General features: G+C 35.8%; 1 long non-coding RNA gene across 2 annotated transcripts; it reads left to right on the forward strand.

Annotated features, from left to right (window-relative positions):
- The first annotated feature begins 43903 nt into the window (after positions 1 to 43903).
- Positions 43904 to 96990, forward strand: LOC113255796 (uncharacterized). 2 transcript variants are annotated; one of them, XR_003316445.3, is made up of 4 exons: positions 43904 to 43993; positions 50425 to 50488; positions 80623 to 80664; positions 96823 to 96990. It is a non-coding gene; the product is annotated as an uncharacterized LOC113255796 (long non-coding RNA). The 2 variants fall into 2 exon arrangements; XR_007187962.1 differs by lacking the exon at positions 80623 to 80664.
- Positions 96991 to 144179: the final 47189 nt, after the last annotated feature.

The raw sequence follows: 144179 nt of genomic DNA on the forward strand, positions 1-144179 counted from the left end.
AGACCAGCATTACCCTGAAACCAAAACCAGACAATGATACTACAAAAAGGAGAACTACAGGCCAATATTTCTGATGAACATAGATGCAAACATTCTTAACAAAATATTAGAAATTGAATCCAACAATACCTTAAAAAAATCATTCACCATGATCAAGATGGATTTATTCTTAGGATGCAATGGGGGGGTTTCAATATTCATAAATCAATCAACATGATACATCACATCAATAGAAGAAAGTATAAAAACCATATGATCATTTCAACAGACACAGAAAAAAGCATTTGACAAAGTACAACATCCGTTCATGATAAAAACCCTCAACAAAGTAAGCTTAGAGGTAACATACCTCAACATTATAAACGTCATGTATAAAAAACCCACAGCTAACATCACACTCAATGGTGAAAATCTGAGAGCTTTCCCTCTAAGCTCTGGAACAAGACAAGGATGTCCATTCTCACCACCTTTTTTCAACATAGTACTGGAAATTCTAGTCACAGCGATCAGAGAAGAAAAGGCAATACCATCCAAATTGGTAAGGAAGAAGTAAAATTTTCACTACTTGCAGATGATTTGATACTATATATGGAAAACCCAAAAGACTTCACCAGAAAACTACTAGAACTGATAAATTAATTCAATAAGGTCACGGGATACAAAATCAATATACAGAAATCCATTGCATTTCTCTACACTAATAATGAAGTAGCAGAAAGAGAAAGTAAGAAAAAGCAATCCCATTTACAATTGCACCGAAAACAATAAAATACCTGAAAATAAACTTAACCAAAGAGGTGAAAGAGTTGTACTCTGAACTCTATAAAACATTGGTGAAAGGAATTGAAGATGACACCAAAAAATGGAAAGACATTCCCTGCTCATGGATTGAAAGAACAGATATTGTTATAATGTCTATATTACCCAAAGCAATCTATAGATTTAATACAATTTTTATCAAGATACCAACAGCATTTTTCACAGAACTAGAACAAATAATCTTAAAATTTGTATGGAACCATAAAAGACTCCGAGTAACCTAAGCCATCTTCAAAAAGTAGAATAAAACGGGAGACCACAAGCGCAGGTTTCAAGATATACTACAAAGCTGGCATGACAATATACACACAGATCAATGGAACAGAACAGAGAGCCCAGAAATAAACCTACAGTTATATGGGGAATTAATCTTCAACAAAGGAGGCAAGAATATGTGATGGGAAAGACAGTCTCTTCAACAAATGGTGTTGGGAAAATTGGAAGCCTCATGAGGGGAGGTGGATGGGGGTATGAGTGAAATAGGGGAAGGGGATTAAGAGGACACATATCATGATGAGCATTGAGAAATGTATAGAACTGTTGAATCACTATATTGTACACCTGAAATTAATTAACACTGTATGTTAACTATACTGGGATTAATTTTTTTAAAATGAATATGAAACTTTAAATGAGATGTCTACCATCCCCCCTGAGATCTGTTTACACATTCCCTGCACATCACTAGCAAAAACATTTCTGTAGATTTTTGTAAGCTTACTTACTCATTGTATTCGTTTTCTGTTTCTGTGATAATTTAGCACAGATTTAGTGGCTTCAGTCCACACAAAATGTCTTATCTTACAGTTCCACCAGTCTAAAGCCTACCACAATTCTCATTGGGCTAAAATTAAGGTGTCAGCAAAGCTGTGTTATTTTCTGGAGTCTGTAACGGAGACTCCATCTGCTTGCCTTTTCCAGCTTCTAGGAGCTACCCACATTCCTTAAATTCTCTCCCCTTCCTCCACCTGCAAAACCAGTAAAGGTGCACTGAGTCTCTAATCCCATTACTCTGACCCTCCTGCCTCCTTCCACTTTAAAGATCCTTGTGATTACATTGGACCCACCAATTAATCCAGAATAATCTCTGTATTTTAAAATAAACTAATTAGCAACCATAACTCCATGTGCAACCTTAATCCCCTTTTGCCATATAATGAAACACATCTCGGGTCCTGAGAATTAGGATTTAGACATGTTTGGGAGACCATTATTCTGCCTACTTTACTCTTGTACCTCTCTCCATCTTCTAGGGAGTTGCACCAAGTCCCTTAATTTTAATCCATTCAATAGAATATCTAATATTAATTGAATGCAACCTATATACCAATCAATGTGCCAAACATGCTATGTAATTATATAAACAAATGTATCAGGGGACTCCCTAGGGGAGTAGGAAAGGGGACAGTCACTTTAACTTTGTATACTTGAAACCTCCCACTCCTGCCTCATCTCAGGCATGCAGTTCATTTAGTCTCCTTCCCTGCCCTATGGACTTTTAGCCAAAAGAAAATAGTATTTTTTCTGGAAAAAAGAACGCATGGAAACACAGTTTTCTTTCCCCAGAACACTTATACCCCAATTATGTGTATATGCCTCATTGTCACCGTTGCTGTGTTTGCTATAATCCAGTTTTTATTTTAAATTTTATTTCTGTAAAGATTTTATTTATTTACTTGAGAGAGAGCTGGGAAGAGAGAGAGAGAGCACAGAGGGAGAGGGAGAAGCAAACTCCCCACTGAGCACAGAGCCTGACACAGGGCTCAATCCCAGGACCCTGAGATCATGACCTGAACCAAAAAGGCAGACGCTTAACTGACTGAGCCACCCAGATGCCCCCCTATAATCCAATTTTTGAAGAATAATTATTTTGTTCTATAATTAGAAAAAATTTTAACATGCTGCAACTTCATATGAATACTTTCTTAGGAATGAACTGCATTAAAGCAGGACCATGCATTTTTAAGGGTGTTTCCTATTTTTGTTTTTAGGTAAAACTTTATTATTATTGCTTTTTTTTTGAAGAAGAAGTGGGAAGAAGTGGCAAGATGTAGATATTAAATATGCTTTTCACTGCTCCCCCACCCCCAAACCCCTATTTCTTTGGTTTCCTTTCTGCCTTATCCTATTTTTCTCCCTCCCCTTCTTTCCTTTTTCCCATTATCAACCCCCCTCTTGTATTCAGAGCTGTTTTTTTTTACACTAGTTTTCTTTGCTAGGAATACTGTGAAAATAATAAGTACATTTTGTTATAAAAGCTCTCAAGAAAATAGTCACTAGGCAAAATAAAGTGGCCTAAAATATTTTTCTATACTTTCAGATTGTGGTCAAAATGGTGTTTTAAATATAAATGCACATGAACAAACAGTGTTCCAGTTCAAAAGACATAGGAAATAAATATTTTGCGCAGGAAAAGATTAAATTTTAAAAATGCATATTTATGGCCTATTACTTGAAATTTGCATTTAATGAAAGAATTGAAAACAAGGACTAAATCAAGATAAAAACTGTTGCCATTCTTCCTGGCGATGGAATGTCCTTGTCATAAAGTAACCAGAGTTTGAATTCTTCTCTCTTTTCTGAGATCAAGCATTCTATTTAAAGTAGACTTCTATCTCCTAAGACTGTTACTTATTACTAAGGATGTAGAAGATATCTACAAATCGTAGATGCACACTGGCCCAGAGGATAAAATTTCAGTCAATTACTCAGGGACCAAGCAAGTACCAACTATTTAATATTTATTTATTTTTCACTACAGAAATGGAATTGGTATTGTAAGACAAAAATTCAGTCTTTTATAACAGCCAATACAGGACAAGACATTTAAAAGACTCATTTTATTTGATACCCTGGTGTTCTTTCATTCTGTGGTACAATCAGTTACTATGATGTATCTATTTCTGGAGTTCTCTGTACTTCTCTTCCCAGCATAATGCAGGGACTCTCAGTGTTTGGCTAACCACTCAAGACTGCTGAAGTTGACTTTCACTGATGATTTTGTGCCGCCTTCTTCAAATACCCCATTTTCTCTGGCTTTTCTCCATCCCATCATCTTTCCAAAAGCATTTATTGCCTACTTGTTCCACATCAGAAGCTATGTTCTGAGGATTCAAATGTAAAACATTTTATAAAATGATCTGGTTTCTTTCTCACAGAGTTCAGTCAAATGAGGCAAAGATACATAAGCAAGGTGATGAGTGGTCTAGTATAATGTCTTTCAATTTTTTTAAAACATTGTCCATAATAAAAGAAATAAACATTATGTTTTAATCTAGTTGATACATATACTGGGGTGGGAGGGATGATTCACAAAGCAATACTTATTATGGTTGTACATGATACATTCTGATAGTTTCTATTTTATTTTTTCTATTTCTTATTTTTCATGCTGATCAAGACCTATTTTTTAATCATTTACTATGTTACAACACAAAATTTTAAAAATGTGATTCTGGACAAATTATGTAGATTTAAAAAGTCCAAAAGATGGGGACTTAGTACCTTGTATTTCCTGTGGCATTCCCAAATGACTAGCAAACTCTCCAGAGTAGGTTAGCTAACATAACCCAGAATAAGCCTGTTAGGTGGATGGATAGATGGATGAATACAAGCATGGGTGGGTGGGTGTATGGATAGATGGATGGATGGATAAAATAAATGTTTTCATCAGTCCCTAATTCTTCATAAGTAATCAGGAAAAGTTTTACTGACGAGGGAAGTCTTGAGATAAGATACATAAGATGTATTTTTCAGAGAAAATTATTACCTACCTGCCTGCAAAGATACAAAGGCATGAGAGCTCATGGAATGTTTGGGATATAGCAAATAAATCAGAATGATGACTGTGTTTTCTTTCAAGGCAATAAACTCATTTGGCCTCTTAGCTTAACATGTTATCCATATACTAATGATACCCAAATTTATATCTTCGGTTCCAACCTTCATTTGAGCACCAAATACTTATTTACAACTCTGTACTTCAAGTCTCCACTTGGATATCCAACAGGAATGCCATGCTTAGCATTTCCTAACAAAAATCCTCTATTTCCTATTCTTTTCAACTTACTTCCCTCTCCTCTGATGTTAATGGACAACACATTCAATGAGCCAAAATTAAGAGTCTTCCTTGATAGTCTTATTTCATAGTCTCTGCTTCTCATCAGTCAGCAAATCTTTTACCTCTACCTCCAACATACACTGGAATTTGATGAATTCTCCTGAGCTCTCTTGCTACCAATTAGTCCACACCATGGCCATCTGTTGGCTGAATGACCGACTGCATCTGTTCTTTAAGTGATCCTTTTGCTTCCATTTTGCAAGTACCCTCTCTTAAATAAACACACACGTGGCCAGAGGAAACTTTTTAAAGGTAACTCTTACCTTCCTTGCTTAATACTTATTAGCTTCTCATGGCACTTAGAAGCAATTAAAATACTTATTTGGTCTGACAAATGTCTACATATGCTATACAACAGTGATTAGATTTTAAAGCTTGACTGCTTATGTTAGTAACAGATCCCACCACTTACCAGCTATGACTTTTTCTATGTTATCTGGGGCAAGCCATTTGTTTACTTTGTGCTCAGTTTCTTCATTTGCAGAACAGTGATTAACAACAGTACCTTTCTAATGAGATATTGTTAGGATTCAATGAGTTAATGTTTCTTTGAAATAATATTTGGAGTATTACCTATGTTATATGGTATTATTATTGTTACTGTTCTTCTTGTTAACCGAATAATTATTAGACACCATTTGGACCTGCTGACTTCTTCAATTTAACTTAAAACCAATCTTCTCCATCCTTTTTCAACTATATTCCATCTACTCTGGCCTTTGCAGTTTGGGGGGTTTTACACTTGTTCTTCTCTGACTTTTCTTCCTCCAGTTATTTGTATAAATGGATTACTTCAAGTCTTAGCTCAGGCATCACTTCCTCTGGTGGCTCTCCCCTCACCATCCTGAAGTAGACCTCATTCCCTGTCCCCACTTTAATCACTCTATTTCATGCCCTTTTTAATTTTTCTCAGCACATATTGTTATCTTTACTTATTTTCCAATTTTTTTAGGGGAGGGTTTGTTTATTAGTCGTCTCTGCCTATGGAAATGTAAGCTCTAATAAAAATGCAAACAGTGGGTGCTCGGAAGGTATTTGAAAAATGACGACTGTATGAATATTTGCAAGTGTGTATATACTCTATATTCACCCACGTATATATATTATACATACATGCTCAATTTGTGAGAAAGAATAGCAGAAGTCTTGGCTGGACACATTTTTATGGCTTTTGGAAAGGGATTTCCTTTTATTTTATAAGTCTAGGGCCACCACCGAAGTAATTAAAGCACTAAAGCAACCTGGTAAGATTTTTAAGTTATAAAGATTACTCTAGCAGCAGATTAGAGAATGGCTTGGAATGGAGAAGACTGAAGAACATTCTATCAGTTATAAGTCTTGAGAAGAATCCATTTGAGATAAGAGTCCAAACTACAGCAATGCCAGTAGAGTTAAAAAATGTGAGCAAGTATTCAAGAGATACAGAAATGCAATTGTTGTATCCGAGTTCTCCCTAGCCAGTAAGTTCCAATGTGTGGGATTCTTTTGGCTCACCTGAAGTAGTATTCCCAATAGACTGTGCTCAAATCCAAAGGTTTAAGAGGAGTGCACATGGTGATTAAACATGTAAATTAAATGTAACTTAATTTTAGAGTCTTAGGTAGAAGCTACATTTCCTATTGAAACTTAAAGATAACAGCATCTCAACTAAACCAAAGCTTCTGTCTTTTGTTGTCACTTCCTTCAGCATTATTAAATATGTTATTCAACCCAGTTTACATTCTGGCTCCTGTAAGGAATGAGAAGACTGAGTGAGCAAGAAATATATTAAGTGTATTTCACGTTATACCTGAGGCTACCTTGCCTTGCAATATTCTGGTTGTGCCTCTTACTGTAACAGACATTACCAAGGTTTTAGCTTATTCATGTTTTTGTTTTTTTTAAAGAGATCTTGTTTCTCCTTTCAATTCAGCTTCCATTAGAATCCTATCTATCAAACAGGTCTGAAATCCAATGCATACCATGTTCAAATTATTTTTCATTAGGCTCTGAGTCCCAAATACATTAATGAATGGACTCAGTTTATATTTTACTTTTCATGTCATGTAAGTTAATAAGCTACAAAATTTGAAAGACTAATTGGTCCAGAATAGCTTGAGAACCTCTAAAAAAAAGTCAGCGTTGCCTAACTTCACATGCTGGCCTACCAGACTACGTTGGCCCTGTTAAAGTACTATTACCATGGATTTTAAAAGCGCGTATGGAATTGAGTAGGATTCCCATATTTTAGCTTGGGTGACTAGGTGAGTGGTCATTCACTAAAAGAGGCATAGATTTGACAAGGGTTTAAAAAATATTTACTTTTAGGGGCGCCTGGGTGGCACAGCAGTTAAGCGTCTGCCTTCGGCTAAGGGCGTGATCCTGGCATTATGGGATTGAGCCCCATATCAGGCTCCTCCGCTATGAGCCTGCTTCTTCCTCTCCCACTCCCCCTGCTTGTGTTCCCTCTCTCGCTGGCTGTCTCTATCTCTGTCAAATAAATAAATAAAATCTTAAAAAAAATAAAAAAATTTAAAAAATAAAAAAATATTTACTTTTAGAAACCCTTGAGATATCTCTTATATTAATTATATGTACCTCCTATCTCTTCGAGACAGATTTAAAGACAGGGGTTTTGTCATTTACAAACCCTTATGATACAGGCCTCAAGGTTCTATTATCCTCATCTTTTAGGGATGGAAGTCAACCCAAACCAAATGTCAACCAGCTAGTTAGCATACACTTAACATTAGCAACCAGGTGTTTTCCCTTCTACCATGGGTTGTTTTTGTTTTTGTTTTTTGTTTTTTGGTTTTTTTTGCTTCTATTTACTTTCAAAGTAATTTATTTCACACATTTTTCTTATTTGCTTCCTCTGTAATAGAACTTCTAATTGTCCTCTCTCATGTCCTCTTCTTTTTAAGAAGACAGAGTGTGTGCAAGATGAAGAGAAGAAATGGATAAAGTGCAGGAAGAACCCAGATTAAAGATATTCAACCCCACAGACTGCATGAACTCCTTAAGTTCTGTCTGTTGATCACAGGAAATGCTGTGAAATATCCATCATTTTGAATCCTATACTTTAAATTGTACTTTTCTTGTCTCTATACTCACAATTTCTATGCTATAATAATTTTCTCGTGGTATTGAATAATACAATTTATTAGGAGTTCCATATTTATTTTTAGATTTGTTGATACTCTGACAAAATCCTAGTTATGGGTCATCTGAGAGAATAAAAGAGGTTCACGAACTTCATTTTACTAGACATATATTTAGAAACGCAGAATTTTTCTGTGTAATTTCCTAATATAGAATTGGAAAGAATAACTGTCAGGCCACCATCTGTCTCTCACCTTCCTCTGGCAGTTGCTGTTCCAGGCATGATCTCACTCTTGGAAAGTAGTTCCTGGAAACCATCACATGCAAAAACTGGCAAAGAAGAGACAGTGCACTCACACCTGATAGAACAGAGGGACCAGTTTAGAAGAGTCTATGAATACTATTTTATCTCAATGTCTAGACTAATAAAATTAGGTTAGGGTTAGCAAAAATTGTGGTTATTTGAAAGCTATTGCCAAGACATCTGGAAACTTAATAGATGTTCCAGAGGTCTTTGACCAAGTATTACCTTTTTTAACTATAAAAAGGCTATCATGCCCCTTTCTAAATGATATATTAGGCTGACCTTTGGCAATAAAATATTAGGGTTGTTGTGAGGGAACCTCACTCATTTCTATAGAGACACAGAATATCTGGCTGCTGCTTTCTCCCTAAAGCTTCAGATAATGAAAAGCACATTGCACACCACTTGAACAAATTTGAAACAAAACAAAGCAGTAGAACTAGTCTCACATTTGCCTCTGGTTGCATTTTATACTTTTGTCAGCTATGGCCTCATGTTCTTTTTTTTTTTTTTTTTTTTTTTTTTTTTTTTTTACTCTAGCACCTCTGAACATGATGTTTATCTCTCTTTCTTTTTTTTAAGGATTAGCAATTCTTAACTTGCATTATATAATAAAAGAGAAAAGAAATACTCAGGGATAAGGTTAAACATTCTCTTTCTGCCAAATCCATTGTAAATCACTGCAGCATATAAATGTTAGAGTTCAAAAGTTGAATAAATCGACTGACCTTAAAGTCCATGTTTCTGATTCTCAAAACACATATTTGATTTTTATAAATCTCAAATTTCACAAGTTTGTCTGTATAGTAAAATTGTTTTTGGAGGATGCCAATAAATATAGAGAAACCAAGTTTGTTTTTACTCTAATAGAATGCATTCTTGACTCAGTTGTAAGAATGGTTTAGGGGCCAGGAAAATGGAAGAAAAAAAATTTAAAAACTATATTTTCACAATATTTACAATTTAAATTACTCAGATAATGCATAATAACTAATCCTATGGGCTGGGTAAAAAAGTTCTTATTACTTTCATTCTATTGACAAGGAACCTGAGGTTTAGTCAAGAAATTTCCCGAGGTTATTCTTAGTATGAGGGGCGACATAAAAACTATCCTAGAAGCCTTCTGACTCATCACCTAGTTTTTCTTTCTTTTTAATATAAAATTTATTTATGTATACAGTAGTTCTCCCTTATCTACAGGGAATATGATTGAGGACTCTGAGGGGATGCCTGAAACTGCAGATAGTGCCAAACCCTATGTATACTGTGTTTTTTTCCTGTACATACATACATATGATGAAGTTTGATTTATATATTAGGCACAGTAAAAGATGAACAATAATAAATAATAAAATGGAATAATTATACTGTAATAAAAGTTATATAAATGTGGCCTCTATCTCTTTCAAAATTTATTATACTGTACTCATCCTTCTTGTTGTGATAATGTGAGATGACAAAATACTCATATGATGAGATGAAGTGAAAAGAATGACAGACATTGTGACATAGAGTTAGGCTACTATTGACTTTTTGACTCTACATCACGAAGAGGGCTATCTCCTTTCAGATGGGCCCGCGGTTGACCTTGGGTAACTTGAAACCACATGAAACGAGACCATAGAGAAGAGGCAACTACTGTTACTTACACATATGAAATAAACCTATTTTTAGGGTGTGGTACGATAAATTGTGATGACTGGATACATGGTTTAACCACCATAGCCATCAAGATTATAGGATATTATGTTACCTCAGATTTTTGTTGTTGTCCTTCCTGGACTACACTCTCCATCCACTCCAGGCTGTAGGCACTGAACTATTTTCTTGTGTAAAAGATTAAATTTTTTTCGAGAGCTTTATATAAGTGGAATCATTAACTATGTGCTTTTTTGTGACTGGTTTCTTTCACTCAGGATAATGCTTCTATAGCACCTATCAGTAATTTATTCCATTTTATTGTTGAGCAGTAGTCCATGGGATATGCCATATTTTGTTTAGCCATCATTCAACTGTGAATGGACATTTGGTTGTGTACAAGACTTTGTGTGGGTATTCCTCTTTCATTTCTCTTGAGAAAAGACTAAGAGTAGAATGTTTCCCAAGTTGTATCCTTTTATATCCTCACAAATAATGTATGGGAGCTCCAGCTGGGTGTGAACATGATCTGTCACCTGCTTCTTGGTCCAGGTTTGTATTAATTACCAATCCTGTGTAACAATATGACTACAAATGTAAAATATCTTAAAACAGCACAGCTTTATTTTCTTTCTTTCTGTGAGTCAGGAGTCCAGGCATGGTTTAACTGGTCTTTGGGCTCTACAATCGTGTATAAGATAATCATGTAATCCTGTAAGGTAATCCCATACATTCTGTCATTTTTGATGTATTCTCAAGTCAGTATTTTTATTTACTTTTTTATAAAAATGTTTTATTATGTTATATTAGTCACCATACAGTACATACCAAGTTTTTGATGTAAAATTCCATGATTCATTAGTTGTGTATAACACCCAGTGCACCATGCAATACGTACCCTCCTTAATACCCATCACCAGCCTATCCCGATCCCCCACCCCCCTCCCCTCTGAAGCCCTCAGTTTGTTTCCCAGAGTCAAGTCAGTATTTTTAAATTTAGCCATTCCAGTGAGTGTGAAGTAGTATAAAATGTGGTTTTGACTTACATTCTGTTATTTTAGTTATAAATTTTACTTTTATGTACATTAGAACTTCAAAATTCATGGTTACTATTTTTGCTTTTGACATTCAACTATATAAGCATATAAAAATAATAAAAATGCATTTGATAGTCATCTGTATTTTAACTATTTTTGGAGCTCTGTGTTTCTCTGTGTGGCTCCAAATCCCTAGCTGGTATCATATTCTTTATGACAGAAGAACTTGCCTTAGCATTTCTTGTAGTGAGGATGTGCTAATAAAAAATACTTTTTAGCTTTTATTTCTCTGAAAAAATCTTTACTCCTTTTTAATTTTCCGGATGATGTTTTTGCTGTATATGTCTAAATTGATGAAGGGGTTGAGTACTTCAAAACCCCGCCTCCCTTGTTTTCTGGGTTACATGGTTCCTGATGGGAATTCTGTTGTGCTTATATCTACTCTTCTATAGTAATATAACATTTTTTTCTCTGGATACTTTTAAGATTTTTCCTTATCATTTGTATTTAGCAAGTTGATTTTGATGTTCTTTGGTATTGTTTTATTTTTATTTATACTGCTCATAATTCACTGAGCTTTTGTATCAGTAAGTTTATAATGTTCACAACATTTCTGAATCGTTTGTTTACTATTTCTTCAAGTAATGTTTCCTACCCTTTTCCTTCTGGGATTCACATTATATTTATATTACATTTTTTATATTTTCCCAGAAAATGCAGTGATTCTATCAATTTACTATCAGTCTTTATTTTTCTCTGATCTCTTCATTTTGGATGGTTTCTACTGCTATGCCTTCAAGTTCAAGAATCATCTCTTCTGAAGTATTCAATTAGCTGTTAATTTTATCCAGTCAAATTTTTATTTCAGATCTGAAACATTAGCTTTAATGTTCTTATTTACAAATACATCATCTCTGTCATTTCTGTGTCTGTTTCTACAGACCGAATATTTTCTCACAATTATGGGTCACATGTCTTACTTCTTTAAATGTCCAGTAATTTTTAGATTGCATACTTGACCTCATAAATTTTATGCTACTGAGTGCTAGATCTTGTTTATTCTTTTAAAAAGTTTGGGATTTGCTCTGGCAGGCAATAAAGTGGCTTGCAGATCTGTTTTTATCTTTTAGAGGTTTGCTTTTTTGTCGCTTTTCTTTTCCCATTTATTGGAGTATTTATTCAGATTTAATGTAAGATCTGCTATCATTGGGCTTAAATTCAATATGTTACTCTTCATTTTCTCTTTGAACCAATTTTTTAAGGTTTTTAAAGGGCATATCTTCAGTTTTTTGTTGTTTTTTTTTTTTTTTTTTGGTTTCTTAAGCCCCACTAAGGCAGGTCCTCTTGGAGGTCTGTGCTGACAGCCCTTTGTCGCCTACGGTGTCCCTCACTCTGGCTGGTGAAAACAGGAATGAGTCTTGTTCCTGTGTGAGTTCTGGATAATTTTCTCCTCAGTGGTCCCTAGTAATTGTTCTCTCCCTGGAACTACTTTCTGAAGTTGCACTCTACACACAGTAGAATGGTATTCAAAGACTCAGCAGAAAATTCTATGGAGATTTTTGAAACTTTTTCTGTTGAAAGATTTCTCTTCTTGGTACTCTGTCCCCACAAATTCTAGCTGTTTCAGCCTCCTTGAACTCTGATGTATGTCTCATACAATTCATTAGAAAAGTGGGCTCTATCTGGGTTCCTTTCTTTGTGTCATAGTACAAAAGTTCCTCCAGCCAGTAAGCTAATAAGACTTAATAATTCAACTGTTGCTCTGTGTTGGGCTCCCTGCTCAGCAGGGAGTTTGTTCCTCTCTCTCCTTCTGCACCCCTCCCCCATGCTCATTTTCTTTCTCTCTATCTCAAATAAATAAATAAATAAAACATTTTTTAAAACCTCAATTGTTCTCTTTCTCTTAGGAATCACAAGTATGCACTGAAAGTATGTCCGAAAACCATTATTCCATATTTCTCCAGTGTTCTATTTGTTGTCAACCTGAGGATCATTCCGGTCTTTACTACTTCTTTGTGACTGGAGTTCATCCTGAATGGTTTCAGTCAGAGGCAGTGGGGTAGACTGGCAAAGCACACAGACTCTGGAAGAAAGCGGCACACGGTTCAATAGGGTATCTACAAGGTATTAATTATGTGAGTTTGAACAATTTATTGTTTTCTGTCCCTCAATTTGTTCATCTGTAAAATGAGGATGGCAATAATAGTGACTTCCTCATGGTTCGTTGCTATGATTAAGTGAGTCCATACGTGCCAAGCTCTTAGAAGAGCGGGTGCATGTAGTAGGCACTTAGGTAATCACTTTTATTACACAAGCTACTCCATACATCCTTTGACCTAGATTCCCAAAGCGATTGTGTCTCTCATATTAAAGAGAATTGAATCTGCAAGAATTGACAATAAACTTCACACTGCAGTTATGCCTGGGGGAGGACTAGAAGAAATTGTGGTAATGATCAAAAAGAACTCCAACATTTATCTCTAATGCTTTGATTGTTCATAAAAGACTACATTTTTGTTAAATGTATCACTAAAAATTTTTTAGTTCATTTTTAAAAAGCAACAATATTTCATTATGGTCGATACTGTTGACTACAAAACTCTATATTCTTATCTTCTTTTCTGTTCAAACATTTAAATTCTATTTCCCAGCTTCTTCTGTTATTAGAATAGCCATATGACTAAGTTCTAACCAGTGAACGTTTACGGAAGGTTTCATGCCTTAATTCTGGGCATGGCCAGTAAAAATATCCCACACATGCTCTTTTATGACCACGATTTTCTCAACTTCTGGCTGACAGGAAGAATGATGACCCTCCGAGTGACGTTAGATATGACATGTGGGGAAGATGATTAATTCTCTTCAGATTCCTTGAAGGAGGACCATTTGGACAATTTGTTTTCACAAATATTAATTTTAATTTTCTGTAAGTAGTTTGTAAGTTAGGAGGGGAGTTCATGGCCATCTGACCCAAAGTTTTGTTCTTTAAATTATTCATTTAATTGATTTACCTAAACAAACAAACAAACAAACACAAACAAAAAACAGGGAAAACGTATAAGAAAGCAGAATTAGCTCCAGGTATAGAAATTATTTTCTAAAATGAGACCAGAAAAGACTACTGAATCTAGTCAACATTTCTGGATGTTTCTAAAAAAAAAAAAAAATACCAGACTAATCAAGGAAGTTATAGAGGGTACTGTTCTACTAAATAAAGGTACCAGATGAGGATTAATCTTAAAGATTCTATCACCATATATTCAAGTCACTCACACTTGAAGCCCCAATATCCAGTTAAAGCACCAATCTAACTTGAGAGCAGGTGATCTGCATTTTTACAAGGAGTCAATTAAAAGAAATTTTTATTTGGCACCATAGGTAGAAAAGAGAGTGTTGATTACTATGCTCCCTGAATTGGTTTTCCAGGTAATAAAACATGTGGCTTCACCTCAAAGAGGCAGATTAGGACCTGGGTTTTAGGTAGACTCATCTAAAGATCTATCACCTCAGCGTCTTTTCACAATTTACCAAACCTCCTTAATTCTCTCATTTGAAAAACAGATGCTAATGAAGGCTTTCTCATTTAAAGGATAAATGTAAAAACAAACAAACAAAAAAGTGTACCTATACCTTCCACACCCTTTTTAAGCTGGTATCACACAGGATTCTAGAAGGCCAAGTATCCTCACATGAAGACAAATCTGGGTTGATATTGTATGCATATTTCAAATGATCTGCAATTTTGCAAAAGCCTGATGTCCCTTCACAGAGCACAGGGGAAGTGATGTTTCATACGGTTTGTCAATCTATTTCCTTTACTGTATTTTACCCCCAAAATGATACTTTAATTCAAGGGCATATAATTCTTTGTAGGTCTTAAGAGACCTAAGGTAGTGTTTGGTGACTTCAGATTGAAGGGTACTTCTCACAAAAGTCATGCCCCTATCTGGTAGATCCTGTTAATGAAGAGTTTATTTGGGGGGGAAAAAGTGTCTGTAGTCTCAACTTCAGAGTCACTCTGTTGCTTCAATTATATTGTTAAACTCCAAAAACAAGAACCACATTTGTTCTAACGTTCTTGATCCTCTTGGTATTTGGCAAAATGTCAAGGGCATCAAAAGCATTCATATAACCTTCGTGTTGTTGTTTTTTATTCCCTCATATATAGCTTTCACTGACAACAAAATATTTTGAGGATTATTCTGTTGTCAACCCTCTTTATGTATAAATTTAACGTCCTTAAATTCAGCAGTGCTCAAAGGACAGCCTGCTACAAATCCCCAACTGCTTTTAAATCTCAGTTGCATATATTTTTCAGTTTACTGTTTGACACAAGTTCAATAATCACAATATAAGCATGCCTTTTACCAGAACAACAAAATATCTCTGCTGGACAAAACTTCTTCTATTATTAGAGATGGACAGGAAGATTAGCATATTAATAAGGGCGATTTAAAACTTTGTTAAAAAATCAACATTGCTTTTCATTTCTTATATACAAATAATGCATTTCCCTATTGGACCCTTGTAATCAATGGATCTACACAGAAGATAAGACGTTGAATATCTAAAGACAGAATATTATCATAGAATTTATAAGAACACAAAGTAGAATTCAATAATGGATTTAAAGCCTTTAAAACAGCAGGATCATAGGGAGAAAAAAGAAGTGTGCTCTTATCTGTGTTTTAGAGTTTTAAAGTGGATGTGCTTGTTCCAAATACAACTTTTCAATTTCCACACCATTTTAAAATATCGTCAAGGCCAGAAGAATTGACATGTTAAGAAGACATACTCTTTGTGGGCCTGAAAAGTACTCTTCCTTGAAGAAGAAATATGTGGACTAACAAAATCAAAACTTTATTCACACAAAAATTGCCAAAAATTAACCCATGGTGTTTTTTACGTAGTATTGTAAAATTTGTTGAAGTTATGATAATCACAGTACTTTATTTGCCCATGAAAATTAGCATCAAAAGAAACTGACAAACATTGAATATTTCCACCTTTAGGGACTCCTTGACGTCTATTTAAAAAGCTTATTTTTATAAAATGAATCTGAAGTTTGATTCTGTTTTTAGATCCATATACTCAGCCACCCACAGAATAAAACCAAAGTTTCGTATATATGAAATTAATTGGGAAATGTCTCCATTTTCTTTCTGTCATTTATTTATCAGTTTGACTGTGAACTTTTGTGTTTTTGCTGCATTAAAGTTATGAGGAAACATCATGCATTAACAAATGGAAACAATTATTCTGTAGATCAGTAATTTATTATGAACTTACAATAGAAAGTTATGTCATGTTCATGGAACTCATTCTCACTGTTGACGTTTATTTTTACCTGAGAATTGGATTACCATAATTTAAAGGACCACTATGAAGGAAATTTTGGTCTAATATTGCTGACCGCAGTTACCTGGTAGCTGTCTACTGCCACTTATGCTTCCCTTCTGTTGTATAGAAGTTTAAGCGTCTGACTCTTGATTTCGGCTCAGATCATGATGTCAGAGTTGTAAGAGTGAGCCCCGCATCCAGCTCCTTGCTCAGCAGACAGTCTGCTTGAGATTCTCCCTCTCCCTGCCCCCTGCCCATCCCCCTGCTTGCACTCACTCTCATGTGCTCTCTCTCTCACTCGCTCTCAAATAAATAAATAAATAAATAAATAAAATCTTTTAAATAACAAAAAGAAGTTTTGCTTGGAAATTAGCTGTCAAGCTGGGAACAACACTTCCAGCACCCTTGCTTCTGTGAGCTCTCACATGTGACGTATTGTTGCCAATGGAATTTCAGTGGAAGTGATGCATATCACTTCATTTCCCAAACTTGAAAGAAACAGGTGTTCTTTCTCCATGCTCTTTTTCTTTTTTCTTTTTCTTTTTTTTTCTCTAGAGGCAAATGATGTCAAGGGTGTGTGGAAAAGTGAAGACATCAGATGAAAGAAGCATTTCTATAAATCACGGAATGGAGGAAAGTCACCTGCTAACCAGGAATCTCTGTTGGAGACAGCTGAATTAGCAATAAATAAATTCCCTTTTTTGGGTTCAGGCCAGGAAGCACTATTCTTATTATAGACTCAAGCTATTTGTTACAGCAGCTAGAGTTACCCTAAACAATAGTCCTATCGCCTCCTTTCCAAAGCTCTTAAAAAGAGAGAATTTAATGTGCAAACTCTATTGGATATATGCATATCTCCGTATATTCTTTATGCTAAAGTATACATTTTTTAAAATGTATATACCAAAAATATGTATATGGTAATGTGCAAATGTGGAGATAATTTTGAGTTAGAATCCAAACACAACTTGGGAACTATGGAAATCATGTGTAGACATTTTAATAAGCACACTCAAAATTAACAAATGGAATCCATAATTTAAAAGATGTATTTCACATATTGTTGATCCTGAAGATCCCATGTCAATGCATTTTCAAAAGCTGTCTCTTAGTAGCGCTTTTAAATAGGATATGATATTCCAAACATTTTACATCCTAACATAATAGTTTGTTATGTGCACACACACACACACACACACACACACACACTCATATATATATATATATATATATGCATATGTAGACATTTTACTGTGTCTTGATTATAGTTAAGATACTGGTTGGGTTTTAAAATGTACTACATTTTATGCAGAACATTTTGTTTTAGCAACAGATCACTGATATTTAGTGGAAGTAGGCTTTCTTACCTTTTTAAACTCCATCTATCCCTACGCTGAGTAAAATCTGGTTTCTATTAAAAAGTAGGGGCAAAGGGATATTGAGTATGTAACTACTAGTGTAGACTTTACAAACCTAATGAAGTCTTAATGTTTTCAAAAGAAATTTCGTAGGCAACATTTAAAATTGTGTAAGAAAGGTTATTCCAATCAATAACCAGAAATTGATTTTCTCAGTTTTGTAATGACATTGAGATACAATGTTGTGGATTATTTAATCATAAATATCCTTTAAAACTGTAGAGCCCAATCAGTGTAGGGGCATAAAAGTCTAAACTCCTCCTAAGCAACAGTGCCTCTTTTATATTGACCCAGATGGTTTGTCATAAGTACTGTGTACTTGAAACGATTTCAAGTTGATGTGCCTCCGAGTTACTCTAATGAGAATTGAAGACAAGGAACAATACAGCTTCAAATATTCACAGCATTTTAGATGCCAGCCCAGTATTAATTCATTCGATCTTTGACAGCACTTGCCGTGTGAGTCGTAGAAGTAACAGTAGCCAACATGAATGCCAAACACTATACATTTTCTTTGATCTTCACAGCAGTTGCACAATCCACTTATTCTTATCCATGTCATATACTTCAAAAGGTTATGTTCCTTGTCCCAGTTCACAGGGCAGAGGGCACAGCTCTTACGTCAGAAAGACAGGTATCAAATCCTGTCCTTCTGTCTGACTCTCAAAACTTATTTAAAAAATGATAGAATCTGCCTCCACTAAATTTGCAGCCCGGGAGAGGTGATAAGTTGGAGTGAGGGCAAAGAAAGCGATACATGGCAGAAAACTGACTTCTGTATAAAGTTCACTTTGAAAGCACTTAGAAATTTAGTTTCGGAAATCTTGAGTCCTTGGTTGCTTTTTTATTTCAAAATTATGAAAGGAATCTGGTATAGAGTTTGATTGGCTAGAAATATTAAATAGTTTTTTTAATTTTTTTTCAAAATATACATGAATAAAAAAATAAATAAACATTAGTTGATATAGGGCCTTTTTTAGATAACTCACATGAATATAATAAATATTATTTCTGAAAATAAGTGATTTCTTGGAGTGATTTTTCCTCAGTGATCAAATCTGAATGTCCAATCTTTTAAGAAGTATAAGGAAAAATATAGATCCATAAAAAGAGAAAATTAAGAAGAAAAGCCCCGCCAATGAAAGTTAAAAACTGAAACTAAACAAGACATGTTTAAATGATGACTTCTTGATTTTTACTCAAGACACGAAAATACATCTGGGCATGGAATCTGACCCTATAATCCCTGAAGATGTCTTCAAGCTCCATGCTCTATGTGCAAGTTTCCCGGTCTCACAATTGATTCCATTTTCGATTACAATAAGGATTGGTCAACAATTATTAAAGCTATTAATCATATATATTTTCCTTGTGGTGTTATTAATCATCTGCCTTTGAAACACAAACAATTGAGGACCCAGGAGCATCCATTAAAAACTAGTAAAACAGGCAAGGGTTCTGGGATACAAGCAACCTGAAGATAGTTCCCTTCTCCTGACCCCCAACTCCAAGCTCTCTGTCTGATTAAAGCTGCAGCTGGGGTGTATGAGCAGCTCAGTGTAGGAAAAAGATGGCCTCTGGTGGATTCCAGTAGAGAGGCCTGGAGTAGTTTTTTTCCTGGTGGATGGGTTAAATTTCTATAGAACCAGTTTGAAACCTCAGAAAAATAGAAAAAAATAATTCTCAAAAAAAGGCAAAATCATGACTCTCATATCGATTTAAAATAAGCATGTGTTGGGGCACCTGGGAGGCTTAGTCGGTAAAGAGTCTGACTCGATTTCAGCTCAGGTCATGATCTCAGAGTTCTGAGATAGAGCCCTATTTCAGCTAAGATTCTCTCTCTCCCTCTCCCCTGCCCCTCACTCCCTCCCCCCTCATATAAATAAATAAGCACTTGTTAAAAGTTTTATTTAATTAATCATATTACTTTTTAGCTAATAACAAAAACAGAAAAATGTCATGTGGTTAAAAATAGAATTCAAAGTAGCACCAATTTATAGTCAAATAAGGAACGCTGAAATGAATTTAACAAAGAAATGAAACACTGGCAAAGCTAGTCAATATTCTCAGGGCGATAATTAATTGCATTCCATCAGATGTAATTTGCATTTCTATGAATAGAATTTTTTTTTTTGCATTACTTCCAGTTTTCTATAAATTAACATCTATCTCTGTAGAGTTATAGAACAGCCCACTCAAAGACAAAGCCAGAGATGACCCAGATGGAAAATGCTTGTCAGGGTACCTTCTACATTTCCAAGTCTTTCACAATTTTTACTTATAAGGAGTAAATACAAACAATTAAATCTGAAAGGGACAAAAATAGACTATTTTGGAATGGACGACACAAATTTAAATAAAATCCTTAAAAGAGATTAAATATAATAGAGTGGAAATTCTAATAATATTCTAAAACTGACAGTATGGAACCACTTATGGAGATAAAAAGGACTGGGGTTTATGGGGGCAGATTTGGTAACTCTCCAAAGTTCTCCTTGGGAGAAAGAGCAGGGAGGGTAGGAGATGTAAGAAGTGAACATATTCTAAAAATCTCATCCTATAGGATTGGGAGCAAGTAAAGAGAAATGGGACATCTTGAGAAAATACAAATATCTCAGTGGAGTAGTTGCTCTTTTTCTGTCCAAGTCATAGTAGAAACGTATATTTTGGATACTGAGAATAGGGACAAGGAAGGAAATTCAAAGCAGCATATATGGATGGCCATTCTAATCTTTCCCCATAACTTCCCTCGGACCCCCATACAGCCGTATACTGTCATCGGTAGCCTGAGCTCCAACTTACCGGTAAAGAATCTTCAGACTAAAGGAGGAATGTAGAGCTTGATTTCTTTTATGAGAAACATGTGTCCTGAAGTGCCTTATCATGAGGCTGGGGTTTTTGGTTTTGGAGTTTTTGTTTGGTTTGCTTGGGTTTTGGCCGAGATTTTACAAATTGTTCTGACTTGAAGAAAATGAATAAAGTATGGTTGTCATATCATGTCTTGATGTTGTGTAGCTTCTGCTTACAACTCACACCAATTGGTCTCCAGGTAACTTTAGGAGTTAGGTCTCAGGAAGTGAAACTAATCAGGGAATCAAAGAGAGAGTCTCACAAAAGAGACAAAGTGAGTTTGCTGGATATACATGTGAGATATGGGAAACAAGCTAAGAAAAACTCAAGGAATATAAATGATGGCTTTAAGTTTGCAGCTAATGCAAACTGCTATAATTTGAATATAGCTTCTGCTGGTTAAAAGATGCCAATATTGAGTGCTATGGCATTTAACATCAGGGAAATGAGACTCGGGCACAGATGGGTTTTCAGGCTTCAAGGGAACAAATCCTTAAATTTAAATAACTGTGAGAATAATTACATAGTTTTGTTGCAAGTTACAAGGAACACATCACATTCTTTCAAATAGATCTCTTTGTCTGCTATAATTACACCTTCTAGAAGAGTGTTGCAAAAAATACTGAAGCATATCTTCCTCAATCAGCATTATCATCATCAACATTGAAGTTTATTTATTAATGTTCTCGTGCATGCTTCTGTGAGAGAAACTATTCCAAGCAACCCAAATAAGAGCTCTTAGTGTTTAAAAATTATCATGTAATTATAAAACTTAATATATAAATTTCTAAACAATGAGAATGGCCACAATTGATATAAACTATTTAACATACTCAATGCATGTTATATATTATTTATATGACAATAATATCAATCGACACATATAGGCCCTGATATTTTTCTATCTCTATTTCATGGGGACTGGGTCAGGCTAGGTGTTTACTTTCTCTGGGAAAACGAGCATGCAGCGGCATCTGGAACCCAGATGTGTGGTCAAGCACTGAGTGTCATTCAGTTCCTAAGTAAGGGGAGGGGAAATATCCTCTGAAACCGAACAATTAGAATAGACTTCACCACTACAGTTTCGTGTGAAGAGATTTTCTCTCCTCTCAACTGGAAGTCAAGTAAAATACCTCCTTAAGTATTTTATTTTGTTTTGTTTTGTTTTGAACAATTCTATTTTAAAGAAAATACCTGATCTTTAATCCTCTCAAAGGACAAAGAAGAAAAACAAGGACTAGGCAGACAGATCCAGCAAAGGGACCCCCAAAGTGTGGAAATGTGCTCAGGGCTGTTTGGGTAAGGAATTACAAGATCCCAGAACCTGGAGTGGATATCCAGGAAACAGGGAAAGGTGATATCCATGGGGGTGTTCCCCCTGGCCATGTAGACTCCTCAGCCTCTAAAGTAGTTTATAGCCAGTGAACCTCCAAAATGTGGGGTTCAGAGAAGGGACCCTCTTACAGAGTCTATGGTTGGTAGTGTTTAACTACAGTTCCTATTGGATTCAATAGGCTTTTTGCAAAAGATAGATAGATAGATAGATAGATAGATAGAGATAGATATCTGTATAAATGAAATTCAACTACACTACAGAAAATTTTAAAATTAAAACAATGTCATTTTAATAATTTCTTACCTACTTTACAAATTAAGAAGTATATATTATTTGAGTGAAAAAATAGAAACACATTCTGCCATGTATCTGGGCATTTTTCAGAATATTAGATGGGTCAATAACACCATGCTCATCAGATTGTATGAGCCAGAAGCAGCTAAACATTAATAATGTGCCTTGATAAGACACAAATGGACTCTAGAAGCTGTGAGATAAAATAGTTGATGAGGCAAGGACCCACCACATCAGTGGAGTTTAGGGGTCCAATGATCTGGGACACAGGCAGACATTCACTGTAAAATAAAAAACAAATTATCGCATATCCCCTTTCTACCATGAGAAAGAAAGCACAGTGCCTGATGGTTTTCTGTAGGTTCTGGCCCATTTACTGTTATATGGAAGGCAGTTATGTTTTAGTGAACTCAGAACAGGAAAGGACCCCTCGGCAGGACCGGACTGTGGTCCAAGCTGCACCGCAGCTTGAGCTGGCAGAAAATTCGGTTTCAGGTATCTGTGATGGAAAAGATGTCACATGGAAGTTATGGCAAACCTCAGGAGGAGAATCACAGTGTAGATGCCTAGGATTTTCTAGCTTGGCCAGGTAGTCTTCAGCAGAATTACAGCTTTCTAAATATCAACTCTTGACCTGCCTCTGGGTCTTGGTAGAAATGCAACTCCTGGTCATAATACATGAAGAGACAGTGTAGCCAGAACAGCTCCTAGACACGGGATTCTGCCAAACCTATAAAGTTGTAAGGTCTTGCAGACCCAGCAGCAGTTCATGCCAACATAGGGTCTGTACACGTGGGGTCATGCACAAAACATAAAGCACGAGAAAGCTACATAAGCAACACAACCCAAACCCTTTCTAGCTACCACTCACCGCACCAGTGAAAAGGCAGTGTCAGCTCACATGTATAGCCCTATGGGATGTCCTTAATAAGTGAATATGAGGGCCTAACAGTCCAACCTGGATTAAGGAATGAGTTGGCTTGGTATGTGATTGTAAATCTAGAAAGGACTGTGGCTGCACTATGGCCTCCTTCCCCCAGCGTGATGCTTAAAGGCAACAGTGTAGAGAAATCCTCCCAATGGGAAGGGTTTTTATCATTTCACCTGGTCATCCACTTTGGAGAAAGAAAAGTAGCCTCGAGGAAAAATATATTTTGATTCAAAGGTAGTGCTTAGTGGCCTGACTAGCTGTATAGGGGCCTGGTAGACTATTAGAACATTGAGGCAAGGAAATTGTGGAAGATGCATGAGGATGGACCTAGGTCTGTGGACGTGGAATGCAAAGATCCTGGATCACTGACCAGAGGGCAGCCACAACTGAAGAGGTGTTAGGCACCAAGTGAATAGAATGACTGGGCCAGTTAACATCGCCCTGCTTATATCATGGCAGCTCTGGTGTTGGCACAAGGGGCGTATCATGGAGTAGCCATGATGGCAGGAATGGAGGCTATGCACTGAGTTCACCTTGTACCTATTCCCAGTCTTGCTCCTCTCACCCCCTCACCACTGTTGCTGGCAGCGTTCCTCAGTGAACTCCCTACGACCAAATCTCCACCACAGAAGCTGTCTCTTGGGTAACCTGGGGCAACACAATGCTCTTCTGTTGTCTTTTCCTCTGTCTCTCCATTTCCCCCTCCCTCACTTCTCTCCTTTCTTTCTTCCTTTTGTGTGTGGGACGGCATCTCCAGACTCCGAGGAGCGGAAGCCTACTGGGAAATGTTTAGTCTGTGTCTAGTGATGCAATGACCTCAATTTCATTCTCTTAGGACAGGACTGGGCAAACTTTTTTCTGTAAAGGCCCAGGTTGTAATATTTTAGGCTTTGCGGACCACATAGTCTCTATTACAACTACTCAATTCTGCCATTTCAGTGCAAAAGCAGCCATGGATAATATGCAAACAGATCAGGCTGGCTCTGTTACAATAAGTATTCTTCTATAAAAAGAGGTAGCAGGCCGGACGAAGCTCATTAACCACAGACTCGCTTTAAAGCACTAGAGATAGAGTGGGAGCGTAAGTGCCTAGTGGAGGTGGTGGCAGGACTGGATCCAGCATTTAAGATCCAGGTTCTAGAAGCTTCTGTACATATCATTAGGCAAAACTTTCTTGGTTCCCTTCTCTCTCTCTAGAACTCAAAATCATCAGAGACTGTTTCGCCGCTCTCTTGAACTTTTATTTTGATTGCCCTGACTCGAGGTTGTTGTGTCTCAACAACCAACATCTCTTCCTGTTGTAGGGAATATCAACACTTTTCTAATACGGTGAAGGCTGACTTAGAACGGCCCAATTCCACCATTGAACAACACGCAGAAACCAAGAACCCAGTGTCAATACAATAATGAACTTGCCAATAGAATGAACAGCAGTGTGAGGAAAGAAAATGTCAAACAGTCTGGTTTTGCTTTATTTCTTTTAAATTTTTTGAACAGCTAGTACATATATATGGTTCCAAATCCAGAAAACCTAATCAGGTACATTGTAGAAAAATCTCTCTACCACCTTTTTCCCTTTCTGTCTGATTATCTTCCCCACACACCACTAGGCAACCACTATAGGTGTCCTTTGAGTGTTTCTTTATTTTACTTGGGTTTTAATTAGCTTGGCTATTGTATTTATATTCACTATTTCTAAGGTAATGAGATTTTCATTGTTCTCATTGCTGAGGCTTCATTTTAAATTTACAATTTGGAAGTTTCTCTTTCATTTACTCTAGCTAGGGATTCTAATGTGAATGAGAACTAAATGAATACCTGTACAGCCAAAACGCACATGTTAGAAGTAAAATTTTAAGTTTTTATATTCATAAATCATATCTCCATGAAGATAGAAAGATCATTTGATTGCCTAGGATTTGGGGAAGAATGATTCAGCTCTGAGATGCAGGGATCCTAGCTGAGAAAACCTGTATAACTGAATAATTACAGCACAGATAGTGAAAAACAATCCAAGTTAAATAAATGATAGTTGATAAATATTATTTATTTCTCTCTTGGATTTTAAAGTTATCTGATCCAAATTTCTATTTTAAATGCCCCCAAATTATACTCTAGTTCTGAGAAAATAAAATAAGAATAAATCCAATGAACTAAAAAAAAATGACAGTTTTCAAGAAAGCCTGTGAGAGAACAGGTCTTACCTTTTCCAGGACCCAACTCTTAGATCTTAACATCAATCAGGATTTGCCCTGGTGAGGTGGTGATAGAGGTGATTAGCTTGATCTGGAAATTCAGGCAGGCACTGGCCAAGACTAGAAGAGAAAAATGTGTGCACCATATTATATTCAAGAAAATATGATGCAATCTGATGATGTAATGAACTAAATTAAGGTGGTCAGGGTTTTTTTATTTTGTTTTTTCAAACACAAATGAGTTAGTTGCAGAGATATCTAAAATGTGTCCTCTCTCCATGCAGGTTTAGCTGGGAGTAGGTTAGGGGACTGACTTAGTAGTCAATAAGAAAAGAACATATCAATGATGAATTTCTATATGTGAAAATTACATTATATATTATTATTAATACATATAGGTTTGAATATGAGATTTTAAAAAATATATCTAATTTCTCTTTCATGCTCTATACATTTCCTGTATTAAAAATAGAAAAGAATGATAAATTATTTCAAGAATATCAAAGCATACCAAATGAATTTGCTTTCATTCATGTTCCCTGATTCAAGTTGATTCATTGCCCTACCCTCAGCAATACCAATTGATGGGCATTTGCAGACGGTAAAGAATTTTGAAAATAATCTGAGTTTTCACTTTGCTAATATTTGACAATTCAGGGGAAAAAATTACACAGAGTCTCTACGCCATTCATGAAATTGCATAGACCTGATAACACAAAAATTTCACACTCAGTCCTATTATCAAAAAAGATGAGCTGGCCTTCTGAAACTGATTAATAGATCTTTCTTTTCATCTGGAAGGTACTGTGTATTTGGAGATTAGATAATAAATCAAACCTTCTTTAATTTCTGGTGTTGATGACACACAATTGGATTTGGAGGGAATTTCCACAGATTTTAAATATGTTGGGGGAAAAAGAAATCCTGACTCAACTTTTTCTTTATCGCATCATCTCATGTTCTTCTACGCTTTTCCTGAAGATAAACTGTTTGGGGCCAGATTGAATTACTCTAAATGCCTCCCCAACACGCAATTTTAGTGAAACATATTCCCTTCCCAGCTAGAACAGAGGCACTCCCGGCCCGCCTGTTTCCCTACCAGCTGTTTTCTCATCTTCTCTTACTTCTTAAGCAGCTTTCTCTTTCCTTCCCTCCCTCTAACCAGGTTGCTGTGGGTGCCATAAAGCCTTAGCTTTGCCAGTAGAGCTGTCACCGTGTCAAGTTGCGCAATAAACTAGTCAATTAATTCCTTTAAATATAATTGATATAAATGGCAATTCAAACAACAAACACGAAGATACATGGTCCATCTAATATATAATATTTTGCTCAAATATTTCTATAGATTTGCACTAACACTAATAAAAGTATATAGCCAAAGTCATATATGCCACATTAATAACACGTCCTATGAGCTGAATTCAAAATATAAGAAAACGAGATAATTTAATGTTTTACAACCACTTCAGTTTTTTTAATGAGGTCAGTAGGCTAAAAACAAAATAAATAACTATATTAAAATATTTCAAGTCAAACTCTTTAATGCTAGGATATTCACTTAGGTCTAGGAAATGTTCTCTAATCACACAAATTTGAAAATGTTATTAACTCTCTTTTCAGCTCGCTGTACTGAAGTAACATCAGTTTGATGTTTTTGAAGTGCTCCTGGCAAAATTCATGATGTGGCTGAAGACAGTGCAGGCGATGTCTCAAGGCAAGCGGAGAATAGTACTTTGTATCTGTATCTCTGTAACATTGTTGACATTTTCTACACATTAGTTAATATTTCGAGAACTCTAAATAACAAGAAGCAGTCTATTATCTCAAATAAAAATTCTTTTTGAATATGTTTATAGGTGAAAAGTAAAATAAAATTCATCTTCTATAGTGTATATTGAGCCGGTCATCCTTTCTAATTACACAAACACCCATTCTAATGGGACTCTATTCTCCAACTTAATCTTTTTTTTTTTTTTTTGATTTTATTTATTTGAGAGAGAGAGTGTTCACACATGTGCAAGCGGGGAGGGGGCAGAGGGAGAGGGAGAAAATCTCAAGCAGACTCCCTGATGAGTGTGAAGCCCTTCTCTGGGCTTGACTCAGGGCTCAGTCTTACCACCCTGGTATCATGAACTGAGCCACAATCAAGTGTCGGACACTTAACTGACTGAGCCACCCAGAGACCCCTCCAACTTAATCTTAAATTCAGGTCTTCAACTGTGCATAATGATTTTTGTGAGGATTAAATGAGTTAACAACTATAGCATGTATAATGGTATTTGATATCTAGTATGAAATAAATGGTTTAAAATCAATCTTAATTTTCTTTTTCCAACATATTTGAGCTACTGCTCCCTTCATTTGCTTTTTCAAAGACATCTTCTTTTTTTTTAATATTTTATTTATTTATTTGACAGAGAGAGAGACAGCCAGCGAGAGAGGAAACACAAGCAGAAGGAGTGGGAGAGGAAGAAGCAGGCTCCCAGCAGGGCAGGGAGCCCGATGCGGAGCTCGATCCCAGGGACCTGGGATCATGCCCTGAGCCGAAGTCAGACGCTTAACGACTGAGCCACCCAGGCACCCCCAAAGACATCTTTTATCTTCCAAACCACCTCAGCTTGAAACATTCAAGTTATCCCTAAATTGAAAAGACATCTCTCAACTCCTACCTTTTTGTAACCATAATAAGCTGTTATATCTTGCAGTTTTCCCATAGGATATACTCTCTACCATATGTATGTAGCTGGCAAACGCAGGTATGGTCTTACTAAAGAATTGGACTTTCCACACTTGGGAATTTATCAAGTGAGTATGTCAGTGTTGGAGGAAGTCTTAGTTGCTCTCTGTGGTTAACATGCTACTAAAAATATTTAGCAGACTGCTATATATCTAGGTGTTTTCCAAATACACTAAAATTTAGGTATAATTTTATGGAAAACAGTAATACACAAAATCGTAGTAAAAAGATATAATATCAAGTTCTGTATAACTTCATATTCAAATAGTCTAAGACTATACATACTACTATTTCTTACTAACACAGAAACAATTTCTTTAAAAATTCTTGTAATGATGTCATTCATAGAACTCAAGATGCCCTCATGTTGGTAACTTGCCAGTTTATGTACAATTAGTTAAAAATGCTCTCTTACATTCTAGTGACTTCCACAGGGAAACTCCCATTCTCTTTCATGTTCTGTATTTTTTTTAAAGATTTCATTCATTTATTGGAGAGAAAGAGAGAGAGGTAGGGAGAGGGAGAGAGAATCTAAAGCACAGCTGCACTGAACACAGAGCCCAGTGTGGGGCTTGATCCCACGACTGTGAGACCATGACCTGAGCCAAAACCAACAGTCAGATGCTTAACCAACTGAGCCACCCAGGTGTCCCTCATGTTCTGTATTTCAGGACTTTTCACTTCTTGACACCTGCTAACTACTAAGACCTACTACTATTAAGACCATCTTGAAACAGTATGTTTTTCTATTTCTTTCATTGTATGTCACATTTACCTCAGAGTAGTTTGAATTGTCCTACTTTCCTAACTGATAGTCTGGAGAGTGAGCCCTACTGACAAAAGGGAAAGAAGGGTGAGCATAAGTCTGCATTCCTCCCTAGCCCCCAACCCTGCCCACTCATCGGTCTCCCATCTTCTTCATCTCTTTCCAGAAGATAATCCATGGCCCCATTTTAAAGACAAAATGCCCATCTGATTATTTAAATTATAATTTGCTATTGAAATGCAAATGAGTCTTATAATAGGTACTTATGTCTGTAAAGAATATTATTATCAACTTAGTGCATCTTTGTCTTTTCGCTAATACTTACGAGGAAAGGAAATGGTATGTATTAGGAAGAAAAAGGATAAACATCAAAAAGCAAGAATAGAGGATGGAAACATTTAATTATTTTTCATTAATTGTAAAAGAGTAAATATTCCAAACCTATATATTCTTATACACTTGCTTTAGAAACTAGAGTTTAGATATATGGAGATTTCATTTCATCCCACCTTGGGCCAAGAAGTCAATGAAATTTATGAATGTCAACCATAAATAACTAGGATAACCACATAATTTTTAATCCAAATACAAGACTTTTTTGATGGGAGAAGAGGGCTGTGGTATAAGTCTTAAAATTAAGGCTCCAAATTACACGCTGCCTTGACATTCTACATGCATGCCTCTTCCCACTCTGCTCCTGTGGATTAGGTCCCCTGGCTATATCACCTCCTTCTTAGGGGAACAGGCACGGTTTCTGCTTATGCCTAAGGAGCAGGTGCAGTTCTCTGCCAGCCCACAGAATTATTCTGTCAATCACATCCTTCCCCTGGGACCAGGGAACACCCACACTCTAGATCCTATGAACGCTGCTTCCCACAGTCCCTGATTGTTTACTCAGTTCCCAAGTTCAGAACAGAGTGGTCTTGTAATGCATGTAATATTCTCTTGCCCTGGGATGTGAGTGTATGTGACCAACAAATTGCTGTCAATCTTGTCTGTCCAGTGTCAGGTGTCATGTGTTTGGCCATCCCCAGAAGCACAGGGCAGGAATTCTTCTTTCACCAGTGGTTGAATAGGAGCTACTTATACTGACAATAGAAAACCAAGTATACAGAAACCTTTGAAGCAAACTGGGACATATGACCAACCTAGTCAGAACATTTGTCCCTGGGAACTTACACTGACAGGTGGAATAGGAGGGGCTGAAGGAGAACAAGTTTCCATCTGTAGCACCAGACAGAGAGATTGAGTCCTTTGGACTGTAACTACAAAAATCACACGTTTGCCTGGCTGTTCATTCATGTATTTATTCACTCATTTAATAATTTCTCTATTCCCTAAAATATTTTTGTTTATATATCATATATTAGGAAACGGAAAGTGCAGAAATGAACACATAGATCTTGCCCTTAAAGAGTGTTCGATTGAACAAAGAAAGAAAAAGAAAAGTTCTTGCCATGGGAATTTGAAATCCTAAATACATTTTCCCATAGCACTTTTTATTCATGATAGTTAGGAGTCTAGAATAGTTCTTCTGTCCAATAGAAAACTCTATAAGGCAGAGAAGTAATCTTACATCTTTTTTTAAAGATTTTATTTATTTATTTGACAGAGACAGCCAGCGAGAGAGGGAACACAAGCAGGGGGAGTGGGAGAGGAAGAAGCAGGCTCATAGCGGAGGAGCCTGATGTGGGGCTCGATCCCAGAATACCGGGATCACGCCCTGAGCTGAAGGCAGACGCTTAACCGCTGTGCCACCCAGGCGTCCCATAATTTTACATTTTTTGATAGCCACATTTTAAAAAGGGGGGAAAACAAGAAATTACTTTTAATATACATTTTATTTAATCCAATATATCTGGAATATAATCTTTTCAATATTTAATCAATATAAAATTATTAATGAGATATTTTACATCCCACAATTCATATGAAATCTTCAAAGTTTGATATTCATTTTACATTTACAGCCTATCTCAAATTCAAGTGCTAAATTTTTACTGAAACTACTTAATCTGCATTTAGATTTTCTATTTATTTAATTAATTTATTTATTTTTGAAAGAGACAGAGAGAGGTGGGAGAGGGACAGAGGGAGAAGGAGAGAAAGAATCATAAGCAGGTTCCACACCCAGTGCAGAGCCCAACATGGGGCTCGATCTCACAACCTTGGGGTCATGACCTGAGCAGAAATAAAGAGTCAGACGGTTAACCTACTGAGCCACCGAGGCGCCCCTGCATTCAGGTTTTCTAACATTCACTGTTGAAAAAAATTAAGTTAAAATTAAATTATATTAAATTTAATTCAGATATCCAACACATTCCAAACCTATGTAAAAGTAACATGATATTTTAACAGTTTTTCTAAGAGTTTTGATATTTCTAATAGTTTTAATATTTTTTCTCATACTGAATTGGGTACAACTCATTTTCATTTAATATTGTCCTTCATATTAACAAAACTCGTTTGTCTTTTTTAGAGTCGATTTAACCAAAGCAAAGACACTTCAGCTTCAAAATAAGTCTGTCCAAGTGTATTAAATAATTCTGTGTCAACTCAGTATTATTAACATAGAACCCAAATGGGAATTGCAAAAACCAAAAAGCAACTCTGAATTTATTAATTTCAATTAAAGTTTCTTCAAATGTTTCTTCTAGTGTTTAGAAATTTATATAACACTATTAATTACAATAAAAATTTTTTTTTTGCATTCATGTTAGAAAAATGTGTAATATAAGTATTACTGATTAGTATTATGGAAAGTTTTAATTTCAACTGAAGTTTCATGCCTGTCCAGCAAAGTCACAAATAAGCTTTTCTTTTCCTTTGGGGTTTCATACTGATCTCATTCGAATGCAGTATATATTGGTGAAAAAATGAAAATTGCACTCTCAGTTTGTCTTTGATTACTAAACATTTGGCAAACATTCTTTTTGTTTAGGAAAATCTTGTACTGGAGTGACGATACAGTGTATCTTTGTAAAACTCTTTCATAATCAAACCACCAAACATTAGCAACAATACAAGATCATTATACCCATTGTCTTCTATTTCTTTCAACATTTTGCATGTAATGAATGATTCTAACAACTCTATCCATGACACTGTTTACAGAATCTGCTTCAGGAAACTGGGAACAATTTTTTTACAAATATTTTCAATTTATATCATACCATTGAACCAAACAATAGAGGGAAAATCCATTATTTACTTTAAAATTTGATCTTTCACATCACATAGCTAGACCCTCGTCTACCATGATTGAAAGCAATTTTTTCGTGCTAGCAGAAAATTTTCCTTTGATGAATATATAGGATTTTTAAATATCTATGACACAGTTGAATGTTTTAGGCCACAAACTGATAGCAATTCTTCATAAATTTGAAAGTCTTTTGAAACAAAATGTGTCCAAAGTATTAATCACGCAATGTCTAATGTCACACAGATCATCTAAAAGTAAAGAAAAATACTTAAAAATTGTCTAAGTATTTAAAGAATTGATATTTGATATTAATAGAAAATTTCATCTTCTAAAGGCAAATGCTTGGTGGCATCTTTAATTCTTTGTAAAGTTCTATGTAGTCATTGCCTCATAATTTTCTACCAGAATTTCTGTAATTGAAAAAATAATTTTCATCTTTATATTTTTAATGCAAGTAGTCAATCACATTTCAAGTGACTAATTTTGTTGATTCTTTCTGACTGTTACCAACTCCATTATGTATATGTTGAAATCTATTGCATACTTTATCCTATTAATTTTTTTACACCACAAACACCTTTCTAATCTTGCTCTGCCATGACAAATTGCAATGTTACTCCCTGTAAACTTTGCAACATAACTTTTTCTGGTTTCTTTTTCTCTGTACTGTCTCGCAGTAGTACTAGTTTCTGTATTTCTGCTCAGTTCTGCACCAATAGGGTACCTGCATTTTAAAAAAATATTTTATTTACTTATTTGAGAGAGAGCGAGTGAGAGAGAAAGCACAAACAGGGGAGGGGTCGAGGGAGAGAAAGAAAGCAGACTTCCTGCTGAGCAGAGAGCCAGCCGCTTATGTTGGGGCTCAATCCCAGGACCCTGGGATCATGATCTGAGCTGAAGGCAGACACTTCACTGACTGAGCCACCGATGTGCCCGGGTACCTGCATTTTTAATTTAAAACTTTGCCCATGCTTATGCTTTTTAACTAGCAGCATAATTTAATTACATTATAATCAAAATCATAATTGACTATATTAATAACAGAAAAAAATCATTCAAACTAATTTAGTCCATTGACTACAACAGACTGGAGATGTGTTCATGTGTAATAAGAGAAATAATGCACACACCTAACACATGCAAACCAGAATAAAATAATATCTCAGACAATGCAAAGGTAAAGGTGAAATGTAGTCCCACCAAAACTAAGTTTTGTTTAGTGGAAAAATATTTTATAGTACTAAAATTTTAATATTTAAATTTGTGATTTCAATTAATTAAAATTAAAAATTTAATTCCTCAGTTGCAATAGCCACATTTCATTGGGAAACAGAGATATAAGGACATTTGCATCATTGCAGAAAGTTATTTTGGACGGTGCTGGTCTAGAGTATGAATAATATATAAATCATAGGTTATGTAGGCTTTTATGGAAGTCCTGGAAGTAAAACACCATGAATAATATTATTTCAATGGGATAATGTACTCCAGCTCCCACACATTTTGTCCATGACTTGAGGATTGCCTGGATTATCCGTATTTAATAATTTGTATTGGTAAGATTGCTGAATAGAACAGTAATATATATTCAGTCTAGAAAACCCGATTATAAAAATAACTGCATGTCCTTTGGCACCATGTTTCATTTAACAATACTTTATCATTCTTTCCCGCTATCAAACATTAGCAATTATTTTTGAAACACTATCTCATCAGTTAACTTGGGTTTGGATTATCTAAAATGAGCCATTAAAATAATTTAACTTTATAATATTTTCACTCTGAGAAAACCAGGACAGATTTTGATCATTTCTTTCCTTCCAAACCAACTTTTTCTTTCTTATCCTTTTTTTTTGGATTTATTTATTTATTTATTTATTTATTTATTTATTTCGAAGAGAGAAAGAGACTAAGAGAGCATGAGTGGGAGGGGCAGAGAGAGGGGGAGAGAATCTCAGACGGACTCCGAGCTGGGCACAGAGCCCAATGCGGGCTGGGATCTCAGGACCCTGAGATCATGACCTGAGCCCAAATCAAGAGTCGGATGCTCAACCAGCTGTGCCACCTAGGTGCCCCCATAACTGTTTTCTAAAAAACAAACAAAAATTAGTTTTTTAATTTGTTTGTTTTACTCAGATTCACATTGATTCTTGGGAAGATCTGGCTTCAATTTGGTTGTGTGATGACATTTTATAAAACAGATCATCACATTAGGAAGGATCAGACTTAGCAGTTTAGATTTCTCTCACAAGACAGCCTCATTTCTTTCCCCTAAATTAGCATATGAATTTCAGATCACCAAGCTCCTTGCAATTTCTTAGCAAGACGCTAGACAAACCAGGCATTATGTTTCACCACGACAGTCTCTGCAGGCAAGAGGCAGCCTTTACCTACATGGTTATCCTTTGTCATATTTGAGCAGTTTCACAAAATAAAGAGTTTTGGGGAAGGGATTCATTACTACCTATTGATCCTGGAGAAGGCAGGATGGAAGGGGACTAAAGAGAGAGCTGGGTGGGGATGCAAACAATGGTAACTTCAGCTGCCAAGTGAAATGTGGTGATCTGAAGCCTCTGTTCTCAAGGTTCACCAAATGGTTGGTGTTTTTGCTAGGCAGAGGAGAACCCCAACTTAGGAGCCTCTTTTCAGGGCTACTTCACCTGCTTACAATATAAGCCATCATGTACCTTAATATTCTTATGTTCCCACCCTGGTTTTCACTCTTTCAAACATTTCTTCAATTACATCTTGAAATCAACATTGACATGCCCAGGTAAACGAACTACCTTCATCTGAATTTTACCTTCTAGAGTGGCAGATCCAGTCTTTTCACTTTTACAGATATTTGTTGTTAGAAGGATAAACCTTCTGTGCTTTATTATCAATTAGAAAAAAAATTATCTTTTCTGTTGTTGACAAAACAGTCTAATTCCTTAACAGGCACGTAGTTATGTCCCTTAGCTTTGTCTAAGTGGAATGAGAAAAACTTGTTTTGCAGGTCACCATACTTGCATTTTGACACTGAGCTGTAGGTATCTGTCAAAATTAATGATGACCTGAACCTAGAACTATAAGCGAAAAAAGGTGGGAGACCTAACGTCATTTTTTAAAATGTAAGTTGCTCAAAAGGTCTGAAAAGCATTGTGGGATCGTACATTCTCTTGCAATAAAAAAAAAATTCATATCTACTTTTGTACTCTTGTTTTTCAACATTGGCATAGTTATAAATAAATGCCGGGCTATTTTTTTTATTGAAAAGAAAGTATATATAAAGTTTTGACAGCTGATAAAACCACGACACAGTGAAATAAGTTTTGAATGTATAATTGTTCAGTTGCCTCGTGTATACCCTGTATCTAGGTGAGTAAATGGTACTGGATAGAGCGACTTATTAGCCTTAACTACAGACAGACACGAAATGGGAATAAATAAGAACTCTCAGAGTCCTGCAATTCCTTCTCCCAATCATGTTGAAATTTGTAATTAAAGCTGTTTCTTACCTGTACAATCTGAAAGATGTATTAGTCCGCTCAGGCTGCCATAACATGACCCCTGAGGCCAGGTGGCTTAAGCACAGAAATTTATTTGCTTCAGAGTTCTAGAGGTTGGGAAGTCCAAGACCAGAGGACCAGAACAGTCCATCTCTGGTGAGAACCCCCTTCCTGGCTTGCAGATGACCACCTACTTGCAGTGACCTCACATGGCGGAGAGAGAGAGACAGCAATCTCTCTGGTGTCTCTCTTTATAAAGACACCAATCTCACCATGAGGGGCTTGCCCTCATGACATCATCTAAAATCTATTTAGCTCCCAAAGGCCACATCTCCAAATACCATAACACCGGGAATTAGAGCTTTTACACATAAATGTGAAAGAGAAACAATTCAGTCCATTACAGATGACCGAGCTGAACCTGGTATGGCTTCATCCATTTGTTCTATGAACATAAGCTCTCATGCGTGTGAGTGTGTGTCTAAGTCTAGGTAGGTTTTAATGATAGAGGATAATCTGGATCAGCAATCTGTTCATTAAATGAAATTAATGTATTATTGCTTCCCACTTTCAGCCATCCACGGAAATATTTCATCTGTTTGTCATTTTGCACTCAGAATGATGAGATTCTAATTTCTAGAATTATACTAAAATAATCTAAAGTAATGTGCAGCGTAAATTGTGTACAATTTACAATTTTGTGCAGGAACAAATGCCTATAGATTTTTCACCTGGTGAAAAATCTATAGAAACTGCTGGAGGCCCCAGGTTTGTAACCTTTTCAAGATTACATTCCATCTGAATTATATTTGTCTTGCTTGGAGGGCTCTCCTCCCACGTTGAGTTATGTGGCTGAAAAAAGAACAAATACAGCAGCCCCCCTCATACACGGTTTCCCTCACTGCAGTTTCACTTACCTGCCATCCCAGGGTCTGGAAGCACATGCTTGTCCTCCTCACGTGTCATTGCAAGACCAATAGTACCTAAAGTATTTTGAAGGGAGAGAGAGTGAGGGACAACATGCACATAACTTTTATTACAATATATTGTTATCATTGTTCTCTTTTATTATCAGTTATTGTTATTAATCTCTTACTGTGCCTCATTTATAAATTAAGCTTTATCATAGGTATGTATAGGAAAAAAACACAGTGTATAGTGTAAAGTTTAGCATTATTTATGGTGTCAGGAATCCACCAGGGGTCTTGGAATATATCTCCCATGAATAAGGAAGAACTACCGTAAGCTAAGTAAATACTAGTACTTTACCCACAGAAACTTCTATCTGGGATATGAAATTTCCCAATAATATTGGTGAATTATTTTCTGCAATAGCACTTGGAAGTCTTAGTTTTTATTTCCAATAGATGGGTATACTTTCTCTTTTATTTTAACCATGTGTTCTGATACAAATTTCATCATTAGAAACTCTTGGTCTCACTTCTCATTTAAAAACTTGTAAAATGTAGAAAATTAATTTTCAAAAATTTAATTATGATTTGTGTTGGTTTCTTTACCAGGGTAAATCAGCTTTCTTTTTTTCTTAAATTACTATGTAATGTTGACCTTTTAATGTCTATTCCCTGATTTGCAAGTCTCATTACTCTCTTCAAAAATAAAACTTCCACACATCACAGTGGTGAGAAATCAGCCAGTGCCTCACCTAATTAAAAAAAAAAAAAATAGTGCTATGAAAAAAGAACACCATTGGAAATATGAATAATCCTTTCATATTGGGAAATCTGGTTAAGACACTTTGTGAAACTTTCATATTACGTGGCTTACATGACTTAGGCCTGTTTTTTAGTATGATATGAAATCAATCATGTGGCTTTGAAAAAAATTAAAAGAAGAATAACAAATTTCTACAGAGTTTATTACTGAAAGAAAAAAATGATAAAAGTTAGTATATCATTTAAATCAGGACTCAACAAACTATGGCTCATGGGTCAAATCCGCCTACTGTCTGTTTTTGTATGGCTCATGAGCTAAAAATGGATTTTGCATTTTTAAATAGTTGGAAAAAATCAAAGTAATGTTATTTTGTGATATGTGAAAATTATACAAAACTCAAATTTCAGTATCCAAAAGCAAAGTTTTATTGGAGCATATCAACACTAATTTACTTAAGTATTGTCTATGGCTGCTTTTAAGCTACGAGGACAGGGTTGAATAGTTGTGACAGAGATGGCATGGTCCACAAAGTCAAAAATATTTGCTACCTGGTCCTTACCAAAAAGAGTTTGTTGATCCCCAAGTCTTAAATAAAGACTATGACATATCAGTGTTTTTTTTTTAATAAAAATATGATTCAGTAATATATTTTATGATGTGAAGTTTAATATACCTGTGTTTAGAAACATATTTGCTCCTACATTTAGAAAAATGGTTGTTTCAATATGAAAAAAAGAACCCTACTTTGCAATATTTCACTTGCATTTTTCTTTTTTAGTCTAGTTAACCATGTTTATTTTTCCTGGCTATCTGCCAAATTTTCAATTAACATTATTGTCGGTGGATCCAACCAAATTAACTACGGCAAAATGTATTTAGAAACTTGTGCCATGGATGATGTTATAGTATATTGAACAAACTATCTACTAACTCAAATTGGCCATTTAAATAACCAGCAATCAACCATAACAAAACCAGTTTTTTTAACTAACTTATATGTAGATTTGTGTCTGAGAAATGTAAGTATAATCTTAAATATTGATTGTTAATTTGTTTTATTTTTCCAAAGCATAAAAATAAACACTGGAAAATGCCCCCTTTTACCTTTCTGAATCTAGCTTCTTAAGTTTATAGTAAATTATACTTTAACACATCAGAGCTTTCTAATTCATAATATTTGCTTAGAAAGTGAGAAAATCCTATATTTATGTTAATGGAATTGGACTATTAAAAGGGATTGTTGATAATATTTTTAAGGACTGGAAACATATTTTCAACTATGTCCTACTATAAAGATGTATAATAGGTTGTGAGAACTGTGGTCATATTTGCAAAGAATCAAACTGAATGAGGATGTCACAATGAACATGAGAATGGTGGAGAAGTAGGAAAAGTAATCTAGGCTGTCTCAACCCACCCCCTTTTTTCCCTCCAAACTCCTGTATCTGAAAAGAAAGTTCATGTAGGATATTTTATAAAAAAGGGTTCCTACTTTGCTAACATAGAAATAACCACAAAGGGGCTTTGATGTAATTAGTTAGATAGATTTTTATGCAGATTTTGATGTGTATTGAGTCCGAATTGAACGTCAGTCATTTGTGTAGTTCAATAGAATCATGTAGTACTTAACACATGGGTCTAAAAACTGAAGCGACTCATTCACTGGATGTATAGACCAAAAGGAAAAAAATAAGAATGAAAAAAACCAAACAAACAAAACAACACTGAATAAGCCAGGGTACAAAATCTTCATGTGTCTCAGCATTCTTCCCATTAAGACAGAGCCACTGAAAAGACAGTGTTTAGATTCCTCCTGGACAATCACACTCCTACCCAAGTCATCTGTCCTGTTCTAAAGTGAGCAGAGGAACAGTGTTGGGTCCCCAGGCATCATCCTAACGGGATGTGTATAAGACGTCAAGACCAAACCCGATCTGACTTTAGGGCTCAGATCTTCTAATACCTTACAGCTTCTGTCCAGAATAAAGCCAGCTTCTCCCTTCCTGGTCCCTCTTCCTCTAAGGAAGTACTTTCTAGGCTGCAAGTTTATCTTTACTTTGATTATAGCCTCCTTAGGAACAAATAGAGGAAGTATGTGTGGGATATGTGTATGTGTGTGTGTGTTTGTGTGTGTGGCAGAGAGTTATATCTAATTACTTTTGGTTCAACTTTGCTTCTACTGAGGAAAACAAACCTAGTGACTTGGCTGTGTCATGTTGACCAGTGTGAAGTTATCGTCTGACTCATGATACATAGGGACTAGAAGTAAACACAGACTAATTATTTGAACCTTATGTAAAGTGCATATATATAAAACCAAATATACACTTGGTTTTATTTTCAAGAGCAGAAAATCATCTTCAAAAGAAAAGTCCAGATTTTTCTGTTTCCTTCTATTTATCTTTCATAACAAACTACAGGACTAGCTAATCGCAAACAATGCAAAATGTCTTCCATAATAAGAACTCTGTATATTTGAAAATTATTAGAAAGTACATCCATGTGAAATCAAGTAACCAGAATTTTTAGAAATAATACTAAATAATAAATAATACTAAATTTAGACATAAAACTAAATTCAGACATTCCTTTAAACACAGTTAATTTAACATTAAAATATTTTAATGTAAAAGATGATCAACTTGAATCTGCAAAGAATTTAAAGTTTCTTTTGTAAGATATTCAGAAAATGTTAATCTAGTTCCATTTGTTTTCAAGACTCATAAACACACAAATTAGGCCATTCTCACATTAAGAGGGCCAGGTCCAAAAGCTGCCGAAAATTGTAAAAGTCCTACTTAGGAGCGTATGTGATAGTTTGTCAAGAAACATTTTATCAAAAGGAAAGTAGACAAGGAAACTGACATTTTAACTTGCCTGCTCTAAATATACTCTGCAATTCATGTAAAATGCAACACAATCATTTTTGGTTGGTTTGTTTAGCTGACTTAAGAGTTGTCAAAAATCACAGCAGGGTAACATGACTCCTGTTTTATGCTATCTTTTAAAAATTGAATTCATGCCTAAAGTAATATAGTCAGTGAAGCATGTGCAAGTTTGAGTAGTACATCTCATTAACAACATCTTGATATTGTGGCCAAAAATAAGAATACTCGTGAGACACTCACTGAACTCTCTTTGTCATCATCCACTCATCTAACATGACCCTCTGGTGGTTTGTTACCATTTGGAAAACAAGTCTGCAAAATGTCAATGTCACCAAATTGTAACAATGGTCTATAATTTTGAAAACTAAGACGGGCATAATCAGCTTATTTTTAAATATTAACTACATATTAAGGTATAAATATATTCCAGGTAAAATGATCCAATGAATAAATCATCATAATTAAGCAATATTAGGAACATGATCCCTTATGATACCTTCACCTTTCTTTCCTGGTTGACATTTAATTGGAGTTTTTAGATTACAGCCATAAAAGCTTATTAAAAACGCAAAGCATTCTCATGCATTTTTACCGAGTTTTTAAATGAAGAGTATTTTGAAGGAGGTGGGAGCTACATTTGTTTTTTTAATGATTTCTAGAGGGTACTCCAAAGTTAAGGGAAGAGTTGGAGGGAGGAAGGAGACCACAGCAGACACATCTCGGGAAGGCTGGAGAGGACTGGCTGAAGAATTACAGTCACCTTGGGTGCCTAAAGCAGACATGCCTAAAGTTATGGGGAAAAGAATTTTTAGAGAAATGCAGTACATCGTAATTCAGATATCACAGAAAAGTCAATGTCTGAGAAGGTCATCTAAAACAAAGGTACTTGACAATCATGGTACTGCCTAAAACCCAATTACTGGCGTAAAACCCTTGACTGTGGAGAGAGAAAAATTTAGCAAGTGGCGACAACAATGTGCCAACAAGTCATGGCAGACCAAAGACAAGCCTCCCACTGAAATGACTCATCATTCTCATTATCATGTAATGGCAATGGGGATTGTTACCAAATAACTCACTGTCTCAGTCAGCTCAGGCTGCTGTACAAAATATCATAAACTGGACGCCTTTAGCAACAAGCATCTCAGAGTTTTAGAGGATGGAAGTCTGAAATCAGGGTGCCCCATGGTCAGCTTCTGGTGAGATCTCTCCACTGGTTTGCAGATAATCACCTTCTTGCTATGTCCTCACGTGGCCTTTCCCGTGTGTGTGTGTGTGTGTGTGTGTGTGTGTGTGTGTGTGAAAACAGGAAGATCTCTCTTCCTCTCCTTATAAGGCCACCAATCTCATCATACAGACCCTATACTCACATCTACCCTAACTCTAAATATCCCTCAAAGGACGCATCTCAATACACCATCATACTGGGGAGTAGATCCTCAACAGATGAATTTTAGGGGGACACAAATATTCAGTTCATATATCCATGTTTGCTGAAAGTGATGCTTATTGATTAAAATTAAATTAGTGAAACCAACATACTAATATTTTTTTCAGTTTGTATTTCATGCAAGCTATTTACAACTTTTATTTGACCACTACTCATAATATAAAAGTTGCTATCCATATCAGAGACTTTTAGGATTCCAAATAAAAACCCCTACCTTCAGTAAAAATGCTTAATTGAATTAAATAGTATTATTTAAATTCTTATTGCTAACAATTTTGTGGAGTATTGTGTGATTGTCAGGCACTGTATGATTGCATTAAACTACTACTCAGAAGCTACATTGTGTCATATTTAAACATATCTGCCTTTGAAAATATATGCATTTCAAGAACATTCCTTAAAGTTCCATAATGTCTTTAGAGTAGGATTTCAAACTGTAATTTTAAAAAGTTTATGTGTATCTATGTTAATTTAATCATGCCTGACCAATTGGAGCACACAATAAAAAAAAACTGTCTTAAATTTATAAAGTATTAATTACTTTAAAACTTTTTAAACAAAACAAACCATTTTAAAGTAGTAAGATTAGTTTTAGTTGTGAATAACAGAAAGTTCAAAATACAATCACTTTAACAAGTCAGAAACTTAATTTCCCCTCATGTGTAAGTCTAGATTTTCACAATTTCAGGACAGTCAAAGCCATCTACAAAGTCCTTCATAGTCATGCAAAGCCAACAAAGAAGTTCCATAAAGCCCTCAGACATTCAGTCTCCTTAGAACTTTCTCTTCACTCTTTTTTAGGTGTGGCCTTCATAGTCATAGTCCAAGATAGAACTTCAGCCACCATATCCACGTTCCTGTTGGGCAGAAAAAAATTTCCCTTCTTCCCTTCTAGGTTCTTTGGCTGATCTAATAATTAAATTGGCATAATTCATATTTACAGGAGAAAAGACAAATTTAATTATGTATGTACAGGAGCCCCACAAAGACATGAGACTCCCAGGCACTTAGGCAATTGAGGTTTGTAAGTATTCTGAGCTAAGAAAAATTGGGGCAGGGGTCTGTGGCTTCAAAGAGGAGGAAGGCAATTCATAGGAAGACAAGTAAGAGCAAATCCTGTGATATAATGTTTGCCATGCCATGCAGATAAGTCTTTTTGATATAAAAAGTTATCTTTGGGGCCACCTGGGTGTTTCCATTGGATAAGCATCTGACTCTTGGTTTCGGCTCGGGTCATGATCTCGGAGATCAAGCCCCACCTTGGGCTCCGTGCTTAGTGTGGCATCTGCTTGAGATTCTTTCCCCTTCCCTCTCCTTTTCCTTCTGCCCCTCCCCCTCCTCAAATAAATAAATAAATAAATAAATAAATAAATAAATAAAATCTTTTTAAAAAGTTACTATGGTAATAGATCTCTTCTTGGTATAGACCCCCAATCTAAATTATTTTAGGCAGTTAAGGGGGAGATAAAAACTCTTCCTGAGTCTCCTGGGCCCCAATAGTCTTCAGCTTAAAATAATCCACATGCCAAAATGGCATATTTTGGGGCAGCCTACCCCAAAATTCCACTTTCCAAATCACAGAATAGAACAAGAGGAGACAAGAAGCAAAGAGTACCTTCCAGGTGTTTCTTTTTTTTCTTTTTTTAATTTCATTTATTTTTACTTGAGAGAGAGCAAGTGAGAGGGGGAGAGAGAAGGAAGCAGACACCCTGCTGAGCAGGGAGCCAGACACCGGGCTCAATCTCAGGACCCTGAGATCTTGACCTAAGCCGACGGCAGATGCTTCACCACCTGAGCTACCCAGGCGCCCCCCTCCAGGCAGTTTTTGAGGGGAAGCTCCTAGAAGCTACCTCAGATCACTTTCATTATAACCCCATCATCAATCCTCACCTAAGTAGCAAGACAGGTTGGAAAGTCTTTATTCTTAAAAGCCAAATGTTCTGCTACAATTTCGTTTCTTTGGAAGTCAACAAGAGATATTGGAGGACAGCTAGATTAGAATGACTTTTCCCATATTGCCAAATGAATGTTTTGTTTTGATAAGACCATCATTTCCTCACTCTAAACTGCAGTCTTATGCAGAAATAGGAACATGAGATTGCTGAGCTGGACAAAGAAGTAGCACAACTAAGAAAAAAAAAGGAAGAAGAAGGAAAAGAAGAAAGATAAAATTAGTCTGACACCCGTTTTAAACCAAAACAGCTCAATTGGCAGTTTTCTCCTTAGGGGAAGTAGGATGAGAGCCAATACTGAATTTCCTTTCATCTATGGAAAGCTTGGCCTTCACTCAGGGCACAGACTTGGCAGCTTATAACAAGTTCTGAAACCACACTTCACTATTCTATCTTCCAGATCTCTTCCACTGGCAACACTACCCTTCCAGAGAATAGCATGGAGGCGAGCATGGAAAGGGGAATTTCAGGTATGGAGGGTCTGAGGACTAGAACCTTGGCAGTCACTCATTGATGCATTATCAAAGTTAAGGGCTAATAAGCAGACAACTTCAGCTTAGCAACTAAATTAGTTATTTTTAAATTGAGCTCCATAGGCCAAATTCTATCACCCTTTGGGATAATTATCAAAAATCATTCACCAGCTTCTCTCTCTTCCTGACTTGCACCATAAGTTTATCACTAATTTTTTTTTAAAGATTTCATTTATTTGACAGAGAGAGAGACAGCCAGCGAGAGAGGGAACACAAGCAGGGGGAGTGGGAGAGGAAGAAGCAGGCTCCCAGCAGAGGAGCCTGATGTGGGGCTCGATCCCAGAATGCCAGGATCATGCCCTGAGCCAAGGCAGACGCTTAACAACTGAGCCACCCAGGCGCCCCTACCACTGATTTTTGGTGCAATTTTAAAGTTCTGGGTAAGACATTCTTCCTTTGATTTGGTATGTAATTTCTAACCATTCAGCCCTAAATCTGGATTAATCCTTTTGATCAGTATACAGTGTCATTTAATTATATCTCACTAATAACTTCTATACGGTGTCCATATTCAGCAACAAAGAGCATGAATATTTACTAACATCTAGGCAGAAGTAAGATGGAGCTCTGTACGTACAGGTCCTTTTCTCTCCCCTTTACCTTCTGCTACGGGAGCAAGAGCTAGAATAACTGTTTGCCCTCATTACTTCCCCAACACAATGTGAGCTAAGTATCAGAATCTGCCATTTGAATTTAAAAATATTAAATTCCACTTCCTAAGTATATCCAAAGAAAGCCTGATAGGAAAAAAAAGTGTCATGGATCCAGTAAGAGCAGTAAACAACACAGGATCTCATTTAAAAGCAAAATGGGTTCAACCACGAATAAGCAAATTAAGTATTTTCTTGAATGACTGAAAACTATATCCATGACAATCTCAAAACTTAATTGGCAACATGGAAGAGTTTTGCTTACTCAAAACCAGAACATAAATTCAGATGGAGGGGGACAGTCCTCCCCTAAGACAGAAAAGACACAATTGAAAAATTATTCAGAATTCCAAAACCAAGTATATAGTTTCATCTGTACTAATAAAACAATTGGGATCAAGAAGTGTGAGATTTGTTGGAAAGAGGGTATGACTTACTGCTTATGGATATTTTACTTCACCCCACATGAAATATTTATTCTCCTTAAAGTCACACATGCTACCCATAATTTCGTAAGTCCATTGAATTATTTAGTGGGCATTCAAAATATTCCAGCATGAACCTGACATGCCTCAGTCTTCTGTTTATTTTCTTCCCACTGCCATCACACATACCTTTTAACAATAATTCCAAATAATCATCATTTCTCTCTTTATCTACAAGGTAAAGAGATTCACACTGCCTATGAAGTTGAATAAAATATATTTTGCTTTTAATTGTTGCTTAAACAGGTCTCACATTTTAAATGATTTTGCTATTTTCTCATAGATCATTTTCATCTCTTTATGACATCAATAGCAGTGTCTAATTTATTAAAGAATATTGAGCCAATCTTGAAGTTTTATACTTTGGAACTTTTGGAACTATATTTGGAACTAGGAGAAACTAACATGAGCTCCTGAATCATGTTTTGCAGGGACCTGAGGTTTTAATAGTAGTGACTGCATGAAAATATAATACCAGGTTAATAAGGCTCTGGGCTTTTTCCTGAGGCAATTTAAAATGAGAACATTTATTTTTATTCTTCCTGTTGGGTCCAGAATGGCAGTGGGTAAACAGCTGGAACGTTTTATTCTCTCTCACGCTGACGGGGGGCTGACAGTGGCTACTTACCTCCCAAGCAAACCTTTCACTGGGAAACTAAATGAGGCGATGAAGGCTCGCTCATCAACACCTTTCAGTCAAGTAGAATCAACCTGACATGCCCTGATGAGCCAAAAGTTGGGTGGGAAAGAAAAGTGTACCTTGGGGGGCGCCTGGGTGGCGCAGCGGTTAAACGTCCACCTTCAGCTCAGGGCGTGATCCCGGCGTTATGGGATCGAGCCCCACATCAGGCTCTTCCACTATGAGCCTGCTTCTTCCTCTCCCACTCCCCCTGCTTGTGTTCCCTCTCTCGCTGGCTGTCTCTATCTCTGTCGAATAAATAAATAAAATCTTAAAAAAAAAAAAAAGAATTACTTTAAAGCTGTCATTCTGGAGTCACTCCTGGTCATTTCTGTTTCTGATATCTGCTCCTTTCATAAAAAAAAAAAAAAAGAAAAAAAAAAAAAAGAAAAGTGTACCTTGGGCAAACTAAGCAAACAATAATTTCTAACCAGCACAACCACCCTGAAATAACAAAAGTAAGCAGATTTCCTTCCAGAAAAAAGAAGATAAAGCAAAACCTATCACTCTTCCAAAAGAAAAAAAGCACTTTCAAAGAACTCATTCAACTTTTGCTTTCATTACTTGTTTATTTCATTTTAAACTGATAATAATGATCAAAGAAAGGACACCTACTTTGTAGGATTCTTACGACAATCAAGTAAGATAAAATGTTAAAGTTTTATGGTAAAGTACTATGCAAATATTCAATTCATTTTATTAAGAATATGAGAATAGAATCCTTTTTGCCAACACGATGAACACAATAAGCAGTTGATAGATTTTTAGATGATTTTGTAGCAAAGAGCCCATTTTGGAGGCTTTCCTGAAAGTCTTCCCGTGCCTTGCTTTTGAAAAATCAACCGTGCCCTTGTGGTATTCATTATAATCTACTAGAAATATCCCCATTTGACCATCCCCGAAAGTGTGTTTATATCTCCCTCTGTTTTGTATTTGGGTTCCCAGGCCGTACAAAAGCTTCTCAAAATCGAGAAATATTGACCCCTGTTATCACCTGACTGAAGAGTAGGCACGAAATCAATTCCCATTCTGTCATTAAGAGCTGCTGCTCAGCACATTTCTTTAATCATATATCTTTATTCCAAAATCTAAACAGTGTAGCAAAAATATAACTAAGCTATAAATGATGGTCCCCTTCTTCAGCCCTGCTATACTCTCAGTTTCACTTTGTGCAGTCTTGATTCATAGTGAAAGAGAACACCTGTTGTTTCTACAGCAGTAATGTGTTTCTCCTTACCAAAAGATACTTTAAGTATTAGAAGTGGCTCTTAGTGATGAGAAGACCATTTTTAAAGCACATCATATTTATGCTATTCAGATAACAAAAGCTCTCACTCCAATGATATTCCATAATTTTTGGCTATAGAGAACAGGTAGGGAAACAGGATTTATGGATTCTGTTTTCTTCCTATCTTCCTATTTTCCATGTGATTTTAATGGCCTATTTATGGTATGCATTGTGTCTAGGTAGCTTTTCAGAGAAACAATGAGACCCTGGCCACTTCAGTCCACAGTGACTTTGACTCCCATTCCGTTTTCATCAACACATTTGATAGCACTTATGTCATAACTCATTTAACATTTATTACTTACTAATATATATTATGCTTGTATATTGAATATAATATATAATAAATATATACAATATATTAATAGCCTGATTGTCTAACTAGAATTCTGTTTGTTGAACTAATAATTGATTAGGGGACCTGTTTTAGTTATCTTCACATAGAAAGCACTCAGCAAACATTTGTTGGTATAATTCATGATGCTGATAATATGTTCAAAAACAAAAAGAAATATATGAATTCCACCAATTGGTCAATAAATAAACTAGTATAGTCCATCCATTTTCTACTTAAATTAAAAATAAATATAAAAATACTACATGCACATTTCAGTCTTTTTGAAAATCCAGTTACTAATTTTATTTTCCCCTTAATTAATAATAAAAAAGACACATAATGTCACTCTATCTACAACTCTTTTACAAGACCACATTATTTTGGTCTTTCTGCCTTGAGTAAATATTAACCAGAAGAATCTAAATTAAAGACAAAAATACTTCTCAATTATATTGAAATTTATTTCACTTTTCAAATGCAGACTCAAATATTAACTGCTATATAACCTTTCTCCTATACTGTTACTACCAATATTTTTAGTGTCTAAGAAGCAAATACTGCTTTATTTCTTTTTCTGCTCCCTCTGTTTCCCCTATAGTCACAAATATAATAGATTAGAAAGTAGTTGATTCTGTCAATTGTCTTTAAGCAAAAAAACTTTGTGAGCAGATAAGCCTTCACGAAAAGGCTTTATGGCTTGAAAAGCACCTGATTGGTCATCTCTTCACAAAATAACAGATCCCAGTCATGTGTTATCATACCAAAAAAGTTACCACTATGGATTAATTGATTTAGTGTATCCATTGTTTTTTCCAGGAATCTCCTATTAGGGAAAACAAATTAAGGTATACTTTTATTTTTTTTATTTTCTCAAAGAAGATCAACTTTGCCACCTTCACGTGATCCTTAAAACAAATGAATTCACCCATAACTGTCACCCTGGAGACTGGCACACCAAGCCTATGTTAAAGAGCAAAACACCCAACTGTCCATTGCTGAAATGTTATCCAAACCCAGCTAACAAAAATAACATGTATTGGGAGTTTTTTAGAATTAAAATCTACTTAGACACAATTATTTTCAAGGCTCAAACTGAGCCATGAGAAACTTGCTTAACTGGACCCTATTATATTGGCCTTTCTGGAATTACTTCCCAGTAAGGTGTGGTTTAAAATAGGCCCTGGATTTCATCAGGAAAAAAATGCCAAATATAGTTGATCAGAATTGGTATCTTCATTTGTTGAAAAAATGTAGATGATTTCTCCAGGTTTACTTTACATAATTCCATTAAAAACCAAACTAAACAAAAACACATTATTTTAGAATAAATACTAGGAAAGACTTTGTTTCCCTTGAAAAATGATACACATTTTATTCAAGGACATGGAGAACTATGTAAACAGTCATTTTTTTCTTACTGCTTTAAAACTTCCTAGATAATCAAAGCCAAATTCTCAGGGCAGCAATAACACCTGTATGAAACCTTACGTATCGAATAAAAATGCATTTCATTTTTCTTCTATGTCATCTTGACAATCTACTCCACTTTATATTTCCTGTAGTGTTGTTCACTGAATGTACCATCAGTAGCCTCATATTTTTTCTGTAGAATGAGGCATTATACATTTTTAAAAAGAGACAAAAATAGAATTATTCATTTCTTAATAGAAATTATGTGGCCAGTTTTTTGGATTTTTAGTCTTTTCTCATAAGGATCCAGCATGAAATCAGAAGCAGAGAAGTGGTGAATGCGGGAAAGGCACTTGACGAATATAGCTTCCAGGATGGCCTCCAATGATGCCCCTTACCCCTGGTATTTATGTCCTTGTGTGATATCCTCCACTCAGTGGGACCTGTTACCAACCGAATATGGCAAAGATGGCAGGATATCATGTCTGTGATTAAGTCACATACGATAATGACTTCTGCCTTGCTGGCAGGCTTTCTCTCTCTTTTTGGTTACTTATAAGTTGCTGTGTTGGAGAGGTCCACTTAGTCAAGGAACTGAAGGTGGTCTCCAGCTAACAGCCATCGGGAATTCAAGCCCTCAGGTTCACTATCCTCCAGAAACTGAATCCCATCAATAACCATAAAAGTGAAGTCTGCAGCAGTTCCTTCCTCGGTCAGTTCTTCGGATGAGGCCTCTCTCCTGGACAATGTTTTGTTTTTTTTTCATTTCAATCAGATTGGTATAATAAGCTATTTTTTTTACCCATTTTTACGTAATTAATAGTAAGATTAGTCCTTCATTTTTTAACCATTTGTAAGATGATGTGGTTTAGTGGATTGCCATTTTAAAAATCATGTTTGTAAATAGGTTATTTTCCAGATATCAGTAGGATCTTTGAACACACCAGTAAAAAAGAGATAAAAGCCATTACCTGGGGGTCAGAGAACGGAAGGACAAATGTAAATGAATGTGAAATGGATTGATAGCATGCTTTTTTTCCCTCTACTTTTATAGACTTTCCACAAAACAAATCAGAAAGTTTTTTCTTTTGAATGAAGATACTATCTTGTAGATATAATTATATTTCCCAATGATTAATAAAGTCTTTGAGCCCTAATTCCATCATTGGAAATTACTTCTTTTTTACATTACAACATAATTGAGGTATGCATCTTGTTAAATCCCTAGGAGGTTCGTTATTTTATTATCCAATAACGTTCATCATATATAACATTGCCAAAAAATGTTTCTGCTTTTTTCTCTGAGAAGCAGCCAAGATTTATTAAACTATATTCATCCCAGTTAGCCCACTGTGTATCACAGAAATCCTACTTTCTAACTAGTTCATACTACTTTACTGCTTCTCTCTGACTTCTTCAGTCTTTTTATAACAGACCTCAGATTGCAATGCAGTTAAAATTAATGACTTAGCCAAACATGGTAGAAGTTTGACTCTGTGTTCTTTGCTCTCCTTTTCAGCCTCTGTGGGAGATCTGAGAACTTCTGTGCTCTCGAAACTTCTAATTGAGCATAAAGAAGGCTGGTAAGTCACTGTAGTGTAGCAACAGTGATCCAATGCTCTTTTCTGCCTAATGATCCTAAAGCACATTCAATATATGTTATTCATCTGAAATCTGAGCATTGTTCCAGGCATATGTTTTGGTATTTGGAATGAATTTGCACAAATCCCCTTTCCTCCATTTCATAGTTTACTTCAATTCCTTTCTCTTTATATAGATCAGTGAAACCCTAGAAGATTTACTATGAGTAAATACTCTAGATGTAGGATTTGTTGGGTTTTAATACCAGGCACCTGCTGGTCATATAAATTGGGATTATCTACACTGAAGTAGAGACAAGTTTACAAATTATGTTTCTTTATATAGTCTCAAACCTCATATTCATTTATATCTATATTACTAGTTTGATAGCTAGCAGTTTCTGCTACTTTTATTTATATCCTGCTACTCTCATAACATTGTTTAACTTACTGAATGCTCTTATGCAACCAAATAATAATAAAATAGAAATATATACATTAACCAGATCTTGAGGTTGGGAATACTTACTAAACCCTCATAGAGACTTTCCCAGGTTACTTTTCCAGCCCCAGTCCTCCAGGGCTTCTCTATCACAGCACCTGCAAGTTGCTTTCCCATCACTTTTAAATACTGATAATTAAGTTATGGGGAAATGGGAGAAGACTATTACTTAGGTAAATGTTGGTGCCATGAAGATGGTCCCGTGGCAGCTGATTCCACTGGGGGGATTTCATGGAATCAAGCTTTCTCAAAAGGTTGGTCTCAGCACCTGGAAAAGAAGTCGATTAAACAGGACAGGATGGTGGTGTACGTGGTTCGAGAGATGTCACTGGAGAGCGTGCAAACAACACACATCACACACCACTGAGGCATCAGTGACACACATTGCCTGGAACTCAGATTCACGGAAGCACATGAGTGACAATAAAAAACCTTCCTAAGATCACACCCGGAGGCTCCAAGTTTAGAAGGGGAAGGTGAGTCACAACATGGGAGTTAAGATCTTATTTTTCCAAATAGACACTTGGAGACTCATTTGTTCCTACTCTTTCCATTGCAAATATTAAACTATCTTAGGAAATAATTAGATTTCATAACTGTGAATGGATGATTAAATTATTTGGGAAGTAATCAGATTTTATAACTGTGACTCCATCAGGGCCTAAGAAATCAAGAGACTCTAAGAGATAAAGAAAATATACAAAATATGCTTTTGTATCACCTCAAGGTTTATGTCTTCCCTAATCTTTAAGCCCCAAGGAGAGAGCTTAAATTAGAGCTTTAAGTTAGAGCATTAAAAAAACCAGTGAGTGGGGTAAGTAGTAAGTATTGTACTTATCATTGTTTGTACCCTGACTATATGTCCAAAGCCTGACAAAGATACCTGTCAGGGAAAAAAAAGAAGAAGAAAAAGAAGAAGGAAAAAAGAAAAGATCAACACACATGTTAAGTAAGATCCAGAAGGTCAGGACAGAGAGCAGGGGTGGAAAGCAACTTGCAGAGTTACATCGCTTCTATGATTGTAATGCACATATGTCTCTAAACTTCCTATCAGGAAAAAAAAAAATCTAGGTTTTTGAGAAATAAAAATAACTGGTTAGAAAAAAATGCCTTCCAAATAGTTAATTTTATGTAAAATATTCATAGCACGGAATAAGAAAAAATAAAGCTTATTCACAGCTTTATTTATTGACCCACAATTGCTTCCATTATTCCTATTTTTCATCCAATTAATCAACATAAAACCAAAGTAAATTGACAATTACTGCAGAAATTTGACTTGCATAAAAACAATATAGGCTAACAAATAACTATACCAACTTTCTTTTTATATAACTATTCTAAATAACTATACCAAACGATACCAAATAATACTTTGCATTGTTCAAAGAAGTTTCTCAATGAGTGATTTCATCACGTTGACCTCTGAGATCCACAAAATTCAATTAAGCAATGAAAAAGTCCACTATCATGTTATCATAAGACAGCCAGTGACTTAAATAATCAAAAGAGGTCTAGCTTTACCTTCCTTTTTGATTAATGGTTGCACACAAATAAAGGCATTTTTCTTCAAGATTTTTCAGTCAATAAAAGCTAAAAAGCTCTCCTTCATTTTTAAAACTATAATAAAAAGTATGTTTGTGATCTATCTGGTCAAAATGCCAGACAGTATCGGGTCCTTCTCAAAATGGATCGATGTGAGAAACCTCAGAATTTTTTAATTAGATTCAACGAAAAAGAAATACAAGCACTAAACTATTAATTCAATCTAATACCAGTTAAAATACGGGCAGGAGGTTGGCATGAACTTGCATGTTAATATCACCCCTTCTGGTCTTGAATAAGGTAAGGAGAGTCAGAGTGGTATTGTGATGAGGAGCATAAGCCTGGGGTCACAGGTTCCAGTTTTGACCTCGGGCTCAATCAGCTCTGTTATCTTAGATAATTGAATCGATCTCTTTGTCCCTCAGTTTTCTTATTTGTACAATGAGGGTAATAGCAGTACCTTAGGAAGATGTTAAAGAACTCAACTCTTAAAGAACAACTCCTACTTCAATAGATGTAACGATTATTTCTACTGACTTGCCCTTTCTCTTAGCTTATATGTATTGCATGTTCCCAATGAACATGTACTTCCTCTGCACAAAGAAGAAACATAGGGGCCCCTGGGTGGCTCTGCTGTTAAGCGTCTGCCTTCATCTCAGGTCATGATCCCAGGGTGCTGGGATCGAGCCAGGCATCAGGCTCCCTGCTCAGCGGGAAGCCTGCTTCTCCCTCTCACACTTCCCTTACTTGTGTTCCCTCTCTCGCTGTCTCTCTCTGTCAAATAAATATATAAAATCTTAAAAAAAAAAAAAAAGAAAGAAAAAGAAGAAGCAAAACTACAACTCCTTGAATTGTATAAATACGATGCTGTAGCTCATTGTTGATACGATTTTTTCTTATAGAAATAATATGAGCGTGGCGGTAGAATACCTAACTGATGACTTATCACATGAATAAACACAGTATTACTTACTTTTCTTTGAGTTAATTTTGTAGGGAACCCCACCTCCAACGCACACACACACGCATTCCATCTTTGAGGCCACCTATGTTAAGGGAGCAAGAAAGCTTCTGAATCCTAATCTGTTCAGCTTTCCTACTGCAGTGACTTCATTCAATACTTGACAGCTTTGCTCTGAATATTGTATACATGAGCTACCATGCTAGAATTTTAAATTCATACAATTTTAGTTTCATTTTTCAAAAAAATATTAGAGTGCCATTTGAAAATTGTAGAAGCTGTAAATGAGAGGGAATTTTATCTAAATATATATGGGACTGAACTATTAAATTTCTTTTGTCTATTCCAATTAATTTGTCGTATCAAGTGTTTACATATTCCAAATTCTTTGGAGAGGCAGTCTCAGCAAATAACTGGATGTCAAGTGCTTCTGTTTTGTCCAATAGACTTGAAATTCTTCCTTCTTTTTTTCAGGAAAAGTTGCCATTTTAGAAGTTTAAGACAAATCACTGACAAATAATAGAGATAAGGCATCTCTTAAATTTTTATATGAGTCAATAAAAAATACGATTCCATTTAAAAAAATCAATTGACAGACAACTTTTGAAGAATATAGCTACTGTTTAAAACAAGGAATACATACAGTTAAATTCCCTCCTATTCTTGTTTCTTCCTGAATTTGAAACAGACTGAAAAATCTATTAACACTTTTTTTAAGAGTGCTCAGCAGCCTCTTAATTTTTAAGTAATGGTTGAATAAAAAGTGCAAACATATAAACAATTTAAATCCTAAAGATGGGAACAGCAATTTCTTCCTAACAGTGCAAGTCTTTTCACCAGATTCCTTTCTAAACCCTAACAAAATGCCATCTTTAGAGTTCTCTCAAACATATGCCGTACTAAAAAACAGATGCCTTGATTCTAAAAATACATTTAGAAACTGAGAAATTTCTGAATCTTAAGGATGATACAGTAGAACATATCAGTCACAAAAATGACTTTACCTTGAAAACAAAAAGAAAAAGGGAAATTAACCATTTTTATTAAGATATATAATCCCATCTTATTTTATGTGGTGAATTTAAATCACTGAAAACGAGAGAAACTCAGTTGCTATGGGTGACCTGCTCAATCTAGAGTAAAATAATTAGGTTTTTGAGCTATTCATCAGGGGGGAAAGGCAAAAATTTAAAAAAAAAAGTGTTTCAACTATGTAAGACCCATATCTAGACTTTCATTATTAACAAAAAGCACCGGAGGAAGGAGTTCAAAATATAGGAGCTATGTATGTGGTTGCACACCTGCGATTGCAACCCATTTCATTATATGTTTCCAACATTTTTCTTAGACTTTCAAAAATCCATTTTGTATAATTGGGCTTTGCTCAAACAATGAAAAAAAGACCCTTATAGTTCTCAATTTGAATAAATTCTTACAGTCCCTATGATTCATTCTCTAAAAATGTGAGAATGTCTGTTTCAATCTTTTCAGGATATGTTGAAATAATCCTTCCTTTTTCCCCTCCCTTCAATACTTACATGAAATGTCTTTCCATTATAACATATTTTCTTCTATCAGATTCTCCCTATGCTTTCTATCTTTCCTTCCTTATTTTAATGGTGTATGAGTTATTTGGGTGGGGGGGAGTGGGTGAGAGAATGGTCTTTGTTAAGGACTGTTTTCTACCCAGTACTCCACTGCCCTCTAGTGGTTTAGAACTAAATATTTGGAGGCTCCCACCATCCAAAAAGCAAACGACACCATTTTACGCTTCTCTAAGAGACAAGGAATATTCCTGCTGAGTTATCACAGTGGTTTAGTCTCCCCGTGAGAATACATGGTCTTTATATTTAGCCAAATTTTTTATGCTGTTTATCTGAATCATCTAAAAGTACCTAGATTCTTTTATTGCATGCCTTATTCTTTACTACTTTCCATTTTTCTTCCTTCTTTCCTCCGTCTCCTCATCCCTCTCTGTCAACATAATTTTATTTAGTGAAGAAGGACTTGTGAACTGCGGGTAATTGAAATCATAATTAGTTATAATGTTCCTTGTAGTAATTTCAAATTCTTCGTCACAAAAATTTCAATTGACCTATTAAATCTAGACATTACCTTGAACAAAGTCTGAGAATGCAGTGCCCTGAGTAAAAATTTAAAGACCATGACTCACCTCTCTATAAGAAACTTATATTTGTGTTCTGATTATTTCCATAAAAGTAACCAGAGGACCAAACGGTAAAAATACACCCCATTTTACTGAACAAAAACTCATACTAAGCCTCTTGCATGGTGTGATTTTTAATAACACCACTTTTGGTTCTCAAAGTGAATTGATTTGTGCAAAAAATTATATGATCACCCTAATTAGCAACTCTCAAATCTTACTACTTAAATCCACTAACAGCGAACATAGTGCTTTCCCTTTTCTGCCCTCTGAGCATCCATGACAAGTAGCAAAAATACTAAGACAAAGAGAAAAGCAAATTAGCGAACTGTCACCAACCGCGTCACTTAATTTATGTTTCATTGTTCTATATTTAAGTGTTCGTTTCCAAAACATTTCTCTAGACTAGGAAAAAGGACCCTGGAATTGACACTTTAACAATATGTAACATAAATCATTACCCTATTATAAGCAATATAAACTTTCATCTGTAAAAATCAGTGCTCTATAATAAACAATATAGATTTTCATCTCCATGCCCTTATTTGTAGCAGCATGTTTGGGAAGATGCACGTGAGAAGGCTAGGCAGGGCCTAGCACAATGACTTGATAGGTTATTATGCTTCTGTAATTGTACTGATCTTTCTAAATTCAGGTGACTTGATGTTTACATGATAGAGCAGGACCATTTCTCACTTAGTACCATGTCATTTGCTCCCAGAAATTGAGTGTCCCCAAATAACTAAGAGTTTAGAGCCTCATTTGAAAAATAGAATCTAAGTATTTTGTTTCTTAGGACAAGTATTTTGTTTCTTGCTGTTCTCAATACCACTGCCATTTCTCCACTAATGAAAAGGCCCCATTTCATAAACTCTGATGTGTTTACTGAGAAGCCGCCCTACGGGAACCAGAAACCCACAGTTTTCAAGCCTATCTGGTCTCTGCTGCAGAGTAGCATATATGACCCAAACCTGTGACTTCTGAAGGTTTGGGTCCTTTCCAACTTGAGAATGACCTGGTGGGACCTATTGTTAGAGCCCATGGATCCTGCTACTTCCTTCTATCATAAAGGTCCCAAGCATCACCATGTCCTCGTTCCCAGTCAGGCCTCTGCTTTTGCATGGACTCTCTCGCACATCAAATCCTTCTATTATTTACTGGAAACTTCTGGAGTCCCTGCACCATTCGTTTAAGCCATAAAGAGCTAGGATTGGGCTGCCTCAAGTTCATCTATTTAGACCACCAAATCAAATATCATCCCTTCTCTTCAGAGAATATAAAGTGCGTGTGTGTGTGTGTGTGTATTTAACTACATAGAGAAAGTGAACCACCAATTAGTAAATCTGGCATTTTGCCTTTGCAGATTTTTGTTAGCATGTATATGGAGCAATGACATTTGCTATTATAAGCAGATTTAATAGAAAACAAAAAGAAGAAAATGCAAATCAGAGGTGTAAATACTGTAAATTCACAATCCAAATCCACGTGGAAACCTTGCTGTTTGGAACAATTAATCAGTTAGAATGTAGAGATGTTGCAATATGAGTTCAGAATCACTTGGAAGTACATTAACTCTTCATTATCTTTCAGTTACTGATGTTTGTGTGAGAAGGGAAAACAGAGAATTACGTTCTTACCAAATCAAGCCTGACCAAATTTGATGCCTTTAGATGGACAAACATGAACTGTGACAGCCACAAAGATGAATGAGATTAAATTGAGTTTGTAGAGGAGAAAGTTCTTCATAAATCCAATAAACAAATTAATGGAAAGAATGGTGAGGGTGCCAATATTGAGTATGTGTCAGGACAGATTTTTTTTTTTTAACCAAAAGGGACATAGATTTAAGATGTCTCTCAAGTTTTATATCTTATCTGGTGTCAGTTTGTCATTAGAACAAATTGTTCTTAGGCTAATTATACTCTTACCCTTTGCAATTTTTAAGATCAATTTTCCGCTGGTTTGAAAAATCCAGATTCAGAGACTAAGTGAAAACAACAGCTATCTAACCTGTAACTGAGAGCACATTTTATAGTATTATATTAAAGAAATAACACATCTATATGCAAGCAGCTATCTAATAAAACTTTGATTTAATGTATAATTATCCACTTGTATTTGAACATTTTATGTATAATTAGCTTTGCAAACTATAAAGTAATACAGACAACAGGGGGCAACCAAATAAAGCAATAATTATTTGCAAACACCAAAGTCTTTCTTTCTGCCTTTGATAATTTTAGAGCTGAGGCAGCCATTCCGCAACTCTAATGGAAAGGCCCAAAAATACTGGCTCTGACATGCTGAGTCCTGAAGCAAAATCAGGTCCTGCCAATCTCCAGGATTCTTGTTATTTGGGAAAAAAAATTCTATTTAATCTGCTGTGAGGAGACTTTTCAGTGACTCGCAACCAAGCCCATTCTTAAATGATACCCAGCTTCAGGGTAACTTGCAAGATGAAATAGAATTTCCCAACTAGTTGATATAAACATAAGAATTGGAAACCCACCCAGGTGTAGGCTGTAATCCAAAGCCCAGTGGAGAGAGAGAAGTTTGACACCAGGGAAGTATGTCCAGCAGAGACCAGGGCTTTGGGCTGACTGGCCTTCACATCTTCCACAGGGAAAGGAGAGAATGGAAGCAAAAGAAGCCAGAGCTGGGCAGGGTCTCTTCTGGCTCTAGAAGAAAATGCAGAAGTAATTTAGTTATCAGATCTAAACTAAAGGTCAGAGTCAGAGGAAGGAAGAGGTGTTTCATGTGTTTGGCAGCAGAAGCTTCTCAAAGCCTTCAGGGACCAGGCGAATGAGGGGCGATGAGATATAAACCATGGAAACCAGAAATTTTGGACCAGTTTATATACTATGGAAACAATCAGTAATATAAAGCATAAATCCTACTAATTTGAGGTGTAAATACTAAAAATAGTAGTATTGGCATTAACTTGGTTTAGATTATCTAATAGTTTTTTCAGTGATCAATGACCAATAATCCATTTTGTCTGTTAGATAAGAGTGATCATTTTGAATTTTTTAAAAAGTTTTTTGAGTAATATTCCATTGTATATACGGACCACATCTTCTTAATCCAGTCATCTGTTGAAGGGTATCTCGGCTCCTTCCACAATTTAGCTATTGTGGACAATGCTGCTATGAACATTCGGGTGCATAAAGTAAATTCTGTTTTCAGATATTTAAGTCTTAAACTATGTGTTCTAGCAATAAATACAAACAGATAGTGATTTTTTTTTCCTTTTCATATAGCATTGATTGGTGTAGGAAAAAGTTTATTTAGGATTTTTTTAATCTATTAAAAGACATTAATCTGTATTTGTTCCATTTATTAAAATGTATTTGACAGATTTAGGAATCAAAGTTTTGCTAGCCTCATAAAGTGAGTTAAGAAATATTCCTACTTTCTCTCTTTTACAAATAATTCCTTTAAGAGTCAATTTTCTTGCCTAATTTGTTGGTAAAATTCTCAAAGCAAGTCATCTGATCCCAGAGTTTCTATGTGAGAAGATTAATTATACATATCAAGCAATCATATTTTCTATTTTTCTGTTCTATTGTGATCACATTTTTAAAATAAATGGAATAAATTCACTTAAAAAAGATTTTATTTATTCACTTGAGAGAGAGACAGACAGACAGAGAGATACAGAGAGGATGGGCAGGGGGAGGGGCAGGGGGAGAGGTTGAGGGGAAGCAGACTCCCCGTTAAGAGGGGAGCCTGACACAGGGCTCAATTCCAGGACCCAGAGATCATGACCTGAGCTGAAGTTAGCCGCTTAACCAACTGAGCCACCCAGGTGCCTCATCACCTTGGATTTTTGTTTTGTTTGTTTGTATTATCTGTGGAGTGGATGGAAGACTTGAGACTAGCGTATAATGCTGTAACACATTCCTTCAGTAATTTTAAATCTTCATATCTTTCCTCACACTGTTGCTTTCTTAGGGATTGGTTTCCCGCTCTAACTTCCACAATATATTCCAATGCTATCCATAGATAGATTTCAATCTATTCATTCTCTGAATAATTGTAAATGGACCCCCTAGTTTGTGGTAGAAAATGTGGATGGAATTGTGATGACTTTGTTATTGCCTCAGCCCTCCCAAAGGGCCCTTTTGTTTTCTCATGGGGTTCTAATTGCTCTTACTAAGTCTTCAGAAAAGAACCTACTACTGTTAGCACCTCTAGCCACCTAACAGGAAAGTATTAGAGACACCAAGAGGTTTGGTTTGGTTTGGTATGGTTTGATTTGGACTGGTTTCCCGTGGGGTGTTGTGCCACAAACTGAAATTGCAATGCAAATTATATAAAACAGCTTGCATTCTAGTCCACCTGGCAGAAGACAGAAGAAAACAAGACAGGGAATTTCATGATGGAGAGGCAAGTGCTACAATGTGGGAACACACAGTGGCTATCTGGGAGTTCATAACTACAGGACCTAACCCAGGACTGAGGGTTCAGTAAAGATTTATGGAAAATATAACATCTAGGCTGATAAAGTACACATGCATTGAAGTCAATCACATCAAAGGGGCTTGAGGGCAGTGAGCTGGGTGGAGAAATCTGTTCATGCAAAGGCTCCTTGGTCAGAGAAGGTACAGAGTGTTGGGGAAAGTTAAAGATGCAAGAAACAGGGCATACTCAAACTTACCTCAATCACCAGAAATTTTTCATAGATGGAAATGGAAAGTGAAAACGTCAACAAATGTTCTTAAGTGTCACAAAACTAGATCTCATGAAAAATATATATAACATGGTTTAGAGAGAACCATTTGAACATCACAGATTTATGGAGAGGTTAACTTGTGACCATCTTGATTCTGACTCCCAAAGATACAGTGATGACAAGGGCAAATAAGGCGCCACCTCCATGGAACTCATTTTTTATTAGCTAGCAACCAAAAATAAACAAATCATACACACAGAAATTAAGTGAACAAACAAACCCACACAGAATATCAGTGGCATGCTAGAGATATAAAATGGGTGATGTAACAGTGAACGGCTAGTTACTTAAGATTGGGTGTGACTGAAGGAAAGTTGAAAACTAAATGTCAAGATGGATCCAGCCATGCTAAAACTACAAGGAAGAACAACCCAGATAAAGGGAATGGGCATGCAAAGACGTGGTGGCAGAAGTAGTCTTGGCAAGTTAGAGAGATAACAAGTAGGCCAGTGTGGTGGCCAGAAAGGTCATAGAGTACGAAGGGCCAAGGCTTTGTGGTGTAGGCAAGGAGTGTGGATTTTATTTAAGAATGATTAGAAGCCTTGAAGGGTCTTATAAAATAAACAAAATGATCTAATTTACATTTGCATAAAGATCCCTTGGCTACTGAATGGAGATTGAATTGAGAGATGAGGGATGGGGGTGTAGGAGCAGAAATTCTATTGTAATGCTATAGGTGGAAAATTATTGTGGTTTAATGAGTGGTAGTAGTGGAGAAGAAGAGAAGGGGCTTGATTTGAGACTTGTGCAGAGTGAGCTCTGGTGGGTTGGATGGAATAGGAGGAAAAGGAGCAAAAAAGTCCATAAGTTTAGATTTAGAAAGCTGGTGATTGGTGGTGACTTTACCTGGGATGGGGCAAGTGATGGAGGAGCCTAGTGTGGGATGGAGAATGAGAGACTGTGCACACAACTTTAGCTATGTGGGTATCTTGAGCTGCAGTGTGTTTAACTTGAGCTTCTATTAGCCATCGATAAGGTGTCTGTGCAGCTATTCACCCATAGTCACCTTGGAGATAGAGCTGTAGAGTCTCGTGCGTCCTGATTCTGGTGATCCAGCAACTCTGCGTCTTCTGTTGTCACATTCCTTTCAACAAGCAGATTTCAACATCTCTCTGTTCTGTTTTACGATACCTGGTTGCTCATGGCTTATTTTGTCCCATGGCTTCTCCTCAATCAATACCTTTTGGTCTAATTTCTTCTTCACTCCATACTGTCTGTTGACTCATTCTGAAAGCCCTTTTTTTAATTCTTTGAATGTAGTTTGACTAGTGATAGAATCCCATATAAAAGAACTTGTATTGGATGGAGAATTCACAAACATCAGCCTCATCAGTAGTCACCTTTATTTCAAGACTTGATCTCTGGTTTAGTCACGTGTACCCAAGGTAGTGCCATTAGATGGTGGAGTACATGGTAACCCATGGGAAGCCATTAGCTGTTATTTATTCAGAGCTATACGACGTGCGAGTGCCAATTGCTATGAACATCAGTACGGTTAAATCCTATCACCCATCTCAAAGACTCTTCCTTTTGCCCTCATGTTCCTAAGTAGAAATCACCTTCCTCACTTTCTCCTCCAAACACAATAACATTTGATTTACCATTTATGCAATGTAACACTGTAATGGAACTAATTTAGTCTCAGCTTCAGCTGAAGCCGCAAGACAATTGATTTCCAGTTTCCATATGCGATTCTGGTAGTTAGCCAGAGAGAATGCATCACACACATCAGAGAGCTACAAGTTCCCTAAGAGAAGTAAAGAAAGCTTCAAGCACCTCACAGGCCCACACTGCACAATGCCGGCTCATGATAATGTTAACTAAACAAGAACTGCTCTTTCTTCTTTCTTGCATCCTGTCCCTACCCTGTGTCAAACATTGAAAAGGTTTGAAATGACACTGTGGGGATGGGGGGGGGGCGGTCATGGGGGAAGGATCGGAAATAGAAAAGAAGCCTAATGTGGCATCTTTCTCACTAAAGGAAGCCAACCTATAACAGACCTAAACTGGTAAGGTGGAGTCATTTTATCTTTAAACAAAGATTAAAGTTTTCATTATTAATTAATAATAATGGGCATATTGATTACTCATCAAAGGATTCTTATTAATGAAAATGAGTGGGAAACTATGGTGACTTGACTTAATTTTCACCCAGTGGAAAGACAGGAACCCTGGATGAAATGTAAAGGAAGACAAAAATATAGTTTTATGACAACATCCCATGAGTCCTGTTTGTTCAACACAACAGATACATCTATTTTAGCCCTGATCATACTCAGCCTTGATTTAGTATGCTCTTGTCTCTTTATATGTGTGTGTGTATACACACGCATACATTTCTTTTTCTCCCTGTATTTTATTTATTTATTTATTTATTTATTTATTTATTTATTTATTTTTTTTTTTTTTTTTTGAGAGAGAGGTTGGGACGGGGGTGTGGAGTGCAGAGGGAGAGAAAATCTCAAGCGGATTCCCTGCCGAGCATGGAGTTCAATGCAGGCCTCAATTTCGCAACCCTGAGATCATGACCTGAGTGGAAACCAAGAGTTGGACACTTAACCAGTTGAGCCACCCAGGCACCACTTCCTTCCTATATTTTAAACTCCTTGAGAGCCTAAAGCTGCTACCATGCTTCCTATTTTTACTGAGAAAACAGAAGCAGTTAAAAGAGCTTCCACAAGCTCCCATCTCCCCAGTCTTTTCACTGAACTTCAGGTAGGCATGCCTAACCCTCCATGTCACCTATTTTGACGAAAGAATTGTATATGCTCCTTGTGAATGCTAAATCCTGAGGTTGTGCTGAAGATGCTGTCACCTCTCCCTGACTGAAGGATGCGACTTCAGCAATTCTCCTCCCCCTGCCTCATCATTTTGTCTCCTTCAGCTGGATCATTTTCATCAGGATAAAAACACGCAGTTGCTTTCTCCTTAATTCTTCTCTTATTCTCTCATGAACCCATGCCATTAAGACTCATTCTCTCTGTCAAAATTATTCTTGAAAATGTTACCAAAGAGCTTCCCATTGCTAAATGCAGAGGTCAATATTCAGTCTGCATCTTACATAAGCCGTCTAAAGCATTTGGCAGAGCTGATGACTGCCCCTCATGGAAACTCCTCCAGGATGACACATTGGTTTTCCTCCTCCCACACTCACTTCCCCATCTCAGTCTCTTTTTCCGCTTTCTCCACCACCCCAAAACCTTAAGCTTTTTTCTCTCCTAAGTATACTCCTTCCTGTGGTGATATCATGGAGTCTTAACTATTACATAAATATGTAATTCCCAAATATTGTATTTCCAGAATAATTCTAGCTCAGACTCTTTCCTCAATTCCAGGTTCATATACCCAACTGCCTACTCTACAACCCCCTTGGAAGTCTAATCATCATCTCAACATGTTCAAAATGAACCTCCTAATCTTTCCTAAAGCTTGATACACTCATGCCTTCTTCATTACTGTCAACGGCAACATCACCCTTACAGTTGCTCGGCTCTAAATTCTGGACTTATTTTTAATTTCCCTCTTTAACATGCCACACTCTTTCAGTAGACAATTTTATAGAAGGTACCCTAATCTATTACAAAGTATGACCATATCTTACCACCTTCACCCCTATCAAGCATTAACATCAACTCTCGACTGAATTATGAATAGCTACACAGGCAATCACCTACTGCTTCTACATTTTCTTCTTCTTGGTCTTTTTAAAACTTTTAGGTGAGTCAGTTAGAAGAAAGCATTCACAAACTCCTACTTCATTTTTCTTTTTTTTAAATTAACCATATTATGTCACTCCTCTGCTTAAAACTTCCAATGATTTTCCATATCGTCCAGAATGAAATTTAAAGTTCTTTTAAGTGGTCTACCTGATCTACTTTCCCCTCTTTGATATGATACTGTTCCTCTCCTTCTCTCCAACTCTGCTTTAGTTGCCTTAACCATTTTGCTTGACCCTGAATCTGGGGTACCCTCTGGCCTCAGGGCCTTTGCACTTGCTAACTACTATGCCTAAAATGATCTTCCTTCAGATATCCTCATAGCTGGCTCCTTTACCGCCTAGGTTTTTAATCCTATGCCCACCTTCTTAGAGAAGACTTCCTTGTTTACTCTATTTGGAATTGACAGGACTGCCTATCCCCTTGCCTGACTTATTTTTCTTCATAGCACTCTACCATCTAGCATGCAACACTTACTATCCTTGCTTATTGTTTATCTCTCCACTATAACATGAGCTGCATCAGAGTAGAGATTTTATGAAATGGTCATCTGAGTACCCGGTAGAAGGTTAAGCACGTGAGTGCACTCAAAGAAATATCCTAAAAAGAAATCTATTCATTCCCTTACTCCTACCCCCTTCCCATGCACATACACACAGTTACACAAATGATTCCTAGAAGAGTATTTTGCATTTAACAGGTGCCTAATGAATGATAGTTGACTTGTATATTAAAACTAACAACCTACTGGGGGATATATATTACGTACTTCCTTAATTGAATTCATATTGACATTTTGAGCAAGGTAGCAAGTCAGAATCCAAGAATGACTATGATTTGATTCCTCAGGTTTCTACCTTTCAGAAAGTATTGAAAATTGTGGGAGTTTTATATAACTTTCATAAATAATAAATCACATAGCATAAATAATAAACTATATCAAATAATGCATTCTATTCATGTCTATCTAGATTTTGTCTATTTAGGTAAGCTTTTATGTTTGATTCATTAAGAGGCAGTTTAATCATTATTGCACATCATTATGTGGCAAAACTAGGAAAATATCTACCACAAATGTTTTCTTCTGAGGGCTTGCCAAGGATTTGTAGACAGTAGATAACTATTCTTACCACATTTTCAAAGGAGCCTTAACTCCTTTGTATAGACCTACAGCAGTCAGTTCAACAAAAATATGGACAGAGAGAGAGAGAGAGAAGAATGCCTAGTACTCCTTAAAATTGAAGTTGGGAAGGAAACAAGGCAAATAATGAGTAAGATTAATCCATGTGTTCACAATCCCATTTTCTGCTTATCCCCAGAATCATAGTGCATTTTTACTCCAGAGAAGCATAGGTCTTTTACTTTCATGTCTTTAAGTTCTACTCTCTACTGATTTATTCATCTGTACAAATATGTAAAGGGATGTTCATGCATTATTAAGTCACCTCTCCTATGCTGCTTTTTTTTTTTAATGGTTAACAGGTGCCTCCTAAAGACTCAAATACCTAGTACAAAAAAATTGAAAATAAGAGTGTTTTAGGCATATTGTCAGGGAGATGATTGGAAGTTTTGTGGGAAAGATCATCTTTCAATCCTCCTTTAATCATTACCTCATATGACATTATCATTAATAAAGCAGGAAAGTGTCTTCTGTATAGCCGCAGGAGAAAAAAATAACTCATAGGAGTCAACCAGAGGGCATTCATTCATTTGTTCATTTCAGTTAATACCTGAAAGCTCTGTGGTTAAAGTGCTTTAATAATCACAAAGCATTTTTATATACTTCTTATTTAATCCTCACAGTCATCTAAGTTTTGAGGAAAACTATCTTGCATTAACAAATAAGAAAACTGAGACCCCAAGAGTTTAGGGAAATGACTAAAGTAACACAGTTATGGGTAGAATTGTTGATACACAAATTTATAGATTCTAATGCTGAAAATATTGTCCTTCCTACTATATATACCTCAGCTTAGCATTTCCGATGCACTAATATGGTGGAATAGCAAAGATGAGTAACCATGATCCCTACATTCCAACAATTTATAGATGGGTGGGGTTTTTTAATTCATAAAAAGGTATGATTTTGCAAAATCATAGTCAGAATAAGTGAAGTAAGACTATTGTGATTAGACATAGAAGAATTTCTTTACCATATAAATTTAACTGAAAAACTAACAATAAGCAAAGTAACCTTCTTAAGTACATGGAATCTGTCCCTGAAAATCATGAAGAGAAGAATATAGAATTCTTCCTGGAATGAGAGTGACATTCACATCCTGGAGTCAAAAAGCTTCCTGTGACGTTTAGAGAGACCTAGTCTTCAACAGTTCTAAGTGTATTATTAACTTACAATAGTCCCTTTCTGCAAATGCCAGACCACTTGGTATTCAGGCTCAATAACTCTTTAAGCTGCAGACCAACACTGTCTAAGATAAAGAGATGTGAAGACTCCATTAAGTAACTCAAGTGAATTCTATACCAAGTCGTCTTGCTTTTAGTTCTGAGCTGACCTCTTATCCCTTGACTAACAAGGAGACAACGTCCTTATTCTTCATCCACTTGTGGATACCAACCATAGAAATGGGTCCTTGCCTTATTTTCATTTCCTATAAGGCTGGAGAGGAGGCTTGGTTTTGTCCATCCTCTTAGAAATTGGAGCCTCCTTTCTGAACTCCAGCTGACCACTGGGATCTTATTCTCAGTTTTCACTCTTTATGGAAACTACTGCCTACCTGCCTTTGTCTTTACCTAAGGAAAGTCTGAAGGACTTTTAGCACAGGACTTGGCACACAGTAGATATTATGGATTTTGAAAGGGAATACACAACAATAAATTTTTTTTTTTTTTTTTGCTTTTTTCTGGCAGAATCAGAGAATACTTCTTGGAGAAAATGAGAAGAATAAGTAAGATTAGATGAACAGGATTTTCCTAAAACATGGGGAGACGTGCCCATTTTCTGAAGACAGTGATTAAAGTTATCTATATGAGGAAAGTATTCATACTGAAACATGGTAGAAGAGAAGAAGAAATTTGGGTACATGATGGATGGGTTGGAAATTCACTTTTCTGGACATTTGAAAATATCTGGAGTTTTCTGAGGAGAGTGATAAAAATCAGAGTGATGTCTTAGAGATGTTTCTTTGGTGACAGTTATCAGGATTTATTAGTTTAAAAAAAAACTTGAGGGAGGGAAATCAGTTAGGAACCAATTTAATTATCCTCATATTAAGTATAAGAGGTGATCTAAGGCAATGGAAATGAAATTAAAAAAAGGGGGGGAGTTATTGAAGTCTGGTGCTTCATGTAGAATCATGTTACAATGCTAAAAGAATTCAGTATAGAGATTTTTTTAATGCATAAAATTACAAAAGGCAAATCAGAAATAGGACAACAAAATTGAGATGCAAAGAAAAAATTGAAAGATATAAAGCAGAAAATGAAGACAAGAGGAAGAATAAAGATTGTGTCTGCCACATACAAGAGTGGGGAGTCAAGATACTAGTGAATTCATGCTCTGGAATCCAGGAAAGACCCACAAGTTAGAAACATCAGGTTTCTGTAAAGGATGCCATGTACAACGGGCAGACAACATGAAGAGTTGTTAAAACTTTCCTTAAGAAGCCTTTAAACCTTAGTAGCCCCTCAAATTCTATATGAGAATAAATCAGACCCTAAAATTGTCCACACCCAACAACAAACTGAGGATAATTCTCTAAAAAAACTTCGAACCCAGAGACACCAGACAAAGTCAAGGGTGCGAGGCCATACTGAAATGAAGGGAATTCCATGAAGGTTCACGCACTGAACAATGAAACCCATATAATACTTTTCTCGCTTTTCCACAGCTTTACCTACCAAGTTTCCCTCACAGGTGGAGGGCTAGGGGACTCATCTCTTTGGAATCTCAGTGGCTCAAGGGAAAACACTTGACATTTGGGGAGAGAGAGTGTCCTTGATAAAAACAACTGGATTCCTGTCTATCCTAGAGGAAAGCTCACTGGTCAATAAGCCTTGAAATTGTACACAAAGTTTCTAATCTATTTTTAGGGCTCTACTTTTAACCATCAAATATCAGCCAAGGATTAGGAAAGCCATGCCACGGGGCGCCTGGGTGGCGCAGTCGTTAAAGCGTCTGCCTTCGGCTCAGGGCGTGATCCTGGCGATCCGGGATCGAGTCCCACATCAGGCTCTTCCGCTGTGAGCCTGCTTCTTCCTCTCCCACTCCCCCTGCTGTGTTCCCTCTCTCGCTGGCTGTCTCTCTGTCACATAAATAAATAAAATCTTTAAAAAAAAAAAAAAAAAAAAAAGGAAAGCCATGCCACTTACTAGAAATAAAGAGGACAAAGAGAATAAGCAAGGTAGAAGAGAAAAAGCAACCCCGGAAATAGGAGAAAGCATTCAAGAAACCCTATGATCAATAGCCTTAAACAGATATATACATATATAATATATATAGGTTTATAATACAATCCATAAACTAACAATACTAAGAAGACTATGTTAAAATAAGACGGAAGATTTCAAACAGTAAAAAGTCTTAGATATTAAAAATATAGTAGCAGAGGGGTGCCTTGGTGGCTCAGTCGTTCAACGTCTGCCTTCAGCTCAGGTCATGATCCCAGCATTCTGGGATCGAGCCCCGCATCGGGCTCCCTGCTCAGGGGGGAGCCTGCTTCTCCCTCTCCCACTCCCCCTGCTTGTGTTCCGTCTCTCGCTGCCTCTTTCTCTGTCAAATAAATAAATAAAATCTCTAAAATATATATATAGTGGCAGAAACAAAATTAAATAGAATGGTTGGACTATAAAGATGAAGGAGTCTCCAGAAGGTATAACCAAAAGGCAAAATGGAAGATAAACAAGACAGATAAAATTTTAGAGGTTTAATCTTAAAGTTCAGACACTCAAGTAATAGGATCCCAGAAAAAGACAAAAGAAAATTTGAAAGAAAAGAAATCATACAGAAAGAAATAAGAAAACACCCAGGACTGAAATGTCTGGATTTACAGATCAGTGTTGATTAGTACCCACTTCAATGAATGAAAAGCTTTTCACAGCAAAGCACAGTATTGCAGAATTTCAGGGAAGTGAGATACAGATTAAAAACAGGCAGTCAGAATAGTCTCAGACTTCTCAACAGCAACTTTGAAGCTGAAAAGAAAATGGAATCATGCCTTCAATGTTCTGTGAAAAACAATTTTCCATCTAGATTTTGAACTCACATGGTCGATCATCAAATGAGAAAGTAGACTAAGGGCTTTTTCATATAGCCAAGCTCTAAAACTATCTGCCATACACTTCTCAAGAAACTACAGCAAGACTGACTTCATTAAAATGAAAGAATAATCAAGAAGCGGGAAACTTGGAATTCCAGTAGCAGGTTTACAAGAGGAGAGAAGTACCAGAAACTGCCACAGCCATGGAGAAGGGGAGCCCAGAACTGCTGCACAGCTGTCTAGATCAGTTCTTACGGAAGGGTTCCAGGAAGGAAGGCTCTAAGAATAAAACAAAAATTGATTAATCACCTGATAGGTTTCATATGTCGAGGAAGGAGTTACTTTTCTCTCCGAGTGTTTGTAGGTGAAACATAGTAATAGGTACAGAAAAAAATTTAATAAATGAAAATAAAACAAGTACTAATTCCTGGGAAAACTGAAAGTTACACAGTAAAGAACTCATACTCATAACATACTTATGTGACTCCTGTTTAAGTAACTTTTATTTAAAGGCAGTAAGGAAAATGCTGAATGTTTATTTAACCCAAACTAAAATAATGACATTAAGATGTTCAGAAAGGAATGAGAAGGGAAGGTTGTTAATATCGTAAAGAAATAAATTCTTATTTTTCAAGGAAGGAAGTAAAAAGTTACTATGTAACAAAATAGAATATTGCAAAAAATAGCATATACCCATTTTTTAGGATACATGATGGTGAATCTCGGAAAAAAAGCAGGTAAAAGGTATAAGACCATCTGCCTCTTAGAACAGAAATCAAGGATGGGAAAGAAATGTAGATATGGCCCACTACTTTTTATTGCAGGCTTTGTAGAACTCTTGATTTTAATTGACTTGACTGAAAAATTTTTAAGAAAGGTGTAGATGTTATTGTAAAAAATAATCAATGGATCAATGGAATGGAACAGAATGACCAGATTTTGGAGCAAAGAAGAATAATCTTTTTAAACCATGATTTCATACGTGGATGACTGAAGATAATTTTGGAAAGAATCATGTAGGAGAAGAAATCTGAAATTAGCCAGGGAATAGGAAGTTTAGTGTGGTAGGAAGAATGCTGTACTGACTGGCAGTTACTCCCAATTAATGTGTGAGCTTGGGCAAGTAAGTTTGCTTCTGTAGCCTCAGATTTTTAACCTAAAAGGGGGCTGAACTCAGTGATCACTACCATCCTCCCAATTTGTTTGAGAGGAACTTAATTTTACACTTGTGTTGGAGGTGTCAGTGAAGCAGGCGACCTGTGTGCAGGAGACTACTAGAAATGCAGAAGGGGAATGAGAAAAGCAGTCAGGGAGATAATTCTCAAGGCTTGAGAGAGTAAGAACATAGAGATAGAAATGGAAAGACAGAGAACAAAACCTTAAGAGATGGCCACTTTCAGGCAGGAAAGAAAAGGAGGTAAAAAGTGAATCATAGATGAATATTTCGAAGAGGAAAACTAGAAACATGGAGGTGTAAATTTCAGAAAATAGAACAGAAGGATAATTTCAGCTACTCATCCATTCGGCTTTAAAATAGTATGAAGACTTTGGTGGTATTATGAATTCAACAATGACCTCTGAACTTAAACTAGTAGGAAAATTTTGGTAGACCAAATTAAAATAAAAGTTCTAGAATTCATAAAGATAAGCTTTGTTTCCCTTTTTCATTCAGTAATTTTAGGCATCACATTATAGATGTTACCATTTGGAGCATCTGTGTGAATAAAGGTGGGCTTTTTATTTATCACCTTTAGAGATGTGGCAGTGATTGAAATCTTGCCTGAGACCATGAATTTTTCATAATAGCCAAGCGGCTATTCAGCCTAGCACTCTAAATCTATAAACCTCAGCTGTGATCCAAGCAAGGTTAAATGGAAATAATACTGGACAATATTTCACCAAGCCTTATCATGCGTGCACATGCCACTTTCTTTCATTTCTTTTTCATGCATAATTATTCATCCATACAGCAAAAGCAAATCAGTTACACAAAAATACAAATTCACTTTTCACATACAAGTGGTAAAGCCCTTTCTGAATTTTACTGTCTTCACTTTTACATGCTATTTTATTTTATACTTTAAATTTTATATTTTATATGACTGAGGATATCATGATTATTATCATATGAAATCTGTTTTTAATGTCAACATGACACACAATTTTATATATATATATAGAAATACACACACACCTTTATAAGGACTTCTCAATTTCAGCCGTATTATACATCCTTCATTTATAATTTTGTTTGGTTATTTATATAAATGTTACTAACATCCTTGTAAAAATACTTGGACTTCGTTTATATTTTTTGGTTATTTTCTTAGGTAATTATTGTATCTACCATGGTACTATTTGGTATAAAATGTGAAAATTTTGTATAAGTCCATTAAGTATTTTTATATTGCCTCCATCCCTTGAGATAGTATGTCAAATTATGCTTCTGTTATTTTAATAAACTGGAATATTATTTCTCTTTTCAACAATTTTGTCAGTTATGGGTGAGTAATCCCTCTAATTTATTCTTTGGACCAGTGGAGTTAACCTAAAGGCAAGGTAGATGTTTTGCCTGTAAGTTGGAAATCTTTAAAGGTTGGCTTCCCATAAATACTTAATTCAACACAATAATTACATTAATTGGATATAGATTAAGTAGATTTAAGCAGAAAAAGAAGTGCAGTATGAGTCAGTAGAGGGCAGCAAAGATCAGAGAAAAGACATGAATTCAAGTGCTGATTCTTAATCCAGGAAAAAAAAAGACTGAAAGTTCTAGAGAGAGCAAAGGACCACTGCTTTCCCTAGATGTTTCTGTGGATCTTAAAGTCTTGGTCTTGCATCATCTTGGAATAACAAGCTCCACTAGGCTGCCATGTTTTGGAGAGTTGACTGCCACTTTCATTTGGTTATCAGCGGGCAAGGAACATACTCAGGCATTCTCAGGAAATGAAACTCTATACTTTTATGGGTATTTTCCCAACAAATATGGTTGTTCCAATTTTTTAATGAAATAGTTATGAAATAGGCCAATTGAGAATTTCTGTGGGATTTCTGCTTCTTCAGAGATACTAGATATTTCCTAATGATTTTTGTTTCCCCATCTAGAACAGTAAAAATGAAACAGATTTATATCTCTAAATATAGAGTTATTTTCTGGGTCTTTAAGAAAAACACACGTGTTTATAAAGGTAAAAAATGGGGGCACCTGGGTGGCACAGTCAGCTGAGCATCTGATTCTTGGTTTCAGCTTAGCCAGTGATCCTGAGATCCAGCCTCGCCCGCGCTGTGCGCTCAGCTCGGGGTCTGCTTGAGAGTCTCTCTCCCTCTGCCCCTCCACTGCCCCACCTCTAAAATAGATAAATAAATATTTAAAAAATAATAATAATAAAAGGCAAAAAATAGCATAATTTTAGTATCTATTACTACTAATAGAAAATATTTTAAAGTATTTTTTATCTTTTACATATATTAATAGGAAAATCCAATAATAATCTACCTTTTCCTTTTTTAATTCTCAATTTGCTGTATATACATATTCACAGATTTATTGCATGAATATCCTCTCAACATCAGAAGGGGATTCTGAAGTTATAACAAATTTTGCTTGTGAGTGATAAACCCTACTCTCATTCTACATTTTGAAATCCATATTAAGATACATTGGTAGCCCTAATGTTTTAGTATTATATCAGTATTTATTCTAGTGGGTTTTAAGATCCCAGAAAATGTCAAATTTCATAGGTGTTTCTTTGGAAAATAAAACACAAAGAGTAACCGAACACTAGGGTCATCAATTAACAAAATAAAATCGTGTTTGTTTTATAATGTCACCCTTCTAATATTGACTTTGGCTGTGTAATATTGACTTCGCTTAGTGCCTATTGGACATCCTGGCAATATTGTAGCTTCTTTCCTTGGAATTTAAAAATTAAAGGAGAAACAAAAAGTACTTATCATACAAGTAGATGTGTTTGAGGCCTAGAACTGGCTGGGCCATTTGGAAATTAAGAAACATATAAAAATTTAAAAATAAAAACCTCAGGATATCATTACAGGCTTTCCATTTATTCACGAGGGGATAGAAATAATATTGGCTTGAAGACTTCTTTTTTTTTTTTTTTTTTAAGATTTATTTATTTGAGAGACAGAAAGAAAGCGTGCACATGAGCAGGGGAACAGCAGCGGGAGTGTAGGCAGAGGAAAAGGAAGAGATTCCTCGGAGTGTGGAGCCTGATGCTGGGCTCAATTCCGGGAACCTGAGACCATAACCTGAGCTGTAATCAAGAGTTGGAAGCTTAACTGACTGAGCCACCCAGGCGCCCGATGAAGGCTTCTTAAATAAGACATAGCCTAGAGCACAGAGACTGTTTCTTCCCCTCATGTTCCCAAATGACCAATCACCAAGCCCCGCTACTTTTATTTTATAACCATTTCTTGAGTCTGACCTCACCTTAAAGAGCCCTGATTATGTCACTTATAGTAACTATGGTCACCTGTAGTGACTTCCTAGCAGTCCCCTTGAATATGCTATCTATATTGTTGGCAGAATGCTAACACAGATACCATTTTTAAATACTACTTAAACACCTGTAATAAATCTCCATTCATCTACAGAACACCGTCCTAATGCCTTAATATGGCATATAAGATCGCTGTTATTTTTCCATTTGAAGTGTATTCCCATTTATTGACCAAAAAGAACTCAATGGCCAATATTTCTGTGTTTAGACAGTGTCAGTAACAAAGCCAGAATTATTATGGGGAGTTATATCAAAGAATTTAAAGTCAGAAAATTAAATATATATATATATATATATATATATATATATATACACACACACATATATATATGAGTTTAATATATGCCTTAGCATCAGAGGACAACCTAGTAAAAAAAAAATAAAGCAGAGTAGACAGTGGTCATGACAAAAACTGATGAGGAAAACATTGTCCAAGTTTTTGCCAGAAGCAATATAAAGAAAGGAACTGTACCGGAGATTTGTACGGTTAACTACAACCATACTGCCCCAAAACAGTATTTCTGTCTCTTAGCTACATTCCTTTTTTCTCACATTTCCTTTTCAAAAAACAATCATCAGCTCTGAAAAAACTAATTCCTTGAGACTTTTATAAACAATGAACAGTCATGGTTGGGCATTTCCTCTGAAGAAAAGATGAGAACCAAAACAAAGACGCTTTCATCTTCTGTTTGCGCTTGGTAAACTAGCAGTATTAGTTAGAAAAGATCTATCATTTGTTTATTCATCTCCTCATGTGTCCAAGCACCCACAGAAAGTGTTTACAGAACAAAACAGCTCCTTTCGTTCTCCAGAAAATCAAGCTATTGCAACCGGTAGGATTAATTAAAACAGCATGAGTGTGGAAGAAAAAGCAGCTTGTTAGCCAGGAAAGAGACAGGCCAAATAAGCCAATCTTTCATTAAATCTTAAAAATGATAAAGGTACTTGTCTCTCAATGGATCCTGGACTTCTGAATACATTTTTTTCAACCTTTCTTGATTTTCACTTTGCATGAAAGAATATTCCTAACGATAGAATGGCTTTTAGTTGGTACAACTGCAAAGAACATTTCCTTTCTGTTATTTTATGCATTTTAAATATTTAACTGGGCAAAGTTAGTTCTCTCTTTCAGTTTGATCATTTGGTATCATATGTGTCTATTTGACCCATGACACATGCAAAAAAACACAACAACAACTAATTTTGAATAAATTTCACATAATTCTAAAAGATACTAAAATGAATCAGTAAATAATATCAAAATTAATCAATGTCTGGGGCACCTGGGTGGCTCAGTCAGTTAAGCATCTGTCTTTGGCTCAGGTCACGCTCCCAGGATCCTGGCATTGAGCCCCACATTGGGCTCCCTGCCTGGTGGGGAGCCTGCCTCTTCCTCTCCTGCTCCCCCCACTTGTGCTCTCTCTCTGTCAAATAGATAAATAAAATCTTTTAAAAAAATTAATCAATGTAAAAAAGCCCCTGTACTAAAGTACAAAACATGATAAAGAAAATACTTGATGAGGTACTAGACTTCAATAATTTAAATATAGTTAGTATGAAAAGAAATGAGCATGTGAAAAATCAAGTAACACTACAAAACCCCAATATAAAATGTCATAAAACAGTGGAACTTAGATGATAGAAATCCTGTTCCTATTGAAAATTACTACTGAACTCTTGAGTTGAGACCCATGCCATGAACAGACTTTGTCTCTCCTTGATATTTAATTTATTCATTCAATACAGTAATCTCAGCACTTGATTATACTTATTTCCATTGAAAATGCTATCATTTTCCCTCTCTTCTATTGAACATGAGATGACTGCATTCACTTTCCTTAATAAGTAGGTACATAGTTATAAACTCCTTATGGTTTCCTCATTTTTATTAAGAATCCTTAACTCTTTATGGCTCCCTAGCTTATTAATTTTCAATTTTTATCACTAAAACTCACAATTAATGAATCTGAGTCCATGTTAGATGATTTTCGGGAGGATTTGAGGAAACGGGTGTTTGCTGTGGATTAGATGCTAACAGGAAGCAGGAGTAATTCTTTGATTATTTATTAATTTATTTATTTATTGAGATATGATCGTCTATCCTCATACATTTATCTGGAAGGAAGACTGGACTGAAACTGAATCTGTAAGTGGAGAAGCAGCGGCAGGTACTCCTCTTAGGGACCAGAGAACGGTTTGCTCTTTGGCAGCTTAGGTAGCGTTTATGTTTTTTCAACGCTCAGATATGATTACTAGGGATCTTGCTTTTGTCTTGATTTATCCTGGTCACAGAGGGGTTTTGCCTGATGCACCAGCATAGCTGATAGCACCTGGCCAGTCCCAGAGGTCATGGGCTGCTTTCTTTTTCTCCATTTTCCCTTTAGGCTATGTGAGGTTTGTCTTTCTTTCTTTCTTTTTTTTTTTTTTTTAGATTTTATTTATTTATTTATTTATTTTTTTTTTTTTATTTATTTGACAGAGAGAGACAGCCAGCGAGAGAGGGAACACAAGCAGGGGGAGTGGGAGAGGAGGAAGAAGCAAGCTCCCAGCGGAGGAGCCTGATGTGGGGCTTGATCCCAGAACGCTGGGATCACACCCTGAGCCAAAGGCAGATGCTTAACAACTGTGCCACCCAGGCGCCCCTATGTGAGGTTTTTCTGATCAGGGTTTTTTTTTTTCCCCCTGGAAAATTTAGTAATCATAGTCGGACTAAGATGAGTTACTTGCTCTTTCTGTTGCAGGAGGAGTTGTTCAACACTCTTGTGTGACCGTTGCTGCGTAGTAACATTTGAAATGGGTCAGAATACACCCGCCGACTGTAGTACAGGCGATTATTAGATACAAAATGATCATCAGTCTTGACAGAAATCTTGAGGCCAGGATTCTAGATTTTAAAGCCCAGGGAATAGAGCCACTTGTGTTTGTTTTAGAAAGTGAGGTAACTTCTTTTTCTTAGGTGAGTCATGGGTTCACGTGTTTTTCTTGTAGTATAAAGATGCAGCCAGAGCTTTTCCTGCAGTATAAATCTGCCTTAATTAAGAGAAAAGTGAGGATGATATAAATTGTCCACGACCCTTGCTAACGAATTTAGACTAGTTTGGAAGGCTTGCAGAGTAGATGTTGTATTATTTATGGTTTTTGCTACAAAGTCAAGTTTTGCATCATTTTGCCAGTTGTATTATCTCAAATGTGAACATTGCAGCTCATATATGCCTGAAGGAGTCATTACCCTTCTGAGAGTTTTTTAAAGAAGCATGTATGTACCTTCTTTTGGAGGTTTATGAGCACCCCCCTCCCAGGGAAACATAATCTGATACATGACAGTCTTCAACATCTAAAAGTCTCTAACGATGATTCTGAAATACAATAGAGAAGAGAGCATGTGTAAGGCCCAATGAAGTCACTTAGGGGAGAATGTAGCTAGAGAGGAAAAAAGGACCCAAGGACACTACAACATTTGAAAGTCAGGTAAAAAGGAAGGAACATCAAAGTACATAGAAAGAAAGTTCCTGGTGACTTGAATTTTTAAAAATCTGGAGAATATGATGTCAAAGAGGCCATAAGAGGGAAGATTTTCAAGGAGGATAGATTCGGCATATGGTCAATTGATGTTGGAAATCAAAATAAAGAAAGAGAGGATGACCACTGGGTTGTATAAAAGAGAGGCCAGGGTTATCTTGACAAGAAACATTCAGTGACTGGGAGGGACAAAAACCATTTGAGTAAAACAGTGATTGGAACAATAATCAGCTGGAAAGTATAATTCTTAAAAATTCCAAGTTGCATCAAATTATGAACAAGACTAACAAAAATTCCACAAAATCTATGTTAATAAAATATTAAATAAAACTACCAAAATTATAAGAGAAATTAAACAAGCTGAAATTTCTATTGTGTTTGTTCTTTGATGAAATGATGTATCATAAATAAACCCATTTTCCCTAAGATAATTTATTCATTTAACTTGGTCCTAATAAATTTATTCCAGAATTGTTCATGAAATTTTGCAAGTTGATTCTAATGTCTATATAGAAAAAAATTAGCTCAGTTGGTTAAACATCTGCCTTCAACTCAGGTCATGTCCCAGAGTCCTGGGATTGAGCCCTGGTTCTGGCTCCTGCTCAGTGGGGAGTCTGTTCCTCCCTTTCCCTCCACCTCTCCATCCCCTTGTGCTTTCTTTCTCTCTCAAATAAATAAATAAAATCTTAGAAAAAGAAAAGAAAAAAGTTAACTTGCAACAACATCCAGGAAAATCTGAGGCGGAAGAGTAATGAACATAGATTGGTCATACGAGATAATAAAATATGTTATAAAACAACAGGAAATATTAGCACTGGCCACAGATAGTCGATACATAGTCTTAAATATATATGAATTGTTTTTTACTGGTGAAAGTAGCATTCTAAGTCAGTGAGGTAAGGGAGCAGAGTAGGTGTTGATTAAATGTTGCTAGGGTGGGGGTGCCTAGGTGGCACAATCAGTTAACCAACCGACTCTTGGTTTTGGCTCAGGTCATGATCTCAGGATCATAAGATCAAGCCCCATGTCAGGCTTTCCGCTCAGCTCGGAGTCTGCTTGGGACTCACAGTCTCTCTCTGCTTCTGTCACATGCTCCTCTGTGCCCATGCTCTCTCTCTCTTTCTCTCTCTCTCCAATAAATAAATCTTTCTAAAAATTGGTGTTAGGATAATTGGATAGAATCTGGAGAAAATAAATGAGCTAGATTCCTTCTTTCAATCTTTACACTAAATAAATTTCAGAAAAGCCAATTTTTATAAGTAAAAAATTTAAACCACAAAATATGGAAGAAAAACACTGAAAAATTCTTTTATTCTCTATTTTAAGATAAAGAATTTATTTTAATTAAAAAAAGAATTTATTTTAATTTAAAAAATTAAAAGGTTTTCCATAGCAAGAAAAATTTAAAAACAATAAATTATAACTCAGTAACTTAGATTTTTAAGTAACACATATTCTAATAAGCTAATTCTCTTTATGTATGTACTGTCCATACAAATCAGTTGGAAAATTATCAGCAACCCACATTTTAAAAATGTGTACACATGAATTCACAGAAAAAAAGAAATAAAATTTTGAAGATCTCAACCTCAATCATAACAAAATGAATGTACATTAGAATTTACACTCTGACTGCATAACTGAAGCTTTATATCCACTGAACAACTCTTGTCTGCTTACAAATATGGTACCTACGATTAACGGTACCGTATTACGCGCTTCAAAATTTAAGAGGGTAAGTCTGATGTTATGAGTTATTACCACAGAAAAGAGGGGGATGAATACAAGGAAACTTCGGGAGATGTTGGATAGGTCTATTACCTTGATTGTGGTGATGGACTCCAGGTGTTTGTATATATCCAAACTCACGAAATTATACAGGCTAAATGTGAGCAGTTCTCTGTATATCAGTTATACCTCAATAAAACTGTTGTTAAAAATTACATTTGGCTATCAAGTTTTCAATTAATGCTCTTGGCGAAAAGCAAACTTTCCTAATACATTGAGTTAGGGAAGGCATGGGAAAAAAGTCTCTCTCATACAGCATTGGTACAAACATGCATTACAACCCCGGGGAAGGCAATTTCACAACATCTATCAAAACTGTAAATAAACACACCCTTTATTTGATAATTCCACTTTTAAGACTTTATGCTATAAACATATGCCATAAAATATAATTACAAAGATTTTCAGAGTGGCATTTATGGGAGATAGCAAGCCATGAATTTGTTAAAAGGAATGAGGCATAACCACATACATTTTCCATGAAAGACTTCCTTGATAAATCCTTAAGTGGAAAAGCAAAGTGTGCTATACTTTGTGCAAAATAACAAAAATAAAATCACTTCAAGAAAGAAAAACCTGAGCATTGGAGATCAATGATAGAAAAATTGCTTACTTTGTACTGCCTAACATTTAGTACAATTTGGATCTTTACTATAGTCATGTGTTGCTTTCTCAAAAAATTACATTAAAAACATTTTTGAGGAAGACAAAAAATCCATGGTAGGTAATAATTTGATGGCAAAGGGTAGAAAAAATTAACTGTAGTTTGTTGAGACAGATACAGAGAAACTAGATTAATATGGGTCAAAGTTTTGTTTTTGTTGTGATCATCGTTGCTTTTTAAAAACAAAGAGTTTTTAAAAGGTCTATTATAGACCCATCCATCTAAACCTGAGGGTCTGATTGTATACCCATGAGAATGAACCAGTTGGGTGGGAAGGAAGGGTGTTCACACAGAGACAGAATACAAGTCCTTGAGAAGACGCAAGGGATTTAATTCAAGTGAATAGAAGAGTCCACCCGTGATCACATCGGGGGTGCTTCCATTTTAACAAGTAGAATGAAAAAAGTTGTTAGATTTGTATGTATCAAAGTGACGTACTCTGGTGGAGATATTGGCCTGGTTGGAGCAAAGAGACATCTCCCATTTTAACAGGTAGAAGGCTGAATTAGGGATACAAATCCCAGCTAAGCTTTTATATCTTTAGACGAGCAGAAGGAGAGCCTGCATCTAATCAATCCATGAGTTGGAAACTAAATCATCGTCTGACAGTGAGTCTCACTGGAGATGGTGGGAGAATGTTGTGGAAAGAAGATAGAGGGTCACGTACCAGTCTCCGATCATGGGAGATGGAGTGGGACTATCAGACGGGTTGAGAGCGTTTTGAGGATTGTAGTTAAGTTAGAGAGAAATGATAGTTATTACAAGGAATGAAGAGGATAATAATGGAGATTAATCTGTTTACAGGGGAGTCTGATGATTCACCTTGCAATCTAAACTAGGCTAAAGGTAAGTGAAGATGGGGGTGAGGAGGCCAAAACAATGTAGATGTAGGATAAGTGGATTTAGGATCTGAATTAATTCAAATAGCTGTCCTGGGGATTAGTAGAGAAATGGAACCAGAAGGCTAAAAAGTGGGGCTAGAGTGGGATGTTTGAAATAGAGATCTTAGTGATAGCAGAATACAGAGTAGGACCACAAAAGTGGGTGGCTGCTGTGGATCTGGGGAAAAGACTGGAAACAAAGGATTTTTCTATTCCTCATTTTCTAAGAGATTTGACAAGTAGTAGGTATTCACTCTTATCAAATACATTTTTAGCCTCTTTTGAAATAGCTCTTTTTTTATTGAACGTATATACATATACATATTATTATATATAATAACTTATGTTGCTACTTTTTAATATTATTAATATTGTCTTAAATATAAACATATACACATTGTATATAATATCTTACATGTATTATATATAAATATTATATATGAATATATACATATTATATATAATATCTTATGTTGCTACTTTTTAACTATCTTCTTGTGGAAAAAAAATACTTGAAAATAGTGATGACTTTCTTAACAGTCTGTTTTATATAGTTTGCTAGGATCTTATTTTGAATTTTCACATTTACAATCATAAAAATGATTATACGTTCAGAACAATATCGTCTTCAGAGGCTGAATTGGATAATTTTCTATCCTTTTCTATACTCCTGACCACGTGATTTGGCATGGAAATGTTAAATCTGTTCCTTGTAAATTTGTAATAAATCATCTGTTTTTATTTAAAGTTTTATGTGGAAATAATATTTCAATATGCATTTTTTCATTTTACTTCCTATTTCTTGGCATACTTTAGAAGTTTGTTATTGCCCACAAGATCATTTATTCCATAGAAATTTTTAGATGTATTAGCATTGGGGCGTATACAGCATTATTTTATAATTTTAATATCCTACTTATATGTTTTGTATTCCTTCCCTCTCATGAAAAATTTGTATTTCATGATTACAGTTTCCAGAAATTTAACATTCCATTTTTTCCCAAAGAATTAACTCATGTTTCCTTTGCCGTTCCACTGTTTTTTTCTCTTTCTTAATACACTTATTTTAACTCTTTCCTTTTTTTTCCTTTTCTTCCTTCATTCTTTTTTTTTTTCCCTTTCTTTTCTTTTTAAGTGTGATTTATAATTTTTTCTGGACTATCCTATGTTAAAGACTTAGTTCATTTTGGTGTTATTGTTTAATCATGGACTTACATCTGACTTTGAACCAATTATATCAATTTTGTAATTATTTTATTTTATTACTATTATTAATTTTTATTTTATTTTTATTATTTTTCCAACTGCTTATTGTCTATAATGATTATTTTATTTTATTTTATTTTATTTTATTTTATTTTATTTTATTTTTAAAGATTTATTTGTTACTTGGGGAGGGTGGGAGGGGTAGAGGGTGAGGGAGACAGAAATTTAAGCAGACACCCTGCTGAGCTCAGGGTCTTGATCCTATGATCCTGAGATCATGACCTGAGCTGAAACCAAGAGTCAGATGCTCAACCGACTGCACCATCCCATTGCTCCAATAATGATCATTTTAAAGGTTTCCTTTTTTAAAATCTCAAGTGTCAGAATGATAAGAGTTTGAATTTTTCTTTGCTTCTTTTGCTTTGCAAATGGTTCACTTTTTGAATTTTGTATTACATAGTATCAGATTTTTATTTTTATGTGTGTGTTAAAAGAACTGACCTGCAAATTTTATGTGAAGAGCCTGTGAGTGACTGTAATTCTTTTGATGTGCTTGGCACTGAAATATCTCACTAACATGATCCTAGTTCATGGATAGTCTCTAACTAGCAGTTTACCTTTTCTTTGAATTGAGTTTTATTATGGTGGAGGGTTTTTGTTTTATTTTGTTTTTTGGCATGTTGTTGGCTTTTTTTTAACCAAAACTTACAAGGGAAAAAAAAAACCTGTGGGAGCTAGTAATTTTTAATACCTTGGGCAGAAAGAACAAAGGATAGATAAAATATTATTATCACTGAAGCAGGCATTATCTTACTAAAGGGATTTTAAAAATATGCAGCATGGCAATAATTGTTGTGCATAACTGCTGATGTTCTGAGAACAAAACAATACTGCTAATATCTATATAATGCTGTGAATTTTATAATTGATACCTGACAATTTTATGGTTGACATTTCTGGACTAATCATGACATGATTTGTTTTTAAAGTCTGTAATTATAGAGTCAAGCCATGAGAAAATAGATCACTATATCCATAAGTGATAAATTCCTAAGACAATACAAAGATATTACACATCTTCATGCTATCTTCCTGAGAAGCTGTAATACAAACCACAAACCCTAGATTTCCCTAAGGTTCTCAGTTTAGGTGGTGGCCCTGGCTAAATGAATACTTAGGAACTGATTTAAAAAGATGAACTCTAAAAGTCAGAAGTAACTATGAAAGAATAGCAGATTTATGTATGATATCTGTGTTTCTTGTTAGGAGACATTTTAAAGTGTTACTGATAAATAATAAATGGAGTGTCCCAAAATGTTACTTAGTAAAAATTGGACTCATACGGTCATCCTATGATAAACTTGGATAAACTGTCAAATCTGCCTATATTTTTTTTCCCTAAGAACAGACACGTTTTATTCAGTTCCTGCCATTAAAGTTGTTTTTATTGGTTATTAATTCCAACTTCCTGCCTGTTAAAAAATCCATTTTTCATTTATTTGTTCTGAGCCATGCACTACCATGAATGTGTTCAAAAATTGTTTAAGCATATAAACATTCAGTTTCCCTGAGTGCTAGTCCAGTACTAGTCTAATGAAGTCACAAAAAAAGAAAAACTTGCTCAAGTTTTCTTTATACATTTTTACTGTTTCTCATTCTTCTTTATCTTCACGTTTTCCTTGGCCCTTAAATATTGGTATATTCCAGAATTCCAGCCTAGTGTCCTTCTCTTTCCATCTGGATCTATTATCCAGACAAATCCATAATTCTGGCTCAATTACTTCCCACTTCTCGATACTCCACATAGTATCTGACCATCTTTCACAAACATAGGTCATATTATTCAACAATATGATGATTTTTTGAGCAACCGCTGTGTTGTAGACACAATGTTAGAGTGGAGAAAACAAAATCAAATGAAATATTGATCTCAACACTTGAGGAGTCTATTGGATTACATATGTCCCCTAATTTTAGAAATTCTCGATGACTCTCCATTACTATAAAATATGTCCAGATCTTTAAGGCCACCACAGGTTGTAGTCCACCCTGTAATGAACATTTTGTGTTTTCTCTATATCTCTGGTTGCAACATCTTGAAGTCTTTTGGAAATCAACCCCTCTTCATTCAGTGCACCCACTTTTTTGGAAAAGGAACATGTGACTCATAACTAGCCAATCAATACACTGAATTCCCTAGACCACAGTGAATAATTTAAGGGTGGAAATATGGACAGGCTTAGCCAATAAGCACAGTTTTCTCTTCTTGGTCACAGACATTGATAGAAAATTAATGATGACCCAAGGTGATCCAATAAGAATCCTTGAACTTAAAAAAGACACAAGTCTTTTCCACTGGACTTGAACTTGGGGAGATGTCAGCTGAAGTTACTTTTGTCATACTGTGAATACAAAAAGAGAACCTATCTATATTATTAGGGTTTGATCAGGGAATGGAACAACTAGAAGCGACATGGAATAAGGGATGAAGAAGCTGATGCATTTCTTAATGATGTTGCACATGTGCTCTACCTGGACCCGTAGAAGCTGAAGGATGAGGTGCAGCAGGTGATAAAAGAGTTACAGGCCACATGGCTGTCCCATATCAACAAGGTAAAACAAATCCACATAGGCAGTCAACATAGTTTGGCATCCTACACCGACTTTCAAAGCTTAATGCCTACAGCTTCACTTCCACTTTCTTTTTTTCTTTTTTTTTTTTTAAGATTTTATTTATTTATTTGACAGAGAGAGAGAGAGACAGCCAGTGAGAGAGGGAGCACAAGCAGGGGGAGTGGGAGAGGAAGAAGCAGTCTCCCAGCAGAGGAGCCCGATATGGGGCTTGATCCCAGGACTCTGGGGTCACGCCCTGAGCCGAAGGCAGACGCTTAACGACTGAGCCACCCAGGAGCCCCTCATTTCCACTTTCTAAGTCTTGCTGCATTTCACTTGTGGCAAACCCTAATCCAGAATCATAGAGAAAAAAGAACTGTGGTTCCAGTTTAGCAAAAACGGCACAAAACCAGCATACCCTCTAAAAAAGGAATCAAGGGGTGTGTGGGTGGCTCAGTCATTTGAGCCACCAACTCTTGGTTTCAGCTCAGGTCATGATCCCAGGGTCCTGGGATGGAGCCCTGAGTCAGGGCTCCCTGCTCAGCAGGGAGTCTGCTTCTCTCCCCCTCCCCTTGCCCCTCTCTCTGGGGTCATGCTTTCTCTTTCTCAAATAAATAAATAATCAATACAGAAAACATGAATCTAAAACATGAACAAAAGAAAACTTGATCCTGTTAACATCCCCAAAATCAAGCAAGTCCTGGACTTTTCAGTTATGAATTAATACACTTTCTTTGTGACAAAGCACTCTGGATTGTATTTTCTCTCACTTATCAAAAGATAGAGAGCTGGCCCTAAGAACGGAACATTGCCAATAGCTGACACCAAATTCAAAATTGACAGAATCAAGGAGAGGGGAGAACTCTCACGCTTCTGATCAGGGGCAGATAATAGTATTCGTAATTTGGTGGTAGAGGGTAGAAATAGGTAAATACACATCCCATTTTAGCTTGGTGCTCAGAACTTATCCTTACTGAGGCAACAGCATTCCTGATCTCGATATGAAAAATGTGAGATTTTGAAATGTGGTTCTTGTTCCTATGGTTCTCTAAGTCCTATAAGAAAAAGACAAGCTTATGTTGAAATTGGTTCACTTAAATGCAGCCAGGAAAAAAAAAAATGTGGCTTTACTGAGAAATACCTTTCTCCCCAAGACCTATTCAAGGTCACTGAGAAATTTAAAGATTACAAAGCTGAATTCTCTCTTCCAAACTAAAGTTACTGCCAGCAAAAGCAGAGAAGTAGGAACAATAGGAGGAAATAATATTAAAGCCTGTGAGAAGCCAGGTTCCTCCAAAGAAGTTCCTATTTTAAACCACTTAGAAAAGAGGATGATTACCCCACCTGAAAGATACCACATAACATGTACTTGGGGGCAAGAGTCAGAGCAGTTCTATCTCCTGCCCCACTCAGTGTGGTAAAGAGTCCCAAGTCAGAAGCAAGGTTGAGACAATTAGATGAAGGGGATGGGCAGAGCAATGTACCTGGAAGGTATTGAGACAGAAATATGGGACCTCGTTCTAATACAAAGACTTGCTTGAAGGGGTGCCTGGGTGGCTCAGTGGGTTAAGCGTCTGACTCTTGGTTCCAGCTCAGGTCATGATCTCAGGGTTGTGGGATCGAGCTTCACATCCAGTCAGGCTCCGCACTGGATGCGGAGTCTGATGGAGATTCTCTCTCTCCCTCTCTCTCTGCCCCTCCCCCCCAAATGAATTAATGAATTAATAAAATCTTTAAGAAAAAAAAGACTCACTTGAAGTGATTTCTGGTCTTTCGTAGGAGACCATGGAGTTGTTTAGAACACATAGATCGAAAGCCCACTTAAATTTTTAGAGTGTTGTCCCATCCGCACTGGGAAACAATAGGCTATAATTACAATCTCTAAGACATATCCCAAATTCCTAATTCTATCACTGTGGAAGGGGGTGGGGCATACCCCGCATGTACATCTCCCATTTGACCACTGAGAATTAAAAAACACAAGAAAAACCAAATAAATAAACAAACAAACAAAACCCCAAACAAATAAATAAGGAAAACCACCCAGAAAAGAAGAATCAGGCCAACTGATTCAGAGTTACTGACAAAACAATTCCTTCTAGCACCAGAGCAAACAGGGCAAAGAACCCTTGTAACTTTTTTTTTTTTTTTTTTTTTGAGCCAGGTATTAGTGGACTCTTGGCCACTGTATTTTATTTCTCATTTGACCCACCCAACAGAAGTTTTTTGCAAATATTTCTTTCCTCTGTCATTGTCTTTTGCAAATGATAGGTTATTGTATAGAGGTAACTCTCCTGTTAGTTTGCCGGACCATGAAGAACTACATGAATAAGAATTGAAATTAACCAGAGGCATAGACCTGGACCTGGATACAATAACTGGCAACAAGGATAAGGCTGTTTTATGATAGATGGCCAAAAGGACAATCTATTATGGATCTTTGTTGTTTTTCAGCTGCCATGACCCATAACCTCAGTTTTTCAAGGGGGTCTCTATCCTCAGCTCAGAGTGGAGTATCACCATACACTTGGCCAATAGTACTCTGCAGTACTGGATCAGAAGTGGGAACCTGATGAAATGGATCCAATCAGAATGAATTATAGGACAAGCATGGGAGTGATTTAAAAAAAAAAAAAAAGGGTTTCCTCTCTTTCCCTCCAGCTTTGAACCGGGAAGAAACATAGGGCAGAAAGTGCACACCATGGTAAGGAGTGTGTCTAGCAAAATATGAACTCAACAGACAAGAACCAGAGCTGAGCAATGCAAAGAAACTGAATCCTGCTAGTTGAGAAAGGCTCTGAATTGAGAAGAGATTGAAAGCTTACTTACCCTTATCTAACCCTAGGTTTGTCAAGAACATAAGCTAAATATCTTTTCAGTTAAAGGTACTTGAGATTGAATTTGCTTTCACTTTTAACAGAAAAATAAATCCCAACTAACCTTTTCAATTTACTTCTCCCTCCCCAATCCACAATTTTATGCCACAATCGCCCAAAGTGTAACCAAATCTCACATTTTGAAGACTTGGCTCTTGGAAGGCTTTTTTTTTTTTTTTTTTTTAAGATTTTATTTATTTATTTGACAGAGAGAGAGACAGCCAGCGATAGAGGGAACACAAGCAGGGGGAGTGGGAGAGGAAGAAGCAGGCTCCCAGCGGAAGAGCCTGATGCGGGGCTCGATCCCAGAACGCCGGGATCATGCCCTGAGCCGAAGGCAGAGGCTCAACGACTGAGCCACCCAGTGCCCCTCTTGGAAGGCTTTTCACTGGAATGTCCATTTTCCTCTCCTGCCCAGAAAACTTCAGTTTCCCCTTTAAGGCTAATAAAAGTGTTGTCCCCTTTGTGAAAGCCCTCCCAAACATTCTGAATGGATGAATGTGCTTCCAAAGCTATTACCGTTTCTAAGTTGACACCTAAAATGACTGGTGAATCTGTTGTGTGTGTCACTCAGATACAATAACAAAAATAACAAGCTAAAACGACAACAATACAATATTGTAATACAATAACAATTAGCTGGTGGGTTTCTGTTTCTTACACCCTATTAGTTGCTTTGGCTTTCTACGGAAAATTACTACAGGTACCCTGCCCCCAACACACACACACCCCGTTTTCAAAAGTTAGCATTATGTTGCTTCACTTTTACAAAAGACCTATATTTAGTACCTTTGCTAACTAATTTGGTTCTTTGCTTACTAGAAGAAACCCAAAGAGGATTTTGGCTTTTACGGAAAAAAGTGAAAAGCAAAAGCAGCTTTCAGCATTTGTTTTGCCGCCAGCCTTTGGAGGCAGCCTGCATCCCAAGCAGCGAGCGCGGCCCCTCCAAGCTCCTTCCTTGGAAACGGTGCTCAGCACCTCAGCACCAACTCCGCAGCTTTGAACTGTATCTACGAGCATCTGGGCTTCATCTTGATTTATTTTGTGCATCCATTAGCAAGATGTGTCCCACGCTATCAGAAAAGCCTAAGGGAGGTTATTTTTTAGGTCTGGTAATGCTCAAAAGTTCTTCCGTATAAATTAGTGGTAACTTCTTTGCCTCATGCTTGAAAGTTTTCCTAGGAACGCTCTATTTTGGGATAGCACAGGGGAGACCTGCATGTAGGACTGAAAATAATTTGTAACAAGATACTGGCAGTTGCAGTTACATTGTCATTTCCAAAAAGTGTATTCCTTTTGTAAAATCATTTTTTTCAATGAAGTGTATCACTTCTTTTCCGAGTAGGAAAGTTATAATTCTTAAATAACACTATGCTTAATTGTAATATTTTGCATGAAATAGAAACTCAGTGAGTGTTGACTCCTAATTACATTTAAACGTTGTGTGCTTTTCTGTGCTAAGTTCCTCCAGAATTTCTTTTTCTTTTTATTTACTCCCATTTCAGTAAGTACGTAAGTTGGCTGAAAATAATAATTTCCCGAAGGCCAATAAACAAGAGTATTTTAAAACTGACAACGCTCTATTATTGAGGTTATGTTTTAAATGCCTTGCCTTATGTGGCTACCCTATCTGGTACTCAAGGGGACAAGTGACATAAATACAGACGGTGATTATCAAAACTATTTTAGGTGTTATCCTGGTGACCAAAACAAAGAATGTTTATTTTTAAATGGGGATGTTACAAAAAATATCATATCCTCTGTTTCCTTTCGTTCAGTATGTTCTAGCGTGGTGTTTTATAAGCTATTTTTCATATGTTTACGGCACAATGCTGACTGTTTTTATTAGGAAATGGTCTGCTGGCTGAGTGCCCATTCATTGTATCCCAGCATTTTCCCTCAGCTGTGTCAGAGCAACAAACCAAGAAGTTCACGACTTCCTCATTAATTCTGGAAAACTCATACCATGAATAACATATCATGAACCTAGGAAACTTTTTATGTCTTGACAATTGCTGGAAGTGTTTTATTTTATAACAGATTTCAAGACTAGGCGATTTAAATAGCAAATGGTGGATATTGTGGAAGCCGTCTGTAAGTCTCATAATTTTCCTATAGGATAATAATTGTGACGCAAACCCTGTGAGTTAGGTACTAATAACTTGTAAGCCTATTTCCCTTTTCAATGGTTTCTCATTTGTTGGTTTTATTACCATAATTTTTTATTGTGAAAGATAGCATAAGGGATCATTGTTAAAGGTCGATGTTTCCCATAATTTATGAGGACACTTCAAATCGCTGAAGTCCTAAAAGTAAAACTGGAAATCTTGTGAATATTTAAGTTAGAAATAATGCCAAGAGAAGGAAAAGTGTGGATTAACAGAAAAATGAATTTTTAGCCTATTTATGCGTTAGTTCCCACCCATTCACTCCTCCATTTTCTGCCTTTATATCAATTAGAAACCCACTCTTCTGCTAAACATTTACGATGCAAAGTAAGAGAATGACCTTGGGCTCTGGACACAGACAATCTAAGTCCTGCCTGTGCAACTTAGTTTGTTAATTTAATTTTCTAAACCTTAATTCCATTTGCTAAATGATGAGCAATTGATTCTGCTTATAAGTCTGTTATGACTATATTAGAGAAAATAAATAGAAAGTACATTATAAAAGAATGCCTTGCGATAATAAATAGGACATGTTTATAACAGACCCCCAACTAACAACATCAACAACAGCAATATTTATCAACCATGAGTATCTACTTAGGGTCAGGCATCTTTACAAATTCAGCTATTTCAGCTATCATGTAAAGTCCAGTAGTTACTATTGCCTTGTTGTTATCACTGCTGTTTTGTTATTTTGCTATTATTGTCCCATGTTTAGAAATAATGTACTTCACTAAATTAGATTCTTAGATTGGGAGAAAATCTCACTGTTATTCTGGAAAAGAAAAAAGAAAACAAAACTTAAGAGGGCCACACACGTTCCCTCCCTTCCCCTCAAAAACGAACTCTCCAGTTCATAAGCAGCTGTCCTAGTACAGGCTTCCCCCAGTATCCAGAAGAAATGCATTCCTATGAAACCTTTCATAAACCAAAGTAGCATAAGGCTAAGAGGCAATTACCATTAATTTACATAGGAAAAATTTTGAGCATTCCCAGACCCCTCCAAGATAACCTCTCAGGTTTCTCTGATGCTGTAGGATGATACGTCTTGCTAATGGATACACAGAATAAATCAAGATAAAGCACAGATACTTACACACACAATTCAGAACCATGGAGCTTGATGCTGACTCAGGATGCTGAGTGTAGTTCCCAGAGAAGGAGCTTGGCGGGGCCACAGCCACTGCCTCTGTACAAGCTGGCGCTGAACACAACTTTTGCTTTTCGCCTTTCTTTGATGACTGTGAAAATCCTCTTCAGATTTCTTTCGGTTTAGCCAAAACGGGCACTAAGTAGGTCCTTTATAAAAGTGAAGTGGTACAGTGCGAACTCTCAAGATGTAGGGGAAAACCTGTGTCTGCCTCTGGCTCTGTTACTGCTGGTTCCCTGCAAGTTACACATCGTCTTTCGGCCTTCACTATTCCCTTACGTTGTCCCTTTCACATCTTATGCATCATCTCCTGCCTAATATGTCTCCCAGATGAAAACCAAGATGAGTTTTTCTAGACATATATTTATTTGTTTTGGTAGAAAAAGCTTCAGATTGACCATTAACCAAAGATTATAGAGAGATTCATTGGCTCTCTCAGGGCATGCCGCTGTGAGCTTTGGGGGAGGTCTGTCCAGTCGGTTGGCCATTGTCATCCATCAACCCCTTCTATTGACTGCGGACCTACAAGGGCTATAACCATGTCACAGGTGCCACAAGAAATATTTATCCTGGGAGACCAAAAAAAGAAGAAAAAAAAAAAAAGCAGAGAACCCTTTTCTTCGGAAATGGATGAGCCCCATTCTTGGTTCATCGGTTTTGAACTTGACACAGCAAAGAAACAGAACGGTGGCTCAGTTTGTCAGCTGTAGCCCTGCCACTTGACAACCCAGAGGGCAAGTTCATCCACCTCACTACAGGGGCTTGTGCTCAGATCCCTCCATCCTGACTGAGGATTCAGAAAGCTCTCAGAGAATCCTTGGTACCACAGGCACCAATCCTCATGGGTTTCACAATGTGACCTTAAATATATGCCGATGACTTTTTCTGAGGGAAAACACTCATGTCCGTACATGTAAGTACACATCATACCAAATTAAATAAATAACCATTCTAATGTATGAAGTCGGAAGAGTCACTTTTATCTGAATTTGCCAGGGGGATAGGTTTCTACTGTCGCTAAGAACAGATTGGTAAGGTTTAGCTCAGGCTCTGCAACTTACTCTATTTGAGACCTTGGGCAAGTTACTTAACTCCTTTTTTTTTTCTTTTTTTTTAATGTTATGTTGGTCACCATACAGTAAATCATTAGTTTTTGATGTCGTGTTCCATGATTCATTATTTGCATATAACACCCAGTGCTCATTACAACACGTGCCCTCCTTAATACCCATCACCGGGCTAACCCATCTCCCCACTTCCCTCCCCTCTGAAACCCTCAGATTGTTTCCCAGAGTGCATAGTCTCTCATGGTTGGTCTCCCCCTCTGATATCCCCCCTTCAGTTTTCCCTTCTTTCCCCTAATGTCCTCCATGCTATTGCTTTTGCTCCACATATGAGTGAAACCATATGATAATTGTCTTTCTCTGCTTGACTTATTTCACTTAGCATAATCCCCTCCAGTTCTATCCATATTGATGCAAATGGTGGGTATTCATACTTTCGGATGGCTGAGTAATATTCTATTGTATATATGAACCATGTCTTCTTTATCCATTTATCTGTTGAAGGGCATCTCGGCTCCTGTCACAGTTCGGCTACTGTGGAACTTCTTTGTGCCTCATGATATAAGATATTTATACTCAGAAGTTGGTTTTGAGGGGCGCCTGGGTGGCACAGCGGTTAAGCGTCTGCCTTCGGCTCAGGGCGTGATCCCGGCGTTATGGGATCAAGCCCCACATCAGGCTCCTCGGCTATAAGCCTGTTTCTTCCTCTCCCACTCCCCCTGCTTGTGTTCCCTCTCTCGCTGGCTGTCTCTATCTCTGTCGAATAAATAAAAATAAAATGTTTAAAAAAAAAAAGAAGTTGGTTTTGAGAATTCACTTTATTGGTATGAGTTTAGAACATTCTTGTTAAACCTTCAATAATTGTCAGACAATATTACTTTAAAAATATCCAGGAAATTAGTACTATTCTACACCAATTTACATTGTTCAGATTCAGAAATTTTAAAAATAGTATTTTCTGAATTCTTAATAGACAATAGCATTTGATCATAAAAAATATAAACCAAATGTTGGGATATATCTTTTGGGTTTGCATTTGAATATGTTCAAATAGGATAATGCATTCAGTCTTCCAATAATTCATTCAAATAAACATTTATCTAGCTGCACACATACTGAACTTCTTTCTATTTTTTGTATATGCAAAGTTTGCTTCCAGTTCAAATTTTCTACAGCTGATTCTTTTCATAATTCGGGTATAAACTCAGATTTCACCTCCTCAGAATGGCCTTGCTTGATTACCCAATCTATTTTTGCTTCCCCCAAATTCTCTATAACATTGCCCTGTTTCATTGTCCTTGCAATCTCAATTACAATTAAAATTATCTAAATTGTCTGCTACTTATTTAATCTGTCTCCCTCCACTCCTGCTATTTTTGTTTACTGTTACATTACCAAGGCCCAGAATAGTTCCAGACTAGCAGTAGTAATACCAATAGCTTACATTTATGCATTTTGTGCACAGCTGACTTTATGCACTTCACATTCATTGACAATTTAATCCCAATAACAACCTTGCAAGATAAATGCTATATTACACTCATTTTACAAATGAGGAAAACGGGGCAAAGAGTGGTAAAACAAGCACCCATAATCACACAACTAATGAGTTCTTAACCACCACTCTACTCTACTTCTGAGTAGGCATTTAACACATAGTTGTTAAATAAATGACTAGATGTGCTAGGTTTGGGGCCAGGAGCTGAATATGCAAAAGTCAGGTCATGGGGCACATGAGTCTACATGAGGGAAATAGATATTGTAAGTTAATTAGTAAGATAACACTTTAAACTTATATGGTGATATATGTCAATTATATCTCAATAAAAGTGAAAAGGTAAGCAAGATGAATAAATTGATTCAATGAATCACTATAGATGCTCTGAAAGAAGCCTTTACAGAGCACATGGAGAGTATAAATGAGGGCATGGCATTTCCTTTGGACCTAAGTCCAGTTTTCTTAAGAAGATGATGGCTAATGTCTATTTTGAGGGAGAACAGTGAATAGGGAGGTCTTAAATGGTGCAGCATTGGGACTCTCTAATTCTATAATGTCTAAGAGACATTATATAATACAGTAGAAAATGCCTGAAACATGTAAGCTATCTTGACAACCCCCCAAAAACACTGCATGCGATTTGTTCATATCGCTGCACCTCTGTGGCTCTAGCTGAATACGTTCAGAGGCAAGCCAAGCTGTTGCCATGGATATGTGAACAAATGACAGTGTGGAGACAGTCTGGAACCATCGCTAAACTCGCAGAGAATAAATACCAACAAGCATTCCTCCATTATAAGCGATGCAATCTTTGTAAAAATTAAGCATAGGAAATTGCATCGTTTATTTCAAGAAAAGTAATCAATTTTGAATTCATAACCATTGGTCATAGCTGTCACCAGATAGAATTTAAAATATTCACTCAGTGTTATTAAAGCCTGCACTGTCACTATAACCTATCATTTAAATATTGTTCTTTTAAAATTGAGGGGTTTGTTTTTGATATAGCATTAATTTGGTTTCAAACAGCATTAATACATTGTCAAATTTTACAAGGGACTTTATAATGAAAAATGTGTATATTTAGTTTGAGAACACTAATATGTTAACATATATCAACCATTTAAAGAAAAAATAAGAAGAAATAGCAGCCTGATAATTGCTAATATTTTTTTATTTTTTACTGTATTAGTCACCATACAGTACGTCATTAGTTTTTGATGTAGTGTTGATAATTGCCAAATTTTTATCCTCTATAATCATTGACTTTTAGTGAAGTGGCCTTAGCTGGCATCTCATAACATATTTCTGCATATAAGGTAATTTTGCAGATAATTTAAATTTTATTTTCAAATTTCATTTTTACTTTTCAATTTTTTAATTAATTCTCAAGTTCACTTTGGATCATGTACTTTAAGAATATTATTCTTAATCATAGAGGACAATGTAGTTATTTGGAGAGGACTCTGCTTACAGATTTATGATCTTTCTCATTTTCTTTGAGAGACTAAAAAACTGGAAAGATACCGTACAGACTATAAACTAAATATGTTATGCTATATTATGCTAGAATATGTTTAATTAGTTAGAATATGTTGAAGATGAGAAACTTTTTAATGTATTACAGTTTAAAGATAGAATATCTATAAAATATCTATCTATAAAGATAGAATTTAAACTGTCCAACCATATATATATATGCATATATATATATATATATGAATATGAATGTAATGTTATTTTCTTGTGTTATCCTTGAGAAGCAATCTTGAATTAAATTGAATTGAATCTTGGGACACCTGGATGGCTCAGTTGGTTAAGCATCTGACTCTTGATATTGGCTCAGGTCATCATCTCAGGGTTGTGAGACCGAGCCCCACTCCCACCCCCACCCCGCTCTCCCACATGCACGCGCACTCTCTCTCGAAAAAAAGTGAATTGTATCATGAATCGAAGTAATCTTTAATAGATGATTTTTAAGTACTTCAGGAGGAGAAATATTTTTCCGTATGAATGTCATTTGCCTTCCTGTCATTAGTAATTAGTGTTACAGCTTCATAATTTGTTTCTTTTGTCTACCATAGCCCCAGAAATTTTTCATCCTATAACCAAACAATCAGAAGAAAATTTTTAAAAGTTGAAAGATTTTTTTTTTTTGGACAAATCAGAGTGGCACAGCATGTTAGATTGTCATGCCGAGCTTAGCAAGGTTGAAATAAGATTTCTTGGTCTTAGTAGACAATAAAAAAATATGCCTTTTCTCCTGGAGATTTTCTGGGTTAACATCAGGATGACCTTTCGACTGTACTTCCAATTAATTCAAAAGCTTATATTATATTAAAGTCAAAATTCCCTGAAAAAAAAAGAAACAGTTATTAAGAATATGTATAGTATCCTGAAAAATATCCTGATAAACTTTATTTTCATTTTCTAAATAGCTCATTTTCTGCCACTTAATAGTGTTTGAAGGTACAGGAGTATGAGAACAAAGAACACACGAAATATGAGCGGAGAGAGGAAATTAAAGGACCTATGGTATCTATTCTGAAAATGGGGAAACTGAATTGTAAGGATATTTAATACTAAAATTAAGAAAAGAGATACGAAAAGAAACATAGTGTTCTCAATGGATAGTGATCAAAAAGAAAAAAATGATTTGATTTGGTTTTTGTAAGAAAATGAATTAAATTTCCATTCAAATTCCTCAATCAAACTTGCTCACTCATATATTTTCATTTTATTCTTTAATTGAAGTTACATTTTAAAAAATATTTTAATTGAAGCTATACTTTTTCTGTCAAATATATTTTCTTTATCTTGCCTTTTCATAAGCACAAACAGGATTTTTCTACTCTTGTTCTTCTTTTCTTTTGCAAATTGGGCTTATTTATTTTTTAATTTAATGCATGGAGAAGGTTTTAAAATTCACATACAATCACTGCCCATTCGATTCACTGATATCACATTTCAGAGGTTTTTCTAAGCTGTTATTATTTTTCTTTATTTACACTGGTGGGTGCCATAGATGACGTTTTTGATAGTTATATAAGTCATGAAAAATTGTTGGCCACAACACTTAAGGGAGTTATTAGGGAGACACTCTTCGAATCATATCTAAACTACTGGCCTTAACATTTTTAACACTGTATTTCATTCATTTAACAAGTATGCATTTTATGTGAGTCTGCTAAGTATAGTTCCAGGTACTTTGCTTCCAGAATATTGTCTGAGTAATAAAGAGTGACTACTACTGTATCTTCAGTACCTGGGATTATTATTATTATTCCTGTTTACTACTGTATCCTCAGTAATCAAGAAAACTTTAAAAGTGTAATTAATAAATGCTCTCTGGTCTACCTCATAATACCGCAGGGAATAGTTCTAAACTGTCAATTATTTATTTTGATACATGACATTTTTGTAAGTTAAAACATATAAAATTTATAAAAAGACAATAATATTAAATACGTATTGTTTTCAGTTGTTTATGTAATTTTTTCCCTTCTCACTAGACTAATTTTTTTTTTTTTTTTTTTTTTTTTTTGTAGTCTCCACACCCAGCGTGGAGTCCAATACAGGGCTGGAATTCACCAACCTGTGATCAAGACCTGAGCTAAAATCAAGAGTCAGATGCTTAACTGATGGAGTCACCCAGGTGCCCCCACTAGACTAATTTTTTTTTTAATTCCTGGGAATTACCTTTGCAGAGCATAAAATAAACAACCTAATATATATTCATGTTCAATTATTGAATTTAATTATAATTCCAAAATATTAACATTTGAAAGAATGAAACCATCAAGCCTCAAAGTAATCTCAATGTCCAAGCCTTTATTTTCATTTGATCTTAAGAAGTTGAAACTTTTCCTAAGTCACTCAGCACTTGACAGAAATAAAATAAAAATTCAAGTCTCCTACTTTCAGAACATATCCCCTTTATTGAAAATTTTTTCTCTATCAAGGCTTTTGGTTTAAAAAAATTCCACAGTATCCACAATATAAAATAAAATTGGCACTGTATTTTAGATTTAAAGCAATAAACATGAAATGGGGTTGACTGCTGAGCAAATTCAATAATTCTAGTATCTTTTTAAACTTATTTTCTTGTAATATAACTTTTCTTGTGAAATATTAGTGCTGGCTAGAGATGGTTAGATGTGGACCAAAGATTCTGGGTAAGGTTGGGTTCTTCTGTGTAAGGAGGAATAGAGTTGTTCCAGGAACTGGCTGACCTCACCACCTTATATCCCGGGGGATCATATGGTCAAGAGACAATCTGAGTAGAAATGATATTAACTAGCCCTTCTCAAATTTTAGTTTGCATTACAATCACCTGAAGAGCTGGCTAAAACATGTATTTCTGGGCTCCACTTATAAAGTATCTGATTTAGGAGTTCTAGAATGAGGCCTGTGAATTTACAGTTTTAACCACTTAGTGGGTAATGGTGGTGTTGCCTGCCCATGACCCACACTTTGGTCTACATGGCTACTACTTTGCCCATGCCCAGAAAAAAAGATTTTTTTTTTTAACGAAGTCATTAGTTTTTAGTTATAAACAAACAAAAGTAATCACCATTGATTTATAATTTGATGCATGAATTCATTCTCTACTACCACAATTTTAGTTATAAAAGTTGTGGACATTTACAAATTCAGTTTTTAACATGGATATTTCAAAAGAAGACAATTCTGTTCCACCAGGGGTTGGTTTTATGGAGTACGATGCAGGAAGGAGATGCAGAATAAGAGCTACGAATTTAGGGCATGATTTATCGTCTGCAAATTATCTCTTAGAAAGCATAGCCAGAAGAACAAAATGATGCAAATAAAGTGAAAAAATATTTTATGGCCCTTGGAAGATCTCCACTGACCCACATGATGATGTTAATTACTTTCTGATGTGAACTACAACAGTGAAGCCGTTCCTAGTATGCTTATTATGAACTTCAGAAAATCACAAGCATATGAACCCAACGAAACAACTTTAATGCAGATTCCCATTTTCAATACGGAAACAATAAGATGTTCTACTGGTATTCCAGGAATAATACTTTGGCTTAGGAACCTTTCCTTCCAGAGTCATATTATGCCCTCAGTCTACTTTCTAGTTTATGTGTGACCTGCTCATGGCTCAAGGGCCTCACTCCTCACCTTCATCCTCTCACCTCTGGCACACTGTGTAAACAGCTTATCCAATGCATCGCTCCGTCTCCATGGTTTCGTCTCATACTTCAACATCCTCAGGAAAACAAGTACTCCTAGAGCAAAATTCGCTTTCACAATATGCCTGCTATTCCTAATCTCCTTTATCTGCTTAAACCTATAACCTTTCAAGTTAGGCCCATTCAGGTGGCTCCCCCTTATTAACTTGAGATCATGGATTAGGGTCTCCTATGTAATAATTATTCAAGGTGGACAAAGGCAGTTTGTGTTTCTCTTCCTTGCCCTACCACAGAGCTGAGAATTCTACCAAAAACTTAGGGCATCATTTTCTCCTGAACCTCTGATAGGCATTATCATCACTTGGTAGATGAGATACTTGATGTAAAACAGTAGTTGCAACTTGCCTAATAACACAGTCAACAGTTCTAGCAAAGCTAAGGTTAGAATAAAAGCCTCACAAATCCAACATATATATTTTATTTTTTTTTTAAGATTTTATTTATTTATTTATTTGACAGAGATAAAGACAGCCAGCGAGAGAGGGAACACAAGCAGGGGGAGGGGGAGAGGAAGAAGCAGGCTCATAGCAGAGGATCCTGACGTGGGGCTCGATCCCAGAACGCCGGGATCACGCCCTGAGCGGAAGGCAGACGCTTAACCGCTGTGCCACCCAGGCGCCCCACCAACGTATATATTTTAAGGTATTTCTCTTTATGGAAATGCTCACATTGCAAAATTGAAATGGACCCAGGGCACCCAAACCTGTGTTTACGATGCATATAAAATTAACAAATAATTTGTTTTTAATAATCTCTATGCACATTTCATGTGGCAGGGATGCACGTGAACACGACTTTAATGCAGACTCTCATTTTCTTTTTTTTTTTTTTTTAAGATTTATTTACTTGAAGAGACAGAGAGATCAAGAGGGGAGAGGTACAGGGAGAGAGAGAATCTCAAGCAGACTCCCCACTGAGCACAGAGCCCTATGCGGGGCTCGATCTCATGACCCTGAGATTATGACCTGAGCTGAAGTCAAGAGTTGACGCTTGACTGACTGAGCCATCCAATCGCCCCTTGCCGACTCTCATTTTCAACATAAAATCAATAAGATGTTCTACTGGTATGCAGGAAAAACTGTTTGTCTTAGGAAACTCTCCTTCCAGAGCCATATTATGCACTCACTTTCAGTCCACTTTTGAGTTCATGCGTGACCTGCTCACAGCTCAACAGCTACGTCTGTGTATTAGTCACATGATAACACCAGGACAATACAGTAACTTAGACCTAGAAGGCATTTGATAAATATTATTTGAGTGACTGTTGGAAATACTAATAAAATTATGAAGTATATTTAAAGAAATCCAATTTATTCCTGACTTGTTTTACTTAATACAGATATAAAGAGAATAGCATCTGGAATCAGACCGTGGACCACTCTTAAGCTACCTCTTTTTTGTCCAGTTTTCCCAGCTGAAAAATGGTATAGTAACACCACCTAACTCACAGAATTTTCATGGGAATTAAATGAAAAAATTCACATTAGTCTTTTAGATGAGCATTGGACACACTGTACTCACTCGGTAACTATATATCATTTCAGGACTTTCCATTTGATACTGGTAAATAGCTGGGTTTTTTTAAAACTCATGATAAATGTACTAATCATAAAATGACATAAAGGACATAAATTAGATTGCAGAATATTGCAAAAAGATGTATTCATCATAAAACTAGTAAAGGGCCTCATTATTATTTTAAAATAATCCTCATAACATTGTCTAAGATACACTCCATCCTGATCAAGACCTTAATAGGTAAATGGAGTTTTTTATTATTCTGTTCTTTTGTTCCAAGACAGGAAAATAAAGATATGCCGTATTTCAAAGTTGCACAATCTCTAATGAAACACCTGACACTCAACTTTTAGACTCTGAAACAGATAGCAGACCAGGCTGGATAATTTATTCAATTAATACTACTGAGTAGAATCACTGCATGTTTCCCACCATTTTGCTTCCTTTTCTCATCCTTTGCTCTCTCCCTTCAACTTTGTCTGCTCTTCTATTATAATTGGAATTGGGGGTTTCATTTTTGTCATTGGTGGCGGTGGTGCTGGTAGTGGTGGGCTTTGGAGCAATTGAGTTTTCTTTTCTCACTCTCTTTTGACTTTTCTCTCTCCTTGACCTAAGAAAGAAAAGTGCTCTCTAAGCCACAAGATCCTTGCTTTGCTAGCACAATTTGGGATTCAAACTATACGACCTCTCTATTTGTTCTACAGACGTTTTCTTTAAAGTCTGAGAAACAAACTGTGGGCTTCAGGGGGGGGGTGGGGGAATGGGATAGGCTGGTGATGGGTAGTAAGGAGGGCACGTATTGCATGGTGCACTGGGTGTTATACGCAACTAATGAATCATCAAACTTTACATCAAAAACCAGGGATGTACTGTATGGTGACTAACATAATATAATAAAAAAAATATTAAAAAAAATAAATGGTGAGTTTTATGGTATGTAAATCATACCTCAATAAAGTAGATAAGAAGAAAAAAACCTGTGGGATACAGTCAAAATATTAGTCAGAGGAGTTTATAGTCTTTTTAGATGCATCTATTGGTAAGAAAAAGACTGAAAAGAAATGAACAGAGCATGCAACATACGAAATTGGAAAAGAACAAAAACAACAAAAATAGAAGGAAGTAATAAAGATCAAAACAGAAATTTGATGGAAATAAAACCTTTAACCCCCAAATTGCTTCTTTAAAAAGACCAACTTAATGAACAAACCTCTAGCAACTCTAATAAATAAAAAAGAGAAAAAACACAATAGTAACACAAATAATAAAATAGAAGTATAACCGCAGAAACAGGAGATATTAAAAATATTAGAATAGGGGCGCCTGGGTGGCGCAGTCGTTGAGTGTCTGCCTTTGCCTCAGGTCGTGGTCCCGGCGTTCTGGGATCGAGCCCCACATCAGGCTTCTCTGCTTGGAGCCTGCTTCTTCCTCTCCCACTCCCCCTGCTTGTGTTCCCTCTCTCGCTGGCTGTCTCTCTCTGTCAAAAAAATAAATAAAATCTTTAAAAAAATAAAAAAATTTAAAAAAATAAAGAATCATTTAGAAACAAGCCAATACTTTCAGACATTCTCTGGTGACCGGCAACATTTGCCATCCATCTTTCAATGGGTAATTCCCCTGTCAAAGGCCTAGTCTCCCAGATAACTATATACAGTGCAACATTATTTATTTCCTCCAACAATACACTGGAATCATACCAAGTAAATCATGGCTATGGTAAAATGCTGGTGAGCTACACGAACATGAGGCTTCAGGGTGGCATACTCTGGGAATCAAAAGTACTTGTGATTTGACACATTTATCTCACTTGCTCAGGAGCTCTCACGGGGTTCAGAAAATGGCGAGTAGCATCATAACGTTACAAAGGGTACATATGCACTTCCTTCCATTGAGAAGATTTCCTCTTCAGGAGGGTGGTCTCTTATTTAGAGAGATTTGGATTGCTCTCTTGACACAAGTCATTTATATAGTTGTTAAGCAATAACTTAGGGGTTTTTTTGCAGGTGATCCTTCTGGACATGTTAAAGATAGAAAGGACACATTACTCTCCAGCCACCAGGCTGGCTCAGTTAAATAGCATGTTCTGCATAACATTAGTGTCAAGGGATCATGTGAAAGAGAATTCTCTTCTCCTCAAAAGATGGGATGGGGAGTTGCTTTCAAAAATAAGTTTTAGAAATAGCTTTCTTATGCCATGAGATATATTCGTGTTATAGTAATAGAGGCAATAAGTAGGATATGAGCTTGATTTGTAATTATATACCATTGTCTTAATTATGTATGTAAATCATACATACGCAAAAAAGACTAAAAGGAAATAAAATATCCTTTCTGGATAATGAGATTGATTATTGATGACATTTTTTCTTTTTACTTTTCTATATTTCCAAATTTTCTACAATGAATTTTAATTATTTGTATACTTGAAAAAATAAAACTAATGTTTCTAAAAAATATTTTTAAAGTTAAAGCATAGCATATAAAGTATTTTCTTCCTACTTTGGTAATTTCCAATCAAGGTCTTTACCATTCTTTTCTCTTTAACTTGTACTGCTGCTGCGAATAATGAACACCAAGGTCTTATTGTACGAAAATTACTTGAATTAATATGCTTTCGCTTAAAAATTTAATGAATAATAATTGCAACACTAACATAAAATATAGTTCAAAATATAAAACAAGAGCTAGACCATCTGGAATGAAGAGAAGCTCAACTCCAACACTTGCTGGCTGGGTTGACCCTAGGCAACTTACTTAGCCTCTCTGTGTTATTTTCCTCACACATTAAAGAGAGATATTAACAGAATTCACTTCACAGATTGTTTTAAGTTTAAATGAGCTGTTCTATGTAAACGTTTTGGTCAACGTCTCACACATATTAAGTGTTATATGAGTATTTGTATTCTTCCCAGATTTTGGTGGATCTGTTTGTGTTGGCTTTATAACTACATAAATAAAAAACGTTTCCTCTAGGTGCTTCTCTAATATTCCTAGTAAGTTCCATGATGGCAGAGAACTTCTTAGACTTGTTCACTACGAAGTCCCAACTCCTACCATAATGTTTGACACCTGGTAGATAGTTTATAAATAATTCTCGAATGAATAAGTTCATAGTAAATATTACAGTCATAAAGCTGTGTCTAAAATGAAATCTGATCTTTGAATGTAATCAGTTATCTGAAAATTATCTGATTTCAAGGCTACTCCTTTTTTACTAAGAACAATTAGAAAATGTTTCAGCTGAACTATTTTTGTGGGCTCTTACATTACTGTTTACATATTTCAAGTGAGATTATGTTGTCATTTAATGACCTTGCATTCTTTCTTGATATAAAGCTGATGTTGAATCTAAGGCAAGAGTCATGTTTTCTGAATGAAATCGACATGTGTTTCCCATCTGACTTTTCTCTGTGTTGCTTTCAAAGCGCGTGCACTGAAGGACAGTAGAAGTCTCCCTATGCCACAGGAAACACTCCGTACTGAGAAGTTCCACCAGCCAGGTCCCCTGACCATGAGTCATAGTTACTCAGAATATTGCTTGAGAATAACTTTACAAGGCATTAGAAGCACAAAAGATTTTAATGACTGACCCAAATGGTCTGGAATTGCAAGTGCTTCCAAGAATCCATGCTTATGTTGTTTTATTCCATGTGCTTGATGTTTAGGGGCGTGTGAAGGATACATAACATTTATTTTTACTTGAGATAATTGGTAACTCAGTATGATGATGGGTTTGAATCTCAATTTGCCTGTTAAATCATATTTAATACATCTCAGTAAACTTTATTTTCAGATCATTAACTGTATTGTGAAAAAGAAAAAGTATGGTATTTTAACCCTTGGATCAAGCTTAGGTTGTTGAGATCTTTTCAGTTCTGATTGAGTACAATTACAGGATGTGGGAGGGCATTTCAAAATATTCAAGTGGTTCTAGAAGCCTGAAAGTGGAAACAAATCACAGAACCACTTTTCATCTTGTCAGTCGTCGACATCATGCTTAAAGAATTCTTATAGCAAAACAAATGCCTATTTAGAGTATTAGCCCTTCTGTTCCCTGGTATCAAGTCAAAGCAGTAGTTCCTACAAAGAATGTTGGAAAATATGCAATCATCGCTTTAAAAATATATACATGTGCAAAATTCATTATTACTCAGGCTGTTCATATCTCACAAAGATAGTACTATGACACATTTCACAACCCACACTCCCTGGGCCAAAAAGGCATTAGTCCAGGCCTAAACAATGTTAAAATTATAAAGATGTATCTGGATTTCATCTAGCGTAAGAGCAGTTATAAATCTAAGCAGAATGATTTTGGTATATTATTGCTGATTTTCAGATATGCTGAGAAAAAGCCGTAAGATTTAGTGGCAGACAAGCCTCTATTCACACATCTAGTCCAATATTTCTTCAACTTCAGCTGCACTTTAGGATCACCTGGGGAGCCTGTATAAATCCCTGTACCTAGGTCAGACCCCAAACCAATTAAATCAAACACACTACTAGTGGGAGCCCAGGCATCTGTCTTTTTTCTAGCCTTCCAAGTTTCCCTATATAAAGCCAAGGTTAAGAATGACTGCTCTAGTTAGTTTGCTGGTATGACCAAGAATGCAGGAGCTATCTTTGGGCATGTTCATAAGGGTTGGGTGGCTAAAGGCAGCGTTTACTATTAATATAGGTTGGCACTTTCCTAAGTGCTTTCTTTGTAGTAACATTTAATCCACCCAAATGGGTAGAAACTATTATTATCACCACCATTTTACAGATGAAGAAAATGGAAAAGAGATAGGTCATACAACTAGGAATGGTGAAAGGAGGGTTCCAGACCAGGTATTTGATTATGCAATGATATTTATTTAACAACTATGTTTAAGTTCATATAATACACCAAGGACAGTGTCAAAATACTTGGACTCTCCAAAGCTTAATGAGATAAACAAGGAGAAACATTCCACAGATAAACACCAAATTATGAGCAAGTGCCTTCCCACGTGAGCTGAAATTAAACATGAAATAAATAATGCTGTCCTCAATAGTATCCTGGAAGAACTGTTAATGCTAACTGAATTAATAGATAAAGCTAACCAAAGATGACCAAAATTCTATTTCCGTTGACTTATGCCTGGCTTCCAAGAGGTCAGCAATGTAGAATTATAGCCACTGTGATTCTAGCAACATTGAACCAAATTGTAACCGTATTATTCATGCAGATTTAGCACCCAGATTAAACAATGCTGAAGGAACAGAACTCATAAGAGCTGAGAACGGATTCCATAGTGTAATTCACATTCTCTCTCACCCTCTGGAAATGGAGTACTGTTTAAAACATGCCTTCTGCAAGGGTGATCCCAGGGGCAAGGTGGATACAATTAAAATGACTTCATTTATGTGCAGCATAAGAAACACATTTCTCCTCATCCTACACCCTGGTGCTGACTTCCTGCTTACACACACACACACACACACACACACACACACACACACAAAAGGCATAAGAAGACCATCAAAGACTCAAGCTACATTTTATGCCGCTGTTTACATGAAGAGTATTTTTTGTATTTAAGAGAATCCTACAAGTTGAAAAGCAACAATTGGAAGATTTTACATACATTGACCCTGATGTCTAAAGATGAACAAACCAATTTAGCCCCAAATCTGAAGTAAAATGGTTTTATCTAAGTAAATGTCAGAAAATTAATAGATGTGAGTTTGAAACAAATTCTTGATTACCTATAAGTGTTATTTCAGGGCCATTAAAAAGAGTTAATGCCACCTTCAAAAACTTTCATCATCTTCTGGTAAATCTACAAAGAGGTCTTCATTTCCTTAGCTGTTTTACCATTTAAAAGTATATCCGAAGGGGGTTTATACTATTCATAGTCATTTATAGTTTGGTGTGAATTAATCATTTAAGAGTAAGACTTTCTATGGTTTTAGGGAAGAGACTATGTGGGTCCTGAGACCCGGAAAGGGTGGGGAGAGGAGCTGATATCAAGAATGGAAGAAACAGAATGTGTGCAAACTCTGGGAATGCCAAAGGCAAAGTCAATCATATCAAACGTTTATCTTGGAACCACTTTCAGTAAGAAAGCAGGCGACATCTGAGAAGGGAAACTCAAAAAAAATTTATTTTCTTTTGTTTTTGATAAAACACATTTCCTATGGCTAATTAAGACGATGATTTTTAAGATACACAGAAAGAGTACAGATATTTTAATTATAGGTAACTCCTTTAGCCCTGAACAAAATCTGAAAACAAGTATATTGAAATCCTTAAAAAAGAACAAAGACAAGAAGAAAATAGAAGGAAAAGGAGAATTCATATCATTATCACCATCATCATCATGCCCGTCGTCGTAATTTGGCTCAGTAAATCACCAGAGTGATTCAGTGCTTCATGAAGGTGGGCCAAATGAGGCAAGATTGATTGCAAATAAGAACCAAATTGGCATAAATTTAAAAAGCCACTAAACTGACCATATTGAAGTGCAGAGAAATCACACCATAAAATATATGAAGATTCAAACATGTAATAAAAATCAGATTAAAGGAATGAGGTTTAAGAAGCAAAGAATAAACAGAAAAGCGTGCTGATCTCCAAATGATAGAAATATTGAAGTAATTTGAAAATACATTATGCATAGTATAAAAGTAACTTCAAGTATCCTTATGCTTATGGGAGATACCGTTGATTCTCGTCACTGTACTGATGCAGAAAGCAATGTATCATACTCTTGCTGTCACTCTCATTTATGAAATTTAGATTCATTTCTCCCAAAAGAGATTGAAATAAGGAAAAGAAAAGGAAGTGAGAATTATAACCCTCACAAATTTAAAAAAATGAATTTCTAGTGATAAATATGAGGAGGAAAATAATGTCAACTCTAGAAATTAAATATCCCATTTTTAAATTGTAAGTGCAATGTGGCAATAAATGAAATATTCACATTCATTGAGGAAACATTTTAAGAAATAAATTTCAAATAATCAAATAATTTCAATCAAATAATTTCAAATAAATAAATCTCAAACTTATTTGAGAAAGAGTGGGACAATCATCATTATCAGTTCCCAGTGCTGTAAAATAAGTCTCCCAAAAACATAGTGGCATAAAACTATAGCAAAGCTATTATTTCTCATGATCCCTATTTGTTAGGAATCCATAAGCAGCTTGTCTGGGCAGATGGGGCTCAGAGTCCTTCATGAAGCTCCAGTCAGATTGTAGGTCCAAGTGGAACAGCTAGTTGCTGACCAACCATCTCTCTCTTTGTGTGGTCTCATAGCTTTTCCGTGTGATCTCTGCAAATGGAATAGTTTGGACTTCCTTACAGCATGGTGACCTCAAGGCAGTGGGATTACTCACATTAATCTCAGGACTCCAAAATAAGTTTTCCAGTGAGCAAGGTGGAAAGTCGATTTCCTTTTATGACCTAGCGTTGGAAGTCATCTAACAACACTTCGTCGAACATTTTAGTCAAAACGGCTTCAGCAATTGGGGCACCTGGGGGGCTCAGTCGGTTAAGCATCTGCCTTCAGCTCAGGTCATGATCCCAGGACCCTGCTCTGCAGGGAGCCTGCTTCCCCCACTTCCCCTCGCCTGCTCTTTCCTCCTGCTTCAAGTGCTCCATGCATGCACACGCACTCTCTCCTAAATAAATACAATCTTTAAAAAAAAAAAATTAAAAGAACAGCTTTAGCAATCTTCTCTGTTTCAAGTGCATGGGACATAAATCTAATCTATGGAAGAAGCATGAATGACATATTGCCAGCAGATCATGCAGGTTGGGAGATACCAGGGAGATCATCTTTGGAAAGTATAATCTATCACGGCTGTGTTTCCCATGCCACATGACCTTCTGGCAATGTCTTTTATAGTTCTTCCATTGAAAAGTTAGCTTTATATCCCATGCTAACTTATTTTTTGCTAGACTCTAGCAACAATAAAGACAGCAATAGAATGAAATAGCAAAGTATTTCATTTAATCCTATCATTACTCCCATTTATAGTTTTAAATTTATAGTTTCAAAAATGGAGCTTCAGAAAGTCTATTTAATATGTTCAAGATCACACTGCAAATAGCTAAAATTACCAATCACCCTCCTAAAATGAATTTATTACTGAATTGTCATTTATTATAAAGGCCTACTTTTCAAAAGCACTTTTAAATGGAAGCCCAGCGGTAGACCCACCAAAAAGATGGGAAAATGTTGAGGTTAGCCCCACAAAGGTCTTGCCAGGGCTGCAAAGATAAGATGCTTGGCTTGTCCATCAGTACTGTGCTACAATATATTATTTAACTTCATTCATATCATCTTCCCATTCCATATCAGTTGTTACAATTTTATTTTAACTTTATTTAATCTAATGTCAGTTTTCTCACTCCTAACAGACAACCAAGTCTCCAATTCAAAAAAGAAAATACTGGGCCAGTATGAATTCCCTCTAATTCCCTTCACTCCCTTTCAAGTTTATCTTGAACCATGTATCTCTTTTCATTGGATTCCTACTTCTACTCAAAGCTAATCCCTGCCCCTGTACTTTGGATCCCCTCCCTTCCTGTCTGCTCTGAGAATTTTCTGTCTTAATTCTGTCCATTTATTTTACCTTCTACTTCTTTTCTCTATTGGATCTTTCTCTTCCTTTTAAAAACAAGTTCACATTCTTTATTCTGGAAAAAAATAACCCTGCCCTAGTCTCTCTCCTTCTTATTTATGCTGCTTCCCCTTCCAGGTTTCCTTTCAGATCCAAACTGCTTATCACAATGGTTTATACTGCATGGATTCACTTTATTATATCTTACTCTGACTCATTTTGGTCTGGTTTCAGCCTCTCATTTCCTTCAAGCTATTCTTTCAGACGACACAGCTCTTTAATGCAACTTTATGACTAGAGATATAACCGGTGCATATGCATCCTTTTGTTGGAAATATCTTTCCCATAGCATCTATCCCAGGGTCAGTATTTGCCCAATGCACTTCATCAGCTTCTCACTAAAACTATTTATTCCCTTTCCTTTGTGTATGTACCCAGAGGTGGAGAGGCTGGATCATAGGGTAGTTCTATTTTTAATTTATTAAGCAACCTCCATATGTTGTCTATAGTGGCTGCACCAGTTTACATTCCCACCAACAGTTTACAAGGGTTCCTTTTCCTTCCCATCCTTGCCAGTGTTTGTTATGTCTTGTCATTTTGATAACAGCCACCCTAACAGGCATGAGGTAATATCTCATTGTGGTTTTAATATGCATTTCCCTAGTGATTGATGATATCGAGTATCTTTTCAAGTACCTGTGGGCATTTATATGTCTTCTTTGAAAAAATGCCTATTTAGGTTCTTTGCCTATTTTTTAGTTGGGTCATTCAGGCACTCTGGGGTTTTTTCTGTTGAGTTATATGAGTTCCTTGTATGTTTTGGATATTAACCCTTATGAGATATGTGGTTCGTAAATATTTTCTCCCATTTCATATGTTGCCTTTTCTTTTTATCTATGGTTTCTTAGGCTGTGTAAAAGATTTTTTAGTTTGATGTAGTTCCACTTGTTTGTTTTTATTTTTGTTGCCTTTGCTTTTGTTGTAAAATCCCCTCAAAAAAGCACTGTCAACACCACTGTCAGGGAGTTTACCCTCTCCTCTTTTTTTGGAGGTTTATAGTTTTGAGTCTCATATTCAAGTTTTTAATCCATTTGGAATTAATTTTTGTTTATGGTGTAAGATAATGGTCTGGTTTCATTCTTTTGCATGTGATTGTCCAGTTTTCCCAACACCATTTATTGAAAAGATTATCCTTATCTCATTGTATTTTCTTGGCTCCTTTGTCAAAAATTAATTGAACATATATGCATGGTTTGTATATGGGCTCTCTATTTGTTCCATTGATCCATATTTGTCTGTTTTTATACCAGTGTTTTCACTTCTCTGCTTCTCTCTCAAGCCTACATGGCTTTCAGAGTACACATTTTACCCATAATTAATATCCAGATGCCTCTTATGTTTAAGTGCTTATCCCTTGAAGTCTAGCATGGTAAGCTCAGCCAAAGTGTCAAGAACACTAGGAAATGCTATAACGCCGTATTTTACCATTAATGTCCTTATAGGCAGGGCTGGCCACTGTCTTAGTCCGCTCAGGCTGCCATAACAAAATACAATAGAGTGAGTGGATTAAAGAACAGACATTTATTTCTCACAGTGCTGGAGTTTGGAAAGTCCAAGATCAAGGTGCCAGCAGATTTGGTTCCAGCTGAGAGCTCTCTTCCTGGCTTACAGACAGCCACCTTCTCACTGCGTCTTCACTTTGCTTTTCTTCAGTGTGTGCACACAAAGAGAGGGAATGCTTTTTCTTTTTCCTTCTACTTAAAAGGCAACCAATCTCAGCAAGAAAATTCAAAACTTATGACCTAATCTAACCTGAATTACCTCCCAAAACCCACACCTCTTCTGCATACCATAACGTTGGGAATTAGGGATTTAACATATGAATTTAAAGAAGATACAAATATTCAATAATAGCTATCCTACCATTGGTTATAAAATTCCCAAGACTAACAACTGATTTCAAGATTGCTGTTTAATTCAGACTTATGAACTTCCTCATGAGCTCTGAGTGTGACAAGAACCATAAATGGTAGTTTCTTGTTCCAAGGTTAATGTCAGCCTTGTGGTAACCACCTACATTCTCCATCATACATGAATAAGTCTCTGGAATTTTCACTATCTTGAGTCATGATAGAATCTTTATTAGCTTTGGGTATTCTTGTGGATCCCAAATTAGGATATATTGAAGAATAGCAGCCAAAGTGGTAGATACCTTGGTAAAGACAGGGGATGGAACATACATATTTAATTTGAACTCTTCCTGAGATTACACCAAAACTACAATTAAAAGATTTTTTAAAAAATGCGTAGGGGCACCTGGGTGGCTCAGTCGGTTAAGCTTCTGACTATTGATCTCAGCTCAGGTGTTGATCTCAGGGTCATGAGTTTGAGCCCAACATTGAGCTCCATTCTGCAAATGGAGCCTACTTAAAAAAAATACAAATTAAAAAAGGCATATACCAGTAGACACAGGGATCAGTGGACCAAAACAAAGACCGCAGAAATAAACCCACAACAATAATTAACTTATGACGAAGGTGACAAGAATATACAGTGGGGAAAAGACTTGACAGTGCTGGATATCAAAGTAGAAGTTTCAAGGTCTCATTTCCATCGATGGCAACTGAGCATCTCGTGGCCACAAGGCCTAAGCTTATTTCCAGGAGTCACATAACAAACAATGCTTAATTCCTTTGTGGAAAAGCTAAGAAAAGAGAATGGCATTTTCTCCTTTGTTCCAGCTAGTTTGTTAATCCTCTGTCTTGGACTAGGGATTTGTAGGTCTAGATTTATATCATAAATTGAGATCCAGTCCAGATCCATCTGGAGCTCAGCATGATGCTACAGTTCAGCATATGACCAAATTTACTGCCTCTGTGGGGCGAGCCAAGAAGGCTTTGAACGTGGCATTAAATCACTTCTTCAGAGATGTAGTAGGTGGGAGTGCAAGGAATCGTCTGGGAGATACACCAATCTAATGATCAAGGAATGGTAGACAAAAGATAAGCCACCAATAGTAATGCATTTTCACACAAATCGATCAGTACAGAAGATGAGTGTCCAGCTATGTTAAGGCTAACACCTAGAATGAACTAACATAACACTTGAAGGGGAAAGTTATCAAAAAGATATAGAAGTTTTATCCAAATTATTATCTGAACAAGGAAAATTGGAAGCCTAAGTCAAATGCTCAGAAATAAATTGTATATCAGATCCTGAGAAAAATAAAACAAACTGGACATAAGCAGGTTGAAGAAGAAAGAATCAGAAAAGCAATCATGAATTTCAAATACTTAAATATTTGTTTTGTGAAGAGGAATTAGAATTATTTCTTAGATCTCTTATTTTTATAACTGGGTATAACCCACTGATCTATGCTGTGATCAGTCCACAAGGCAGGATGGATCTCTGCTCAAATCTGGTTCTTATGTAGAGATGGTATGTCACTATACACACACTAAGAGTGCATGGAAAGCTTTATTACTCACATAACTAAGCTTTCCAGGGAAGAAGTGCAGGCTTCCAGGCAGGTCTGAAAATGGCTTGAGGACAGCAGGGAAAGGATATTAGCTTAGCTTTTACTGTAATGAAGCAATAGGGCTGGAGCGAGGAGTCCCTCAAGCAGACCAAGGTTTGTGTGGTTCAAAATTTCTCCTGGTGTCAAAGGAGGAAATAAACTGGATTTTCTTATAAGCTTGACCGGATGTAGGGCTTATAGAAGGCTGACTACTGTCTTCTTGAGATTCTAGGGCTATAATTTGCATGATAAATAAGGAGCCTTAGAAACATCTAATTCTTTCAATTCCTAGACTAAACAAGATGGTCTCAAATGCAGAACTTTAGAGGAATATTATAATTGGTTTTGTACAGCATTTGATACAATATTTGTATTATAAGAGTTAAATAATAACTAAATCAGACGAATATTTTTACCACTGTTTCAGTTGCAAATCAGATAAATCTACAATGAGTTGGAAGAATAAGTGAAGGTGAACAGGGCTTCATTCAAGTAAAACCAATCTGGATAATTCAGGAAGTGCACTTGATTCAAAGATATCTTTTAAGTTTGAGAGTTCTCAGATGTCAGTTTTAAGGGAATATTTCCACTTCAATACCTATTTGATAATAATGTTTTTTAATTACTGCTCATTTTTGCGTAATATTCCATATACATAAGAAAATGTCCTTTTGCCTTATAATTATACTCTCATTGTCTTTAAGTCCTGTGTTGAAGAGTACCAGTCAGCGCCCAGTGTACTACCTTCTGAGAAAAAAAGTAATCACACATATATGTCAGAAATGACACTAGCTAAGGGTTACAATAAAGGCAAGTGAATAAGCATGCATGTTTGCTATTTTTGTCAGAGTATATATTTTTAGCTCTGAAAAATGTTTTAAACTTAAAGAGAGATGTCTGGGGCACACAGAGGGAAAATTATTTGCTATTCTAGGAGAGCTTTCATCAGGATCACTGTTTACAGAGATGCCTCCCCAGGCACAAAGGAGCTGGCTGGTACCATTTCCCTCCCCTGCCACTCAGCATAGACACAGAGCCACCTGAGGGAGTAGCTCAGTGCTGACAACTTCTTTACACCAATCTCCACCCTCATCCCCCCATTCTCTAGAGAAACTGCCCTTCTCAGTCAAGCTTGCCTCAGTCCCAGAGTGGTGGGCCCCTCCCCCAGAAGACCAGCACAAGCCCACCACTTCTTCCAACCAGAGGGTTCTGCAGTGCCTCAGTTATGGTGGAGTTAGTGTCAGGTCTCACTTCACAAGCAGACCAATGTGCATCTAGTTAAAACTTACCACACTCATGCCAGAGACAAAACACTGCCCACAACAGGCAAGGAGAGCCTCTGTAGACAATTGGCCTGAAGGATAAAGCAGCCACAACACAACAGCATAGTACTCACAACACACACTGGAGATACTCCCTGATTCCTCAGGCGCGGGGCACTACTTGACTTCTTCTTCATAAGGCCATTACCTTCAGGAGCAAGAGAAATAACTGACTTTTCTAACACACAGAAGAAGGCAGACTTAGACAAAATACCAAGATGGAGGAATTTATCCCAGATGAAAGAACAAGATAAGGCCAAAGCCAGAGATCTAAGTGAAACAAATGTAACATGTTTGATGGAGAATTTAAAGCAACAATCATAAGGATACTCACTGGGCTTAAGAAAGGAATAGAAGACATCAGGGAGACCCTAACCATAAAGAGTCAAAAAATAATCAATCAGAAATGAAGAATGCAGAAACAGGCTTGATGTAATGAACAGCAGGCTGGAAGAAGCAGAGGAAAGAATTAGTGATATAGAAGACAAAATAATGGAAAATAATGAAGTTGAACTAAAGAGAGAAAGAATTATGGAATGTAAGAATAGACAGGGAATTCAGTGACTCCATCAAATGTAATAACATTCGTATTATAGGAGTCCCAGGAGAAGAAAAGAGAGAAAGGAGGGAAGAAAATTTATTTCAAGAATTAATAGCAGAAAATTTCCATACTTTGGGGAAGGAAACAGACATCCAGATCCAGAAGGCACAGATAACTCCCATCAAAATCAACAAAAGCAGGCCAACACCAAGACATATTGTATCTAAATTTGCAAAATATAGTGATAAAGAAAAAAAATATTGAAAGCAGAAAGACAAAAAAGTCCTTAATTTACAAGGGAAAATCCATAAGGCTAACTGGAGATTTCTCAACAGAAAGTTGACAGGTCAGGAGGGAGTGGCATGTTATTTTCAAAGTGCTGAATGAGAAAAATCTGCAGCCAAGAATACTCTATCCAGAAAGGCTATCGTTCAGAATAGAAGGAAAGATAAAGAGTGTCCCAAACAAACAAAAACTAAAGGAGTTTGTGACCACTAAACCAGCCCTGCAAGAAATTGTTAAAGGGGATTCCTTAAGTGCAAAGGAGAGGCCCAAAGTGACAAAGACAAGAAAGGATCAGAGAAAATCTCCAGAAACAATAACAAAACAAGTAACAAAATGGCACTAAGTACATATCTATTAATAATTACTTTGAATGTAAATGGACTAAACACTCCAATCAAAAGATGTAGGGTGTCAGAATGGATTAAAAAAAAAAAACATCTATATGCTGTCACAGGAGACTGATTTTAGACCTAAAGACACCTGCAGATGCACAAATGGATGTCAAAAGAAAGGCAGAGTAGCAATACTTATATCAGACACACTAAACTTTAAAACAAAGACCGGAAGAAAAGACAAAGAAAGGTATTATATGATCTTAAAGGGGACAATCCAACAAGAAGATATAACAACTGTAAATATTTATGCACCCAACATGGAAGCACCCAATATATAAAATAATTAACAACAAACATAAAGGAACTCATTGATAAAAACATTAAAACAGTAGAGGAGTTTTACACCACACTTACATCAATATACAGACCATCTGAACAGAAAATAAACAAAGAAACAATGGCTTTGAATGACACACTGGACCAGATGGACTTAATAGATATATTCAGAACATTCCATCCAAACCAGCAGAATACACATTCTTTTCAAGTGCACATGGAATATTCTCCAGAACAGATCACATATTAGATCACAAAACAGGCCTCAACAAATACAAAAATGTTGAAATCATACCATGCACCTTTTCTGACGATAATGTTATGAAACTAAAAGTCAACCAAAAGAAAAAAATTTGGAAAGACCACAAATACATGGAGGCTACACATCATGCTCCTAAATGATGAATGGGTCAACCAGGAAATCAAAGAAGAATTACAATAATGCCTGGAAACAAATAAAAATGAAAACACAATGGTCCAAAACCTTTGGGATGCAGCAAAAGTGGTCATGAGATGGAAGTATGTAACAATACAGGCCTAACTCAAAAAGCAAGAAAAATATCAAATAAACAACTTGACATGACACCTAAAGGAGCCAGAAAAAGAACAACAAATGAAGCCTAAAGCCAGCACAAGAAAGGAAATCATAAAGATTAGAGCAGAAATAAATTATATAGAAACTAAACAAAACAAAAAACAATAGAATGGATCAATGAAGCCAGGAGCTGGTTCATGGAAAACATTAATAAAATTGATAAACCTGTAGCCAGACATATCAAAAGAAAAGAGAAAGGACCCAAATAAATAAAAATCACAAATGAGAGAGGAGAAATAACAACCAACACCACAGAAATACAAACAATTATGAAAGAATGTTATGAAAAACTGTATGCCAACAAATTGGACAGCCTGGAAGAATTGGAAAAATTCCTAGAAACATATAAACTACCAAAACTGAAACAGAAATAAATAGAAAATTTGAACAGACTGAATATTTGAACAGCAAAGAAATTGTATCAGTAATAAAAAAAAAAAACTCCCAACAAACAAAAGTCTGGGGCCAGATGAATTCACATAATAATTCTACCAAACATTTAAAGATGAGTTCTCAAACTGTTACAAAAAATAGAAGAGGAAGGAAAAATTCCAAATTCATTCTATGAGGCCAGCATTACCCTGATACCAAAACCAGATAAAGACTCCACTAAAAAAAAGAGAACTACAGGCCAATATCCCTGATGAACATGGATGCAAAAAATTCTTAATAAAATACTAAAAAAACCTCAAACCCAGCAGTACATTAAAAGAATCATTCACCATGATCAAGTGGAATTTATTCCTGGGTTGCAAGGGTGGTTCAGTATTCACAAATCAATCAACGTGATATATCACATTAATAAAAGAAAGGATAACAACCATATGATCATTTCCATAGATGCAGAAAAAGCGTTGACAAAGTACAGCATCCATTCATGATAAAAACCCTTAACAAAATAGGTTTAGAGGGAACATACAGGATACAAAATCAATGTACAGAAATCTCTTGCATTTCTGTACACCACTTATGAAGCAGCATAAAGAGAAATCAAGGAATCAATTCCATTTACAATTGCACAAAAAAAAAAAAGAAACCTAGGAATAAACCAAACCAAAGAGGTGGTCAACTAATCTTCAACAAGTGGGAAAGAATATCCAATGGAAAAAGGACAGTCTCTTCAACAAATGGTGTTAAGAAAACTGGACAGCAATATGCAAAAGTATGAAACCGGACAACTTTCATACACCATACACAAAAATAAATTCAAAATGGATGAAAGACCTAAATGTGAGACTTGAAACGATCAAAATCCTAGAGGACAACACAGGCAGTAACCTCTTTGACACTGGCTGTAACAACTTCCTTTATGATATGTCTTTAGAGGCAAGGGAAACAAAAGCAAAAATAAATTATTGGGACAATATCAAAATAAAAAATTTCTACACAGTGAAAGAAACAATCAACAAAACTAAAAGGCAACCTATGGAATAGGAGAAGATATTTGCAAATGACTTATCTGGTGAAGGGTTAGTATTTAAAATCTATAAAGAACTTCTCAAACTCAACACCCAAAAAACAAATAAGCCAGTTAAAAAAAGGGGGGCAGAAGACATGAATAGACATTTCTCCAAAGAAGACATCCAGATAGCCAATAGACACATGAAAATGTGCTCAACATCACTGCTTATCAGAGAAATATAAATCACATCTACAATGAGATCACCTCACACCTGTCAGAATGGCTAAAATACAAGCAATGACAGGCACTGGTGAGGATGTAGAGAAGGGAAACATTCTTGCACTGTTGGTGGGCATGCATACTAGTTCAGCCAAACTGGAAAAACAGTATGGAGTTTCCTCAAAAAGTTAAAAATAGAACTACCCTATGATCCAGCAGTTGCACTACTAGGTATTTACACTAAGAACACAAAAATGCTAATTCAAAGGGATACATGCACCCCAGTGTTTACAGCATCATTATCAACAATAGCCAAACCATGGAAAGAGCCCAAGTGTCCACTGACAGATGAATGGGTAAAGAAGATGTGGTATATATACAATGGGATCACTCAGCCATTAAATAATGAAATTTTGCCATTTACAATGACTATGGAGCTAGAGAGTATTAAGCTAAGCAAAATAAGTCAGTCAGAAAAAGAAAAATTCCATATGACTTCACTCACATGTGGAATTTAAAAAAACAAAGCAAATGAACAAAGGGAAAGAAAAGAGAAAGAGACAACCAAGAAACAGACTCTTAACTATAGAGAACAAACTGATGGTTACCAGAGGGGAGCTGAGTGAGCAGATGGGTAATATAGATGAAAGGAACTCAGAGCACACTTATGATGAGCACTGAGCAATGTATAAAAGTGTTGAATCACTATATTATACACCTGAAACTAATATTGCACTGTATGTTAACTAACTGGAATTTAAATAAAAACTTTTTTAAAAAGTCATATGTGGATTTTCAGCTGTATGGGGGTGGGGGTCTATGCCCTTAACCCCCATGTTGTTTGAGGGACAACTGTACTTAGCCACCTAGCAGAATGATCTTCTATATTCCTCAATATTTTCAAGAGGAGGATCAAATCAGGCATATGCATGCTATATCCACAAAGCTATTTGGTACACACCCATCTCACCAATCTTTGTGATAGATCAAAAATTACTTAGGCAGAGGGTCTGACTTTGAAGATCCATCATTCCTATGTCATTACACATATGGTTCCCAGGTGAGTTAACAGTTTAAGGCTGTGTGTACTTGGGACTACCAGATCTCCTCTGCTATCTTGAAGTAATCATTGAGTCCAATCACATGCTACTAAAAAAGCAACATTACAATATGCTAGTACACTGTAATTGGACATGGAGCAAGTACCAGCCCTAACAAATCTTCAGCCCAGTATCGTTTTCAATAAATGATAGAAAATTCTCACCATGTTACCACTTCGGTTAAACAATTCCACATTAATGCCGCTCTCCACTTAATTTTCCATCTATGTTTTTTAGTAAAAGATACATTTGAAGATTAAACCCTTCTCTGTTTATATTTCATTCCAATAAAAGTACCTAGTACTTTTTTTGTGATAGCTGCTTAATATTTTTATACTTTTTTCTCCATTTCTAAGCAATATGGTTACTTAAAGTTACAAAGGGACACGGTTTTTTCATTCAGATTCCACACATGATGCAGGTGCTTCAGAATGGAGTTTGGAATTAATCACTGGGAAAGAAGAGGAGAGATGATAAGCTAGAAGTGTGAATCTGCAACTGATCACTGAAACATTGCATTATGAAACTGAATTCAATAAGGTGATCATAGGCTATTCTGATAATCCTGCAAAAATGATTGGTGATAAAGTAAAATTAAAGGTAAATAAGTAGAAATAGCCTCCCCCAGTAAAAATCCATAGTTAATTTTTTCCCTCATGTATAGTTAGTAAAGAAACTGGAAAATACTTAAAATATAAAAAGGAAATTAAAATTATATAATCCTCTCATCCAGTAATATCTACCTACTATTAACATGGTAGAGTTTTACTTCTAATAATTTTAGTTTCTATGTAGGTTTGTAAGAATGTGTCCCTAAAAATATTGCTGTATATTTGTGTCTGCATATAAAGATAAATATGCAAATAGAAGCATGCTGCTAGCTTTCATTTTACTTAGTGTTATACTATAATTTTTGATGATGCAAAATTTCCTTCAAAAATACTAATTTTGGGGTACCTGTGTGGCTCAGTCAGTTAAGCGACCAACTCTTGATTTCTGCTCAGGTCATGATCTCAGGGTCCTGGGATCGAGCCCCGTGTCCATCTCCACACTCAGCCTCTCCCTCTGCCCTTCCCTCCACTCGTGTATGCGCTCACTCTCTCTCTATCTCTCTAAAATAAATAGATAAGGTCTTTAAAAAAATAATAAGTTTATGTAACTATGTAATTTCCCATATTATCAATATGCTACAAATTATTTCCCCCATTATCAAACATTAAGTATGTGTCCAAGGAGACAGTTGGAAATGTCTTTGTCATAAATAATATGTCAACAGACATATACTTGTATATACACATTGTACTCATATCCTGGTATTTCCTTTGAACATAAGAACTGCTTTTCTGGGTCACGGTATTTTGCCATTACATACTTACCCACATTGCTACACAAATGGGTTGGACCCGTTTATAGGCCCATCAGCAGTTCATCATAATGGCACCCTTACCACCACCAAATCACACCCTTACCATCACTGAAATTGCCTTCTTAAAAAAGAACTTCTACAATGTTATACAGAATCATGATAACACTGTTTCAAGGTTATGTTAGAATTTTCTATGATTATTTTTCTATGATTTCTGTGGGGCCAACTATATTTCCTTTCTGTGAATTATAGCTCCATGTTCTTTTCATATTTTTATATTGTTACTAGAGAGCTTTTAGTTCTTATTTAATAAATAAGATTTTTTAAAACTAAGTATTTTTAAGTTCTATGTTCACTGTCTAGAATCAAATGAGTCTGCTTCAAATAAGCATTACTAACCTCCTGTATTTCTAAATAAGCAAAAGATTAGACATAGAAAAGAATACATTGAAAGAACATTTCTTGCTTTCTTCTTTCACAGTGAGCTCTAGGCATATTTTTTGTATTTGCATCTTTAACTTGCGTAGAATACATACATTTTGTATGAGATCAGGAGTCATCATTTTTCTCTGACATCCCCTTCATCTTTTTGAGACCTCACTGTGCATAATGGATGTGTCCACTTACACAAGTACAATGAACTTTGATGAATTGTAGAAAAGCATTCTCTTGTGGGGAAAGAGTGACACACATGTCTTTGGAATGTAAGGAATTTGACCCTAAGTAGACAGAGTCACATTTTATATAAATAGTGCTCTATGGCAGCAACTTTCATCAACTTAAACCATTATGTCCATTTTAGAGAAATAACAAAAGAATTGCTTAATTTTTCATAAGCTTTCATTAGAGAGAAGGACGAGGTTCACCAAGCAAGAGTTGGTGTTGAAACTACAAATGCAACATTGTGTGGGGAATTCCATGTCCAGAATCTGCCCTCTTGACAACAGGACAGTTTTTGACCTTTGACTTTTAACAAATTGTGGTCAAGTTAAAACACTATCTGGAAATCCTCCAGTTAACATCTGCAATATATTGCAACTATGTTAAGAAATGGGAGAGAAAGATACTGAAATGTGAAAATCATTTGATCAAAATATTTCAATTTTGTTAAATGACATGTTACTTATATAATACAGTATTTTTAAAAATCCACCAGCCAATTAAAGACAGATTGCATGGATGAAAACATATATAAGAATAATGAAGACCTAAACAATATATTTTTTAAAAGTAGGTTTGATGCACTTATGCAAATATTTCCCTGATAATAGGCACAAGGGCCCAAGCCACATGCATAAAAAAGATCATGTATTAGGTCATAAAAGACTTCATAAATCTAAAAGTGTAAAAATAATACAAAAAGCATTCTCTGACCACAATACAATGAATTCAATAATTAATACAAAATAAGAAACAAAAGTCTTTCCATTTAGAAACCATTTTATTTGTTTAAATTTTAAAAGTTAAAATCTTGTTTAAAAAACTTTTAGATCAAAGAACTGTAAACCAAAAATTCAAACTATCCAGAAAGTAATGATAATGGAGGTAGTATATATTTTGGATATAAACCATGAAAAAGAAGAAGAAATGAATAAATGTAGAAATAAAGACAAAAATGAATGAATTAGAACACAAAAAAATGGGGAAAAGCGGATTAGAACTAATAACAAAATTTATTAAAATAAAACAATGTAATAAAAATAAAAAGTAGATCAAATCTTAGCTATTATGATCAAGAAAAAGAAAGAAGGAAGAAAACTAGGTGCACAGAAAGAGAGATCACAAGAACAAAAAAAGCATAGAAACAGAATAATTTTTAAATGTTAAAAAACTTTCCTACCTCTAAACATAACAAATTTAAAAGTATTTTCCAGGAATATATAATATACCAAACTTGGCCATAGAATCTATATAAATCCTTTAAAAAAAAATCAAACTAAAAGTTAAATATAAAAGAGATTTTCCCCAAAGTAATAAACAGTAGGCCTTGACAATTTCACAGAGCATTTTTCTAAACTTAAAAAACAAATAAATTATTCTAAACCACACTTAAAAATAAGAATGCAAATCATTCTAATAAAGTGTGAGTTACATTGATATTAAAATACAAAAAAAATTGCAAACTGGCAAATAAAAAAGAAATGCTGACCAATTTTCACTATTTAAGAAAATCTTAAATAAAATGATAGTAAGCCCATCTAGCAGCACGTTAAAATAACAGTTCATCAAAGACAAGTGAAATTTATTGCAGGCATAAAGAAAAATTGCTGAATGTTAGAAAATCTTTTATTACTTTTAATTCTCTGTGTTGATCTAAGGTGAAAAACTACATGATTATTTTCCTGGTTGCTGAAATGGCATTTGATAAATTCTCTACTGATTTTTTTTATTTACAAAAAAAAATGCAAACAATAAAAATCATTGAAATGTTCGCTAACACATGTGGGTGCACACCTGTCCACACATATATACATCAAGCCCTGAAACCAGCACACCAGATAGGGAAACAATAGTGGGAGCAGGAACAAGACAAAAACGCTCACCATCACCATGACTAATGAACAAGGTGCCAGAGGTATTAGCCATTGCAATTATGGTACAAAATACATTTATTTATTTTTAAAGATTTTATTTATTCATTTGACAGTGAGAGAGACAGTACAAGCAGGGGGAGTGGCAGGTAGAGGGAGAATCAGGCTCCCTGCAGAGCAGAAAACCCAACTTGGGGCTCAATTCCAGGACCCTGGGATCATGACCTGAGCCGAAGTCAGAGGCTTAACCAACTGAGCCACCCAGGTGCCCCTACAAAATTCATTTTTTATTAGAAGTTGAAAAATGAAAGAATGAAGTGACATTAACACTCTTTGCAAATGATATAATTGTACAATTGGAAAATCCAGGATAAGTTATAAGTGAAAAAATAACTACACAGCATGAAACCTAAAGGTATTAAAGAAACGTAGTTGTATTTTCTGATAACAGAGAAGGAAGATCTTTCTAACCATGACTCAAAGTGCAGAGGTCATTAAAGTAAGATAGATAAAATGATCAGTGAGTTTTTTAAATGCCACCACAAGAAAAATGAATCTCAAAGACACCATAAGCAAAAGGAAAGACACATCTCATACCTAAAAATAAAAAGAACCTTGTTGCAGGTAATGCATAATACCCAAATATGTAAATACCTAGAAATCAAGAAGAAAAAAGCCAACAGCTCAATAGAAAAAATAAGCAAAAACATGAACAATTCACTGAAAATTAAATAAAAATATCCCCTGAGAAATAAAAATTGTGCATCCTCATTCATCATAACTGAAATCTTCATTAAAATACAATAACACTTTTACCTATCATTTAGGTCAATATCCAAAATGTCAAAATGTTTGACAAAACACACTGTTGGGGAGGTTATATGGAAAAAATCATTTTCATTCATTCTTGGTAGGAGTACAAAATATCACAACTCTTGTGGAGGACAATTTGACAAAATTTAATATAATTAAAAATGTGTTTACCCTTTTGTCCAGTAATTTTTCTTATGGGAATTAATCCTGCGGAAACACCTAAAATTATTTACATAGAGGGTTATTTTCTTATAGTACTTTTGTGTTAGCAAAAGATTCAGTGACAGCTAGCTATATTCATCTAAAGAGGACTGATTAAATGAACTGGTGTAGATACATATGTGAAGATTTGGAAAAAAAAAAAAAAAAGACCGAAGAAAGTTCTATACTGTGATATGGAAAATCTCCAGGACATACAGTTAATTAAAAAAATATATATTCAAGGTACATAACAGTGTCATATCTTTTGTTTAGGAAGGTAATAATATATCTTTACATTTGCCTATACTTACATAAACACTTGAAGGTTACATAATAGCATAATAAAACATGGTTCCCTAAGGGAGTTCAGTCAACATAGGTTGACCGCGGCAGGGGTGATGGCTGAATGTCTAAACGCGTATCTTTGCATATATCACTTGGATTTTGAACTTAATGAATAGACTGTAAACTCAAAAAATATTTTTAATTCAATAGGTATACAATATCTTCCCAAAGTACAGAATATTATGTAATAGAAAGGCTTCGCAGCAGGTACTCAATGAAATGTTGTTCAGAGAGTGAATGCATAAGAATAACAATTGTCTCCTGTATAAACAAATGGAAGGAAGGAAAGAGGGGAGGAATGCAAGGAGACAGAGACAGGGAAGGAGGGAGGGATAAATTTCACTTGACTTTTTAAAGTGTTTGCACCTTCCACTTTTATTTGAAGTTAATTTCAAGTATAACGTTTGTTGTCCTATCAGTGAACATTTCATGTGAGTGCCAATAGAGTTTCTTTAAGTAATGCTATTTCGAGCCTGAAAGCATAGATCCTCTTATGAAGATATATTGTGTGATTATTGAGATACCGTTCCAATATACATATGCACCACGCATACAAATTATTAAGTGTTTCATTCAAAAGAAAATTTGAGGTGGATAGCCCTATCACTTAACGTGGCATTTTCAATCACAATAAAACTTAATTTAAATTTTTAAGATTAGTTTCCAAGAGTTGTATTCCCATTCAACTTGGCTGCATGTTTGAGACATATTTTAGCCCTATTCCTTCTATGATGCTTAAAGAGGGTATTAGACTGTGCTCCATTTTTCAGATTGGCACTATGTATGTGTTTATGCAGAAATAAGAGTGCTTATGTATTAATTACTATTACTAAAAAAATTTACCTACAATAGAAAAAGTAAATTTCAGGCAGTATAATGCAGTTTGAGTGAAAGACTCAAACAGTAAAAAATTAGATGTTTTTGAGAAGATGGGAAATTCCACAGGTATATCATCCCAGCTGTGGTTCTTTGCCTTCAGTAAGTAGTTCCGGCTGAGCTTTAATCACACATATTCAATTAACTACTAAATGTATCCGGCCATGAATGGGGAACGCTGTAGCAGCAGAGAAGATTGACATCATTCTACGGATAGCACACTTGGTCCAAAGAGAATAGGTATGGCACGCAGCTAACATTCAGTCCACAAAACACGTGAGTGTATGAGGAGTGGAAGAGTCCTCGGTATGTTCCCCAGCAGAATGTCAGCACTGTATGGACAAGTTGGCTCCATGATTCCCATTCTTCCCCTTTCCCACAGGTGTGTTTATTGTGATTGTCCTGAAGCTGAGCAGTCATTGTATACTGAGCATATGCAAGGCAAATATCTTTCTATATTCACAAATCTCTGGATCTAGGGGTGTCATACCTGGACTTAACGGAGCTACCCCAGCACCATCTCATGAGGGGCAAGTCCTGCATATCACTAGAGACCTGGCCTTGCTGCTGTGTGACTGGATCTGGCTTTTGGATTGTTTCCCTTACAGAAGTGTTCTATTTTTAATATTGATCTTTACTCATTTTATCTTGAATGAATAAATGAGGTGGAGGTATTCTTGATCAGAGCCAGACTATCATTATTCACTTAACAAGTAAATAATGACATTGTGATCCCTCATACCCTGATTCTTACCTCAGGGGTGGCCTCAGGAAAGTCAGATAAAATGTTTTACCAACACAAACTTCAAAGTCTGTATCTCCAAAGGAATGGAGAACAATGGATTTTCTTTGTTGACATCCAGTAGAAAGACAGCTGTTTCTGTCTTTCAAGGGGTAGGAGAAGAAGAAAAAGAAAAACAAAAGAAAACAAAACAAAACCCTTTTGCTCCTTTGAGAGGAGATGGCAAGGATCCTGAGACTATAAATACCTCTTTCCAAGGGCCAGATAAACACTGCATGTCTCCTGCTTTTGTGACCTAGAGATATTGCCAATCTCTGGACTTCGTAGATTTGGGAATGTAAATACCTAGGAAGAGAGTTTCCAGTCACTCTGACACCTTGAAACTTAACCTAGGGGCCTAATCCAAATGGCCACAGAAATCATTCTCATGATATGTGAAGAGTAAAATGCTTCTAGGATAAGTGAAAGCAAACATTTCTTAACCTTATGTTCTGTTTATCTCCCTCTCTCAGAATGCTAGTCCTTTTTACAGAAACACTGAGAAATCCAGGGAATTTTATTTACCCACAAGAGGGAGAAAGTATATTTTTATGCAGCAAGGAGAATATTAAACTCGAAATTGGTGACCAATATTCTCGGCAGTCATAATCATTAGTATTGTTCACTAGTATTTTTATTACTGTTTCTTGCTCTCCTCTTTCAGTCATGTGGTAAAATTGTGCTTAACCATCCCTTGAAGTTAGACATAGTCATGTGACTCCTATTGGCCTATAATATGGGAGTGAAAGGAATATGTGTCATTTGCAGGTAGAAAGCTTGAAAAACCAGGGCACCATAATCTCTTCCCTAAATGATAGACCCCTGACACCTGGCATTCCTGAGTGAGGGTGATGTGGCCTAGAGCCCAAAGCTAATCCCTGAAATACATAAGAGAGTGAGCAGAAAACTAAACCTTTGATGTTTTAAGTTATTCGGATACTGTGGTTGCTTGTTACACAGCATAAATGGAACTCTCATTTCTGACATAAATATAGATAAAGTAATTGAAAAATTGTTGATCTAAAGTTCTAAAAGTTGATACACTTTGAGCTGTTTTCTCGTCTGGGATATGTCACTCTCTTCCTCGAGTGACATGAAATGCTCAAGATTGCATCTCTGGGGTCAGCACAACAAAAGGAGTCTGATCCATTTCTCATCAAAGTACATTAGATATTCAAGTTAAGATTTGAATTCTGTGCGAACCCTATGTCAACCAATTTCTTCTCATATATATACTTGTACACGGTAGAATCTGAACTCTTCGTAAGAAAGTTGCTTGGTTTAAAGAAATCAACCTTAGTTCTTGCGCATGCGAAATTGGGCAACAAACGTTATCTTTAGTTTACTTAAATACAAATAGGAATTTATTTCAACATCAGACAGCAAGTGTGAAGAGATCACAGAATAGTTCCTTGACTTTTCAATATCCCACAAACATGGTCATTTCAGAAGAATTGTCTGAAAATGTCCTTTAAAAAAGTTTTTTTCTAAATTTTCTTGAGTCAAGACTATTTGTTTCCTGTAGTTAATCCTGCTTTATTGAGTTTCCATGAGTGACTTTTATTTACTATGTTGTGATTCCCATAGGTAATTAATCAAAAGAATCCTTGTAAATGTCTATCATATACCTACACTTCAAATGGTGAACAGCTGATATCCATGGACTGTTGAGACAATTCAAGCAAAGTTCTGCGTTCATAAATTGTATTCATGACACTCTTACTGGAAGCCAGGAAATAATTTACTAATAAATTAACTTCTCATTTTATAATCTCAGATTTTGAAACTGGTATTTTTCATTTAAAGAGACAATTGTACCTCAGAGAACAACAGATAATTGTCCATTACATATCTGAAATCCATTGGGGAGAAACAGATAAATTACTGCCTTTAAAATTATTACTTATTAAAGGGTTTAAGATTAAACATAAACACAGAGTAGGCAATTACTTATACAATTCAACACAAAGATACTTTAATGGAAATGCCTGATGATTTAATTTGAGCCAGTAGTATTTGGAACGCCTCCACTTAAAATATCACAATCTACCTTTGCTGTGCCTTTTTTGTTTTAAATGAGAGAAACTAGATCCTCTTTCTGATGGCATCAACTAAGTAAGAATGTTTTGTTACTTTTACCCCCATCCACAGAAAAAATAGTCTTACTTGAGATCTTGTTTGATGTCAGCCCTGATTAAATTAAACCTTTTTCAAATTCATTATTTTTCCAAAATTATTTACTTTCTGAATATATCTATAGAGCCTAAAAGAATGACTTTATTAAAAATTAATAAAACAAAAAGAATAAATTTTTTTCTACCTAAGATGACTTTTAATAAAAATCCTGAAGTTTTCCAAAGTACTGATAGACCAATCAATGGTTTTTGTTCTGCTCTTGTTTTTATTAAAGTTGGCTTTTCTTATTAAGTCATAGATAAATCAAAATGAGGGAAAAAGGCAAAAAAAATTTTAAAATAGACCTGGTCAAAGACATATCTATTATTGGAGATGCAAACTTGGGGAAAAGTTTTACTTTTATTTTCAAAATACTTTCGCGATTATTTTAAACATTTATTTTAATGTGTCAAGACTAATTTACCTTCACAGATATAACTAGAGGTAAGTTAAGATTCAAAAATATTAACCTTAAACTTCTTCAGTGTTACTTCCACATTTATCACTAAATAAATCTAGATTAATGATAGACACTAAATGCCCTGGATTAATTGAATAAATAAGTGACTTTACTGAATTCTTTTGTGTCTAGATGAATTCTATCCCTTCAATCCGTGTTTGAAGACATTTTTGTTCAGATCTAATTAGACCAGCTCTTGGGCAACATATAAGCCAATCTGTTGATGAACAAGGTGCTATGAGTTGCTGTTTTAAAAATAATAATGTATCCTCTCTCTCTCTATCAAATAAATAAATAAAATTAAAAAAAAAAAACAAAACATGGGAGTTGCCTGGGTGGTTTGGTGAGTTAAGGGTCTGTCTTCAGCTTAGGTCATGATCCCAGGGTCCTGGGATGGAGCCCTGCGTCAGGCTCTCTGCTCAGCAGGGAGCCTGCTTCTCCCTCTCCCTCTTACTGCAGCTCTGCCTACTTGTGTTCTCTCTCTTGCTATCAAATAAACAAATAAAATCTTTTAAAAATAATAATGTATCAAATCACATCAATATGCTTTTGTACACAAAAGCAATTCAATGTGGGAGTAACAAAGATGCTCTGGATGTTAGTATGAACCTCATCTTAAATTTTAAAATAATCTAGCCTGCACCAAAAATGTGAGAGAGAGAATCTGGTGTTTGCTGCCTAAAGATCATGGATCTTTTATTCTGAGGACAACTAGAGAAGAAAAACCGAGAGGTTCCAGCACTTAGCTGTTTCAGAAAAGAAGGTAAAACCCCAGTTTCAGCGTGAGGCTGAGAATGGCAGAGGAAATGGATGTCACGTTAGAAAGCTGTTATATAATTGTCAAAATCTAAAAAAAAAAAAAAAAGCTTTTAAGTTCTAAAGAATTAGAATGCAGTCAGCCAGATATGCGATTTACATCATCAGAGATTAAACAAAAAAAGAAGTGTAATACTTTAATCGCTAGGTAGGTCTTTGGACCAAATGATCTATGAAGTTTCTTCTTTATATTAGATCTTCGATTTTATAATGCACAAGGAAGAAAAGGAGTTTGGATTTTTCTTCCCCTTTAATATCTAAATTGTCTTTTTTTTTTTTTTTTTTTTTTTTTAAATCTCAGAAGAGTGAGTAAGAACAGACCTTGAGTTGAGTCCCAACTTTCTCAGCCCTGCCTGGCTCCCACACCATCTCTTGGGAAAGAGCTCCCTCCCTCATTGTGAGTATTCAGTGAATCAACTCCTCCAAGGGCCTTGGGATTCAAGTGGAAGTTTTACACTGATGTTCTGAGGTTTTGGCTCTGAGGAAGAAAGCAGGAATTTTAAGAGTTTTGACATATTATGTATTATTTTGTCCCTGCTCTCCCATAAGTTTAAAAAAACTGTTCAGACGAAATTTTTCCCAAACACCCTGACACCAAAGACAGCCCAGAGACCTCATAGGGGACTTTAAAAGAATAGCCATCCCTGTGCCCCATCCTTGACATGGTCTCAGGATACTTGTAGTAAAGAGCATTGGGAGAGGGAGAACTTTAAAGTAACCCAACACTTTTGCATTCCAGGCAGCTGAGACTTGGAATGAGACCCCATTTCCTCACAATGTTGCAAAACTGTACCTCTCAACCTTCTAAGGGACTTGGGATATTTTAAGTTATTTCTGTTGGCATCATATAGCACAGAAGAGAAGGTCTATAATAAGAAAATAGAGTAATTCTGTCCTCTCTTCACCTCCTTTCCTCACTACTTCTCAAACCAACAACACAAAAATTTTGGTGATATTTCAGAAAAGGAATGTGACAAGGCCTGTTTCATTTTAAAACAGTAGCTTTCAAAGCTATTTCCTTTGACTTAAGCATCATGATGCCATGTATCATTCCTTCCAGAGAAGAGGCTAATACTATTTGTTTTGTTAATCTACTAAGTTACATCTCTGAAAAAAAACATATTGAAATAATGGATGTGAAAATTTCCTAAACAGTGCCTGGCACTTAGAAACCACTTAATAAATGTGCACTTTATGTAATAACTGACATTATTGCATTTATTTGTAAAATCAAATATTCTTATTTAGTAGATTTTATATACTTTAAAATTCCATTATCCACATGGCTGGGAGAACTAGCTGTTGAGGGTCAAGGCTTTACAACATCATATGAATTTTACATCAACAAAAGAATATGAAAATATGACATATTTGGCAGCTAATCTATGGTAAAAGTACATATAACTTATATGGTAACTCTAAGAGTTGTCTTCAAATTCTATTGGAAATTAAACTATTTTAAAATAAGTCCTCTTCTATTACAAAATTTGCATCTTAAGTGTAATCACAATAAGTTAAATGTTACTATTTGCTCAGGAGCATAATGTTTATGTAAACACCTCATTAAGACACAAGATTGTTCTAAACATGAATGCCTAAGTCATTCAATCATAGAATGGTGAAATCTAACCCCTGAGGATGAAGTACCATGAAGTATGAATTAAAGCATAATTCAGTGAGTGATGAAAATATAGCTTACCTTGAGTTATATTTCATTAATAGTTGACTGGTTATTGACATTAACAATTTTACCAAGATAAAGAACTACATAGATGGGGGACAAAGAACTCACAGTAAAATACTCAGTGCACTGTACTTATTTCTCAACATAACATTGGTGACAAAGTCTCCATCAGAGTCCATCCGATATCAGAGAGGGCTCTATGTGCTGACTGGTTTTAGGACACCAAGCAGTTATTTCTGTGATGTGATTCAAGGATGCCAGACAGGCCAGGATGCCCTTCCTAACCCTCCATATGTGCTGACTGACTCCCAACCTTCTGGAATGCTTTATCCCTCAGATCAGAGGTTGCAAGCAGGAGTGTGCTGCAGTGTTTTAAAATACTCTATTTAAAAATACAGATGTCCCTCCAGACTTACCGAATCAGAATATTTGGGGATTGGACAAAGTATGTGTGAGATTTTGATGTCTCCTAAAACAAATCTCTCTCCCCATCCTATCTACACTCCAAGTGGCGCCCCCAATTAAAGCTATTTGCAAACATTTGTATTTTAGTATGAATTTTCTGAATGCAGGTTTTAAAGAAGTAAAGAAAAGAAGAGTCCATCAGTATAGCCGTGGAAAGATCGAGGTAAAAAATTCAGGAAAAGATTGGGGCGCCTGGGTGACTCAGTCGTTAAGTGTCTGCCTTCGGCTCAGGTCATGATCCCAGCGTTCTGGAGTTGAGCCCCACGTCAGGCTCCCTGCTCAGTGGGAAGCCTGCTTCTCCCTCTCCCACTCCCTCTGCTTGTGTTCCCTCTCTCGCTGCCTCTCTTTGTCAAATAAAATCTTTTAAAAATTTTCAGAAAAAGATGAACTTACTTTCATGTGTTACATCGAGCAGAAATTTATGAGAGAATAAAATTTTACAGAACTTAATGTGAACAAGACTTCAGCTTATTTTTTTTACAAAAGAAATCTATAAAACAGCAAATTTCTGTAATAGTTTGAAAAGCTTTTGAAAATTTACAAACTAGAGGAAAATTAAGTGGAATAATTACAAAAAGACCCCTTACCACAAATAGACAACAATTAATAGAGAGAGAAATAACATTTTACAGTGCTTATGAACACTTATAAAGCACCTTTCACATACTTTGTATCATTTAAGTATTAAAACAACCTTATTGTTTTGTAGAATAAGTGCAAGTAGATAGTGATTAATACTATCTTACAGATGAAGAAACTCAACTTTCTCAAAGGAAAAACATTCTTCTTGTGTCCCTCATCAAACCCTAGAGAATCCTCTTGCTAGCTGTTTCTTAGCTAGGTTCCAAACCTTTCTTTGTGGCATGGAGAACATCTGGATGCTCTTCTAAAATTCTTTGGCATTGCAGGAGGCTGTGGATTATGGCAGGCCCTCTCTGTCTACTGTTTCCATGTCATTATGTCAAAATATCTGTTTGACTAACACGACCTAGTATTCCAAATAAAGCATGAGAAGCTAGTGGCCTCCAATCTTGGATCTCCAAATTTATCTTGGGAGTTCCACTATCTGCAATCTATATCTGACAGAGGTAAGATCAAGGTCAACATCTAATGTTGTTGTTCTGCTCTAGTTTCTCTATCTCCTTCTTTTATTTTTATTAGTCTAGCAAAATAGCTATTGACTGTGTTGATCTTTACAAAGAACTAACTTTTAGTTTCATTGATTTTTCTCTAATGGTTTTCTCTTTTCTGTTTCATTGATTTCCACTCCGATTTTATTATTTTCATCTTCCTCTTACGGCACCGGATTTGGTGCTCTGTTTTCCTAGCTTCTTAAAGTGGAAGCTGAGATTATTGATTTTAAATCTTTCTTCCTTTCCACTGTAAGTGCTTAAAGTTACAATTTTTCCTCTAACCACAGACTTCTTTCTGTTGTTTATTTCTAATTTAATTCTGTTGTGGTTGGAGAATATACTTGATATGATTTCAATCCATTTGAAATTATTGAAACTTGTTTTATGTCCTAGCATGGAGGTCTATCTTGGACAATGGGTCTTGTGCACTGAAGAGTAGGTGCATTCTGCCGTCCTCGGCGAAAAGTTCTCAATATGTCAAGTCAAGTTGGTGATAGGGTTATTCAAGTCTTCTGTAATCTTACTGCTTTTTATTTTCCTAGTTGCCTTGTCAATTACTGTGAGACAAGTATTGAAATTTCTATAATTATTGAGTTATCTTTTTCTGTTGTAATTATGTAAGACTTGGCTTAATTTATTTAGGGACCCTGTTTAAGTAAATTTATTTAAGTGCAATTGCTAAATCTTTTTAGTGTATTGGCCACTTTATTAATTAGAAAAGTCTGTTTCTGTCTCTAGTAATACTTCTTGTCTTAAACTCTACTTTGATATTAATATAACTACTTCAGGTTATTTAGAGTTACTGTTTGAATGGCATATCGCTTTTTCCATCTTTTACTTCAACTATTTATTTCTTTATCTATAAATAAAGCATTTCCCTTGCAGAAAGCATAGGGATGAATCTTACTTTTTTATTCAATTTGGCAAACACTGCCTTTGATTACAGTTTAGTCCATTTACATTTACATAATTATTGTTAAGTTTGGATTTACATTTTGCTGGGTTTTTTCCTATAGCTCATGTATTTCTCATTCCTCTTTCATTGCCTTCCTTTGGAATAACATTTTTAGTTTACCGTATTACTTCCTCTGCTGATTTTTAGTTTTATATATAACATATAATACATACACATACACACATATATACATATATACATATATAATATTTAATTCTTCATTTATTTTATTTTTCTTCATTAATACTTGGCATATTTCATTCCACACTGCCTTTGGGTCTCCATTGTTTCCAATAAGAAATCAGTTACTAATCATATTGTTGCAAATCATTTTTGTTTTGCTGCTTTCAAGATTTTCTTTTATACCATTGACATTCACAGTCTGACAATGTGTATAGGTGGTGTTCTTTTTGTGTTTATCTTTCTTAGGGTTCATTAAATTTCTGGGACCTGGGACATCATATTTTTCATCAAATTTTAGCCTACTTATTTTAACCACTATTTCTTCAAATATTTGTTTCTGTTCCCCTCTATCTCCTGGCTGGAGATAGGAGATAGTTGGAATTCATGGTGATTCTCACATTCATGGTGATTCTTTCTTCGGCCATCTCAAATATATTGTCGGTCACTTCATTCTAGTTATAATTTTCAACTTCAGAATTTATTTCCTTTTATATAGTTTACATTTCTTTACCAATATTCCTTATTTACTAACTCATTGTCATCCTAATTTACTTTTATTCTTTGAACAGCATTTCCTTTCCTTCCATGAATATACTTATAATGGGTGCATTTAAATCTCTGCTAAATGGAGCAGATGAACCATACAGAGTCAGTTTTTATTGATAGATTCTGTTTCTGTAACTGAGTAAAAGTCACACTTTATTATTTCTTTGTATGTCTTTTTTTTTTTTTTTTCTTTTTAAAAGTGCTCATTTTAGATTATCTATTGTAGCAACTCTGGGTTCTTTTTTTATTTTTCTGGGTTTATTGGACTTTTAAAAAGTCTTTGTCTGTATTTAAACTGCAGAATCTATCTGCTCCAGAGTCGCTGATGTCTCTGTTCAGGTTTTTCATTCTTATGTTGATTTTTTAGCCTGGCTTCCTAGGTATTGCCCCCTGTATTTTCCTAAGGGGTTAGCTAATGCTTGAGCCAGAGGTTTTGTTCAATCACCTTGACCATGCAGTTTCCAGCCTCTGCCAATTTATCTGTATTGGTTTGTGAAATGCAATCGATGTTGCAGCCTGTTTTCATGTCTTCCTAGGCTTTCTTCTTCTCCTTCTTCTCCCCCCGCCCCCCTCCCCACCCGCTCCCGGACCCTTAGCTCTCTCTTGCACATGCATAGGCTCCCAGTCAGCATGTGGGCACATGGCTTATCTGAGCATTTCAAGGGCTTCCTCGTCTCCCCATGAAATATCCACCTGGAAGATTTTCGTGCCCATTCCCAGTTGACTCTATCACCATTGCTAATCAGCAAAGCAGGGGTTTTGCCTCCTACCCTGAATTGGGTCAGTCTGTCTCCTTTGGCAGCAAAACCACAGGTTTTTGCACCCAGCCACAACTTGTGAATCTAGTTCCTGTCATCTAAACAGGGACTGAAGATGTAAGCAGTCCCAGGGAAATTGCCAGAAACTCTTGCCATCCTTACCCAAAACTCTCACAGGTTTTTAGGAATTAATACTTCTCAAGTTGTTATCTATTTTTGGTCAATTTTCTGTGCCTTACATGATTGTTTTTGACCATTTTGTCCAGTTTTATACACTTTTTTTGGACAAGAATTGCCAAGCTATTCACACAACTATTATTTCATTGATATGTCAATCTGCAAAAGACAAAATCGTACAGACAAAAAAAATAGGTAAGTTTCTAGGCACTTGGGGTGGAGAGAAGTTCTAACTGCAAAGGAGGCATAAGAACTTATTAAGGTGATGGAAAAGTTTGATATCTTCATCTTGGTTTTGGTTTCATGACTATACGTAATTATCAAAACTCATAAAATTGTGCACTAAAAAAGGATACATTGTACTATTGGTAACTGATAAGAAAGCTGACTTTACGAAAACAATACTATAGTTACCTAACCTCTCTTTCTTATCCCATCATTGCCAAATAAGTATGATAATTACATTAGCTTCCTATTGTTTCTGGAATGAATTACCATGAGCTCGGTGGCCTATCACAACACAAATGTATTATTACACAGTTCTGGAGTTCAGAAATCCAAAATGGATCACACTGGGCTAAAATTAAGCTGTCAGAAAGGCTGTGTCCTTCTTGAGGCTCAAGAGGGAAATATGTTTACTTGATTTTAACAGCTTCTAGACGCTGCCTGCCTTCCTTGGCTTACCTCTTCCTTCCTTACCTCTTCCTCTATCCTCAAAGTACAGAAGAGCTTCTTTAACTCTCTCGGACTCTGACCTTCTGCCTCTCTCTTCCACATTTAAAGAATGCTTATGATTACATTGGGCCCACCTAGATATTCCAGGATGATCTCCATATCTTAAGAGCTGATTAATATCCTTGATTCCATGTGAAACCGTTTCCCTTGCCATGTAATATAACATATTCACAGATTCTGGGGATTAGGAACTGAACAACTTTGGAACGTTTACCACAATAATATACCTACTTCACGGGTTTGTTGTGAGGATTAAGTGAATTATAAATACGAAAACACCTAAAACAATACCAGGAAAGAATAAATAGTCAGTACATTAGCTCTATCATTATAAATTATTATTACTATGTAGCTTCTCATATTAGGGTCAGGCATGGACAAAAAAGGGAATGTGGGAAAAGGTGGGAAAGCATAGATCAACAATCCTGCCACACTCTCAATGGAACTGAATGTGGAAACGCCAATATAATAACTTTCACTCAGAGTTATCATTTATCCATGTATCCCTCTGGCTTTCTGTCCTAATGTCAAACCTATACATAACCAAATCACTAAATAAACTACCCACCTCATTTTGTGAGGGAGAAAAATATTTTAAATCCCATCTAATTTCCAGATCCTCAGGCCATCACCAAGGTGAATAAAGTGACCATGTATCATGAAAAACGGGCTTATTCTCAGAAGTCCCATAAAACTCAATGTAACTACTTTTTATGAATCCATCCCTAGACATACACAGCCTCTGGGCACTGTGAAGTTCTTTGTTATACCACAGCAGGTTACGTCATTCTCAAGCTTGTGGTTACATGCAAACTGGAACAGGAGCAAGCCAGTTGTATTTTTCAAATTACTGAGAGGTTAGTTAGAATAGAAGTCATTATTCTCAGTCTAGGATATGCAAAACAGCTAAGGAAAAGAGAACATTAATGATTCAAACTTAGAACCTTCATTTATTCATTTTTTATTATTGCTAACCCATACAATAGAAATGCTTCATTTTTTCAGATGGAAAAAAACATATTTCCCACATATGTCCTCAGTACCCTATCATGTTGTATATTTTTATTTAGTAATTAAACAGAGCTGCTCCAAAGTAACTAACATACTTTAAGGTTAATTTGGCCCAGTAAAATCAAATATTAAAAGTGTGTTTGGTATAAGGAAGTAACTTCTGGAAGAAATGCAAGTTCACACTTGAGAAGCAAACTTTGAACAAACATACATAACAGAACTGAAGCATTGTCAGAGGAAAATCCATAGTTTCAAGTATCACATTAATATATAAAATAATACAATTACTACAATAGTAAAATGAATGAATAAAACATTGATCTTGAGAGGGTATAAAAAACCAAACCTATGAAAAGTAAATAGAAGGAATTAAATATAAACAGACTTTCAGGGGTACCTGGGTTGGCTCAGTCAGGTAAGCGACTAACTCTTGGTTTCAGCTCAGATCATGATCTCATGGGTCCTGGTATCAAAGCCACATGCTCAGCAGGGAGTCTGTTTGAAGATTCTCCCCCAATTTGTGTGCACGCATGCTCGCTCTCTCTCAAATAAATAAGTAAATCTTTAAAAAAAAAAAAAAACAGACTTTAGTAGATTAAGAATCATTAACAGAATAAAAGTAAATCTAAGAATTATCATCTTTAAAATAAAAAAAAGGCAAACCGTTAATAATCTCATCAAGGACAAAAGAGTAAAAGCACAAATACGAAATATTGAAATGTTTTTGTGGAAATAACCATGAATAAAAAAAACACAAAAAGAATTATGAGAGACTGTTTTGCTCATTCCTCTGTTCAATGACAATAAGAACTTGTATGAAATAAATTATTTTCTGGAGACACATAAATTAAAATTAAACCCCAAAATAGTATACAATATTCCTAGACCAATTACTCTAGAAGATGTCACTATAAAGCTATTCTTCCCAAAGATTAAAGGTTCAAACAGTTTCACAGGGATTTCTACTAAACTTGTAAGGAAAAAATAACTACAGTGAAATTCACTCTGTTCAAAAATACAGAGAAAAGAATGGGAAGAACTCAAATAGTCTTTAGAAAATGATCATAGTATGGATCCAGAACCCAAAAACAATAGCAGAAAAGGAAAGCAAAGTACAAATCATTCTTATTTAATAATTATGAATGAAAAAAAAAGCAAACAGAATCCAAGAGCACTTTAAAATAATAATACAGCATAAGAAGTATTATTAATTTTAAAAATGCAAGGATGGTTAAATGTTAGTATAACTATTTATATCAATTTACATATCAATTTACATATTAAGGAACCAATGAAGAAAAATCATACAGTAATTTCCATGCATAATGAAAAGTCATATAACAAAAAGCTAACATAATTATTAGTATTCTCAGTAACATAAGACATTTCAGTTAGTTAAATCTTACTTAATTGGGAAACATTAAGACCATTTTAATTAAAATCAAGAATAAAACAAATATGTTCTTTACCACCATCATAATTAACATTGTTCTGAATATATTCATGCAATTAAATCAGAGAAAAAATATAAAAATTGAAAATAAGGAATTTATGTCATCGTTAAATTTAGATTACATCATTATTTTCTGGAGAAAAAGAATAAAAGAATTAGCTGAAGAAAATTACAATCAGTAAGAAAATTTACTGAATTTGAGTGGAAAATTAAATATACAGAAACCAGCAATCTTCACATTAACAAATAACTGCCAGTTGGAAGACATAATCCATTTAAAATAACACAAAAATAAATAAAATATCAAGAAATATATTGAAACATGCACAATGTACATAAAAAAATGTTAAATCCTCCTGGAGGATGCAAAAAGAGGTTTGAACAACTGTATGGCACAACTTATTATTGAACAGAAAGACTTCACATAATAAGATGTTAATTCTCTTCAATTAACTTACAATTTTTAAAATTATAATAAAAACACAATGTTGATTTATTTTTGGAACTAAGAACACTGACTTTAATTTCATAATAAAAATTAATAAGAAAATAACACCAAAGGCACAATCCATGAAGAAATATTTGGTAAGCTGAACTCCATTACAATTAAAAACCTCTGCTCTGTGAATGAAATGTCAAAAGAATGAGAAGACAAGCCACAAAATGGGGGAAAATATTTGCAAAAGATACATCTGATATAGGACTGTTAGTCAAAATATACAAAGAACTCAACAATAAGAAAACAAACAACTCTATTAAAAATTGAGCCAAAGATCTTAACGGACGCCTCACCAAAAAAGATATGCTGATAGCAAATAAGTATATGATAAGGTGGTCCATAGTCTATGAAAATGCAAATTAAAACAATGACATACTACTACACACCTGTTAGAACATCCAAAATCTAGAATACTAACAACACCAAATGCTGTCAAGGATGTGAAACACCAGGAATTCTCATTCATTGTTGGTGAATGCAAAATAGTACACACTGCCTGTTAGGAAGGTACTTTGGCAGTTTGAGGTGTGTGTGTGTGCGTATGGGTGTGTGTGGTGTGTTTTAGGATACTAAACGTAAGTATTACTATAAGATCTAACAATCATGCTCCTTGGTAATTACCCAAAGGAGTTGAAAACTTATATCCACAAACATATATACAAGGATGTTTATAGCAGCTTTATTCATCATGGCCAAAACATGGAGGCAACCATGATATCCTTCAGTTGGTGAATGAATAATTAAACTGTGGTACATCAGACAATGGAATATTATTCTGTGCTAACAAGAAATTATTTATCAAACCATGAAAAGCCGTGGAAGAATCTTAAATATATATTACTAAGTGAAAAAAGCCAATCTGAAAAGACAATGTACCGTATGGTTTCAATTATATTGTTCTAAAAAAGGCAAAACTATAGAGATGGTAAAAGATCAATGGTAGCCAGGGATTGGGATGAGAGGGATAGATGAATAAGTGGAGCACTGAGATTTTTTAGGACAGTGAAAATTGTATGATGTTATAATGATGAATACATTTTATTATACATATATTCAAACCCATATATTATATAAGAACAAGAGTGAATGGTAATATAAACTATGAACTCTGCATGATAATGATGTATCAAATATGGCAAATTTCTGTGTCTTCCCCCCTCATTTTGCTATAAATCTAAAACCATTCTAGAAAAAAATAAATCTTAAAAAAAAAAATCTGTAGGAGAGTTTTCCTCACACCGAGGCAGCAGAGAGCTGAAAAGAAATCTTTAACAAGAAAAAGCCAGATAAACTACAAAATCCTAAATTTTCTCGAACCTATCAAAAAGCTGCTGTTACAGAGTAACACCAAGTAACCTGGAAATCCAATAAGGGGCCAGTGTCCATTAGAGAGAGTGCAGTATGGACTGTCTCATCTATGATAGAAGATAGGAAGAAGGCAGAACCATCAGACACAATGATAAGAAGGGATCATCTGAAATTTTAATACATTGCTAAAGACTGAGAATGGGCTAGCATAACAGAATAAAACTGACAATAGCCCCAGACACAAAATTTGCATTTACTTACTAACTCTTTCAAAAACTTCCAGTGGGTAGCAAATGAAAGAGTGGGGGCAGCATAAGAGACTGAAGAGAACTGTGCCTACCCATAAAGGAGGAGGGAATTCACTGCCACTGCTGGAAAGGCAAAAATCACATTTCCCTGCCTGCTTTCTTATCTCCTAAGAAATAAATGCCTTAAGGAGAGAAAACGAGACTTGTCAAACCTGGGGCATAAGTAAAGATCCATTGAGGAATTCCTAGGCAGGCTCAGCAGACTTGTCCTGGATGAGGAAAGAATCCATGAACTTGAAGATTCGTCAATAGAAAGCACCAAAAGATAAACACAAAGAGAAAAAAATAGAATGAAAGCCAACAGAACAGAGCATCAAATAGCTGTGGGGAAATGTCAGATCATCTAAATATTTTTATTTGGAGTCCCAGAAAGAGAACAGAGAGATCACAAGACGGAAAAAATATTTGAAAAGATAAAGACCATAAATTTTCCAAAAATAATGAAAGACATCAAAACTGAAATTCAAGAACCTAAAAGAACCCAAAGCAGTATTTAAAAAAAAAAAATACACATAGATATATCACATTCAAACTGCTGAAAAAGATAAAAAGAAAATCTTGAAGGCAGGCAGAGGAGAAAAAAACAAAACAAAAAACAAAAAAACCATCACATACAAAGGAGCAAAGACAAAAAGTACAGCAGCCTTTTCATCAGAAACCACCCAAGTGAGAAGATAAGCAGCATCATTATTTTCTAGAAGAAAAATCTGAAGATCTATCATCTCATAACCATACCTAGAGAAAACATTTCTCAAAGAAGGTTAAGTGCTTTTTCAGACACACAAATGATTGCCTGAAGAACGCACTGAACTGCAGCTTCATCAGCATTAAATATTTATGTCGGGACAGAAGAATGTCCCAAATCAGTGGTCTAAGTTTCTACCTTAAGAAACTAGGGAAAAAAGGGGCCTCTGGGTGGCTCATTCAGTTGAGCATCCCACTCTTGGTTTCAACTGGGGCCATGATTTCACTGTCATGGGATCGAGCCCTCGTGGGGAATCTGCTAGAGATTCTCTCTCTTCCTCTCCCTCTTCCTCCCTCCCCCCTCTCACCCCCACTCATGTTCTTTCTCTTTCTAAAATAAATAAACAAATCTTTAAAAAAAAAAAAACTAGAAAAAGAAAAGCAAGCTAAACCCAAAACAAGCAGAAAGGAAAAAATAATAAAGAGCAGAGCAGAAATCAATTACATTGAAAACAAACCAAATAAAATAAAATAAAATAATAAAATAAAATAAAAATAGAAAACAAATGAGTGAAACTACAAGCTTTTTTTAAAAATTATCACAATTGATAAACCTCTGGCAAGACTGATGAAGAAAGAAGACAAAAACATGTAAAAACAATATGCAGATTCTGCTGATATTAACGTGCAAAGGAAAATCATGTCGCTGGATTGTGAGATGCACAACATAGACATAAAATAAAAGCTGTGTGGTGTGACAACAAGCAGTCGAATTAGGAAATGGAAAAAAGGGACCCTTAAAAACTGACATAGCTGGATAGATTGACATGGTTGCATGTGGAACCACAAAGAAGTGAGCAAAAGAGTGATTGTTTAAGAAACAGTGGAAAGATGGGGTACCTGCGTGGCTCAGTTGATTAAGTGACTGCCTTCGGCTCGGGTCACAATCCCAGGGTCCTGAGATCCAGCCCTGTGTCAGGCTTCCTGCTCAGCAGGGGAGTCTGCTTCTACTGCTTCTATCCCTCTCCCTGCTCATTCTCTCTCTCTCTTTCTCTCACTCAGTGTCCTCTCTTTCAAATAAATAAATAAAATCTTAAAAAGAAAGAAATTGTGGAAAGATTATTTAAGCACTTTATGAAGAAAAATAAATTTGCACAAATGAAATTTTGATGTGTTCAGTGTAAGAAATTGTGTAATTAACACTCTAAAGTTAATTTTAAAAAGGATATCAGAAAACATCTAGCGTAAGGTGAAATATTAATGAGTACATCAAAATTAAGGATTTTCGCTTTGCAAAGTTTCAAGAGAACATCAGGGGAAAATACTGCAAAGAAAAAACCAAGACAATGTTATCTAGAATATGAGTCTCTTACAAGATTGGAAAGCACTGGAATCTCAAGTTATAACCCATAGAAATATATATGAACAAGAAGTGAAACTTCACAGATTGAAAAACATAGGAAGATAATTCAAATCTCCCTAATCATCAGAGAAATGCAAAGTTAAGTAATTATTTATCACTTTATATGCAACAGATTAAAATAATCAGAGAGATATGGGATTCCAAATGTTGACAAGGATGTGAGAAAATGAGAATCCCCCATGTTTTGGGTAGAAGCATAACCTGGCACAGCTACGTGCGGAAAACTTGTAGTACACAGCAACCATGACTAAGGCCCAGCAATGCTACGATGCCCAGCAATGTTGGATGAAGAAGCATTCATGTGTAGATCCATATGGGTGTATGTACGCATATGGCTGTTACAGCATTGTTTGTGATCATGAAAGCTGGAAGCATCCTATGTGTCCATTGCGAGGGAATAAGATTGGAAAAAATAACAGACATGTTAAAAACTATCATGCAGCAATTCAGAAGTCATAACCATGAAGTATAGAATAGATCAATAACACGATACCATTAATATGATTTTTAAATATACACACGCTAACCAGTAGTTTATAGCTTATAGAACTATACCCCTATCCAAGAAAATACCACACCTTACAGTGACGCCTATGGTAAAGGAGAAGTGAAAAAAGGCATTTGGTGATCAAGGACGATGGCAAAAGTAAAATTAGAACAGAAGAGACTCATACAGTCCAACACAATAGTATGAGTGAACTGAGTAACGTTGCTCCTGTGTGTGAGCCCCCCAATACACACTCATACACACACACACCACACACATACTGACACAGACACACAAAAAGTAAAACAAAGCCAGAAAATTAGATAAAACTTTCGTATGGGAGTTGGTTAAATACATGGTTCATTTATCTAAGGGAATATCATGAAGCTGTTAAAAATAATGAAGAACTGACAGGAAACCATTTCAAATGTATATTTTCAAGATAAAGTAACTAAGTCCTGACCTGTATGAAGAACATAGTACTATTTGCATCATAATATATAGATATAAATATAGATATAGATATAGATATGAGTAAATGCTTCACATGTACAGACGGACTCTGGAAGGACACAGAAGAAAATGGAACAGTGATTGCTTTCATGAAGATAACTAGTTAGCTGACACATGGCAGTGGGAGGGGAGAATGACATTTTACAGCATGTCATTTCTTTTAAATTTTGTACTCTTATTTGAATGACCCCTTCAAAGAAATAAATGAAATGCATTGTTGAAGAAAATGTAGGGGAGGAAGAATTCTCCCTTCTTCCTTTCTAGGTTCTTTGGTTATTCTAATAATTAAATTGACATAAGATAGATTAACAGGAGAAAAACAGATTTAATTTTGTATGAATGGAAGTCCCATAAAAATCTGAGACTCAAAGGCCGTCAGGTGATTGAGGCTTATATAACATCCTGGGCCTGAGCCCGAGAAAGGGGTGGCGGTTTGGAGATACGAAGGAGGGGAAGGCCATTCACAAAGGTGAGAGGTGATATTTGAAAAACAAAGGCTGCCCTGTTACTCAAACAAGTTTCTTAGGTAAAATATGTATCTGGTAATAACTCTTTCCTGGTACAGGCCCCCTTTCCAACGTAAATTTAGGCAGTTTAGGGGGAGGTAAAGAGCTCCTCATGAATCGGCTGAGTTTTGATTACCTTTAGTTCTAAATAATCCTCATTCCAAAGTGACCTATTTTAGGGTCTCCTCTCCTTCTGTTCTCCTTCAAAAACTTGCACCAATAAGATAATTGTCTACTTCGAAATTAGCAATAAGATTATCATAGGCTGAATTATTGGCAAGAGTTAAAAACTTAAATATTTGTGAGATTTTGATTAAAGTGACTAATGGGAATATAGAAGCAGGACTGCTATGAGGTCAGGAAGTCTGAAAAGTGCCCAAGATTTATTTAAAATTTATTTTCTATGCAAACACAGCAGCCTTTATCTATACCTGCAACTCCAGTTTTTGTAGTATTTACTGTATCACAATGCTTGCAGGTAAAACTAATACCTTTGATAAAACAGGATCTCATGTAAATTCAGAATAATTAGTAGGATGGTCATAATCCCTTCAGGACATACACCAGCATTTTCTATTTTAAATAGCCAAGGATTTCTAGATCCTAAGGGCCTTTAAAGCATTATCCATGACAAAGCTGAATGTATTGATCTGCAGATGTGCTGGAAAGCTTTCCTAGGAAAGTACCTTACCAATGTGAGGACCAATTCCAATTCCTGTCTCTGCTGG

The sequence above is a fragment of the Ursus arctos genome, unplaced genomic scaffold (genome assembly GCF_023065955.2).
Source record: "Ursus arctos isolate Adak ecotype North America unplaced genomic scaffold, UrsArc2.0 scaffold_11, whole genome shotgun sequence".
Classification (NCBI taxonomy): Eukaryota; Metazoa; Chordata; class Mammalia; order Carnivora; family Ursidae; genus Ursus; species Ursus arctos.